This window comes from Desmodus rotundus, chromosome 1 (genome assembly GCF_022682495.2).
Source record: "Desmodus rotundus isolate HL8 chromosome 1, HLdesRot8A.1, whole genome shotgun sequence".
Lineage (NCBI taxonomy): Eukaryota > Metazoa > Chordata > Mammalia > Chiroptera > Phyllostomidae > Desmodus > Desmodus rotundus.
The window spans coordinates 53,271,752-53,415,930 of record NC_071387.1 but is presented as its reverse complement, the minus strand read 5'-3'; the positions used below and the strand labels follow the sequence as shown (position 1 = coordinate 53,415,930).

Here is a 144,179-nt window from a genome sequence, read left to right as displayed (position 1 = left end):
GGACCAACTTTGAACGGGAAAGCCCTAAGGCTCATCCTGGCAAGTTGTGTATCTGTTCTTTTTTTCCCTTTTAAATTACATTTTATTGATTATGCTATTACCGTTGATGGAATTTTGCCCCTTTTCTGCCCCTTATCCAGGATGCCCCCACTCCCTCAGGCAATCCCCATCCCTTTGTTCACGCCATGTCCATGTTCATGTGTATAAGTTCTTTGGCTACTCCACTTCCTCTACGGTACTTTACATCCCCATGGCTATTCTGTGACTACCTATTTATACTTCTTAATCCCCTCACCTCTTCACTTCACTTTACTCAAGGGGGAAAAATTGGGACAACTGAAATAGCATAATCAATAAAATATATTTTTTAAAAACCTGATTGTAAGCTTCCCAGAAGCCAGTGTAAAGAAGGAAGTTTGGTAAGAATTGTACTTAGCCAACAGAAAAGAACTGTGAAAATGTCTGGAAGGAGAGAAAGGACTTCCTAATACTGAATTCTAAAAGTCCTAATAGGAGACCACGTACAGGAACACCGACTGATTTGTTAGAGAATATTTTCAACCACAGTCGTTTTGCAAGTACAGAAGCTGAAATAAAATAGTTTTATTTTGTAGTGACCATGGATAAAACAAGAAAGCATAATGTTAAAATTTAATTCTGTGAAGGAGATTCTGTTTAGAGCTGACCTGAGTTGGTCCAAGTTAATAGTTTTCCAGTAGGTGAACTTGACTCAAAGATAGAACCTAAAATTAATAGAAGAGTGTTCTCTTTCAGGTTGTATTTCCTAAATTCATTTCTCTCAAAGGGGATTTTAATGGGAGCTATAAATGTCCAGACTATTCTGTCTGACCAGTTCTTGGAGTGCTGATGGTATATACAGGGATCAGCAAACGATAGCCTACGGGCCCGATCTGGCCCACCACCTGTTTTAATATGGACTATGAGGAAAGAATGGTTTTCTACATTTTTTAAATGGTTGGAAAAAACAATATGATAATATTTTGTGACATGTGAGGAAATATGAAATGCGAACTGCAGTGTCTATTAATAAATTATATTGAAAAAGCCACACATTCATTTGCATTTTGTCTATGAATGCTTTCCTACTACAACAGCAGAATGAAATAGTTGCAACAGAGACTGTACAGCCTGCAAACTCTAAAATATTTATTATTTGGTCCTTTAAATAAAAAAATTGTCCACAGCTGGAACATGCTACTGATTGATGACAGACCTCTAAGTTCTTAAAATCAGACCAGTGGGATTGTGGGATTATCTAGCTGAAGCCACTGTTGAGCTACTAGGCTCAAAATAATTTTGAGAGAAAGCCAGAATTTTCTTCAGGAAGTCTCATGTAATCTTTTACCATTTAGTGGAAGGCTTTCTTCCTATTTCTATAGTTGAGAAAACAGACCTAAGATATTAAGCAGTGGTGCAAACAGGCTTCCGGGTGACGATGTTACAAGAAAGCAGGATTGTAGAGTGTTCATTCACAGGATACCAAATATGTAACCAAACATGAGAAAGCACTTGTGGGTACTTTCAATCTTATTGATGACTGATCTGCCAAAGACTTCAAAATGTGGTTGGTGCCCTGACTGGTGTGGCTCGGTGTGTTGGGCATCATCCTGCAAACTGAAAGGTCACAGGTTTGGTTCCTGGTCAGGGCACATGCCTGGGATGCAGGCCATGGTTCCGGCTGGGGCATGCAAGAGGCAACCGATCAATGTTTCTCTCCCTCTCTTTCTCCCCACTTTCCCCTCTCTCTAAAAAATAAATAAATAAAATGTTAAAGAAATAAACAAAACTCAGTTGGTAACCAGGAAAACAAGAAGCACAGCACTGAAGAAAAGTAAGTTAACAATATCGTAAGAACTCTCATTAATTATCTTCAAAGGTAAATGAAGTGAGAGATAAGTAAACATCCCTGGGAAAAGTCAAAGGCAGGATTTACAGAGATGGGAAGGGCTGCTGGAGCCTGTCATTTCTTCAGGGCTTTGTGCTGAGTCAGAGGAATGAATAAAAAGTGGACTATAGCACTGGCTGGGGGGAACCTTTCCACAGAACCCAGCTAAAGAGTGCACTTAGCCCAGAGTATCTCTTTGCTCCCTCACACCCATGCCCATAATCTTGGTTTCAAGAAAAGTGGGTAGCAAGCAGTACACTGCTCTCGAAAGGGGTAGAATGAAATAGGTAATTTATTCCCAGTGAAGGAGGAAACAATGACAATTTGAATGGATGTCACGGAGAAAATACAGGAGATAATCAGAATGAGTACAAAAGAAAACACCCAAAGAAATTAAGGAAATTAAGATGAAAAATGATTTTTGAAAAGATGAAAGATGATAAAGAGAAAAATAAAGATAATCTTATATAAGGATATTGGCACCATCAACAAAAGATGATGATATATATAGACATAAGTATTCAGAAATATAATATAAAAGATTTTCCCTGAAATGATGGCAGAATTGATTGAAAGTGTCCACAGTGCTTTTTTAAATAAAATTTAACTTTAACAAAATCAACACTTGATTCATATTTCAATTAGATTAGCAAGATTCAAGTATAAATAAAGAATATTTCAGGCACACAGACAGAAAAGGCAGGACACCAACAAGGGGAAATAATGAAGTTAAGTCTCAAAAACCTCTAGCAACATTTGATGCCACAAAATAAGAGAACAATACTTACAAAGTTCTGAGGAAAAGAGTAACCCAGAAATATGACAGACTGCAAAGTTGTTTAAACAGATATTATTTCTCTAAATTTTAGAAAACTGAGGTTACATAGAACCCATAAAACTCTGTGGAAAAACTACTGAACTATCTAATCTGACCAACCAAAGTGGAATCCAACTAAATTTCGGAATGGAAACGTCACGGTGAAAGTTCTAATGGAGATTACAAAAGTCTTTTAAATGTTAAATTAAGACTAAACAACTAGGAGAATTATAACTGTAATCCAGGATGCAAATGTTATAATTTCTGACAAAATTAAAATACATGATCAACAAAAGTCAATGGTAAATGCAAAGGGAAATGGGAGCAAATGTAAGAGTTCATATTATCTCCTTTTTCCAAACAAGCTTTGTTGCTTAAAGTTAAGCATATTTTCTTTTAAAAGTTACCAACTCTTAATGATTTTCATAATTTCTTTTCTTAACCCTGGAGGGATGTTGTAGAAAATATCGCTTGTGGTGGAAAAAAAAAAAAAAACACCATTATCTGAAGTTTATTAACTCCTTCCATTTCTATTTCTTTTGTTAAATTCAAGGAAAATTAAATTTTAAGTATTATTTATGGTGTGATTTTATATATAAAAACAAATAAAATTGAACATAGTATTATTTACAGCACAATTCTTTGTATAGTTAAACCTTATAGTAAAATATTTATTTATTTCTATCTTTTTTTTTTTTTTCTCCCAATCCACATGCAGAGAGAGATACCTGGAAATATGTTAACCAAATGTCACACTCATTTTGGGATACAGAACTTTGGGTAATTTGTTGCTTTTTTTCTTATTATTTTTCTATATATTTTTGAGTTTTTAGCTATTGTTTTAGTCACTTTTAAATTTACATACACTGACACTTTTCTTTTGGGTACACAGTTCTTTGAGTTCAAACAAATGCATTGTCACAAAACTATCACCAAAATCTAGTCATGGAACAGATTCATCCCCCAACAAACTTCCCTCATGTTACTTACTCCTTTGAATTCAATACCTCTTTCCACTCCCAGCCCCTCAAACTCCTAATCCATTTGCTCTTCCTATAATTTTGCTTTTTCTGGAATTTCATAAAAATGGAATAACGCATTATGTAGTCTTTTGAGTCTGGCTTCTTTCACTTAGCATAATGCATTTGAAATTCATCCATGTTGTTGTGTATAGTAGTTTATTCACTTTTAATGCTTAGTAGTATTTCATTGTGTGGATGTTCCCAGTGTGCTAATCCATTCACCAGTTCAAGGACATTAGGCTATTCCTATTTTGTGATTATGAATTAAGACACTGTTAACATTTGTGTACAGGTTTTTGTGTGAATATGATTTCATTTCTCTTGAGTAAATACCTAAAAGTGGGATGTTAAGTACAGGATTAATTTTAGAAGAAACTACCAAACTGCTTCCCAAAGTGGCTGTACCACTTTGCATTCCCTAGGAACGTATGAGAGTTCCAGTCGCTCTGTTTTCTCCTCATCATTTAATATTGTTAGTTATTAGAGTGTGTTTTAATTTTTTTAAATTAGCCGTACTAATAAGTGTGCAGTGGTAGGTATCTCATTCAATTCCCTAAACTTTCATTAAAAAAAAAAAAAGAAATGTGTCATTTTTTTTAGGAAAATAAATCTTTGAAGGGAGTGGTGAGGTGTAAAAGCAGACAATTGTAATTGAACAAAAATAAAATAATTTCAAAAATCCTTGAAGCTATTACTGAAAGAATAGAACACAAAAAAAAAGATTTTGAGTTTTTAAAAAAGTAATAAGATAGTTTCAGGTTTCACTTTCCAAGTGTGGTGTGTAGTGACTAGTGCCACCTTATCTTCTTTTCTCTGTTTTTCAAGAAATTGTTACTCTCAGCTTTATCACTTTGTAACAATGTGACCTTATCCCCAGGGCCTTATTCCTCATGCGCAAAAGTGAGGGTTTTGGCTACAATTAAATTAAATCAGAATCTCCAGGGATGAGACCCAAGGGTCAATATTTTAAAGCTTCCCAGGTGTTTTCACGGGCAGCCAAAGTTGAGAACTACTCAACGCAGATCTAAATTGCTTCAAACTCCAAAATGCTGTTAGTCTAATTTCAGCGTTCTCAAGCTTATTGTTAGGTTCACTCTACTGGAGCCAGATAATTCTTTGTTGTGGTTGGGGAAGAGGACTCTCTTGTGCATTGTAAGATATTGACTAGCATCCTTTGATTCTCCCCACTCTGCCAGCAACACACCCTTCACCCCAAGCTGTGACATCCAAAAATGTCTCCAGATATTGCCAAATGTTTCCTTGAGGGTAAAGTGACCCCCAGCTGAGAACCGCTGTACTACTTACTGCAAGTCACAGTAAACAAAAAACAATTCAGTAGAATTTTAAAACTTTTATTTTATTTTACATCAATGTTATGATGGCTTTATTTTTCATAGCCCAAAACTAGAAACTAACTAAATGTCACCCAATAAGTGAATGGATAAACAAACTTTGGCTTACCCATAAAATGGAATACTATGCAGCAGTAAAAAATGACTCTACAATATGGAGAAACCTCAAATAATGACATGGGATGGAAAAAAAACAGACCAAAAAAGAAGAGGCATACATACTGTGTCATTCCATCCATTTATATAAGAGTTCTAAAAATGTAAACAATCTTTTTGTAAAAGATTTTATTTATTTTTGAGAGAGAAGGGAAGGGAGGGAGAAAGAGAGGGAGAGAAACATCAATGTGTGAGAGAAACATCAACTGGTTGCCTTTCACATGCTCCTAACTGGGGACCTAGCCTGAAACCCAGGCATGTGCCCTATCGTAAATTGAACTGGTGACCTTTTAGTTCCCAGGCCGATGCTCAATCCACTGAGCCACACCAGCCAGGATAAAAATGCAAACAATTTCATAGTGACAGAAAGCCAATCAGCGTTGAATAAGGTGCAGGAAGAAACTAATTACAAAGGGGCACAAGTAAACTTTTAGGGAAAATGGATATATTGATTACGTTGACTGTGAAAGTTGTCTTATCTTATACTTGATAGCTTCATGTATATACAGGGTGGGGCAAAAGTAGGTTTACAGTTGTGAGTACAAGAGTTTATTCTTGTATCATTAATTATTGTATTATAGTCCATACGAACAGCTGTAAACCTACTTTTGCCCCACCTCGCATGTCAAAATTCATCAAAGTGTGTGCCCTTTAAGATTTGCTTTTTATTGCATGTTATTTATATTTAAATACAGGCTTAAAACAAAAAAGCCTATTCTACACTGAGGTAGCATTTCTTACCTGATAGGTTCATAAAACCCACCAAATTTAACAAACCCACTTCATTAGAAAAATTGTAGGGAAATGGGACTCTCCTTCATTGCTGGCAGAAAAGCAAAACCATCAGCCCAGAGAAATCTGGCATCATCTACCAAAATTACCAAGGGACTTGACCCCCTGGGCCCAGCAATCGCCTTCTGAGAATTCATCCTGCAGATACACCTGCACGAAGTAACGATGCGAGGGCAGGATTACACTCTGTAGCCTGGTTGGTGTTGGGACCCTGCCCCATAAAACTCACTAAGTCACTGTCCATCCCTGGGGCTGCCCAATACACTAGGTGCTTCCCCCACGTGGAAAGGTAGGCATCTGGAAAGCTCTCTATGTACCAATGGGAAAAAACTCCCAGGATACACTATTAAGTGAAAAAGAAGCGGTGATGCCCAGTAGCACTTGTGAGCTACTACTTTGTGTTTAAAAAGGAGGAAATATGAAGATATATCCTGGAATTTTCTGTGTTTGCATAACAGAGCACCAGAAATCATCCTAGCGACTCATGGAAGTGGTTTACTAAGTGGTGGTCAGGAGCGTAGGTTGGGGAACCCGTGTAAGGGAGATTTCTCACCGTACAGCCTGCTGTATTGTTCCTCTCTCTTGACATGTGTGAACGCACTACCTTTCAGCAAAGGTATCAAGTTTCCCCCACTCATCAGAGAGGACCACGAGGGAATCCAAGGTCCCCACCCTGAAGTCAGGAATGGCAAATTTGGTTTTGTAAGAGAGGTTGGACTTGGAGGTTACCATGTTCATCCTTTCCAGAGCTTGTAAATTTTCCTTATCGCCAGGGGCAAAAATTAACCAAAACTACGGCACTCTTCCAGTCTTCTTTTAAACTGTTAGGGAGCCTGGGAGCTACGCGGGCGGGCTGTGGGCAGGTGCGCAGGGCCAGAGCGCACGACTGGTCCGTGGGAGGCAGCAGCTCGGAATTTTAAAACTTCTAGAAGCTTTTGTAATATATGGCATTTTTTTGTGTGTTTTGTCCTATCTAGTAGTGTCTGCACTCCATATATTTATTAAACAGACTTTAATTTTGATGTTGTGTTGTCGACAACCAGCAGAGGGCACATCTAAATATCGACCAATCCTCCTAATTTCTTCTGAGCTCCTGTAGGGTGGTGATAAGAAACACGCTGGCATCTTAGCCCTACAACACCCGCGTGTGGATCAAGGGGAGAGTAGGGAAGAAGACAGGTCTGCAGGCTGAAGAGAGATCTGAGGAGAGAAAAGATAACACGGAAGGGCCAGGGAACTGGCAGGCAGGCCAAATGGTCAGAGTTGTGGGCCACTGAACTGGAAACTAGTTCCAGAAACTGAACTGGACATTAGTTCGCAAAACTAAAAAGGATTCCACTTACAGGGAGAGCCAAGGTCACTTCCAGTTTCCTGCAAGGAACTGCAGAGGTAGGAGGGAATACCTAGACTTCTTTCTCTTTTTGCCTGGCCTAACTCAACTGCCCCCTACAGAGGAGCCGTGACAGGGGCATTAACAGCCTCTCTCCACTCCTGACCTTGTGCGGAAGCCCAAGCTAGCACGTTGCCGCCGCCATAGTGGGTCACAATTTAAAACTGCTGTGGTGTGTTTTGCTCAGGCATTTCATCTAGTTTTCTGGAGGGTCTAAAAGTTCTGTAAATCTCCTCTCCAGGCACCTGTCATGCGGCCTGTGTTTTTATTCTCAGTAAAATATCTCCATTTGCTCAGTCTTCTTAAGAGCCATGAACTCTTCTAAAAATAAGTCTTTTAAAGTCAGCTTTGGTTACACATCACTTCTCACTTTCCAACAGGCTTGATTTCCCTCTGGCTTACAGTACTTTTTTTCTGACCACAACACACTAAAACTTCGTGTTGGAGGGGCTGGCCCTGAAGGTTCCAACAGTTCCAGCTCAGCACCTTGCTTCTCTTTCAGCAAAATGAGAGCAGTGCCCATGTTACAGGGAGAAGAACAGCCACCTGAGGTAGTCTTTTTGTTTTTTCCAAAAAAATTATCATATATTTTCCCATTTAAAATAATACGTACATGGAGGAAACACAAATGTATATCGCTAGGTGAAAAAAGCCAATCTGAAAAGAGTACATACTTGTGTGATTCCAGCAATATGACATTCTGGAAAAGGCAATAAAAAGATGAGTGGTCGTCTGCGCTTAGAGGGGAGGGAGGGATGAATAGGGGGAGCACAGAGGATTTTTCAGGGCAGCGAAATTAGTTGGTGTGATACGAGTGTGGACCAGGAAGGGGCCACACACTAAACCTGACAAGCTCAGAGGAGGCCTGCATGGTGGCCTTACAAACTCAGAGACCTAAAGTAACCACACAAGAGGGTCTGATATTAAAACTTCCAAACTGAAGGTGAGTCATGGAAGGTAGTCATGACCTAGGCCCATAGCTTCCTTAACAAAGGCCAGTCCTTACCTTAAGTGAACCTGTCTATTGTCTTTTTTGCATCTTTGATAACATACCTTTAGAATGTCAGACTAGCTCCCCTTTTCCAGCCCCCTCAGGGCACCCTCTCCCACCAGAACACCAGACCAAGGAAACCCTCATTATTGCTTACTTGTCACACCATCTCTATGTGCTATGAATGGTAATGGTTAACGATCCTGTACACACCAACGTAAAAGAAGTGTCTATCCATTTTACATTTTACCCAGTCCCCTAGATTTCCCCGCTTTGATTTCTCCCACCTCTCCAATCTACCACCAATGGATTTCATGTGACCCCCTTAGGTCTTCCCCTTTGATTCCGACATATAAAAGAAGTGGTGAAACTACCATTTTTCAGAACATTTTCTCAGTCTGTTGAGATTTTGCTTCCCAGCAATTGGCTCAAGTAAATTCAAAAAAATGCTCTCCAGGTTTGGACATTCTTATGACAACGTGCATAAAAGCTAAAAGGCACTGGAGATAAAATATTAGTACTTTCAGACAAAAGCTGGGGATAGACATTGAATTACAGTGCAAATGAATGACGATGTAATTTGGGAGATGAAAGGACAAAGCCGGCCCCGTTTGCTGCTGTGGCACCATTGGCCTAGCAGGCCGATGACCTTGTTCAACACGACTGCCATTTTCCTCTTCTGAGCTTGTCCCCAGGACTGGAAATTACTGGAAGCAAGAACAGAACTAACTTCTCCCTACAGCCACAGGCAGAAGATAACATTGGAACAAACTGTACCCCCCCTTTTTAATCCAATTATAATCCAATAAAAGCTCAAAGCCCCTGCCCCTCAAGGCTGCTGTATCTCTCCACACCATGCCCCTCTCCTTTCTTGGAGAGTGAATAAAAACTCCATTCTCTACACTTTCTTCTCTTTCTGAATTCTTTCACAGCCCACACCCCTGACTCCCTAACAGGAGAGATGTGGATTACAATTTATCTCAAGGTCATATGGCACTCTGAGAACTAAGCCGAGTGAGTTACATGTCTAAGCAGGATTGGAATTCATTCAGGTTGGAATTTACCCAGCACAGGAATGTAAAGAGTTTTTATATTGCACAAATTGAGCAAAGACCAGGCGAGAACAATAGAAAGGCTAACTCACAAACTTTGCCTGTTTTGTAGTTGGTATTTGCATTTTTGCTTCACAGTAACTTATTTCAGACCAAGACTCACGATGGCCCTCTAGCTAGACATAGTAGGAGTGAGAGTCAATACACTGTATCTGTAGGCCTTGCGAGAAGTCTCCATCAAAACCCAACCAACACAGCAAACACGAGCCAAAGCAGAGTCTCATAAAGACTTTAGACTTCAGAAGTTTATGTATATACGGAGCTGGAGAGTCCCTCCCTTCAGGTTAAATTAAACCTTGCCTCTTATCCCAACTTTCCAACCTCAGTTCACTTTTTTGGTGCCAGGAGGGGCCTGAGCAATGCTAGGGGTAAGAGTATACTTAAAGGGACGGTCATGCCTTGCCATTCTGTCTAACATACAGTCCTTCCTCATTACAAGAGGATTCTGAATTTACAACACATCTACTTGGTAAAACTTATTTGTAGCCCTAAAATCAATACTGACAGAGCTTTCGGAGTCATTTGCTAAGGTGTGCAGAGGGGCAAAAAGATGTGAATCATCTGACAGCACACAGTCCTGGGTACAAGGGCAGCACTCCGCCTCCTTGTTTCAGTTCTCGTACTGTAAATGTGTCCTTTTCGTGGTCTACTTAGTGCCATGTTTTCAATTTTTGTGCTTTTTCTTGATGATTTTGCTGTTTAAATGATCCCCAAATGTGGTGGGGAAGTGCTGGCTAGTGTGCCTAAGTGCAAGAAGGCTGCGGTGTGCCTTAGGAAGAAATCACATGTGTTAGATAAGCTTCATTCATGTGTAAGTTACAGTGTTGTTGGCTGTGAATTCACATCAATGGATCAACAGTTTATATTAAACAAGGTGTCTTTAAACAGTAACACACATAAAACTAGGTATGTATTGATCAGTTGATGAAAATATGACCAGTGGCTTGCAGAAACCTAACCTTGTATTTCCCCTAGGAGCAATGGTTCAGTATTTGCTAACTCAGTGTTCACAGCAACATTACAAAGTACAACTACTGTGAATAATGAGAGTCATTGTGTCTCAAGGATGCAGACCACTGAGGAAGAGCTAATAGTTGGGTTAATCATGGTTGTGCCTTGATCTGGGATATCACTGACACACCTCCCTACCTTTGCACATGGCCTGCCACTTAGTAACAGTACAGGTGATTCTACAGGTACAGGTGGCTTGGCATTGTGGCCTTTGATTGAGAAACAGAAGTGGCAACCGGGAAACAATCTTTCCACTCTACATTATAGTCCAATGCTTCGTGGAACCTTGCTAAACCAAAGCAATTATGTCTCCTAAAAGGGTCAAGTCAGCAAATGAGTGCTAAGAAAGTTCAAAACCATGTCAAAAAAATTCAAGTCTATCAAATATATAAGGAAATACAAATACTCTGGGTCGTGTAATTATGAGATTTTTTTCTTTTTGATAATTTCTGCATTTCCTATAATAAAATGTATTACAATAAAAGTCAGAAAAAGGGGGACTTTTAAAAAGGTTTGTTTTAGTTTTCCATACTAATAATCTTTAGATTATTTTAGTCCTTCAGAAATATGAACACTAGAGAAACTGACCTCATTTGACTTTTGGAACTTGGCACTTGCAGTTTTGGTCTGCAGGCATCCTCAGGGCCACACAGGCTTAATTTACCTGGAACTTGGGCGAGATGTGAGCTCAGGTTCTTGCAGTCTGTTGTCAGAAGAAAGGCATTAGGGCCTTCTCAAACCAGACCGCCTAAGCAGGGACACAGCTGTGTCACGAGACTGCAAAGCCGGATTGGATATGGGGTGGGTATAACTGGGGCGTGGGCAAGGTTGAGGAGGAAGGCCTCTCGTTTTAGAGGGGCGCTACCAGAAGCTGCAGTCAAAGGAGCTGGGCCAGAGTTATCCAAGGAAGCACAAAGGGGCAGACAGATCAAATGGGAAGCTTTGTTGGTGTAAACATTACCAAAGTGGGGTGATTTATATAATTATTGGTATGATTTAGTCTAAATTCCAGTATGTTTTTCGATTGGACTTGCAGAGACTTGGGTCAGCCAAAGATGACATTTTATTCTTCCTTTGGGAAAATACCAAATATTTCAACACACCCTTTTCAGCTACTTCATGGTACTTCAATTCAGGCTTTCAGATGGCCTGGTTGATCAGAATGTGATAGGTCAGCATCAGTTTTCACAGCAAAAAGAGAGAAAATATGCTCAATGTCTGTCATTGAGTTCTGGTTAATTTACTTCTGGTACGTCCAGACAATGCTATGCAGCCCTTAAAAAGAACAGCGATCTATGTGTGCTGACATGGACGACATCAGTAATAGATGGTAATGGTGCCCCTGCCACCTCCTTAGTCCGAACCTGAGCTGCAGCTGTGCTGGAGAGTTCCCATGCACGCTGAAAGCCTCCCAACTCAAGTGCCAGCTGCAGGCTCTCAGCTTTTCCACCCCAGAGCTTTCTCAGCCCTCCCAGAGTAGACTGGAAGTACAGGGAAATTAACCTCTTGAGGCAACCCTCAGCAAATGGGGGATGTCTCCCATCCTTCAGAGGGACAATTCTGAGATACATTCTACGTGGTTACTTAGAGTCCTCATGACCTCACCCCCTAGTATTGATCCCTACACTCACTGCACTAGTCAGATCCTGCCTTTATAGGTTTTCCCTCCTTCTCTGTATTACTCTCTTTAATAGTTCACTACAGCTTATTAGGATTACCTGGAAGGAAGGCAGGAAGGAGGAAGGAAGGAAAAGAAAGGAAAGAATAGAAAAAAACTACCTGGCCCCAAGTCCTTTACTCAAACTCGGCTTTGGGGCAAACCCAAACTAAGATAATTAATGTACATTGGAAGGTGAGAATCAAATTGCATAATTGGATTCATGGTAGTTCCCGTTTGTGCAGAAACAAAACAAAACACCACAATAAAACAAAATGATAAGTAATGTGTATATATGTTTAGATACATTAGAAATAAAAGGTATAGAAGTAATCACAGCACACTGTAATAGTGCTTACCTCAGGGGCAGCTAAGGGAAAAGGAGACTTGCCATTTTAACTTTGTATACTTCTCTATTATTTCAGTGTTTAATAGTAAATGTTACTTTTGTAATTGAAAATAAATTACGGGTGAGAGGGCAGTGGTAAGTCCCCTGGTCTTGAGGCATCTAGCTTCCCGTTTAAGCTGTGAGCTGCATTGTACAAAGAAGAGTAACCAAACAGAGATACAATTACCTGTCTAAGACAGATGCTGGTCATCCCAACCCAAAGCATCCTCAAAGAAAAATCACAAACTATGTTAAAATTCTATTGGAGAGCAGGCTTAATGGAAGGTGAATTAGCATCTTCAGATTTATTCTAGAGGCCTCCAGTGTAATGACTCTGGAAAGAAACATTAAGAGAGTGTATGAAGACTACAAGATTTTAATTACAGGTGTACCACTGGTCCTTCTGGCATGTATTCTGTGGTATTGTGGGGAAAATTCGGCTACAGTTCTCTATCCCTCCTGTATCAATGCCTTCCACCATGTATGTTTTAGTGACCTCCACTCTCTCCCTGGGTTTGATCACATGACTTGCTTTGGCCAATAGGATGCTAGCAAAAGTGATACTGCAGGACCTTAAAAAGCATTTGTGCAGCTCTTTTATTTTTTTGCATTTTTACTGAAATACAATCAATGAACAGTATGTGGGGGATGTGGAAGCAGGCAGCCTGTCTTTTTAGTTTATAAGTCTCTGCACAAAAAGAAACCACATCTGGGCCTGGAGTAGATGGTGAGAACCTGGATTTCAAGCTTGCTTCCATGATTGGATGAGACTTTGGGGGTCCTAGGATATACTTGTGCATATTCTATATGTGGAAATATTTGAATAATTTTGGACAAAGGGATAACTGTAATCTTGTAAAAAAAATGACCACAATTCTTAACCCCTCACTCAGCCACACCATTTGTCCTGTAACTTTGTGATGCTCTCCCAGTCTGGCTCCCAAATCAGTCAAGTGACTTGATTTGGCAATGATATTTAGCAAATAGGATCCAAGCAAAGGCTTGAAAAGTATTTGCATGTTCAGGTTTGCTCCTTCTTTGTACTTTAGTTAGCCTGAGTTCCCCTACAAATCTCAGTTAACCTCAGCTGAGACCACCCTAGAACAGTTGACAGCCAGCCAACACCTAGAAATGTGAGCACACCCAGCTAAGATCATCAGAGCCACCTAGCCAACTTAGAGTTGACCACAGATGTATAAGCAAGCCCAGGCAAGGTTAGGTGAACCCAGTTGAGGTCAGCTGAATCTCACAGATTCTGCGCTGAGCAAAGACTTGTTGTATTAACCTACTAAAGTTTCATGACTGTTTTTTATGCAGCATTATCGTGGCAATAGATAGCTGATACAGATTCCTTATAGAAGGATTCTGGAGTAACTGCTAACTTTCTAAAATCAAATATATAGAGAGTCACTTATTTTTTAACTTCCCTTCTTATCACTTCTCAGTTCTCAGGAAAAGACTTATTTAGTTCATGTGATAAAGTTATGTGTGTTGAAGGCTATAAAGGCTTGAACAATTTTATAGCAAGTATTTTCCATCATTTTTTCTGATATTTTGAGCTGGACTTAATCCTATTTCGAGATATGTATTAGAATAGGATGTAGGGTTTGGCTTTTAAGCATACCATTGCTGATGGACAACACCTTATTACTGACGGTATTAACAATTTCTAGGCCGTCTTTTCAGTAAAAGGGATTACCTGGAATTAGTGTGAAGTCCAAAGTATTAAAAGAACTTCTCTTTGTTCAAGCTGTTACCTCTAACTTTATGGATCATCATCATCATCACCTTTACCACAAAAATTTTCTAAGTTTTTAGTATATAACAGGATTCTGCTAAGTACTTTACATAAGTATCTCAATCAGTCCTTGCACAAGTCCTTTGAAGCAGGCATTCTAAGGCATTACTTCTACTAGGAAGCCATCCCTGACCTCCAATTTGAGTTCGGTGGTACCTCTGAATTCCTGTGGTTGCTTTTGTGTCTTGATTATTATGCTTATCACACTATAAAACCTGGGTGATGTCTTTCTATGTCTAACTGTCCTTCCTAGACTCTAAACTCCTAGAGGGCCCGGGTCATGTCTTATTTGTCTTTCTAAGCCAAGCGCTGGGCACACAACCTGGCATAAAGTAGAAGCACCACAGATGTTGAACTGGTTTGTTGAAAAGGAGAGAGATGAGGTGGAGAACTATTAGGTCCAGAGCACAAACACACACACACAACCACAAAATCCATCAAGGACCAACTAGAACTTCTTGGATTGATATTTACACTCTATCAGGGACTCTTTCTAGGTACGCTGGTCATCACTTGTATCCCCAGAAAAAAGAGGGACATGACACAATCTGCAGATACCCCTTTTACCAAACTTCATACGTTTAATAGCTCTTCTTTCTTCATTTATTGATTTGAGAGAGAGAGAGAGAGGAAAGACAGGAGAGAGAGAGAAACATCAATTTGTTGTTCCACTTATTCATGTATTCATTGGCTGACTCTTGTATGTGCCCTGACCAGGGATCAAACCTGCAAACTTGGCCTGCCAGGACGATGCTCTAATCGACTGAGGCACCCAGCCAGGGACATAGCTTTTTATTTATTTATTTTTTAATTGAATTTACTGGGGTGACATTGGTAAATAAAATTATATACATTTCAGGGGTACAATTCTATAATAAATTATCTGTACATTGTATTGTGTGTTCACCATCCCAAGTCAAGTCTCCTTCCATCACCATTTAATAGCTTTTAATAAGATTAAAATTGGTCTAATTGTCCATTGCCACTAAAAGCGAAAGGAATTTGGACACTGGTTCATTTTTAAATTTATTTTTAAATATATTTTATTTATTATGCTATTACAGTTATCCCATTTTTTCTCCCCTTAACCCCCCTCCACCCCACACCTCCCCTCCCACCAGCATCGTACCCCCCACCCCCGCCCCTTAGTTCATGTCCATGGGTCATACTTATAAGTTCTTTGGCTTCTACATTTCCTATACTATTCTTAACCTCCCCCTGTCTATTTTTCTACCTACGATTTATGCTACTTATTCTCTGTACCTTTACCCCTCTCTCCCCCTCCCACTCCCCTTTTGATAACCCTCCATGTGAGCTCCATTTCTGTGGTTCTGTTCCTGTTCTAGTTGTTTGCTTAGTTTGCTTTTGTTTTTGTTTTACGTGTGGTTGTTAACAACTGTGAGTTTGCTGTCATTTTTACTGTTCATATTTTTTATCTTCTTTTTCTTAGATAAAACCTTTTAACATTTCATATAATAAGGGCTTGGTGATGATGATCTCCTTTAACTTGACCTTATCTGAGAAGCACTTTATCTGCCCTTCCATTCTAAATGATAGCTTTGCTGGATAGAGCAATCTTGGATGTAGGTCCTTGCTTTTAATGACTTGGAATACTTCTTTCCAGCCCCTTCTTGCCTGTAAGGTCTCTTTTGAGAAATCAGCTGACAGTCTTATGGGAAATCCCTTGTAGGTAACTGTCTCCTTTTCTCTTGCTGCTTCTAAGATTCTCTCCTTCTGTTGAATCTTGGGTAATGTAATTATGATGTGCCTCGGTGTGTTCCTCCTTGGGTCCAGCTTATTTGGCACTCTCTCAGCTTCTTGGACTTCCTGGAAGTCTATTTCCTTCACCAAATTGGAGATGTTTTCCTTCATTATATTTTTTAAATAAATTTTCAATTCCTTGATCTTCCTCTTCTCTTTCCAGCACCACTATGATTTGGATGTTGGAACATTTAAAGTTGTCTCAGAGGTTACTAAGCCTCTCCTCATTTTTTTGAATTCTTGTTTTTTCATTCTGTTCCAGTTGCATGTTTATTTCTCCATTTGTTCCAAATTGTTGATTTGAGTCCTGGTTTCCTTCCCTTCACTGTTGTTTCCCTGTATATTTTTCTTTACTTCACTTTGCATAGCCTTCACTTCTTCCTCTATTTTGCAGCCATACTCAGTCATTTCTCTGAGCATCCTGATTACCAGTGCTTTGAACTCTGAATCTGATAGGTTGGCTATCTCCCTGTCACTTAGTTCTTTTTCTGGAATTTTGATCAGTTCTTTCATTTGGGCTATATTTCTTTGTCTCGGCGCACCAAGGGGTAGAGCCTTAGATATTCACCAGGTGATAACCCACTTCACTGTATCATGGCACTGTATGTGAGAGAGGGGTCAGGAGGGAACAATGCTGCTTGCAGCTCTCACCCCGCTTTCAGTCACTTCCCCTACTACCCACAAGCAAACTGGGCCCTTCTGGTGCTGATTCCCCAGTGGGTGGGTTTGTGTACATTCTAGGCCCCTGTGGGTCTTTCCAACAAACTCTCCTGTGAGGTTGGGAGTTTCTCCCACCACTGCAACCCCCACAGAACCTTACAGCCAGAGGTTTTGAGGCTTTATTTCCCTGCACTGGAACCCTGGTTTGCACTGTCTGTCTCGCTCACCAGTTGTTCCTCTCAGTTCACCCATACATGAATGTGGGACCACCAGGTCCACCAGCTGCTGCCTCAGCTGCCCCATTCGTCACCCTGCTTCTAGTCCTCTCTGCCCCAGCCACCTGTCTCCGCCCCTCCTACCGGTCTGGATGAATGTTTCTTCTTTAACTCCTTGGTTGTCAGACTTCCATACAGTTTGATTTTCTGGCAGTTCTGGTTGTTTCTTTTGTTTTTGTTTTTAAATTTGTTGTTGTCTTTCTTTTGGTTGTGTGAGGAAGCAAAGTATTATCTACCTGTGCCTCCATTTTGGCCGGTAGTGGGTACTGATTCTGTGCCAGGCACTGTCCTAGGTATTTTTATTTCCCTTAAAAACAAATATGCTACACTTACTCAGAGAATGAGCGGACCACATTAATTGTAGAGAATAGAATTGTTTTCAAATTTCCTGTTAAAGCTGTCCTCTGGCCTAAAATTTTTGAAGCAGCTCTTTGAGACCCATGCACAACAATACTTCATCGGACTGTAATTCTTTCCCTGACTTCATCCCATAACCAGGTCAGTTTGGTTCCATTATAGATATCCAACAGTTTGACATTTTCCTATTTCCTCTCATTATTAAATATCTTTTAACTCTTTTTTTACATATCTTTTAAATTTATATATTCCATGCCAATTTTCTCTGAATCGAAGTTAGATATCTACCTCCTTTGTATTTTTATTTGGGTAAAAAAAATTCTAAATGGCTAGTCTTTTAAAGATGACATATTTGAAGATCTTTCTATTTCTCCTAGTTTAATTTCTCAAATCCAAGTTCATTATGAACTAAATGCTCTTCCCAGATTGAAGTATCTCCCAATACCTCAATAGTCTTTCAAGGTTTGTTTTTCCCTATAAACTTGGATTCTAGATAATTTTCTCTGGGTTACCAAATTAGTATTGTATAAGAAAGGAGCTCAGCAATCTGGGTCATGTATGGTTTAGGATCAAACTAATCTCTCTGGCTAACTGGATCAGAAATTACCTTGACCTTTTCCTTTGCAACAGGGAAGCCACATGGTGTTAGTTACCTAAGGTGAAGGCATAGACACAGTCCGGGATAATTTAGTGGAAAATTAACCAAGAATATCTTTTGGGTTCCTCTTGCTATTTTTTCTTCCTCGAATTTCTATCTTTTTGCTATTTAATGGATATGTAAGTGACTGTGTCTCATGTTGGAAGGGTGGCAATATCCAAAAAAATATTAAAAACTCAATATCCCCTTCCCCAAGATGAAAGAATTTTAAAGTTTTAAAGCCTCTGGCAATTCACAGAAATAAATGCTAAACAGGGACAGAAATCTGATGTCATCAATTTTCTTCCAAATCAACACAAGAAAAGTCATCTTATGAAAAAAATATAAATTAAAGAGGACAAATGAACATTTATCTATGTTTTAATAAACCTTTAATAAAATTCTCTATTAAAAGCTATTTTTTTTAAAAAAAGCACTTAGGATTCTCAAACAAGTTACATCAAGGATAGAGAACTGATATTAAACATGAAATAAGTTAAATGGTTCTTTTACTGTAGAACATGAGGAAGTTTTAATACTGGATGTATCCTTGGGATCGGTCCCAAGACTGATTACTTAACATTTTATATATTAGTTATGTATAACTTCCATCTGATGAAGTGCTAACTGGATGGGGATGAATCATACAGAAAGTGCCCTCAAAGCTATGAACTAAAGAATGTTTAAGATGAGAGCCTGAAAAGTATAAATCATAACCTCATAAAAAAAGAACCTGCCTCATTGATTCTTAAAAATTCACCTGAAACTTTGCAGCCATTGTGCTTCTGCAGCCAAAGAGACCAAATCATTCCCCTACCCTGACCCCAAAGGCTATTATTAGATGTTTTCAAACAGGTATTGAAAATAAAACAGAGAGTATAACCTTACTTTTTCATAAAAACATGATGTATTTGCCAACCTGAGTGGAACGGACTTCATAGCCGGACTGTAAGTCTACCTGGGTTTGAGTCTGCCTATCTGCCACTTATCAGCTATATGACCGCCTGCAACCCCATGAAGATTATCACAAATCTACCTCTTGGTGAGATATGTTTCAAGCAAATATCATACAGCTTTGCACATAGGAATTTTGCAATAAATATTAACAAGTATTACTTCAAAGCTTCCTGGAACAAGGTGAAAGGACAAGTTGCTATATTTGTGGTTCAGAAAAAGACAATGAAGCAGTGTTCCCAAGAGGGGAAAGGGATTAGTTGAAGATTCCAAGGGAAGAGGTTGAAGCAAGTTGAAAATTCTGGGTTGGTTCCAGGTATCCTTGGAAGAAAGATAAGAGGGCAGAAGGGAAGAAGTTATTGCAGAAACATATGAGCTAAAGAGTTGGAGTTTCATGTTGGAAGCTGAAAGCAGAAACCAAAGGTAATAGTAAGATAATAGCAAGTTAGGTGATATGAGTTAAACTCAGAAATCTTAGGGAAGGTGCTTTAACATCTTCCCTGAGAGAAAATTGTACCTCTGAGGCAGTTCAACTTACTGCTATTGAAAGCACCAAACTCCAGTAGCTGTAAGGCCCTAACAACTTTTACATTAAGACATTTCATTTCACTGAGGGGCCATAGTGGGTTAGAAAACATTTAGGAAAAAATAATAATTCATGGAAAAAGGATTAGATATCCTGAGTGTACATAATAGATGAGAAAAGAGAAAAATATAGCCATAGTATATGTGAATAGGGTAAGTCAAGTTATCTACCAAACTGAAGACATTTACATTGTATAGATGAGGCTTCTCAAACTTTCTGTGATGAAGAGCTAGATTTTGTAGCCCTTAATCATCATCTCCCAAATCCTGCCACATGCCCCAGCTGTAAGCAGCCTCCAGTTATTTTGTCTCTGTAAATTCGCCTATTTTAGACATTTCATATAAGTGGAATCATCCAGTATTTAGTCCTTTGGGATCGGCTTCATTCATGCTAGCTCACCAATGCTGTAGCAGTAATTTCTTTTTATTGTTGAATAATATTCAGTTGTATGGATATATTACATTTTATGTCATCGAGTTTTGAAGAAACTCAGTCATTTTCTCATAGATTTGTCCTTTAGATTTGACTGACATTTGGGATTTGGCAGACTGCTTCCTCTTGGTCTCAGTTAACATGTATGTATGTATGTCAGTGGTGGGGGGAGGGCTGGGGAAAAGGGCTTGATTATATTAAATGTTATTATCATAGAAAAGAATACTTCAGGTAATGCATGTATTTCCTGTCATATCATTTCACAGAATAAGACATGTAATATCTGGTCATTTCTTTTATGGATGCCAAAGCGATCAGAAAGTTTATTAGGTGGTGTCAAACTGATTCCTCTATTATAAAATTCCCTACTAACTTTTCACTTTACAGCTTTAACACTCATTGGCAAACATGTTGATTAGGCCCACTAGGGTTGCAAACTAGTGACTTTCTACTTCTATCATTCCTTCTGCATTTATTGGTTGGACTTCTTTAAAAAGTTTCACCAATTGCTTGGTTACCCTGAAAGGCGGGATGAATGCTTCATTTTTTCTTTTCATTCATCAATTTGCAGATAAGTGGGTCCCCTAACCTTCAGCAATGAACAGTGAGTTTATTTGCTATGTTTTGCATTATTCTAAAATTTTACATATCATATGTGATTCAATAAGTTGCTATTATTATTCTTTTACCAAAGTCTGGATTTTCCCCATTACTCTTTGGTAGCTTGCTTGTTTCCTGATACGAGAGATTCCAGGCTTATCTTACTACATTTCTTACCCAAACCTGCAATCAGCCATTTTTCCAAAGTTCCTTTTAGTGGAAACTCCACATTCTGGATACTATGAATGCTATTATTGCTACTGCATTGTCATTGCTTTTAGGTGAGCCAGATCCCCAGTTGGGGGCACATAGAGGCAACCACACACTGGTGTTTCTCTCCCTGTCTTTCTCCCTCCCTTCCTCTCTCTCTAAAAATAAGTAAATATCTTTTTTCTTTTTTTAAAAAAGCTACACCTAACATCATACTTAATGGTGAAGAACTAGATGCTTTTCCCCAAACATGTGGAGCAAGGCAATGATGTCCTCTCTCACCAGTCCTATTTCACACAGTACTGGAAGTCCTAGGTACTAAACTAAGACAATACAAGGAAAAAATTTTAATTTTAATAAATAAAACAAAACAAAACAAAATAAGACAAGAAAAGGAAAAAAGGTATACATACTAGCAAAGAAGAAAAAAAACTGTCTTTGCAGACTACATGATTGTGTAAAAAATCAGAAGTAATCAACAACAACAAAAGGTCTGTAACTTCAACTTTTTGTCAAGATGGTGGCATAGACAGACATGGCTCACCTCTTCTCACAACCACAACAAAATTACAACTAAAATGTAGAACAACCATCACTCAGAACCAACAGAAATCGAGTTGAAGGTAAGTCTGACAACTATGGAATTAAAGAAACCACATCCATTCAGACTCGGAGGGGCACAGACACGGACTGGACTGGTCCCACATCCATGTGTGATGGATAAATATTCAGGAGGGATATCTCAGGAGTGAGGAGTCCCAGCCCTCCACCAGGCCCCCTAGCTCAGGGTTCCAGTGCCAGGAAGAAAGTCCCCACAACTTATGAATGAAAAACCCAGCAGGGATTGAGTCGGTGGGAGAAACTGCTGGAGCCCCAAGCAGTTCTTCTTAAAGAACCCACACATAGACTCATCTACTCAGACTCACTTCCTCTGGGATCCAGCACTGGGGTGGTGGCTTGAGGGGCACCAGTGCAGGGGGAGGCTAAGATGTCTGGCATCAAGGCCAGCAGAGGCTATCGTGCTTTTCTGGACCCTCTCCTCACAGAGCCAGCAGACTGGTGCTGTAACTAAGATTCCATCAACCTGGCTAATGCTGTTTGACCTGCCTTGGAGATCCCCAGAGTCTCTGCCACATCCAACTTACTGGGCCACCCAAGCTGTTAACAGTGGCTTCTTCATATGAATAGCTGTTCAGGCTCCTGCTTCACAACATCCTAAATTCCTTCAAACAAGTAGCAGCTGGCCTCAGTGAGCCCCAGGCGGCCGCCTAGATTCATAGCTTGGATTTACCTGGAAATCTCCAAGCCCAGCACAAGTAGCAGCCATCTCAGATTGCTTTATAGTTCAGGTAGGGTGGCCCGAGGTAAAACACAGGTGCAAGCTGATCTTGGCCTGCACCACCTGGGAAATCCCAGGGCCAGCACATCCAGTGGACAGCTACAGACCATGTTGGAGCGTCTCCACCCTGTCCCTACAGAGCTGATCCTCCACAGAGGGCAGAGGTTGGTGGTAAGTGGTCAGAGCCGATCCTTGCAGCTGACGGGACTGGGCAAATCCCTCCCATTGCCCTGCCAACAGCAATCAAGGCTCAACTACAAGAGGAGGGTGTACTCAGCCAACATGAAGGAGGAACCTTGAGTACCCAGCTTGGGTGATAGATGAGTCTGTGCCACTGCACCCCATGGGGCACCTACTACATCAGGCCACACTATCAAGACATGGCATCAAAGCAGCTCTACCTAATACCTAGAAACAAACACAGGGAGGCTGCCAAAAGGAGGAGACAAAGAAACATGGCACAAATGAAAGAACAGATCAAAACTGCAGAAAAGAGCTAAACAAAATGGAGATAAGCAATCTATCAGATGTAGACTTCAAAACACTGTTTATAAGGATGCTCAAGGAACTTAGAGAGGACCTTAACAGTACAAAAAAGATCCATTCAGAAATTATGGATACACTAATTGAAATAAAGAACAATTTACAAGGAAACAACAGTAGAGTGGATGAAGCCAAGAATCAAATCAATGATTTGAAACATAAGGAAGCAAAAAACAACCAAGCAGAACAACAAGAAATAAAAAGAATCCAAAAAAAAAAGGATAATGTAAGCAGCCTGTGGGACAAGTTTAAGCTATCCAACATTCACTTCATAAGGGTGCCAGAAGGAGAAGAGAAAGTGCAAGAAATTGGAAATCTATCTGAAAAAATAATGAAATCAAATTTCCCTAATTTGGTGAAGGAAATAGACATTCAAGTCCAGGAAGCACAGAGTCCCATAGAAGATGAACACAAAGAGACCCACTCCAAGACACATCATAATTAAAATGCCAAAGGTTAAAGATAAAGAGAAGGGAGGGGGGATGTGGGAGAGTGGGTGAGAGGTGAGGGGATTAAGAAGTACAAATAGGAGGAGAGGCTTAGGAACCTCCAGGACATCTTTAAACGTTCCAACATCCGAATTATAGGGGTGCCAGAAGGAGAAGAGGAAGAACAAAAAATTGAAAACTTATTTGAACAAATAATCAAGGAGAACTTCCCTAATCTGGCAAAGGAAATAGACTTCCAGGAAGTCCAGGCAGCTCAGAGAGTCCCAAAGAAGCTGGACCCAAGGAGGAACACACCGAGGCACATCATAATTACATTACCCAAGATTCAACAGAAGGAGAGAATCTTAGAAGCAGCAAGAGAAAGGGACACAGTTACCTACAAAGGAGTTCCCATAAGACTGTCAGCTGATTTCTCAAAAGAGACCTTACAGGCAAGAAGGGGCTGGAAAGAAGTATTCCAAGTCATTAAAAGCAAGGACCTACATCCAAGATTGCTCTATCCAGCAAAGCTATCATTTAGAATGGAAGGGCAGATAAAGTGCTTCTCAGATAAGGTCAAATTAAAGGAGTTCATCATCACCAAGCCCTTATTATATGAAATGTTAAAAGGTTTTATCTAAGAAAAAGAAGATAAAAAATATGAACAGTAAAAATGACAGCAAACTCACAGTTGTTAACAACCACACGTAAAACAAAAACAAAAGCAAACTAAGCAAACAACTAGAACAGGAACAGAACCACAGAAATGGAGCTCACATGGAGGGTTATCAAAAGGGGAGTGGGAGGGGGAGAGGGGGGGAAAGGTGCAGAGACTAAGTAGCATAAATGGTAGGTGGAAAATAGACAGGGGGAGGGTAAGAGTAGTGTAGGAAATGTAGAAGCCAAAGAACTTGTATGTATGACCCATGGACATGAACTATAGGGGGGAATGTGGGAGGGAGGGGGGTGGGCAGGATGGAGTAGAGTGAAGGGGGGGAAATGGGACAACTGTAATAGCATAATCAATAAATATATTTTTTTAAAAAAGAAGTACAAATAGGTACTTACAGAATAGCCATGTAAAGTACAGTATAAGAAAGGGAGTAGCCAAAGAACTTAGACGCATGACCTGTGGACATGAACAAGGGTGGGGGGTATTGCCTGAAGGAGTGGGGGTGATGGGTGAAGGAGAGGCAAAGGGAGAAAGAGCAGGACAACTGTAATAGCATAATCGATAAAATATAATTTGAAAAGAAAAACATCTGTAAATAATAAGCAATTATAGCAAGGTTGCAGGATAAAGAGTTAGCACATAAAATTCAATTGATTTCTATTTGTTTGTTTCAGCAAACAAATAGAACTTGAAATTAAAAAACACAATACCATTAACAGTAGCACCCAAAAATAAAATACTTAAGTATAAATCTAACAAAATATGTATAAGGTCCATATGAGGAAAACCACAAAACTCTGATTAATGAAATTAAGGAACTAAATAAAAGAGAGATATTGCATGTTCATGGATAGTTATTGGCAAGATGTCAGTTCTTCCTAACTTCATCTATAGATTCAGTGCAGTCCCAATCAAAATCCCTTCAAGTTATTTTGTAGACATCAACAAACTGATTCTAAAGGGTGTGGAGGGGGCAAAAGGCCCAGAATAGCAACACAATGTTGCAGGAAAAGAGCAGTCAGAGGACTGACGCTGTCTGATGTCAAGACTTACTATAAAGCCATGGTAATTGAAACAGTGTGGTGGGCAAAAGAATAAACAAATATATTACTGGAATAGAATAGAGAGCACAGAAATAAGCCCATAAAAATACAGTCAATTAATCTTTGACAATGGGGAGAGGTAACAGAACCGAGAAAAGACAGTCATTTCAATAAATGCTGCTGGAACAACTTGACATCCACATGCCAAAAAGGAATCTGGACTTTATACATTTCATTAAAACCAATTCAACATACATCACAGACCTAAATGTAAAATATAAAATTATGTAACTCTTTAAAGATAACATAGAAGAAAGCCCAGATGAATTTGGTTTAGATACAGAACTAAGTCTACAATCCATAAAAGAAATAATTGTAAGCTTAACTTGATTAGAATAAAAACTTCTGCTGTGTAAAAGGCACTAAGGTATGAGAAGACAAACCACACTGGAAGAAAATATTTGCAAAAGACATCTTTGATAAAGGACAGCTATTCAAAACATACAAGGAGCCCTTAAAACTCAACAGTAAGAAAATAACAACCCAGTTAAAAGTGGGCAAATGATCTGCATGGGCACCTCACCAACGAAGATGCACAGATGGAGAAAACGCATATAAGAAGATACTTAGCATTACTTGTCATTAGGAAATTGCAGATTAGAACAATAATGACATATACCACACACCTACTGGAATGCCTGAAATCCGAAACTCTGATGATACAAAATGCTGATGAGAATGCAAGGCGACAGGATACATTAATTAATGGTGGGAATGCAAAGTGGTACTTTGGAAGACAATTGGGCAGTGTCTTACAAAGGTAAACACAGTCTAGTTATACAACCCAGCAATCGTGTTCCTAGTTACGTACACACCCAATGTGAAAATTTATGTCTACACAAAATGTGAGCAGGAATATTTATAGCAGCTTTATTCATAATAGCCAAAAAATTGGAAACAGTCAAGATGTCCTTGAAGAGATGAATAGATAAACAGATTGTGGTGCACCTATACAATGGAAAATTATTCAGCAATAAAATGAAATGAGCTATCAAACATGAAAAGACATAGGTGAATCTTAAACACATATTGCTAAGTAAAGAAGCCAGTCTGCAAAGGCTACATTCTGTATGGCTCCTTTTTAAAAAAAAAATACTTTGTTTATGTATTTTTAGAAAAAAGGAGGGAGACAGAGAGGGAGAGAAACATCAATGTGTGGTTGCCTCTTGCATACCCCCTACTGGAGACCTGGCCCACAACCCAGGCATGTGCCCTGACTGGAAATAGAACCAGGACCCTTTGGTTCGCAGGCCAGTGCTCAATCCATGGAGCCACACCAGCCAGGGCTTTTTGACTCCTTTTATGACATTCTGGAAAAGGAAAAATTAGACAATAAAAATTATAAGTGGTTCACAGGAGTTCCAGAGGAGTAGACAGATATTTCAATAGATGAAGCACAGGGGACTTTGGGGGGATTCCGTTAGGATACTGTACTGTGGGTATATGGCATTTTGCATTTATCAAAGCCCATGCAATTACACAGCACAAAGAGTGAATCTTAATGTGTGCAAATTACAACAAAAGTCATTTAGGAGGTCAAGGGAGTCCCAGGGTATTACACAGAATGTGACAAAACCATCTGCTGTATTAAAAATCTGTGAAGCAAATTCATGGAAGGAGATGGGGGGAAAGGTAGTGACCTAAGTTATTTTAAAACGAAGTGGAGTTTGTAAAAATAAAAGGGAAAGAAACTATATATAATATAGTTTCTGGAATCTAGTTGTTAAAATTATATTCCATGGGGGTATGGGTTAACAATCCTGATACTGTTAGACCTGTGTGCTGAGACTGAACAATTAAGGGATTGGATGGCAGGTGGTGGGAGTCCAGACAGATAAGCAAGGGGAGCAAGCTAGACTGATCCATGTGGTAAAAGAGTGGAGATACTAATATGAGCTCGTGCGAAGCTTGATATAAATGTTTACATTTACATTTACATTACATGTAAATGGTTACATTTACATTTATAAATAAATGTTTCTATTTATTTATATATGTGTCTACACAGATTTTCTAAACACATATATTACTATATCCTTGTTCTGTCAGCTGAGGGGGCCTAGAAACAATGACAATTTAGTAGGACTCAGATGTCAGTTTCTAACACTATTCTTTAATCGAATGAAGCAGGGCTCCTTAGAGAAATGACTCATTCTAGGACTGGAGCGAGAAACTTACAAGATGAGCCTGGGGTATCTTATAGTGGCAGGAAGTGGGGAAGTGCCACCGGCCCCCCGACACACAGACACACACACACACTGATGACAAATGGGGGTGTGTTGAAGAGACACTGGACCCGAGGAAAATGGACACTAATGGCCAAAACTGGAACAATTTAAGCAACAAAAGAAGTAAAGTAGTTCTGAATTATAATCTAAAGTATAAAGTAAATATCCATGAGCCTATACATAACTACATAATTCAGTAAGTATATTATTGAATTAATAAGAAAAAAACCAAATCTCCCTTGCAGAAGAATTCAAAATAAATTTTGTAGGTTTTCCACCCTCAACGAAGTAAAGTATAACTCCCCTCTCCTTGAGAGCGGCCTGCACATAGTGACTTCCTTCCAAAGAGCACAGGGTGAAAAGGGGGGGAAAATAACTTTACAGTTGAGAAATCTGACATACACTAATTACCTCAGACAGTGGTCAAGGTTGGTATCCGCATTAGTATACCCTGTTGATAATACGTGCCCTTGATATGATGTCAGGAGAATGGCATGTTACCTTCATGGTCCTCCTCCCCCAAACCTATACCCCTAGGTAAATCATGGGGGAAAAAATCAGACAAAGCCCAGCAGAGCAACATTTTACAAAGAACTTGACCAGTACTTCTCAAAACTGTCAAGGTCATCAAAAACGAGGGAAGTCTGAAAAACTGTCACAGCCAAGTGGAGCCTATGGAGACAAAAAGACTAAGTGCAATGTAGTGTTCTGGATGGGATTCTGAAATGATAAACAGACATTAGACAAAAACTTAAAAATCTGAGAAAAAAATATCTCCCACTATGTCCCTCACCTTAGCTTCCCTCCAGTCAGGAAGTTTCTATTCATGTGTCAGAGAAAATGGCCAACTGCAGACACTGAAAATCTCGTCTTTAGTTTAAGAACCAAAGTGGAAAAGAAGAAAATTTCCTCCTCTGATGCCTATATATCAATTCAGGGGAAGATTCTGATTGGGCCTGTTTGAATCTTCTGTCCATCCCTGTGAGGAAGTGATGGGTGGGGCACCCACCACTGGACCGGCAGTTCCTCTGGGACCTTTAAAAATGGAAGAGCAGTTTCCTAAAGGACACAGGGTGTTAAACAAGCAAACACTACTGAGATTTACTACAACAGAAATGTGATTGATCAAAATGGATTCAAGAAGAGCTTAGAAAATCTGACTGGTCCACTAACTACAATCTAAATTGAAAAAGTTATCAGTTATCTCTTACCCCTACAAGGCACCAGTCTCAGACTGTTCTGTCAAACTCACAAAGAATAGATCATTCCTGAATTATTTAAATTGCTCCAGATGATGGAAAAAAAGAAAGAGCATGTTATTCGACAAGATTAGCATTGCCCTATTACAAAAATCACACAGAAATAACATGGGAGGGGGGATAAAATCATAGACAAACTTCACTTATTTGTATAGACATAAATGTTCTTAGTAAGATATTAGCAAATTGATTCAGCAAAGTATTAAAAAAATAATACAGACTAATACCACAAAACCAAGTAACATTTATCATAACATTCAATTATTAGTGTCTTTTAACATAATTTACTACATTAACAGCTTAAGGGAGAAAAACCATTTGAACATTTCAAGCTTCCAAAGCATTTTTATTAATTCAACACCCACACATGATTTTTTAAAATGTTCTTAGCAAGCTAGAAAGAGAATAGTATCTCCTTAATTTGGTGAAGAGAATCCGAAAACTAAAGTAAACATCGTATTTAATGGTGACTCATTAGAAGCACTTCTGTTAGAGAAACAAGAGGACAAGCTCTCATCACTATCTTTGACCATCGTACTAGAGCTCACAGTCAGTGAAGGAAGACTAGAAAAGAAAAGGTAAGTAAGTACCTTGGGGGGGAAAACATTAACTGCAAATATAACTTTAGTAATCTAAAAGAATCAACTGAAAAATAATTTGCCCTGATAAAATAATTAAATGGCATAGCAAGATTCAAGGTTATTAGGTTTTCTACACTAGCAATAATAAGAATATAAAATACAGTTTCCAGAACTTGGGATTGACCACCAGAACAAGTAGTACATAAATCTATGTTTTACAAGAAGTAAAATGCAAATGGAGGCATGAAAGCCTCCACTTACCTCATCACCACCACTAATATCTCTTCCCGCTCTAACTTGTCTCCAGAACCTCATTGTGAACTAAGTTACCAGGTCCTTACCCTCTCTGATAGAGAGGGTCCCTAACAATGCTCAGTAGGTTCTGTCTCTGTTCAGTTGCACCATTATTCTTCGTATCAAAATCGTTCGTGTGTGTTTCTTATTTCCTCTATTAGATGACCAACGACCTTCTTCTTACATTGCACCCCACAATATCTTGGGTACAGTAGGTACACAATGGTTATTGACTTGAATACAGTCAGAGCGTATGCGTGGAAGAGAAGGAAATGGAGAAAACGAGCTGGAGAGGAGGAAAACAACATCAGGTCAGAAAAGATTGGTGGGCATAAATAACTTGAGGCTCTTTTATTCACTCCTTTCCATGGCTAAATTATCATTATCTGAATTCCTTAAATTTCAAAATGGTAAAACTTCTCGAGCAAAATATTCAGTGTTTGGGGAACTGCCAGTGAAAAGACTAGGAAATATTCCATTTAAAATAGCCCAAGTGAGAAGAACATTCCTAATTTTTTGCAGGACTTGAGTTTAAATCTCCCTTTCCCATTCACCACAAATTCTCCCCAAAACCCCCTTTTTTACTTCCTTGGCTCATCTTTATTTTACTTTTGTACTTTTCTGTTTTCCACACTTTCTACCTTTCTTCTCTCCGAAAACTAGGTCTTCCCTTCTCTTCTGTTAAGCCTGGTTTCAGAGGGGGCTGAGGAGGCCCTGGGTTTTGTGTCTAACTCAGCCATATCCTCTGTGGTGTGGGAATGAAGGAATCAGAAGTGATCAAATATTTACACAGTGCATTCTATGTTTGGAAAGAGTGAACATTTGGGAATTAAATAAAACTGAGTGGAAATCAGGCTCCAACCACACTTACAACCTTGTGCCTCAGCATTCTCATCAGGAAAATAAGGACAATAATAGCAGCTCCCATGGAGAGTTGTATGGATTAAATCACATATGGTTTGCCCACTGCCTAGTTCAGAGCAGGCACTCAGCAAATAACAGCTATTAGGGAACTATGGCTGAGAAATAAGGGAGGGAGTAGAAAGACCATACTCCAGTTTTTTCTCCCACCTTCCTCCCCTCTAGCCTAAAATCATAGGAGTGGGGAGAGGAAAGAAGGCAGGAGGTGAAAATGGGGGTAAAGCAATACTAAATCTTAAATCTTAATCCCCAGTTTACAGCTGGATCAAAATCAAAGACATTTTTATTTTATATGACAGTTTTAATTTTATTTATCTGATTTTTATAGTTTTTAAAAAAGATTTTATCTATTTATTAGAGAGAGAGGAAAGGAAAGGGGAAGAGAGGGAAAGAAACATCAATGTGTGAGAGAAACTTCGATCTGTTGCCTCTCACACATCCCCAACTGGGGACCTGGCCCACAACCCAGGCACGTGCCCTGACCAGAACTGAACCAGTGACTTTTCGGTTAGCAGGCTGGCGCTCAACACACTGAGCCACACCAGCCAGGGCTGATTTTATAGTTTATTTCAGAGAAATTATCTAAGCTATAACTGTATTCGGAATAAAATTCTCAAAGAGAAAAATTCTCTTCGATCAAAATTCCAGCAAAAATGACACAGCAAGATAACTTGCCCATTTCAGTATTAATACAGTTTCAAATTCTCAGAAGGTAATGAAAGCTATTGTCTTTAATACAATAAGTAAACAAAGTAACCCCCCAACTCATAAAGTTACCGTAGCTGAGAAAGAGGGGGCAATTTTATCTAATTGGTGAATTTTCTGGATATTTTATATTTGTTTTGCATTAAAAATGTGATGCCTGTTGCAGTCATTTATGGCTGGCGGTAAGTAATTGTAACTCACTTGAGAAGTGTTTTCAAAGCAGGTAGATAGAATACCAGTCCACCCTGCATTAATTGCTACTTTTATAAGAATTACTATGAAGAATAAAAAGGGAAGGAGCAAGTTTCAGGATAGTTCTCTAAGAAAATGCTTTACTTCCCAAGTATCTGGTCAAGATGGGGATGTAGGTAGACATGACTCGACACATGGCACAGCCATAAGAAGGAACACCTAACTTAAAAACGCAAAACACCCAGAACTGCTTGGAAGTCTGACAACCAAGGATTTAAAGAAGCTATATTCATCCAGACGGGTAAGAGGGGCTGAGAGGGGAAGTCAAGGCAGAGAGGACTTGGTGTGGCTGGGGCAAGCTGAGGTGAGGGCCAGCAGAAAGGGCAGCCCCATATTCACTTGTGGTGAATAAAAATCAGGGAGACACGTTGAGAGCGAGTGTGCCCAGCCTCAGGCCAGACTGCACAGCATGGGGTGGGGGAGAAAGCCTCATAACTTCCAGCTGTGAAACCCACTGGGGGAAACTGCTAGTTTCTCGGGAGAGCCCAGAATGCTGGCAAACTTACCCACCCTGGGAACCACAACCAGGACAGCAGCTAGAGGGGTGCCAGTAGCATACAGGAAGTGGGTGAAGTGACCAGAAATGGGGTGAGGGCCAGGCAAGCTCCCAGAAGTCAGCCAGCAACTACATTGTCCTCTCTTCGACCCTTTCCCCACACAGTTGCCCCGCCCTGGCAGACACCCAAGGCTCCGCCCCACACAACTTAACGGGTGCACTAAAATGGAATCAAAGCAGCTCTACCTAGTACACAGACACAAGGAGGTTGCCAGTATCAGGAGACAAAGAAATATGGCCCAAATGAAGGAAGAGAACAGAACTCCAGAAAATGCACTAAACAGTACAGAGATAGCCAACCTTTCAGATGCAGAATTTGATAGGTTAGCTATCTATCAAAACACTGGTGGTCAGAATGTTCAAGGATCTCACTGAATACAGCAAAAGCATAAGGGAAGAAAAGAAGGTTCTACTAAGAAATAAAGAAATATCCACAGGAAACCAACAGTAAAGGGAAGGAAGCTGGGATTCAAATCAATGATTTGGAAAATAAGGATGAAATAAACATTCAACCAAAACAAAATAAAGAAAGAAGAATTCAAAAAAAATGAGGAGAGTTTAAGAAGTCTCTGGGACATCTCCAAAAGAGCCAACATCTGAATCATAACGATGCCAGAAGGAGAAGAGGGAGAGCAAGAAATTGAAAACTTATTTGAAAACATAATGAAAGAAAACTTCTCCAATTTGGCAAAGGAAATAGACATCCAAGTCCAGGAAGTACAGAGAGTTCCAAACAAGTTGGATCCAAAGAGGTCCACACCAAGACACCTCATAATTAAAATGCAGAAGATTAAAGATAAAGAGAATCTTAAAAGCAGCAAGAGAAAGGCAGAGAATTACTTACCAAGAAGTTCCCATAAGACTATCAGCTGATTTCTCAAAAGAAACTTTGCAGGCTAGAAGGAAGTAGCAAGAAAATATTCGAAGTGATGAAAAGCAAAGACCTACAACCAAGGTTACTCTATCCAGCAAAGCTATTGTTACAGAACAGACCTGGGGTAGGAGGAAAGTGAGGGGTGGCAAATGATATACTATTACCGAATGGACCCACCCTTGTGCTCCGGGGGTCCCCGCTCCATATTAGGTTCGCCTTGCCCCCCACCAGAGAAAGAAATCTCTCAATGCCAGGGACTGGTGAAAAGGAAAGGGATTATTTATTTTAAAAGTTATACAGACTTAGAGTAATGACTTAATGTCTTCATTAAAAATACTAAAGTCCTTAAGAATAACACAAACGCACAGTCCTTCCTTCTCCCCTTTGCCCAGTCTGGGGTACCGTATCTCAGGAAAAGAAGTAGAAGTCCGTGGTTCGGGCAGCCCTCTGGTTCCAGCACCATCAGCTATGTCGCTGCCTGGATCTCCAGTTAATCCAAAACCATGCGGCCCCTTCTCATGGCCCACCAGCAAGAGTCCTTTCACCCCTTTTCTTCCAGGCAAAGTCTCTCCTGCTTCCTAAGCCATGTGGCAAAAAGGGAGCACCCTAAGGCTGCACGGTCCCAACTTTTGCCAAAGCCACATGGTCCCCCAAAAAGAAGCCCAGCATGGCTGCCATGCCTGGGTGTAAATCCCAGCACCAACCTTCCTCTGCAGCCCCATTTCCGACTCCTCCCACAATCAGTTACACCTGACAGCATTCCAGTATTCTTCCAGCTTTACTGGGCTGCCATAGCAAGTCCAGGCAGGTGTGGCCCCATGGCATGGAGCCAATCATCTCCAAGCTCTCCTGCAGGCCCTGTGACCAGGGGGAGTTGCCTCCCAATTACATCATGGGTGGAAGTCACTCCCATCCCCCTGGCTCAAAGCAGGGCCACAGCCATTTAACATCTCCATGAAACCAATTAAAGGTTACAGATATGTTAAATGACCATTCTAGAGGTTATCTGCAAAACTGTTGCTATTCAAAACAGCTCTGAATGGCCCTGCTCCATGTGTCCCATCCCCCAGCTCAGACTTGTGGGGGTGAGGACATCCTATATATATATTTTTTTTCTAATATTTCCTGGACACCCTGAGTTCTGGAACCCATTACAAGTCCCCACATGGGGCCCCCCTTGGCTGCACCCTGTTACACTATCACTTAGAATTGAAGGACAGAGAAAGTGCTTCCCAGACAAGATAAAGCTAAAGGAGTTCATCATCACCAAGCCAATATTATATGAAATGTTAAACGGACTTATCTAAGAAAAAGAAGATCAAAACTATGAACATTAAAATGACAATAAACTCACAACTATCAAGAGCTGAATCTAATAAACCAAAACAAACCAAGCAAACAACAGGAATAGAATCATAGATATGGAGACCATTTTGAGGGTTATAAGCTGGGAGGGGGAAGGAGGAGAATGGGGGGAAAGGTACAGGGAATAAGAAGCATAATTCGGTAAGTACAGAATAGACAGGGGTGTGTTAAGAACAGTACAGGAAATGGAGAAACCAAAGAACTTACATGCACAACCCATGGACATGAACTGAGGGGGGGGAATTGCTGGAGGGAAGGGGGAACCGGGAGGAGGGGAACGAAGGGGGAAAAATGGGGATAACTGTAATGGCGTAATCAATAAAATATATATTTTTTTAAAAAAAAGGAACCTGAGGAGGATATTAAAAAGACAGCCATAGTTTTCAAAAAACAAAATAAATACAGATAGAAAAAAAGAAAGAAAGAAGAAAGAAAGAAAGAAAGAAAGAAAGAAAGAAAGAAAGAAAGAAAGAAAGAAAGAAAGAAAGAAAGAAAGAAAAAAAGAAAGAAGAGAGAGAGAGAAAATGCTTCATTTCCCTCTGTCATCATTCGGCCATGGTTGCATCGGATTTCATTGTTAGTGAATCCACCGCACTTTTAAGTAAAAAAGAAAAGAACACATTTCAGTGACTGCTGACTAGATATTTCATCAGTCTTCCTGTTAGTATGAGTCATAGCTGAGAAGAATTTGATGATTTACAAGAAGGAATATAGTCCACTAATAAGCAACAGAATAAAATCAGCAACAAATTTTATTCTAAATTTTCCTTTGAGTGTTTACGGTATACAAGCACTGTTCCAGGATTTCTGAGTACAATAAATAAATAAATAAATAAATAAATAAATAAATAAATAAATAAATAAATAAAATACAGGATATACTGTCTGACATTAAGGAGTGTTTAACCTGAAATTTTCTTTATAAGAAATCAGCACTCAAAAATGAAACTAGACCACCAACTTATACCACACACACAAGAATAAACTCAAAATGCGTAAAAGAGTTATATGTAAGTTGCAAAACCATAAAAATCCTAGAAGAAAACATAGACAGTAAAACCTCAGATATCACTTGATCTTAGCCAAAGGGCCGAGAAGCGATTAAACCTCAGATATCAAATGTAGCAATATTTTTACTGACAAAACTCCTAGGGCAAGGGAAACAAAGAAAAAAATAAACAAATAGGACTACATCAAATTAAAAAGCTTCTGCAAAGCTAATGAATAAAATAAACTAACGAGCCCTGACCAGTGTGGCTCCGTTGGTTGAGCATCATTCTGCAAGGCGAAATGTTGCAGGTTCGATTCCTGGTCAGGGCACATGCCTGGGTTGCAGGTCTGGTCCCTGTTGGGGGCATGTGGGAGAGGCAACTGATTGATATTTCTCTCACACATCTATGTTTCTTTCCCCTCCTTTCTCCCACCCTTCCCTTCTCTCTAAAAATAAAGAAATAAAGGTTTTTTTGAAAAATAAAATAGAAACAGAAGCATAGATACATGGAACAGACTGACAGCTGTGGGAGGGGAGGGGAGGGACTAGATGTAAGAAGGTGAAGGGATTAGCCAGAGAACATATATGCATGACCCATGGACATGGACAACGAAATGGGGATTGCCTGAGGGATGGGAGGGGGTGCTGGAAGAAGGTGGGCAAAGGGGGGGAAATCGAGGACAACTGTAATAGCATAAACAATAAAATACAATTTTTTAAAAACTCAGCACTCCTTTTATGAGTGCTCTGATGTAGAGACTTTAAAAAATCAGTCTAAAGAGCCCAGCCTTCACAAGAATAAGAACATGAATACCAAAATTTCACCAGCTTCAAGCCTCTCATTTGCTTAATCTCCAATCTTTCAGTTAGTTCTTGGAGCGTGCAAAAGGGCTTGCAAACATCCACAAACACTGAGCTGTGAACGCAGGAGGAAATCAGGCTGTAGCCAAGTTGCTTGAGTCTCAAAATGGTAAGTGCTTAGTCCAGCACACTCATTTGCCAAGTCATTAGCAGTTCACACAGGGGTCACACCACCCAGCCGATGCTGGACATCTAGTCACCTAAAAATGGCCTTGAAAAGTGACAGGGGGTTAGGGATGTTCCATAGCAAAGTTAGCCCCCAAATTGCTGTGGACAGCTTACTCACAGCCACTTCCCTTGGGGCACCAGGCTAGTAAGGCCAGGACAGATTTTGGTAGCCGTGTGCATGGTGCACCAGGAGGAACCACACCATAAAACACTGTGGCTTTGCTGCTGGGTTTGGCTTGCTATGGCAGCACCCTCTTTCCCTTATGGGGAGTTAGCTGTCAAGTGTTGCAGTGTTCTCCCTATTGTGTGGCCTCTACGGGAGGACCCCAGCCCATCAGGCATGCTGTCTGAAGCCCATGGTGTCAGGGTGCAAGGTTTCTGTTCCAGGAGGCTTCTTTGCAAGTCAGTACCTAGCTCCTCATCAGAATCTCCTGAGCCCCAGCTCTGGTCCAGCCAGGATGCTCTGTTACCCCAACATTGGGAATATTGCTACCAGGTGAGTGATCACAAATGATGGCCCAAAGTCATGGTAAGCATGCTGAAAATGTAAAAAGCCTTCTTGGTGCAAATTGATATTTTCACCTATCAGTTACTGAGTTCAAGGAGGCATTGGTGGTTGTATGTAATTAGAAGGCTATCTAAAGTGACCGGGAGAAATTCATATTAAATCTGTAAGAATTAATGTTTTACATGCAGCTTTTCTTTTGTAATCATAAAAGATTAAAACATTTTATTTCAGAATAATACTTGCCCAGAACCATAAAGCAAGCAGCAACGCATCTGAAATGATCTGAGAGTTCTTAGGGATCAAGAATAGCACTTTGGACACAATTCAGTTTCCGAAGCCCCAGAAAGATGGAGGATGTTAGGTAAAGTTCATGGAGCAGTTTTTGTGTGCCAAACCCTGTGCTAAGTGATTTACATGTATGATCTCACATGTTTGAGATGCTACTACTATGATCTCCATACTACACATAGGAAAACTGAAATTAAGAAGCTATCCCAAGATCCTGAGCTAGTAAGAGATGGAACTGAGTTTAAAACACAGGGTGTCTGACCCTGACACCTCTGTGCTCACTACCTCCCACTGGGTTTCATCATGGGCTTGGGATTCTATTAAGTTTGGCTTCCACCCCTATCTGTGCTCCTACAGGGTCACTTAACCTCACTGTCTCGTCTGTAAAATGTGGGAGGGAAACCTACTTCCCAGGAAGTGGTGAGGATTTTCTGAGGTAACATTTGCAAAGACCCAAGGGAGTATTATCATTACAAGAAAGGGCAGAGTCCATCCCTCCTGAGAAGGGCGAGGGGAGCAGAGACCCTCCTGCTGCCGGCTCCATCATCAGAAAGTGGGCCCGCTAGACACAGTGCTGACCTGGGCCCTCACTGACTTGCGAAAAGAACGTTCATGCACGGTGGACTGGAATTCCTTCCCAGATTATTTTCACTGGTGTCCAGAGCTGGGCACACAGGGATTACCTGTTCCTCTCACTGGCACGAAGTTTGTCCGCACGGCCAAAGCTGAGTATGTTCTACAGATGCGCTCATGCTTCTTACCACACTGAGTCAGGGCACAAAAGCTCAGAGCCTCCAGGGCCTATAGGGAATCTCCTTTCCAAGGCTTGCCTTCTCCTTTAAATGATAAAAATACAGCTCGTCTATGAAAGACCTATTATTTTTTAAATTGAATTTATTGAGGTGACATTTGTTAATAAAATTACGTAGGTTTCTCATGTATAGTTCTATAACACATCAGCTGTATATTGTATTGTGTGTTCACCACCCCAGATCAAGTCTCCTTCCATCACCGTCTATCCCCCCTTTACCTCTCCTTTCCCTCTGGATGTCACCATACTGTTATCTGTCTATGAGGTTTGTTTTTTTCTTAATCCCTTCACCTTTTTCACACAGCCTCCAAGCCCCTCCCCTCTCACAGCTATCAGTCTGTTTCCTATACCTAGGAGTCTGTTTCTATTTTTTTAGTTTATTTTCTTCATTAGATTCCACTATAAGTGAAATCATATGGTATTTGTCTTTCTCTGACTGGCTTATTTCATGTAGCATAATACTCCCTGGGGCCCATCCATGCTGTCACAAAAGGTAAGATTTCCTCCTTTTTTACAAGAAGCTGAGTAGTATTCCGTTGTGTAAATGTTCCACATCTTTTTTATCCACTCATCTACTGATGAGCACTTGGGCAGCTAATGAGCACTTGGCTATTGTGAGTAAAGCTGCAATTAACATAGGGGTGCATATACTTTTAAAATTGGTGTTTGGGGTTCTTTCAGATATATTCCCAGAAGTGAAATCGCTGGGTTATGAAGTACCTATTCTGTCCTCTGAAATTCTACAGTTACAGAAGGTTTGTTACTAAGTTCTCCATCTATACAGGCAACTGGACACAGACCCACCACAGGTAGCCACTTCTGGAGCTTTGTGCTTATGATGACATGTAATAAAGTGAGAAGAAGAGGGGAAGAAGTTCAGGGTATCAATTGCCCTGAAAAGTGACTGCAACAGAAGTGAGCCATCTGTTACAATTTGCCAATTTAAGAAAGCCAAATCTCTCCCTAGATCTAGCCCTTTCTGGGTTAAGCACTGGTACTGAATTTTTACCACTGAGTCCTTATATCCCAACTCATATTTAAATCTATCATTTGTTAACTGATTGTAATTATCATTTCTATTGTAAATCAACATAAGTTTGTCAGTATCTTATGCATGCCCCATGGACCGGGAAACTGATGGGAACCAAGTAGAGTTGCCTCTTTGTTGATTTGATTGTAGGTAGTTTCCATTGATCTCTCCTGAGTTTTCAGGGTTCTATCCACAGGGCTGCCTCATTTTGGACTAGCCTTACCTAATGGCTGCCATCATAGTGTCAACAGATGCTGAGTACTTACCATGTTTGACACGTTGTGTAACTAACACACAAATACTCCACATGAATGACCTCACCCAATCCTTACAACTCTCTAAGGTTGTTGGTGTTTCTATTATCATTATTATTAACTGCATTGTATCATTATTATTATTATTATTATTAACTCCATTTTACAGTTGAGGAAGCTGAGTAAAAGAGAAGCTTCTTGCTCACAGATCACAAAACTAGAGAGGGCTGGAGCTGGGACTTACGCACATGTCTGTGTGACTCTAAGTCCTGAGCTCGCGACAGTCCCACCACGTGCACTCCTCCCTCACTAAAGCCTGAAAACGAACTTTGTTTCCACCAATTCCACTAAAACTGTGGCCCAAAGAATGGTTCTCTCTGGGGGCCAGTTACAGACTATTTACCAAATTAGAAAAACATGAAATCAGTCCAAAGTGAATGACAGCTACTTGATTGTGTAGAGTCCACACGATTGTCTAAATTAATCAGTTTCAGAAATAACTGAGCTGTCTTGTGAGGGAAAGCAGCGGGTGTGATAGGTCTCTCCTTTTCTTATTCTTCTCTATGTGTCATTGGGTAAGTCTCTTAGCGTCTCTGCCTCAAGTCCTGGAGCTGGACTGGATACAGGTTAGTGGGTTATGAAATCAATTTAGTGAACAACCACCATTTTACTTTAAGAAATTAAATAGAATAGTGGAGCACAAATATATATTAGTGCTATGCTATTTATATTATTAGAATAGTAGAGAATAAAAATAGAGTTACTCACATGTACTGAATAGTAAGATAGGCATTTTTTGTCAATCTTTTGTTTCAGGTGTGGGGGGGTGTGTGTATTAGGTCACAACATAAAATGTATTTCCTACGAAGGCTCACACTAAAAATCATTTGCACAACACTTGGCTATGATTCTCTCTACCTTAAATGGAAGGATTCTATCCAATGGTTGTGATACTTCAGTCATACTCAAATTTGCAGACTGTAAGTCTCCATAATTTGTCAGTAACCATCTTATTGGCAAACTCCAGCATAAAAAAAGAATAAAAAAGAGAGAGTCAAATAGAACCTAATAATGTTCAGTGTTTCCTTAATACCAAGGTTCTTTCCTGATAACTAAGAAGCTAAACATGCTATGATTGCCAAATAGTTTTTCTGCTCTATCATGACTATTATCATATTTTTTCTCTCCTTTAACAAGAGTGACAACTGTTCCTTTCTTCACTCAGCATGATTCCATTAATGATAAGGAACCAAAGGAACACAACTAACCTTACAATATCACCATTGCATGTCATAATTTGCCAGTATTTAGGCAAAATCCCCCTGAAAAACTTGGTACATTCCTCTGATCCTATTTGCTCACGGCTGCATTGTTCCTGTTCACTCCGGTATGATAATTAATGTAAAAACACGACCGTCCGGTCTCCTCATTAAGCTCTGCCACATCCACCTCCGCACCCACCCCTCTCTTCGTGCTGCTCTAAGAAAGAGCCCATTTCTTTTTGAGCAGGGACCAGAGCAGAGAGTGGCAGTCAACATAGTAGGCTGCCAGTGGTTTTCTGTGAGCATCTCGGTAACGAACCCTTAGGGTATTAGTGGTCCACGAAGATCCCTGCACAGTACAAAGAAGAGCTAAAGTCCTGGGAAAGAGAACTAAAAGGCTGTCTTCACATGAGCAGCAGTTCCCCAAAACTCCATCCTAAATGCACCAGAATCCCTGGGGAGCTTTTCAAACATAGTTTCCTGAACCTCTTACGTAGATGGTTGGTTAAATTAGGTGGATATTCTAATTTGGTAGGTCTGAGATAGGGCTTAGAAATCTGTATATTTTAACAGAAATTTGTGCTGATGGGAAGCATAAATACAGAAAAATGTAAAAAATCATAAGTACATGGCTTGAAGAATTTTTACATTGTGACCAACCATGTTCTGTGTCCCAGGTGACCGAACACACGGAGAAATACACCCTGGTGGTGTACCGGAGTCCCTTTCCCGTCCCTTTTCCAGACTCCACCTCTTTCCCCCAAAGTGAGCCCACCGCTTGACTTTGAATAGCACAGATTGGTTTTGCCTTTTATAACTTCACGTAAGTGGAACTATACAATACATATTTTTCTGTGTTTGGCTTTCTTTGCTCAGCATCATATTTCTGAAATTTATGTCATCCATATATTCGTGGTTTGTTCCTTCTCATTGCTGTTCTGTTGATGTACGTTTAAGGTCTTTCCGGTTAGGGCTCTCACAGATAGCCCTGCGGTGAACATTCTTACACACGTCTTTTGATGCACATATGCAGGCATTCCTGTTGGGTACACGCGCAGGACTGAAACCGCTGGGTCAAAGAACAGTCATGTAGTTAGCTTTGGCAGACGCCACCAAACAGGTTTTCAGTATGGTTGTGCCAAACACGAATATTTCAAACTATTTCCCAGTTGATTCGATGCCAGGTTTGTTAACTGCTGAACATGAAAAAAAGCATGAGCATTTGAAGGCAGCCACTATGTACTGCTCCCAACGTACTCGACAGTATCTTATGCATGGTGAGACATCGATAAATATGTGCCGGGTTAAGTTAAATTGTCCACAAATACTAATAAATGAGGAACAATGATCACTTTATTTTCACTTTATTTTTTTATCATTTTTCTGACAACTTTATAGAACAATATTCCTAATGAGATGATAAAAAAAGGAAACATTAACCCAACCAAATTAGTCATCTGTTCTGACTTCACAGAACCCACACCCCCATTTGGTCAATCTCTCTCGGATCCATCCAGAAAAAATCTTTAGGTCTAATCCAGGCTTAACTACAGACATATTCTGTATAAACTGAATGTGTACCCCTGAAGTTCATATGTTGAAGCTGTAACCCCTTGTGTGGTTGTTTTTGGAGAAAGGTACTCTAAGGCAGTGGTCCCCAACCTTTTTGGCACCAGGGACGGGTTTGGGGGAAGACAATTTTTCCATGGATGGGGATGGGGGTGTGGAATGGGGTGGGGGTCGGAGCAGGAGTATGGTTTGGGAATGATTCAAGCGCATTACATTCAAGCTTACCTACTGCTGTGCGGCCGGTTCCTAACAGACCTGCCTGCAGGAGGAGGTTGGGGAACCCAGCTCTAAAGAAATAATTAAGGTTAAATGAAGTCATAACGGCAGGGTTCTAATAGGATTTGTGTCCTTATAAGAAGAGACACCAAGTGCTCCCTCTTTGCTGCCCCACCCCCTCACACACTCACAATCACAAAGAGATCCTGTGAGGTCTCAGCAAGATGGGGCATCTACAGCCTGGTGGCTGGGAGGGTGAGGAGGGCTCTCACCAGGCAGCCACCATACTGGCACCCTGATCTCAGACTTCCATCCACTGCAACTTCAAGAAAATAAATATCCATTATTTAAGCCACCCAGTTCGTGTTATTTGTTTATGGCAGCCTGGGCAGACTAACATACACTCCAGTGCAATTTGACAAGCATTTATTGAGCCTGATGGATGTGAATGCCATTTTGATCTTTTAACCAGCTTCCAAAAGAAAACTGGAAGTCAACTTTCAGAGGGACACCTTAGCAAACTATTTCAAAGCATGTTTTCACTGATTTTAAGGGAAAGAGCATTCTCATTTCTGCCTCCATCTAGGAGACAAACCCTTCAGAGGTATGTTTGAGTTAGTTCAAATCCACAGGTTCCATTACTCAGAACTGGCAATAATGGTGATTGATGTTTGGGGAGCGAAAGCTCCCCCAAGAGACTGATTCTATACAGAAAGACTGAAATTGAAGACTAAACATGCTTATGACTAAAACAGTAAAGGGAGATTTCAAAACAATTTTTACAATCCCAATGTTAGTTTTTAAAATTCTGTCGATATCTACGTATATCCATACACTACTACTCATAAACAGGAGAAGAAAGTAAGAGCTTAAATGGGGAAACAGAGAGTCTCATATATATCAGTAAGACTGGAAATTGGTTAAGCCTTTATGGAAGGCAATTTGACAAATAGCTTTCAAATTTTAAATGCATGTGCTCTTTGCCCAGTAATTCTAATTCTGGGATTATTCTTACAGACATATTAGCACATGAGCCCAACCACGAATGTAAAAATAACATAGAAGAATGGAAACAATCCAAATGCTCATTAGGAATGGAGCAAAAAAATCAATCAGCCACACAATGGGGACCTGGGCAGTCTTAAGAAGAATGTGGTAGGTAGTTCTCTCTATGTATTGCCCGAGAAAGTCTCTGGCATATGGTTAAACGAAAAAAGCAAGTCACAGAGCAATATTTATAGCATGATCCCATCAGTATAAACAAAAAATTAAATCCTTATATATGATTCTGTGTGCAAAAGCTTAGGAAATAAATCTGGAAGAATAGTGTTGGTCAAGGTTACCCCTGGGGATAACAGTGGGAGAAAGGGTAAAGGCTGTGTATTAGCTTGCTAGGTCTGCCATAACAAAACACCACAGACTGGGTGGCTTAAGCAACAGAAACTTATTTTTTCACAGTTTTGGAGGCTAGAATCTGAGATCAAGGTGTCCACAGATTTCTTCTGGGGCTTTGCCCCTTGGCCGGCAGACAGTCGCCTTCTTGCTGTGTCCTCACACCACTTTTTCTCTGTGTGTGTATCCCGGGTGTACCTGTAAGGTCCAAAGGCCCTCTTCTTATAAGGACACCAGTCAGATGAGATCAGGGTCCACCCCAATGGCCTCGTTTTTAATTTAATAACATTTTAAAGGCCTTACCTCCAAAGAGTCACATTCTGAGGTACTAGGGTTACGACTCAGCACATGAATTTGAGGGGGGGACACAATTCAGCTAAAATAGGGTGACTTCCACATTTTGTCTATATTGTCTCAATTTTTTATGATGATCATATATTTGTTTTCTAATTTTGAAAACAATTACAAAGATAAGAAAAAATTGTCTAGAAGACTAATGTTTACAGCTAAATATTAATAGGAAGTATCTCCAAAGGACTATAGATGATCTTTCCGCCACCCCCCACCCAGCCCTCCCTGTGTTTTTTAACATTTCCTTTTAATGCTCTTCAGTAAACATGCATTACTTCAAGGGTGTCAAACTCATTTTCACTGGGGGCCCCATCAGCCTCGCGGTTGCCTTCAAAGTGCCAAATGTAATTTTAGAACTGTATAAATGTAACTACTCCTTAACTAGGGGCAAGGAGCTCGGCGCTGCCGCCAGGTAGAAACAAGGGGCCAGCCAGATAAAACAAGGTGGAGGGTACCCACAGGCCTTGTGCTTGCGGCCTTGTGCTTGCCACCTGTGCATTACTTTTTAGTTAGGAACCAGAAAAATATTATTTTTTAATAAAAGAAAACCCAATAATTTTTCTTATCAAAAGCCTGGAAATTAGACATACCCAGAGAAAGTATCTACCTTTACAACTAGCTAATGATTTTTAATAATCTACAATGGCACTTCACGTACAATAGGCTATTGAAACTACATCATATTCCAGAGATTCTGAGGTCATGGAAACTGGCACACGTACTCCCAATTTTCCAGGTTACAGTCATAAAGTAAATCTAGTCTTAAATTAGTAGTCTTCTCAAGCCAAGTATTCAAATTAAAGATTTTTCAAATGACAATTACATTATGCCTATGGTGTGAATTGCACACTTTTTCTAAATTTACTAAATTTCATTAAGTAATGAGTCTTAATCCCAAAACACATTGTAATAATGTCCTATATATTAATAGACTGCTTTTCCCGAGAGAGGTACAGCATAGTCATTAACTAAATAATTTCATCACGCTATAAAATCACCTGCAGAGAAATGTAAAGAATAAGAAAATAAAAAGCTTGTGACTCCAATACATACCTGCTTTGCCTCAGGGTTTAAAGCTCAGTCAGAAATACCCATGCAATTGGCTGACTTCTGAGTTCAGCATCTTTTCCCCAGAGCCCACGAGAGTGAACTACCGTCAGGTTTGCCAGTCTGGCCCTCTGGAGACTTCCAGTCTGCATGTACAGAAGCCCAGGATGCTTTGAACAGAATTTCCTAACAAGAAAATTGCTTCATATCCCCCATGTGGCTATTTGAAAGATGAAGCAATGATGTCTTCCAAAGTGGTATCTTCTTTTTTTTTTTTTTCCCTCCTTTTTTCTTTAGAAACTGCCCTTAGTTTTGGTAAGAGTGGATTTCCCAGAAATAGAAAGCAACTTAAAGTAACATAACTGGAAATTTTGAAAATTTTCTTCTCGTGGTCAGTAAACCCAACAGTTTTATTCCCACTGGGGAACCAGTCAGAACTTCTGTTTGTTCAGCCACTGGAATGTAGCAGGTTTGGAAATTCCCAACCTCCATTCTTGTCAGGGATCCATTTCTTCACCGCAGTAGTTCACATTTATCAGTGCTTCAGAAGTGGGCGGGGTTTCTTTTTCCTTCACATTTTTAGGAGCAATCAGTCCAAACACACACTCAGGAATGACTATGGGTAGAAGATGACAGAGGAGTGACAGCTTCCAGTGTTACACCACCAAATGTGATGTTCCACAAATTCTGTGGCAATAGCAATGTTGTATTTACAAATATTTCCTTCCTGTATATTTTAAACTAAAAGTTGTCTTACATTAGCAATTATCCGAACATCTGTCTCTACACCTAACTCTATTCAAGCTACAAAGGTTAACCATGTTTGTCTACCTGCAGACAAAAGAATGGGAGAGAAAGATGAAATGGCCAATTGCTAAGTAATTGAGAGCTAATGTGTGTTTGGGTTCAATTCTCTTTCATCTTTCAGGGTAGAATCTATGCCATTTTGTCTCCAGGAAATAAGAAGCAGGCTCTTTAGGTAGCATTGGGGAGGCACCTTGTACTGTTAGGTTACCTTAGGAGGGGGTTCCACATGGGCACATGTTAAATGAGAGGAGCTGGAAGAAGACGGAGGAAGAAAGGAGGAGGCAGCTGGGCAGTCATAGACTGGATGTTGGCTGCTCTTCCTTGTTGACCTTGGCAAGCAGGGCAGAAACAACTCGAGGTAGTCCTTTACAGTTCACCCAGCCTTTGTACATGCAGACCTCATCTGGCTTTCTCAACATTTTATATTGAAGAAATGGCCGATATTTATAGTAAATACTATTTTGTATCATTTCCCATTAAGTTTTCAAGTTTTTGAGTCTGGGCTTCAAGTCTTTTTTTTTTTTTACAAGTACTTTTTTTTTTTATTATTGATGTTCTATTACAGTTGTGCCAATTTTCTCCTGTTGCACCCCACTACCCTACCCAGGCCCCTGCTCCCACAGTCAGTCCCCACCCTGTTGTCATGTCCATGAGTCATTTATACTTCATTCTTTAACTAGGCCTTTCCCCTTCTTTCCTCCCTTATCCCCTTCCCCGATCCACTCTGGTCCCTGTCATTTTGTTCCTTGTTTCCATGCCTCTGGTTCTATTTTGCTCCTTTGTTTCTTTTGTTCAGTAGGTTCCTGTTATAGGTGAGATCATATGGTACTTTTCTTTCACCGCCTGGCTTATTTCACTTAGCATAATGGTCTTCAGTTACATCCATGCTATCACGAAGGGTAGGCGTTCCTTCTTTCTTTCTGCTGCATAGTATTCCCTTGTGTAAATGTACCACAGTTTTTTGATCCACCCATTTACTGATGGGCACCTAGGCTGTTTTCAACCCTCGGGTATTGTAAAAATGCTGCTATGAATGTAGGGGTGCATTAAGTTCTTTTGAATTGGTGATTCGGGATTCTTAGGGTATAATCCCAGCAGTGCAATCGCTGGGTCAAAAGAGAGTTCCATTTTTAGCTTTTTTGAGGAAATTCCATACTGTTTTCCACAGTGGCTGCACCAGTCTGCATTCCCACCAACAATGCACTAGGGTGCCCTTTCTCCACATTCTTTCCAGCACTTGTTTGTTAATTTGTTAATAGTGGCCATTCTGATTAGTGTGAGGTGGTACCTCATTGTGGTTCTAATTTGCATCTCTGATGACTAGTGATGTTGAGCATCTTTTCATATGTCTCTGGGCCCTCTGTATGTCCTCCTTGGAGAAGTGTCTGTTCAGGTCCTTTGACCATTTTTTAATTGGACTGTTTGTCTTCCTAGCATTGAGACATATGAGTTCTTTATATATTTTGGAAATCAAACCCTTTTCTGAGGTATCGTTGGCAAATATATTTTCCTATACAATTGGTTGCCTTTTCATTTTGACGATGTTTTCTTTAGCTGTACAGAAGCTTTTTAATTTCATGTAGTTCCATTTATTTCCCTTGTCCTAGAGGGTGTATTGGTAAAAATACTGCTGCATAGGATAACTGAAATTTTACTGCCATGTTTTCCTCTAGGACTTTTATGGTGTCATGGCTTATGCTTGAGTCTTTTATCCATTTTGAGTGTATTCTGGTGTATGGTGTAAGTTGGTAGTCTAGTTTCATTTTTTCGCATGAACCAGTCTAGATCTCTCAGTACCATTTGTTAAAAATGCTATTTTTACTCCATTAAAATAGCATTTTCAACTAAAATGGATGAATTCCACTTGATAATGGTGTATGATCTTTTTAATGTATTGCTAGATCTGGTTTGCCAATATTTTGCTGAGGATTTTAACATCTATGGTCATCAGTGATTTTGGCCTGTAGTTTTCTTTCTTTGTTGTGTCTTTACCTGGTTTTGGAATTAGGATGATGGTGGCCTCATAAAAAGAGTTTGTGAGTCTTCCCTCTTCTTGGATTTTTTGGAATAGTTTGAAAAGTATAGGAGTTAACTCTTCCCTGAATGTTTGGTAAAATTCGCCTGTGAAGCCGTCCAGTCCAGGGCTTTTGTGTGCCAGGAATTTTTTGATTACTGGTTCAGTTTCACCTACTATTACCAGTTTATTCAGGCTTTGTGCTTCTTCTTCATTCACTTTTGGAAGATTATATGTTTATAGAAATTTGTCCATTTTGTCCAGGTTGTCAAATTTCTTGACATAGTTATTCATAGTAATTTCTTGTAATCCTTTGTATTTCTGTGGTATCAATTATAATTTCTCCTCTTTAATTTCTGATTTTGTTTATTGTGTCCTCTCTCTTTTTTTCTTGATGAGTCTTGTCAATTTTGTTTATCTTTTCAAAGAACAAGCTCCTGGATTTATTGATCATTTGAATTGTTCCTTTAGTCTCTATGTCATTTATTCTGTTGTGATCTTGATTATTTCCCTTCTTCTACTCACTCTGGGCTTTGTTTGTTGTTGTTCTTCCAGTTGTTGTAGATGTAGGATTAGGTTGCTTGTTTGAAATTTTTCTATCTTTTTTAGATAGGCCTGTATTCCTATGAACTTCCCTCTCAGGACTGTCTTCACTGCGTCCCGTAGATTTTGGGCTGTGGTGTGTTCATTTTCATTCGTTTACACAAACTTTTTTATTTCCTCCTTGATCTCATTGTCAATCCATTCATTATTTAACAGCATGTTATTCAGTCTCCATGAATTTGGATGTTTTTGAGTTTTTTTCTTTGAAGCTGATTTCTAGTTTCAAGCCATTGTGATCTGAAAAGATTGATATGATTTGAATTTTCTTGAGTCTGTTGAGGGTTTTTTTGTGACCTACCATGTTGTCTATTTTTTTTAAATGTTCCATGTACATTTGAAAAAAATGTATGTTTTGCTTCTTGGGGATAAAAGGTTCTGTATATATCATTAAGGTGATTTGATCTAGAGTGTGTTCGTTGCCAGAACATCTTTGTTGATTCTTTGTTTGGAAGCTCTATCCATTGTTGACAATGGGGTGTTAAAATCCCCTACTATGAGTGTGTTGCTATCAATACCTTTCTTGAAGTCCTCTAAGATTTTCCTTATATATTTGGGTGTTCCTATTTTGGGTGCATATATGTTTACAAGGGTTGTATCTTCTTGATGAATTGTTCCCTTGAGTATTATGATGTGACCTTCTGAGTCTCTTTTTATGGCCTCTGTTTTAAAATCTATTTTGTCTGATATAAGTATTGCTACCCCAGCTTTTTTATCAGGTTTGCTTGGAATATTTTTTTCCATTTCTTCATTTCCAGTCTGCGTAGATCTTTTGTTCTGAGGTGGTCTCTTGTAGGCAGCTTATATACAGGTCATGTTTTCTTATCCATTCAGCTACTCTGTGTCTTTTGATTGGAGCATTTAATAAATTTACATTTAAGGTTATTATTCATAGGTACTTATTCATTGCCAGTTTTCCCTTTGTTCTTGTGTTCCTCTCCTCTCCCTTTCACTTCATCTTCTTAAAACAGTCTCTTTAGCATTTCTTGGAATCCTGGTTTGGTGAAGATGTGTTCTTTTAGCCTTTTTTTTTTTGGTCTGGGAAGCTGCTTATTCCACTTTCCATTTTAATTGACAGCCTTGCCTGGATAGAGTAGTCTTGGTTGCAGGCCTTTGCTTTTCATCGCTTGGAATATTTCTTACCATTCCATTCTGGCTTATAGTGTTTCTGTTGAGTAATCAGCTGATAGCCTTATCAGGGCTCCCTTGTATGTTACTAGCTGTTTCTCCTTTGCTGCCTTTAATACTCTCTCTTCGTCTTTAAATTTTGCCATTTTTATTATGAAGTGTCTTGGTGTGGGCCTCTTTGGATTCATCTTGATTGGGACCTTCTGTGCCTCCTGGACTTGTGTGGCTTTTTTTCTGATCAAGGTAGGGAAGTTTTCTGTCATTACTTTTTCAAACAGGTTTTCTATGCCTATTCCTCTTTTCCTCTGGTATTCCTATGATACAGATATTATTATGTTTCATGTTGCCTGCTGCTTCCTTAAACCCTCTTCATTCTTTCTGAGTGTTTTTTGTTTTGTTGCTGCTCTTTCTGGGAATTTTTTTCTACCTTATCCTCCGGCTCACTGATTTGATCCTCTGCCTCATCTAGCCTGCTTTTAATTCCTTCTACTGTGTTCTTCGGTTCATAAATTGTATTCTTCATTTCCTCCTGGCTCTTATTGATAGTCTCTATGTCCTTTTTCATGCTGATGTAGTTTGCAGTAAGTTCCTAGTAGCTTCCCTGTAGTTCTTACTGAGCTTATTGAGCTTCCTTATAACCATTACTTTGAACTCAATGTGTGATAGTTTACTTGCCTCTATTTCAGTTAGCACTCTTTCTGGGGATTCCTCCTTTCCTTTTGATTTGGGGTCATTTCTTTGTCTTCCCATTTTAGGGGAGACTCTTCTTGTTTGTTTCTGCTTCTTAGATTGATCTGCTTTAATTCCCTGTCTTCGTGGTGTGATCTTCTATGGTAGAAGACCTGTGGGATTCAGTGGTGCATTCTCTTTGATCTCCTGAACTTGATGATCTTGGGATGCCCTATCTGCCATTTATGTTAGCTCTCTAGTTGCAGTTGGATTTTGCTTTTTGTTTAGTCATTCTTTGGTGGGTCTTTCCCTCCAGCTGGCTGACTGAGTCACTCCACCTACTACCTTGTTTGCTGTTGTACAGGTCCTGCCAGAACAAAAGAAAACAACCCACGAAACAAAACCCACACCCGCAATATTAACCCTTACCCACAATCACACTACCAACAGCAAATGAGCCAATATTAATAAGGGGGTAAAGAGATTAAGGCTATTATAAGAAAGGAGAAATGAATATGAGATGACTAACTAAAAGAAAAATGATTTTGAGAAGGTAAAGGGATGAGCAATAATAATAGTAGGGAATTGGGGCAAGGTGAAGAGAGAAAGTAAAATTTACATCATAAATAAAAAAGGGAATGAAGAAGCTGGAGTGGAGCAAGAGAAGGTAAACATATAGTATTAGGTTTAAACAAAAGTTAAGAAAAATATAGTGAGGGAGAGAAAGAAAAAGGAAAAATATAAGTAAATAAATAAATAATAGGAACCAAACTGGAGAAAAAGATCCACCACAGAACTATCAACAACAAATGAGCTGAGATTAGTATAGGTGGAATGGGAGTAAGAGTGGGGAAAAGAAAGAAAAGCTTAAGAGATGTCTAGAGGAAAGGGAAGTGATTTTGAGCTGACAGAGGGAGAAGGAATACTAAGAGTGAGGAACAAAAACCAGGCTGAGATCAGGAAAAATTAAAATTTGAGATGAAAAAAAGAAAGGGCAGGTGGAAGGTAGAATGGAGTAGGAGAGGGGAATGGTAAAACCTGAGATTTTAAATATGCAAAGAGTGAATGAAGATGTAGAGATAAAATTGAAGAACTGCAGCAACAACCACCCTATCCACAACCAACAAGCAAAAATTGATAAAGGTGGAGAGAGAACAAGGGTATTTTAAGGGCAGGAAAAAGAATGTGAGATGACCAATGACAAGAAAAATGGTTTTGAGAGGCTGAAGAGGGGAGAAATAGAAAGTGTGGAATGGAAACAAGTCATAGCAAGAGAGAAAAAAAAATTTAAATGAAAATAAGAGGAAAGAACCAAGTAAAATAGGATAAGAGAAGGGAGGAGCAAAATGTGAGATTTGAAATAAACCATAACGTAAAATCTAGTGACTTAATATGCACAAACTTGAAGGGTAAGAAATGAATGTTAAAAAGCTTTGCAGGAGAGATAATATCACAAATCATGAAGAAGACCATGGTAGAATTCGTCTTTGTAGCATCTGGTATTTACCACTTTTTTTCTTTCTGGATCTGCCTCTGGTGATGTCATTTGGTGTCCCAGTCTGGCCTTACACAGCCTGCTGGAGACTACCAGGGATCTACAGTCTATGGCTAACTCCTTTGGTTGTTAATCTAGTCACTCTGTAATCAGCAGTCAGGGTTAAGCACCACAGGGTGGGGCAGAGTAATTCCTGTGGGCGGGGCTATTGCTTCCTCTCAGGCTGCCACCACTTGGAGGGGAGTTGTCTGCCTGAGCAAGATGGTTCCTGCAGTGTGTGGATGACTCAGTGCCAGGATCCTGGCAGCTGCTCTCTTAGTTCTCTCTCCAAAGCCACCATCCCCAGTCTCTCTTGAAGAGCCTCTAGTCCACTCTGCACCCCCTTTGCCAGAGCCCACAGTCAGTGGCTGCATATGTGTTGGCCCTTGAAAAAGGTCTCTGTGTCTCCAGCTGTCTGTCCCTGGCAGAGAGAAACCCTGCCGCTTTTCACAGCTGAATGTTTTCTAGGTTCTTTTCAGGCTCTAGTGCTATAAGCTAGGGAGCTCAGCTGGGAGTTTAGACTCCACACTTCTCAGGGGGAACCTCCCAGCCACTGAAATATACCTCTGGCACTTCAGCTGCTGCCCACAGGAGCCCAGCCAGCCCTCTCGCATCTCCTCTGCACTCCTTACCAGTCACGTTGTGGTGAAATTGTTTCTTCTGTCTGTACATGGTTATAAGGCTTCTTTCCTGCTATTGTTCAGTTGTTATTTCGGGATGATTTCTCTGCACTTTAGTTGTAATTCCAGACTGGTCCTAGGAGGAGGTTACTGCAGCTTTTACTTACTCCTCTGCCATCATGGATCTCCTCTCAAATCCTAAGTCAGTCACTTTCTCACAGTGTGACCTTAAGTTAATTGATTGTCTTCCCTGTGCCTCATTTTTCTTATTCATAATGGGTGATAATCATACCTACATCATAGGATTGATGTGAGGATTAAATGAGATAACACAAATCCTGAGTACATGGCCCAGCACTCGGTAAGCCCTTAATAGATGTTAGCTACTATTTGTAATAAGCATTTGCTTGGTATAATGCCTAGAGGGTTCTTTCCCTCCCTAAGATTTTTTTTTAAAGATTTTATTTATTTATTTTTAAACAGAGGGGAAGGGAGAGAGAAAGAGAGAGAAACATCAATGTGTGGTTGCCTCTTGAGTGCCCCCTAATAGAGACCTGGCGTACAACCCACGTCTGTGCCCTGACTTGGAATTGAACCTGGGACCCTTTGGTTTGCATGCCGGTGTTCAATCCACTGAGCCACACCAGCCGGGTCCCTCCCTAAGATTGTATATTCACTCATATTTCCTTTTACAGTCTTATGGTTTAAAATTAAATCTTTAAAAATGTTTTTAAATTGTGGTAAGAACATTTAGCATGCCCACTTCCTAGCAACTCCCCATTTCCCTCTCCCCATATCCCCGATAACCACCACACCACACTTTGCTTCTGTGAATTTGACTGTGTCATGTACCTCACAGAAGTGGAAAGATGTAGCATTTGCCCTTCTGTGACTGGAGCACTTCACTTAGCATAATGACCTCAAGGATCCATGTTATGGTCTCAAGTTTTACATTTAAATCTTTTATCTACTTGGAATTTATTTGTATATGTAGAATAAGGAAGGGGTCTACTTTTTGCCAAATGGTTACAAGGTAATATTTTAAAAAACAAAACTACATAATACACAATTTCCAGCAAGAATAAGGACAGGCAATTCTTTCATACTGAAATTAGTTCAACTTTTTCTTTTAAAAAATCATTTCTACTTAGGGATTTTTTTTAAGGCTATAAAAGTATTAGATTTTCTTAGTGCATCCTGGTTTCTGTCATTAAAGATAATAAAGCATTTATTTGCCTTCAAGTAATATTAGCTTAAGAAGAATATTCCAAAAGGGCGTGGAAATAAAGTGAGAACACTACTGACATGCTGGTGGCACCAACTAACTCTTATCTATGGTTGGCAGGAACGAGCTATTAAAAAATCCATTCTTCTGGATATGTACAGACAAAGCAACATAATGGAGAGGGAAGGAGGCACCTCACAAGCAAAATATTTGTTTTCTATTTGCTTAAGCCTACTTTATTTTAATTAATGTGGTTTAATGAAACATATAAAACAGAGAATAAATTAGAAATGGACAAGAAATATGAGGCAAAGGAAAAATGAAAGTAGGCGCAGGAACGAAGCTCTGTGCGTTTCCTTCGAATAGGCCACAGATTTATCCCTGAGCTTTCACCTGTCAATGTGGAATCAAACATAATCTCAGCCAAAAAAATGCCAAGTACTTCTAAGGAAAAAGTAAGGCAATTTCTCAGAGCATAATACACAGAGGTGGATATTGTTGGTTGTCTTGCCAGAATTCATTCTCCCCTTCATCCTTCCTAACAGAACCTCAATTTTGTTCGCCAGCACAACATTGTGCTTCCTTATGCAGCACGTGGAATTGAAGGATTCTGACCCCAGAGGTGGACTGATTAGCATAAGCCAGCCAGTGATTGATTCAAGAATGGGCATGTGATTGAATTTCAGCCAATTAGACAACAAGGAGATGGCTGCTGAAAACTTCTAGCAAAGTTCTTTCTTGGCCTTAAGAGCCCAAGGAGAAGCTCATGTCTCTTACCTGTTGGACAGCAAAAGAAGCTGCAGTACTGCTGGAACCATCTTGAAACCATGAGGGAAAGCAGACTGAAGGCAGGCAAAGCATGAGAATGGAAGAACCAAGACAGTTGAAGAGGAATGGATTGAATGCCCTGACCACACCGCACCTGAAGTCTACACTACTATTAGACATCTACCCATAGGAGGCTCATTGTTTACCAACTTGACAATGGTGTCTGATATTGCGATCCAAAACCCGCTGATATGTGTGCTCTCCAGTGTATGAAAACATGCCCTTTTTTCTGCCGATATTTTTCTATTTGCTCTTCTATGATGAGCATATTTTCCTTTATCACCGTAAGTTGTTAAAATAGCTGGTTTTAAAATCTTTATCTGCCAAATCCAACATCAGAGTAATTTTGATGTTGGTCTCCACTGATTCTCTTTTTTCTTGAGTATGGAATCACATTCTCCTACTTCTTTTAAGTCTAGAAAATCTGGAATTTATATAGGCATTGTAAATAATACATTGTCATTATAGAGGTTATTGATTCTGATATACATTCCTCTGAAGAGTGTTAATTTTTTTTTTAACTTGGATAAACTCAGTGTCTAAACTCTGCCTCTCCTGCAGCGAACAGCTAGTCCCTGTTCAATACTGCTCACCTCAGTTGGGCTGGTTGGAGTCAACCTCAAATGAGGATTCCAAGTGGGTAACTAGCTGGATACATGGATTTGGAGCTCAGGAATGAGGTTTCAACTACAGATAAAAGATTGAGAAGAACCAGCATATAGTTAGCAAATGAAGTCAATGGGGTAAATGACATCACTTAAGCATAAAGGTAGAAGAAAGGAGAGTATATTAATTTGTCAGGGCTGCCATAACAAAGTACCACAGACTGGTTGGCTTAAACAACAGAAATTTGTTTTTCTCACAATTCTGGAGATTGGAAGTTCAAGATCAAAATGTTGGTAGAATAGGTTTCTTCTGTGGCTTCTCCGCTTGGCTTATAGATGGCTGTCTTCTCCCTGTGTCTTCCTTCTGTATCCATCCGTGTCCAAATGCCCTCTTCTTACGAGGATACCAGTCATATTAGATTAGGGCTCACCCCAATAACCTCATTGTAACCTTTTAATTGCCTCCTTAAAGATCTTATCTCCAATACATCACATGATAATGTACTGGGGGCTAGGACTTCAACATATGAATTTGGGAGGACCCACAATGCAGCCCATAACAGAAAACATTTACAAAGGCCAAAGCAACCCCAACATTTGAAGGTCAGGAAGTAGAAGAGAAGACAGCAAACGAGACTAGAAAAAATTTGCCATAAAGGTAGGAAGTGATCAGGAGAGAGCCCCAAAGGCCAGAGGAAGAAAATTCCCAGGAGGGCATGGTCAACAATGCCACATGCTGCTATGAGGTAAAACTTGTAGGACTAAGTGATACCCAGCGGAGGTAGCGAAGGACAAATCACTGGTGACTTTGGTGAGAACGCCGTGCATTGGCACAGTGGAGTGAAAGCCTGACTGAAACACAGCGGGCGGGAGTAAGAGACGAAGGCAGAGAGGCACCTAATTTCTCTGGACTTGGAAACTGGGAGGAAAGAACGGGGAAGAGGTGATCTCCAGCCCCTCTCTCCTTCCAGGGGTTCAGGGGTGGGGGAAGGCTGAGAGTTCCAATCCTCTAATCATGCCCTGGTCTTTCTGGGAACCAACCCCTCTGAAGCTCTCTAGGGGCCCCAAGCAACCAGTCATCTCATTAGCATACAAAAAAGGTACTCCTGGCACTCTGGAGAAGTTCTTGTGGCAAGAACCAGGAATGAAGACCAAATATGCACTTCTTACTACATCACAACCGTGTTCACGGATGGAAAAACTCAGTATTGTTAAGGCATTTGCCCTCCCCAAATCGGTTAACAGATTCAAAGCAATCACAATCAAAATCTTAATCTAATTTTAAAATGTATACGCAAATAAAAAATTCTAGAATAGCCAAGATAATCCTGAAAGAGAAAATGCAAAACAAACTTGGGAGAATTTCAAAACTTACCATCAAGCAACAGAAACGTACCCGTTCCCACAGATGCACGGGTCTCCCTCATGTTCAGCTGAGCCCGTACACCTGTCTCCCACACACCAAGGCATCCTTTCTGCAGTGAGAGGACGCCACAGAAGTAACCCAAGTTAAGTCAAAGCCTTCCCAAAGACACACATGGACTGACTACACCTTCATGGTATCGTGTGGGAATTCTGTGGGCAGTATAGAACACAACCGAAGTGTTGAGTTCTTGATCTCAGAGGAAAATTATTGTCCTACTGTAGAGTAATTTTCAGTTCTCTTTACTTTAATCCAATACTTACTGAAGTGTTTTACTCGGTATTGGTGTTTTATGAAAAGGAAGGAAGGAAAGAAGCAAGGAAGGAGGAAGGGAGGGAGCGAGGGAAAAAGAGAGGGAGACATTTCCTAACCAAGTAAGATTAGGGATTGCTGAGTTCAACAAACTTTGATTTTATTGTTGCAGGGCTTCCCAGAACTTGTAATATGATAATGTGCACCATAGGTCTCCAAGATGGCAGACAGCGGACTTTTGTGTTTGAAATCCTTCTAAAAATAACTAATGTTCAATGGAATAACATACTTTGAGAAATGCTATCTCTGGCCAATGAGGAAATGCTGCAAATATAAATTTATTATTTTTCTCTGACTCAAGAGGGAACAGCTAGTCTTTAAGCTTATTAAGGTAAGTTTTATAGTTTATATGATATAAACATCCACTTTTTATCAAAAAAAAAAAAGAATAGGATTAGGAGCTAGCAGATGTGCTCTCTTCTAAATAACTGCATGACCTTGGGAAAGGATCACTTTAATCCTTCCTAATCCTATTTCTTTGCTACCAGTGCAAAAGCAGAAACCCCCTGGTCTCAGAGTCCTTTGTGGTGGCAGAATTTAAATGAATTTGAATAACACTGAATTAAAGAGAATACAAATATTAGGGTGGAAATCCCCAGACTATCCAGTTAGAAATTCCCTCCAATTGTTCTGATTCTTGCTGTTTGCACGCTGACCACAGTTTGATGCCGGGCTTCCTCCTGGTGTCCCCACAGGCAGAGCAAGGTCAAAGGTGCACATTGCTGGGGCAAAGCCACCAAGAATGGGGCAACTCAGCAAAGGCAAAGAGAAAAGGCCCACTTTGTAGACCTTCCCACCCACAGCAGTGCTCATTCAAATGCCCCTTGTCGGCCAGTCCTGCGGGGAGAACGGGGCAGGGAGGATCTTTAAGAACCTAAAGTTATATGCAGTGTTACTCACAAGAGCCAAGCTTGGAAGCAGCCCAAGTGCCCATCAGTAGATAAGTGGATAAAACAGCTGTGGAACATTTGCACAATGGAATACTACTCAGCTGTAAAAAAGAAGGAAATCTCACCTTTTGCTACAGCATGGATGGACCCAGGAAGTATTGTGCTAAGTGAAATAAGTCAGTCAGAGAAAGACAAATACCGTATGTTTTCACTTATATGTGGAATCTAACAAACAAAACAAAGAAGCAAAATAGAAACAGGTTCATAGATAAAGAGAACAGACTGACAGCTGTGAGAGGGGAGGGGGTTTGGGGGCTGGGTCAAAAGGGTGAAGGGATTAAACAAAAGGAAAAGGAAAAAACCTTGTGGTGATTACTAGAGGGAAAGGGAGGTGGGGGGTAGGAGAGGGTGAAGGGGCATAAACGATAGTAAAAGGAGACTTGACTTGGAGCGGTGAACACACGATACAATATACAGATGATGTGTTGTAGAATTGTACACCTGAAATCTATGCAATTTTATTAACCAATGTTCCCCAATAAATTCAATAAAAATTAAGTAAATAAATGAGAACATAAAATCATAAAAATTCAGAATAACCCAGATGATTAGTTGTAGGGGGAGCATCTGGGGAAAGGGTGAAGAGTTGATGAGAGTACCAGCCCCAAAAGGTCTTTCATTATGTGTGTTTTCTTCATTTCATCTTGCTACAGCAAATTCTACTAATTAAAGCCTCATTTAATGTATGTTGATTTTTAAAAATTAGAAATCTCTCCAGGAAGATTGAAGAGCTATTAAACATACATCTGGGGTGTGATTTTGCCCAGTGAGCCCACTTTCCTCTTAATGTCTGAAATCATTTGCACTCAGGGGACAGGCTGTGACTGGCTGTGTGAGGAAGGTAAGGGGGAGGCACAGTGGGGGACAGGCACAGATGAGGCACCCATACAGTGACAGAGAAGGACAAGACAAAGTGTGAAAAATGTCTTCGTTAATAAGAAATGACCCAATTTCAAATGGCTCCTAAGGCCTATCCTTCCGTTTCTTCCTCCTCCCTCCTTCATCTTATGCTCTCTTGCTCAAGGGAACCAGGAAAGTTAGGACTACAGTTGGGCTACATCATGGATAAACTTGGTTTTTACAAGCTAGTCCGACAAGCTAAAAATCACTTACCAGTGTGATGGCCAAATGTATCCCAAATTCCAAAGACCTCCTTTCGAGGGAAATCTTTGGGGATATAAGTGTTCACAAGGTTTCTGATACTGTCCAGTCAATAAGTATTTAGTGGGTGCCTACTGTGTACAGGCAATGCTAGATGCTGAAGAAATGATTGTACAATGGAGACTCAGACTTCATCGCTGCCTCCACAAAGCTCAAGGATCATATCTGCATTTCGAAGGTCACTCCCAAGTGCAGTCACCCGGTTGAAGGGAAACAAGATTGGAGTCACCAAACCAAGCAGGAGGCAGCTGCAGAAATGCAAGGAAGGTCTTGGTCCTTAATCTTCACTGAACGTTTCTGAGCAGAAGGATATTTATAGACTATAGTCTTTTGTATTTTTGTCCAAACTTTTGATTATTGGGATGATGGGCATTCTTTGCCTCTAGGTTGATAGTAAATAACTGGTTTGGTTTTAATGCTCTATACCAACGCCTGTCAGTCTTTGGTTACACTGCTCCCTCTACAATGGGCGTGGCCACAGAGAGCCCCCAGGCAGAGCAGAGGGTGCTGGCAGATGGACAATCTGTCTTGCACTAAAATGACAAGGACAAGAGAGTATGGTTACAGCGTACATATTTGCTATCCTCCATTGGGCAGGCGGTGACTTCTAAATCACCCTATAGGTTGTGGGAAGAACACGGAGCCAGGAAAACTTGTGGGCTCGCCCATTTCCACACCTCTCTCAGCCATCTCTAACCACTCAGCTCGGGATTCCACATGCTCTGGTGACCCACCGTTTGAGAAAACAGCGCCGGTCAAGCAAATAATAAACATTGGTTGAAAGAGTAGATACACAATTTGTTTATGGAACAAGCATGTGTTATGCTCTCCGTGAGGTTTGTCTTGGTTTCACAGTTTTGTTTCTCCGCTTAGTACTTCTCCTTCCACGCTTAGAAGTCTGGCTTCTGTGTTATCATTTAGCCATCCTTCTTCCAGGTCGTAACCCCAACATTAATTATCACTGATGCTTTGATTCCATTTAAAAAATATTCTCGTCAGTAAAACTCTGCCTTAAGTGCTATGAGGGCCACAAAGAAGATCAGGAGGAATGTGGGGCCATCCTTCAAAGGGCATTTCTTTTGACTTTTTCTGGCTCCATTGAAGTTTTCTTTAATCCTCTATTATTAACTGCCGGCTCTCTCTAGCTCTGCTCTCTCCAGCTCCTGGTTGCCTCTGTAACATGAACTTCCAGGCTCGGATAGATTGTTACATTAATGGTCACAAACAAATCACAGATCTAATGACTCACACCATTTCCTGAAGAGAGGTCCCGCCCCCTTGAATCTGAACCTGGCCATGTGATGTGTGTTTGGCCCCCGGACATCGGTAAACACAACATAAGCAGAGGCCTAATAAGAGTATGCACATTGCAGCTTTCTCTGTTGGAGCCCTGCCACTGCTGGGTGAGAAGCCTGGCCCCAGCTCCCTGAGGAGGAAAGATCAAGGAGAAAGAAGCCCAGCTGTCCCAGCCACCCCAGTGGAGTCCAGCGTCCAGTGGATCTGCCCGCTGAATGCAGCCACATGAGAGGCCAGGCGAGACCCACAGAAGAACCACCCAGCCCTGCCACAGCTCATAAGAAATAACTGTTTAAGCCAAAGTTTTGCTATGAGGTAACTGGTAACTGAAATATATGCCTTATTTTCAGGGCCCTCCTCTGATGGTTATGCAAGAGCTCTGTTTTAGTCCTGAAGGTCTTCTGCCAACTCTTCAAGCTGCTATGCTTAGCCTACTCTGCAAGGAGGAAGAGTGTGGGCTCATGAATCCCCTTCTGCCATCAGCCTTCTTGGCTGTGTGGCCTTGGACAACTTGCTTAACCTTTCTTAATTCAGTTTTCTGCATCAGAACAGTATTGTTCAAAATGTGGTCTACTTGCATCAGAATTCACAGAAGTGTTTGTTAAAAAATATAGAGTTAAGCACCTGTTTTTGTAAGAGCCAAAAACTGGAAACATTGTCAACATCCATTCACAGGTGAAGGGATATGAGGCGTCCGTGCAATGGAGCACTTTTAAAAGGACAGAGCTACTGATACACTTAATGTGGTTGATTCTCTCAGATACTATTTTGAGCCAAAGAAGCCAGACACAGAAGAATAAATATTGTGTTCTTCTATTTATTTGAAGTCCTAGAATAGGCAATGCTGATTAGTGATTATGGGGCCAAACAAACAATGGAATCAGAGCAGTGAAGCGTCTGAGTGGAGGAGGGAAGGGCGGGCTAGAGAGAGGCAGGGGGGGGCTCACTGGCAGTGCGGAAGTGCTCTGTGTCTTGGTGCAGGTGTAGGTTACGTGAGTACATGCATTTGTCAGAACATCAAACCATACTTAAAATGTGAGCATTTTTATATGAAAACTGTACTTCATCAACAAATAAAGACATGGCAGGAAACGCGCAGCTGTGGGTGGGCTGGATACTTCGGTTGGCTCACTCAAACTCCACTTCATCTCCTACGTGGAGAAATTGGGAAGCTCCTGGATGTGAAGTGGTTCTGCCAGATAGGTGGGTTCCTGAGAGTTTTGAAGGTGGAAAGAAGGCAATTCCATTTTACCACCTTTCCACGGGCTCCGGCCAATGGGACTGCTGGCAGGGGCCAGACTCCGTGCTCCACCATCGGGTGGGTGGCGGCAAGGACAACAGTGACAGAATGACGGTCAGCAAACCTCCCGATCTCAGCTACGGTGGAATGACCTTGACACCAAAGGCCCAGTGGCTTCCTCTCCTCCAGCACTTCCAGTGATTTTGTAAGCACCTCATTCCTGTTCTAAATTCCTTCCTGCTTTATAACGCCCAAAACTAAATGCTTGGCTAGTATGTTTCCTGCACTAAACCCAAAGAGAGAGACCCACCCCAGATCGAATGGGGCAATAATAACACCTAGTTCAGGGAGTGATTGTGAGGCTCACACGGGATCCTACAGTTTAAAACATAAAGCACTTGGTATACAGTAGATGCTCAATAAATTAATTATCCATTAAGTATTGGGATTTTTTTTTAATTTACTGATTTTAGAGAGAGGAAGGGAAAGAGAGAGAGGAACATCAATTTGTTGTTCCACTTATTTATGCGCTCATTAGTTGATTCTTGTATGTGTCCTGACCGGGGATCGAACCCCTTGGTGTATCAGGACGATGCTCTACCTAACCAACTGAGCTACCCAGCCAGGGCCAAGTATTAAGATTATTGGGTTAAATCATTGAGATTATTACTGGACGACATGTAGGAATCCAGGAAAGCCTAGGCGTCTGGTGCAGACATGGTCTTGTAGAAAAAACCAGAATGAAACTTCTAGTATCTGGGCTCCAGTTCTAGTGGTGTCGTTAACGGGCCTCTGTGTGTATATATGACATCTTGAGTCAGTCTCTAACCTTTCTGAGTTTCTCTTTCTTCATCTGCAAAATGAAGGTCTTAGAATCAGTGATCTTTCGGATGATCCTAGGGGCTTCTGATATTTCAGGAGATTAGCTCACAGTTGGGTATTTACTTCTCTGAGTATGCCATGTTTCTGGCATGTGGCCCCACCCCCCTGAGCATAACTGAGACTTTGTGGGTGGGAACTGGCACAAGCTGGGTTAGTCAGATCCCACCCTGGGAATTTTAAATTAGGCTACTCCCTAAATGAGGCAGGTGAAAAGTGGGAGAGGTTGTAGGCAAACCACTTTCTTCCCAGTAGGTAGACTAAGAAGCAAAGAAAGGAGAATTTCAGAGAGAAGCATGAAGCATATCAGCAGAGGAAGCTGCCTCAGCCCTGATAGCTTTCAAATTCTTTCCTAAGGCTTAGCTGTATGCCTGCCCTTGCATACAGCCCTGAGACAGCCCTGTATCTTTATAATAAAGTCCTCCTTTTGGCAGATAAAGTGCTTCCCAAATAAGGTCAAGTTAAAGGAGTTCATCATCACCAAGCCCTTATTATATGAGATGTTCAAGGGACTTATCTAAGAAATAGAAGAACAAAACTATGAACAGTAAAATGACAACAGACTCACAACTATCAACAACTGAACCTAAAAACAAAACAACTAGAACAGGAATGGAATCACAGAAATGGAGATCACATGGAGGGTTATCAGCAGGGAGGGGGAGAGGGAGAATGGGGGAAAAGGTACAGGGAATAAGAAGCATAAATGGCAGGTACAAAATAGACAGGGAGAGGCTAAGAATAGTATAGGAAATGCAGAAGCCAAAGAACTTATATGTACAACCCATGGACATGAACTAAGGGGGGGATGCTGGTGGGAGGGGGGTGCAGGGTGGAAGGGAATAAAGGGGAGAAAAAAAATGGGACAACTGTAATAGCATAAATAAAATATACTTAAAAAAAAATAAAGTCCTCCTTTTTTTTTTAAACAAGCTTGAAGCCTATAGTGAATCATAGCAACTATAGTGTTTGTCTAACAATGTAGCTCCCCAACCCTTCTTTCGATTTTCCCCTTTTTCTTAAATTGAGGGAATTCCTCCCCCAATCTGCATGAGGTTGTAGGAGGACAAACCATCAGGGGTGCTTCACCTCAAGGGCGGGCACGATTCAGGCAGGCCAATCACGGCCCCCAGCCCTCTGGCCACAATGATTGGTTGGTGTTTGGGTATATCATCCAATCAAGGCCAATCAATGCTTTCCTTAGCTTTGATCTAGGGAGTTAGAAGGAAAAGTTTCTTTTCTGCTGGGGCAGCTACACTGAAATGATGTAAGTTTGGGACACTCAGCACCATTTTACCCTCTTTGTGAAGAGACGCTGTCTGAAACCAAGCAGAGACAAGCCAATCCAAGAGAAGGACCTCCGAAGATGTCATTTGAGCCTTAGATTCTATCCTGCCTAAAGTCAGATCCATCCTAGACTTTCTGGTTATGTAAGCCACCAATTTCTTTGTTTAAGCTAGCAGGAATTGAGTTTCCATCACTTGCAACCCAAACAGCCCTGACTCGTTAAGTTTATGCCTATTCCTTGCCACCAAAACTCTAATAGAGCTTTATATACAAATACAGGGTTTTATGAAGTCTTGGAGTTTAGACAACTGTCCCTGTAGAATTAACAATACCACTATGTCAACAGGGGATTCCAAATTACCCTCGTAATTCCTTCCAGGTCCACGTGCTGCAGCTCTGTCAGCCTTGGGTCTCTGTTATGGTTTGAACTGTGTACTTTCACTCTGCCCTTCCACCCACCCCATAAAAAAAAGGAAAAGAAAAAACGTTTGAGTCCTACTCCAGTACCTCAGAATGTGACCTTATTTGGAAAGACAATCATTGAAGATGTAATTAGGTAAGATGTGGTCATACTGTAGTAGGGTGGGTCCCTAATCCGGTAGGACCCGTGTCCTTGTAAGAAGACAGCCATGTGAACACAGAGACCAGGGAGAACGCCACTCGAAGAGGGAGAGTACAATGATCCAACTACAAGCCAAGGAACACCGAGGCCACCAGGCCTGGGAGAGAGCCATGGGAGGGACTCTCCCTCAGAAGGTACAAGTCTGCTGACCTTGATTTTGGAGTTTTACCCTCCATCTAGGGTGTGGCCACTTGTTACAGCCTCCCCAGGAAATTAAAACACTTTCCCAACCAGGAAGCACTGTTTGGGTAATGGTGGCAGGTACAGGAATATAATTTTATTTAGGTCAGGACAACTGTGCTTATACCACCTTCCTACTCCTCCACTTCCCGTTCACAATTTGTTTTTCTTTTGCTCTAGGGAAACTGGAGGCCTAGCTGGAAATTTGATAAGGTGGCCCACAGTCCACCCCAGTGTAACTGAGTTCAGAGCCCAGTTTCCAAGAGACTCAAACATCTGAAGAAACTGGCGTTCATGACTGGCTAGGAGGTGGGAGAATAGAGGCAGGGAGAGCCACATGCCTTGGCAGAGCCAGCAGCACGACAGGCACCCACCAGTGGGCATCCAAGGCCCCTCTCAGCATCCACATCTGGGCAGTGTGTGTGGTTCCCATCCCGGAAAACACAGAAATGTTCCTTCTCTTTACCCAGCAGCCAGCCCCATGCCCAGCCCGACTATGGGACAGCAAACCCAGGACACAGGGAAGGCGAGGAAGGGGGCGCAGAACAAGAAATGAAGCAAGCACAATCCCGACATCTCTGAGGAAAGACCTCAGCTTGCTGCCTGCTCTCCCCAGCGAGCTGACAGGAGGTGGGGATGGCCTGACACATCACCAGCACAGGATAAAGGCTCCTCTGCTGAGAGCTGCGTGGCTCTGCTGGAAATGCAGCCTCAGAGAGCTGCAAGAGAGATTCAGAAGGTGAGGGGCTAATTGTTATTCCAGTATTTTCCCTCTAGAGTTTTTCTTCTGAAAAGACCACAATCTCCTTCTTCATTAGCAAACCCCTCACTCTACCTGTTGGGAGGACCTCCCGCCCTGGACACCCCTGACCCTCCAGCTAATTGTCGGAGAGCCGCTGAGTACAATTTCAAGTCTCATCAAAGAGACGCAGTGTGGAGGGGGGTGGAGACACCTTCCTACTGAAAAAGAATACCAGTTGTAGCTCTAGAAAAGTCTCCTAGGAGATGTCAGGTACTTGATTCCCAGCAACGGCTCCATTCAACTAGATTTATTAATTTAACGTTGAAGTGAGGTCAGTGCCAAAGAGTAGGTCAAACTGTTCTTGTCCTTTAGTCCAGACAGGATTTGGTGACCAAGATCTCACAGCAGCAAAAGAATCCAAGTCAGGCTTCCATGTAAGATGAGAGCCTCCCCCAGGCGCTGTCAGTGAGGGCAGCCTCTACTCTCCTAACCTCGCCCAGAACTGCTGTGCCTCAGGGCCCCGCCCCGCCCTCACCCTCCCCCGTCACTCACCTCAGAGCCAACCTGAGCCCTCAGCCTCTGGAAAAGGAGACAGCTATGGGATAGGCACACACCACAAATTCGTCACCGGCTTGAAAAAGGTTGCGATCTCCAACCACCAAGATTGTCATGGAGGAGAGAAATGAAATCATCCTGGGTCTGGGATTTTTTTCTTTTTTCTTTCTTTCTTTTTTTTTTTTGGCATTGCTTTTGGTTTTTGATATACCGCTTAAGAATGCCAAATCTGTAAGCTGGAATTATCCTTAAGGACAACCTACCATACCATGTGCCAGCAGTGCTGCAGGTGCTGTGGAGACTCAGCCAAAAGACCCCAGGGGGACGCACAGCAGAGTTCTTAGCCAGCTGCTCCGGCCCCGGCTTGCGCCCGCACCCCTGAGCCTCACCCATACCCCTCCCGGCATCTCCTTCCAGTGGCCATCTCTTGAAAGGATTAGTTTCATCTCATTCTAGGCACCGCTCTTTTGCAGTTCTAAAAGGTTTTGCTTTGTTGATAAGAGGAAACAGAAAAAAATTACTCCATTTTATCTCCCTTCATATAGACTCTATAAGAAAAAACCCAGTGGCCCAAAACAATTAAGTCCTTAGTGACCCAGAACGACAGTATCCATGTACCAGTGACGCAAAAGGACACACCCACGGCAACCGCCAGTCTGGCCACTGCAGAGTTCACTTAGTGCAAGAGAAGGGATGAAGTACCGGTGGGGATAGAGCCAGACCCCTCTGGGAAGCAATCGTCAAAGCGAGAAGAGCAAGAAGCGGAGTCCCAAGCATAGCCGGGGCCGCCAGGCATTCTCAGGTCAGTGATGTGAAGGGCATCCCCATTCACGCAAATAAATGCCACCTTCCTCAGGGTAGTCACCTGGGAAGATGAGATTCTTATGCCAAAAGTGGAGCCCTTTGTCATAAATACCAAAGAGACCCTCTGCAGCCTTTAGATGTCCCACTTTATTGTTCTTGATGTCCTCAGTAATGGCAAGTGTGCAGGACACATTTGATGACAAGCAAGTCTAAAGGCACATGGAGTGAGGCCTAGCCACCAAGCTGAACAATTCCCTTTCAGGTCAACCTCCAGCTGTGGCCGCTTAGTGATTCTCTCTGAGGCCTTGTAAAGTGGCCCAGAGGGGAGGAGGCCAGGCCTGTGGGACACTGATCACCATGCCCACCGGTCAGCAGGGCCTTGACACTGTTAGGTCCAGTGTACCGAGAGCGCGTCCAGCGGGTTCAGTGCCACTGAGAGGAAAAGTCCTTATCCTTTGAAGACAACTTTTCGGGTCTGTGGCAGCCTCATGTTTGAGTCCGAGTCTTGTCTCCAGCCCCAGCTCCCCGTCAGAGGTCCTTTGCCAGTCCTCCTCAAACCTAGCGTTCAGGGCCCTGAGTGATTCCTCCAGATGCCCCACTGCAGCTCAGTGCCTCCCTCTTAAGTCACTCCGACAACAGGGAATACCTAAAGCAAAAAGTGAGCGTCCCCTCCCCAGCCTCACATGCCTGGCTCCTCCTATTAACAACCTAGACTGTATTCTCCCACTTATTTTCTCTCTGGGGATTCTTAAGCCTGCTCTTATACCTAGACCAATGTCCATGTTTTGCATGCTTATACAGAGTCCCCTGCAGTGGCCACAACGACTCACCCTCTGCAGAGCCTTCAGTAGGCTGTGATTGCATTGGGCCAGGCAGGCTTAATTTCGAAGTCTGGAGATCTCTTGGTGCAGCCACAACCAGGTGGGTTGTAGGACCCACCGCTTACTGGTTCTAGGGCCAGGATCTGCTCTGAAATAGGCCCTGTCCTGGCTGTGCCACCTGGGGCAAGTCCCTCTGTTCTTCACCTTCATTACCCAGTGAAGACGGAGTTGGGATGAGAGGGAAAATGCCTTGGGAACCAATCTGTAATGGAATGGAATAGAGAAAATTGTATTGATTAGTATTCTGCTCAGGGAGCATTCTGAATGTGGTTTAAAGGAATATTTTGATAAGCTGCTGCATGTTCAAGGAACAGAAGAACATTTCTGTATTACATACTTGCTGCCTTGGCCTGTCCAGCATCCGTTTCCCTGTCGTTTGGCACCAGAAGCGGTCTTTTTCTTGGGAGACTGCTTCCCCTACTTTCAGTGCATGTGGTTTGGGAACCAGACTCCCATATAGTTTGACTCCATCAGGCTCTAGGAGTTGGCATGTGACCTAAACACAGCCAATCAGGGCAGCCCATCCCTCTGGTTTTAGTAATTGATTTCTGGTTGGGTAAGTGCCCCAAATCAATTGTTTTTCAACTCTTTGGGGATATTGTTGGAAATTGTTAGAGACACTTTCTGTTGGGGCTGCTGAGAAAATAGGATGTAAGCCAAGAACTTCACATGGTCTCTCAACACCATCAATAGGGGACCCTGCTGGAGAACGGAGCCTGAGAAAGACCAGAGATGCAGAGCAGAAATGATGAGACTTAATGACATCAGTTAAGCCCCTGGATCCAGCTAGGCCCAAAATTAGATGCATCCTTGGACATATCCTTTAAACGAGTTAAGGAAATTAAGGAAGCACACACCAAGGCACATCATAATTACATTAGCCAAGATGAAAGATAAGGAGAGAATCTTAAAATAAGCAAGAGAAAAGGAGACAGTTCCCAACAAAGGAGTTCCTATAAGACTATCAGCTGATTTCTCAAAAGAGACCTTATAGGCAAGAAGGGGCTGGAAAGAAGTATTCAAAGTCATGAAAGGCAAGGACCTACATCCAAGATTACTCTACCCAGCAAAGCTATCATTTAGAATGGAAGGGCAGATAAAGTGCTTCCCAGATAAGGTCGAGTTAAAGGAGTTCATCATCACCAAGCCCCTATTATATGAAATGTTCAAGGGACTTATCTAAGAAATAGAAGAACAAAACTATGAACAGTAAAATGACAACAGACTCACAACTATCAACAACTGAACCTAAAAACAAAACAAACTAAGCAAACAACTAGAACAGGAACAGAATCACAGAAATGGAAATCGCATGGAGGATTATCAGTGGGGAGTGGGTGGGGTAAAATGGGGGAAAAGGTACAGGGAATAAGAAGCATAAATGGTAGGTACAAAATAGACAGGGGGAGGGTAAGAATAGCATAGGAAATGTAGAAGCCAAAGAACTTATATGTACAACCCATAGACATGACCTGTGGGAGCGGGGAATGTGGGTGGGAGGGGGTATGCAGGCCGCAGGGTAACAAAGGGGAGAAAAAATGGGACAACTATAATAGCATAATCAATAAAATATATTTTTAAAAAAGTAAATAAATAAATACTGAACAAATATTTAAAGAACATCATTGAAAGGCCACCAAGGTATGACCTGTTAGGCATATTCACATGTCACAGTTCAGAGCTCAAAAGTGTGAAGTTCAACTGGAGAGCATTATGCTAAGTGAAATAAGCCAGGCAGTGAGGGACAAATACCATATGATCTCACCTTTAACTGGAACATAATCAACAAAAGAAAAAAGCAAACAAAATATAACCAGAGACATTGAAATTAAGAACAATGTAACAATAGCCAGAGGGGAGTGAGGAGGGGATAGTGGGGAGAGGGGTCTACAGGAGCTACTATAAAGGACACAAGGACAAAATCAAGGGGGAGGGTAGAAGTGGGGGAGGGAGGTGGGACTGGCTGGGGTGGGGTGGAGGGATGTGGAGAAAATGCAGACAATTGTAACTGAATAAAAATAAAGCATACTTCTCAATTAAAAAAAAAAGTGTGAAGTTCATGTTCTAGTTTCTCCACAGATCAATGTGACTTTGAGAGCGTTTCATAGCTTTCTAAACCTAAAATACAGTGTATCTGCCTGTGAGGGTGAAATGAGAAACGTTCGTGGAAGTGTGTTGAAATCCATAAAGCAGCCAGGGAAAACCGGAACACTTGCCACCTTGGAAGGCTGCTGCCTTGAAGAGGGAGACATCCTGAAAGAGGAAAGCAGCCCTTTCTCTCAAAGGGAGAAGGCTCAGTTTAAACATTTTAGTAACAACAGGCCAGTGATGCCAAATGGAACTTCATCTCTTCGAGTGATGATTGAGAAGGACTCAGGAACTGAACCTACCTCATCCTCCCCCGTCCTCTCTCTCCTGACTCACCCCCGACCCACCCACACACATAGAAGCAGACAGTCACGGTTGGTGCCAAGAAGTTCAAACCTCTCAGACCACTCCAGACTAATCGCACGGCCAGAGTAGGTAACTGAGAGGAGACTACTACTGGGGAGAAAATACTTACACGAAGCACGGGACCTCCATCAAACATCTAAAATTTTCATACACTTGTTTTCTACAGGATAGAACCCGTTGATTGAGAAAGTGCTTAATAGAACAAGTATGAATTAAGTAATGCTTTGAATGAATTCACAGATTATTTATAATAGCAGTGGATCTTAACATTGGCAGAGAGAGGGACAGAAGCACGGACACGTCCTGTTCTGTGTGCTGTGCTCACAGTCCTGTAGGGGCGCATGGTTTCCCCAGCAAGCCAACGAGACACGTGGGGCAGCCCCCTTGTTTTGCCAAAGCCGTTTTCTTGGCATTGTTAACAAGGCACTCCACTTGCCACACGCTCTTTTGCGCCAAGCTCTGAGGTTGTTTTCACTTCCTGTGGCACCTCCTTCCTCTCAGGTACTTTAGTTGGTCAGGGAGTTCAGGTTCTCATTACCTCCTAATCGGGGTCGCAAATTCAGGTCTCTGGTCGCAAATTCACGTCGGATGGCTATTATGTTGGCTGTTGTCATTTTTAATTTGACGGTCTAAGAGAAAAGAGCTTGGTGCCCCTGACTGAACAGTCAGATGTTGCATGTTTAAAAATTCTTGTGGCGCCGGTTGAAAATCACTGACATACAGCTTTAAAAAGCATCCATGTTAAGTTCTACATTTTAAAGAAGACACTCAGAGTATTTGGGCAGGCTCTTTACTGGAAAGCCCCTCAGCTGAGAGGCAGGGGTGGCAAGAGTCTCTTTTTATACGCCTATTTAAAAAGACCAAGCCCTCTTCCCATTCCCAGGTCCGCTGCCTCAAGAACCCCGTCTTCACCTCTTGGTGGTAACTACTGGCAGCTGGTGCCCCCGTCCGAGCTCTCTGAAAATCCAGGTGTTTGGGGTCTCGGGCTTGGCCTAAGTACGGCCAACCATTTCTGCGTGACACCCCCCCTCCAGGGGGTTCTCCCTGACCCATTACCAACACTAGGACTAAGCTTCCACATGCTCTGGCACTCTCCCTGGGCCCCCCTCCCCTCCCTGCCCCCAAACAACAGAACTTCTACACGTTTTCTGACCTCGTCTTGCTGAGAGCTCAAGTGGGCTCCACTGCCATCTTAAGGCGCTGAGCCAAAAAGAAAACAATGTGACTCTCCAAAAACTGAAGACTCTGTAATTATCACATGATGGAAACCATAAAGTCCCAGCCTGTCCACATCCCTGACCCCTCTAACACCTAGACGCCCAGACTAGAGGGGTGGATGGCAAAGGGCTGGGTGGGCTGGTGGCCATGGGTGTGAAGCTCGTGCTGGGGGAGGCGACGCTCCAGGTGGGGCCAGGGTTTGCTAGATATGGGCTTGGGTTTCCCACCAGGTTCCATATAACTGCCCGGCTTCACACAAACTGTAATGAAGAATGGAACGGTCCATCTCCCCCTAAAGACTCCTGCTAGACCAGGAGTCCCTAGAGCGTGATCTGCCGAGGAAGAGCACTACGTGCAATTCTTTTGTGGGTGGGCAGTGGGGAGCAGGGTGTGGAGGCTCCGCGGTCAAGTCCGCTTACAAAGGGGCAGGTTGGAAGAGACAGTTTCCACTGCAGCACTTCAAGAACCATGCTGACGCGCACTGTGACTCTCCGAAGCTGGACTCGCACTGCAGTGTGGTTGACACCGCTGTGGAGCCCCTTCCAGGGCCAGCGCCACGATGCTTGGGAAGTGCTGCAGGGGGCCTAATGGGCTCTCAATGGGCAGCGAGCACAGTGCTCTGGCCCCTGACCTTGCTGCCAGCCTTGAAAGAGGGCCGAGGAGCAGGAGCCTAAGGCAATCGTCCAGCATTTTAGACAGGCGTCCCCGCGAGGTTACCTCCATGGGTGGTACCTCCTTCCCCTGGCCGCAGCTACATCACAAGTCACTTGTATGTGTTGTCTCTCTTTGAGGGAAGATGCATTAGAGTGGGACAAGGGGGATGCCTGATCTTTATTTACCTTGGAGCTAATGGAAAATCACAAGAGTTGTACCTGAAATTCTCAACATAACTAAATATGCATGCATTAACCCATAAGTGTAAAGGTATACGAGGGGGGACCCCAAAAAACGGAATTATCTGTTGGAGGGTGGGCCTCTTGTAGTACAGGCTTCCCCCACTAAGTGGGTGTTCTAGGAAACCATCTGTATCAGTGTACCAACTGGTGTTGCTGTGAGAGGCTGCGTTCGGCTTCAGTGAATTTTTTGAAGACTCAATGCATTTGCCCATTTCATGATGGGTGATTTATGAGAGCACCTGCCCACACTACGCTGAGTGTTCAGCAGTTTTTGACCAAAACTGGCATGACCTCTGTGCCCACCCTCCCTACTCACCAGATGAAAAAAGTTCTCAAAGGGAAATGTTTTGCCGATGTGGAAGAGGTGAAACAAAAAACAGCAGAAGCATCAAAATTGATGTGTTCAAAACCTGTTTTGAGCAGTGGAAAAAACATCTCGATAGGTGTATTGCATCAAATGGAGAGTGCTTCGAAGGTGACTGAAGTTTAAACACACAGGAATAAATACACAATTTTTTATAAATAAATTCCAGTTTTTTTTTATCCCACGTGTGTGTGTGTATATATGTGTGTGTGTGCATGTATATACACACACACACATATATACATATATATATAAAATAAAACTATGAAAACAGAACAGCACAAGTCATTTGAAAATAAGAGCTACCTCTATCACACTCCCATTCTGACACTCCGTCACCACTTACATTCTTGTCTTCATTGCTTTTCCACAGGTAGGTCTTTCTATTGTTATCACTTTAATTTTTGTGTTCCTGGAATTGGAAAAAAAGGTTCTGATCTTCACCTCCCACTCCTGAATCTGCCTTTCCAGGGGCTGGGAGAGGAAGAGCCAATGGAGAGCGCCAGCTGACCCTGCATGGAGACTCCCTCCTCCCTTTAGGGCGGCCCCTACCCTCCCTCCTGGCCCACAACCCACAAGCTGCTCCCACACTCGAACTGGCCACGGCCACTCCTCCTCCCTGTGTTATCATCCTGGGTATGCTCCCACTTTTAGTTCAAGAATACCACTGGCTAACATGATGAACTTTTGCCCAGTGTCCATATTAACCTTGACCTTCTGGATACAAAGATCTGGCCTTTTTTAGGCCTCATTTGTTGAATTGAATTCATCCTTGTCCACCTAATTCTATACCTTAATGCTGAAAGATGGTGGTGGGCAGGCAGTTATGTGGGAACATCCTTTCAAGAATATTCAGGGAATTATCAAATGTAACCTACAGTGGACAACTATTGTTTCTGCCTTCCCAGCGTCTGCTCTGTTCTTTGTAAAAGCATTCATCTTTTCTTTTGGGAACCACCTTTTAATCCACACAGCTGGCGATGCTGACGTCAGTACCGCTCCAGGGAGAGAACAGAATCCATGACCATCAAAGCGCTGGACTTAGCAGAGGGAGACATAATTCTGGAATTTTTTAAAAGATTATATTTATTATTTTTAGAGGGGAGGGGAGGGAGAAAGAGAGGGAGAGAAACATCAATGTGTGGTTGCCTCTTGAATACCCCCCCAGTGGGGGGTATCGAACCGGTGACCCTTTGGTCCACACACCCGCACTCAAACCAATGAGCCACAATAGCCAGGGCTTTTTAAAAACAATTCTTTTTAAGTATTGGGTAACGAGAATCTGTCCACTGTGGGGAGCAAATAGAATGTTAAAGGGAATGCCTGTTGGAGAAGGAAGACAACACTGAAGAAAGCAGAGCTGAGAGAAGAAGAGGCTTTCTGATGACAATGTAGTTTTCTACACTGTACTTGTGGACGGCATTGTAGTCTGATGCCACTGCAGACCCTCAGTTTGGTTCCTGCACACAGTAGCTCTAGGATCTAACAGCCCCGAGGTGGCCCTGCCCTTGCACTTCACCCTCCTGGACGGACCCTGCTGGAACCTGGCGAGCTGCACGGAGATGCCTGTGGGCCCTCTTTTTACTCTGCAACATCTGGCATGGGGCCAACACGTGTTCAGGTGCCGCATCCTGTCTCTGGTCTTCTAGCTGAATACATACAAGTACCAGAGGTAGACATAAACCCTGTAACCCAAGCTGACATTCACTTGTTAGGCAGGAGACTGCTTTGAATCCCCATCAGGGATTGAACAGTTAAAAAGAATCCTAAGCATTTAATATATAATCATTATGTTTCATAAATCCTCTCAGTGCCAGGGAAGATGGTAGATATTTTCCACTTTGCAGATGAAGAAAGTAATCCCAGGTGGAGGATCTGCCCTGTGCCACCTACCCACTGACACAGCCAGGATTCACACATAGGTCTCATCCCCAGCCCCGTGTTACTCCCACAACGCTCCGCTGACACTCAGGAAACCAAAAGCAGCCCTGGCTAGGGAGCTCAGCTGCTTGGATCGTCATTCCAATGTGCCAAGGTTGCGGGTTTGATCCCGAGTCAGGGCACGTACAAAGAATGAGTCAATGAATGCATATTAAGGGAACAACAAATTGATGTTTCTCTCTCTCCCTAAAATGAATCAATAAATTTTTTTAAAAAATAAAAAGGCTTTCAAAAACAACTTTAAAATCACAGTTATACTAAACCTAAAAAGATGAACCCAGTTCATACCAGCATAGGTTAACAGGAAGGAGAATTACAGAACAGCTGAGTGTGATGAGAGCTAACGTATGGGAGGCACCAAGGGGCCAATGAAAATGTGTAGCGTCAGGGTGGGGTGGGGTGGAGGGGGGCACCTGGACAGCTGCTGAGGCTTTAAACTTGGCAAGGCGGCTCAGGGAGGGGAGCACTCACACCGCTTCGCTCTCTAGGTCTCTTATGACAGCATTGCCAAACCACACGTTAAAATGTATCCACATCCCATAGTTTTGAAGTGCTTTTGTAACTTTCCCTTTTAAATTGTGTGGCCAGCAACTCATTTAATAGATGATTAACTATGATTCCTTGGCAACTGTGTGTGCCTGGCAATGCTTACGAAGAGAAAATTTCACACCTATGTTGTTTTCAATATTCTAACAATTAAGGTGGGAAGAATTTATTTTGTGACTATTTAATTATTTTTGCTCTTCTCTTTGCATAATGTAGCATAATTTTAAGCCAGTACTGTTTTTCTTTTTGCAAACATTTCTATTGGTTTTTCAAAGTTTACAGATCTTAGGCACAGTGCCTTTAATTGACTAACAGGTAAACTAGTAGAAAAATCAAAACAGAGGAGTATGTGGGAAGGGCCAGGAACTAAGCACACTCAGCACTTAAAATAGCCCGAGGTGGGTTGTCATGACCTGCTATTGGATTCCTACATGCGGCAAGCCAGGCACCTTTTCAAAATACATAGTCCCCACCAATATCTTCCCTCAAAGGCTAGAAAGAGCCTCCAAATGTCCTACCATTCCCAGATGCAGCAGGAAGAGGCAGGCGCACCCACATTTCCCTTTCTTTGGAACACCTTCCTCTCCGAAGACAGAGACGGGCCACCTGAGAGCCCAGCAGCAGTCCCTCTGCTCCCCTCGCTGTGGTGACAGTGAGTTGCCACGTTTATTATTGCTGGGCTGGTTCATTTTCTTTGTCTTTAAGTGGGCCTCTGGTTTCTAGAAATTCCACTACTTTCATCAGTTTGAATAAACACTTCCCAAATCATAGCAGCAAGTATTAATCAATGTGAATGTTTAGGAATGGGGAGAAAACCCAGAAACATAGTGCTTGGAGACCTCGGAGAACACATCTGTGTTGAAAAACTACTCATGCCAACTAGCCTTCCTGCCACCACAAATAAACACATCCAAGAGCAGGGGAGAGGCAGAAGAGGCAATGAGGGGCATCTTTCTTATTTGTCCGGCACCAACTCACACATCTACCCCAATTTCACAGAGGAAACCCAAGTGTGGAGAGGTGAATTACGTAATGTCCTAACTGCTAGTCCGCGGCTGAGCTGGGCCTGAAAGCAAGCTGTGCCTCACCTGCTGAGACCACCATCACCTCCTCTGCAGACCCAACAGGAGGGGAGGGTCTCGGCAGAGCGGGATGCACATCCAGAACCACAAGCATGGGAAGGACCAGAAAAACCCTGACCTGGCCCATCAACAGGTGCTGCCCGCAAGGCCCACGAATCAGGCTTCGGGTCAGACTATCGGGTCAGCCTCCGTAAGATGCCAAACATTGACACACTGTTCCACTCAAATGTCTTCTTGGAGCTAGCCACTGGAGTACAGAAAGACGTGGCTTCCCTATCGGCATTCCCATTAACTATTAGTCACTGCTGTAGAACAGGCCAGAGTGGTCTGCACACGGACACTCTAACCAAGCTCAAGTTACTACTTCTCACCCACTGGGGCCAGGTAAGGAGCACGGGAGCTCCAGGTTGGGCGTACCGCTGTGGTGCTGCTGCTTTTCCACTCATCACAGCCTGGCTCAAGTGCGCACGGGCGCCTCCACAGGTCTCCCACAAAGTCCCAACAGAACAGTCCACGGAAGCCCACATTCTAATCCACGCACCACGACCAGGGCCCCCAGTAAATGCATTTCTTCACCCCACCTTGGACTGTCCCCTCACCTCACTCAGGTGAATCTCTTGGGCACAGCCGAAACTGAGGTAATTTCTTATTTCCCTGGTGCTTCCTTTTCTCAGCGTATTTTTTTATTTTATCCACTTCTTAAGCCTCTCCTCTCTAGCCCGCCTACTTCTTTCCCGGCCTCTAGCACTGTCAGCTCGTCCCCTTGGTCACCTTATAGCCAGCCACCAGCCAGGGCCCTCCTAGGAGTCTCCCAACACAACAGACATGACGGAAAACGGCCTCCTGGTGGGCTTCTGTGTGGAAGTGTCAGTGAAAGGACAGGCACCACGGCGCAACTAAGTGTTGGTCTCTTTTCCTCGGGTCTATAATCAGTGGTATCCTTCACCACTTTTTATTAAAAAAGATAAAATAACAAAACAGAGGATGGACAAAACCCAAGAGGGCTAGCTGTCCTGAGGGCAAGTTGGATTTCAGCAGAGCCTCCCTGTTGCTCTTTCTCCATCAGCAGGTCAGGTTGCAACACCCTAGCTCCCCCCACCCTGTAGCCACTCCTGAGGAATACCGTACAGTAATCGTGATGGAGGCTGGCTGGCTGGTGCTTACACAGCACTCAGTTGAAGGGTGTTGAAAGGCAGAAACATGGCCTGGTGAATGATGGGAAGGCAAAGGCAATGATTCTGCCTTGACCCCAGTAAGGTGATGCTTAAAAAAAAAAAATCACTAGTTTCATTGAGAGGTCTATCTATCTCAGTGGTCTGTCTGTCGAGGGGAGCAGACAAGCCACCGGCAGAAAACCAAGCCCAAATGCTGGTCTCCCACCAGACTACCCCGGCGTAGCTGGACCCATCAGGAGCTAAGCTAAGGATAAGGCAGAGACCAGGGGAGCTGAGTGTCACTAAGATGTACCAGCAACCTGCACAGGATGGCTTCTTCCCAAGAAGTGGTATTGTTTCTCTTAGGCATTTAAGAAAAGGGCTGGGGGCAGACTGTTTAAATAAATATTAAACTTGTTCTCCTTTTGGCAGTATCATCCCCACCACTGCCAGATGTTCCTACTCCAAACGCAGCTGTGCCAGATGGAAGGCTGGAAACCAAGACACTTCCGTGTTTACAGCAGACAGGAGCATGCGTACCTTCTACTGCTTGCAATTACCTGCCTAGAGTCTGCATGCCACCCTAAACTGATCGACAGTACCACTGTCACAGCTTCTTTTAAGAGACAGAAGGCTCCTGCAGAATAGTATTTGACATGTGGCCCCTTAGTGTCCAGGTGTTGGAAGATCTGGGTCCAGCCACCAGCAGCACTACATCCAACTGCAGTCTGTGTGGTATGCAGAGTTCTCAGATGACTGACCAAAATTCCCAGCCCCTGGCTATTCAAACTCTAATCTACGTTCTGCTGTGATCGGGTGACTTTAATGCAGGGAGGTTATCCAGGTGGGACTGTGATGAGTCATCTAAAAGCAATGTTTTGTTCAGCTGATACCACAAGAGGAAGTCAGTTTCAAAGCACATGAAAAATGTGATGCAACAGGATTTGATACACCATTTGTGGCTCGAAGACGGAGAGAACCAAGTTATGAGAAATATGTGTAGCCCTTGTAAGCTGACAGCTGTCCCAGCCAGCCAGAAACGAACTCATCCTTACAACACGAATTCCGCCAGCTGAACTACCTGGACGCACATTCCTTCCCAGAGCCCACCCTGGCTGACACCTTGGTATCATCAACCTTGAGACCTTAAGCAGGGAACCCAAGCAAGCCCACCAGGGCCTCTGACCTACAGAACAGTGAGATGATCAAAGGGTTATTGTTTAAGCTGCTAAATTCGTGGTAATTTGTTATGCAGCAACAGAAACTAACGCAGCGTGTAAAGCTCTCCGCGGGTAGAGCGCACAGTTCAAAATGCCTGGCCTCCTTCAACGTTAGCCCTCCACCCCCACCTCCTCCTGCACCCCCAGCCACAGAGCGGACTTCCTCAGGCCCCGTCCTCTGAAAAAGAACAGGGTACCAAGAGGACCGAGGAGGCAAAGACTTTTCTTACTTCAAAAGCCCACCCCAGGGGGAGAATACATTTGGAATTCTGGTAGAAAGAACGAGATCTTCCCTCTTCTACCAGCTCCAACCCCCCCACACAACCCCCAGCTCCTGCACATTCTCGCTGGGGAGGCCTTGACCTGGACCCTCCTGGTTAACTGTGTTCACAGCAAGCAATCTGGGGGATGAAGGAATGTCCGCGTCGGGAGCGAGAGCAGGCGTACTGTTCGGGGATGAGTCCCCAAGCACGCATGCTCCACTGCTGTGACGCAAACCCTCAGTGTGCGTGGCATCTGCCTGGGGCCCTCCAGGTCACCACTGTGGGACTTGGGAAACAGGAGAAAGCAATACAAACATGAAGCTCTTGCTGCTTTGCTGTGCTCAAGTAATGAAGTTCACTGCCTCTGACCGAGGCTCTCATGTCTCCTGCACGAAACAGTAATAATCTGACTTATTAGCTGATAAGGAAGGTAACATTTCAGACTCCGACACTATTATAATTCCATCTTTAAATCAGAAGAGCTAATGTCTTTATACATTTCAAAGAAACAAAATATCCTTTAAAATTTTTTTGGAGATAAAATCTACATCACATGGTTATTGTGAGAATAAAATAAAAAAATGCATGGCACACCTGAGATATAGAAAATATCCGAAGACTTTAATTGGACCCCTGCCCTTCCCAGGCACTTATCCCCCCCCCCAACACATACAGTGGAGAAAGAGGGAGCAGTCTGTCTCTAAGACAGCAGAGTCTGTTCCGAAGACAAGGAATGAAACAGTCTAACAGCCCATTTTCTAAAACTTGCCTAACACTGACCTACTCATAAAGACTTCCCACTGACACTACCTCATTTAGCCCTTGCACGGAAACCAAGGTTCAAAGAGGTCAGTCCGTGCAGAAGGGCAGTAACAGGTGCCACAGGTCTGGAAGACGGCCGCACGACGGAGCCCGGGGCGTGCGCTGAGGAAGCACTGCCCAGACGCAGCTGTGGTGGAGGGCTGGCAGCGTGGATGTGTCTGCGAGGCACGCCCTTTGTCCAGGAGAGCTGTGGGGGCTCTCGTCGTGACAGGCTCTCCTGAGGAATGTCAATGCCACTGGAGAAACAGCTGAAAACCACATGATATAAAAAGATGTCTTTTATTTGGATATTCTGATTGAACTTGGTTCCCTTCGGGTCCTCGGCAGCTTCTGCTTTGCCTTCAGGCATCAGGGCCTTTTACGCGGCGACAGTTATCACTTGAGGGTCTTGCTAAGGTTGGAGAAGCCAATGCCGACACAGGTCATCAGCACTTTATCCCCACCCTTGCGTTCTTCACCACATGGCTTGGTTTCAATTTTAAACATTATCTGGAAAAAGCTCTTTAAATGCCGCAAAAATTCTATCCTAAAAAAAAAAATAAAAGAGGAAGGAATGAAAGAGGAATTGGATTTTTAAAAAAACTCTCCTCTCACCTAGAACCCAAGCTTTTAACTTCCCAGATCAAGAGGAGTGACCAAAATTAAGAAATTCTCAAAGCTGATTAAATCATATTTATTTATAGCCGACCAGTTTCGAAAGAGGATTTGTATTTCTGTAGAGACGCACACAATACAACAAGATGAATTAAATGAAGTTAGGTTAGTACACGACACGTAAGTTTTGTCCTACACACTTGCTGCAGTGGACACAAACATGGTGTTAATCTTTTGAGCGGCTCCTGCAAAGAGAGAGACATACAGTTATGATTCACGGCTTCGTGCGGTAGAGCCAAGCAGTGACTACTGCTGATGCCAAAGCAGAGCTGTCTCTCTTCATTCCTCAGCCTCCACAACATCCTTCCATTCACTTAACGAGTATTTACTGAATGCCGGCAGTGTGCCAGGCCCTGTTCTTGGTGCTGGTGATACTGCAGTGAACTAAAAGTGCAGTGAAAACTTCCCACATGAAGCTTTCAATTATTGGGGCAGACAAGGTAAGTCAAATATTCTTGAAAAGGTAAATTTAAATAATGTAAGTAAGGCAGATGGGGAGGAAATGTGGGTAAACAATATCTGTGTATATACGGCAGAAGGCGATATTAAATAAGGTGGCCAGGAAAGGGCTCACAGGAAGTACGGTGAGAAATTTCACGGGGGCTGCTTGTTGTCATCTTCCTTAAGACAGAGCGGTGGCTTCACCCCCAGAGTACCCTGGGCACAGCAGTTCTACAGAAGGACCATGGTCTGGGTATGCAGGCTTCTACTGGTCCGGCCTAGCAGATCTAGCACCATCCCAGCTACCCCGACCGTAACGCCCACCTGGAGAATCCATTAAACGTGACGGGGAAGGCATGTCCATGTGGAAGATCCCAGAATCACAGGCTATATGCAAAGACGTCCCCTCTCCACCCTGTTCCAGACCCTGTCTTCCTGCTGCACAGGGGCCAGAAATCTGCTATTCGTAAGCACCCCATGTGGTTTTTATCAGGCAAGTCTGAAAACACTGGCTTAATTACGAACAGATGTTCTGCATGTCTGTGGTAAAGTGCCAGCAATCCTGTGTGTGCTCCCTACCCCAGCCAGACGGGTCTCGGCCCCAAAAGCACATGGAATCATCTGAGGAGCTCTCAAAACACTGATCCTGACACGCAGATCAATGAACAGAACTGAGCTCAAGAAGTAAGCCCACTCACTCACGTTCAACTGATTATCAAAAAGGGCGCCAAGACTACCCCACGGGGAAAAGTAACCTTCTGAATTAATGGTGCTGGAACAGCTTCCCACAGGCCCTTTCTTCACATCACACACACAGAATACCTCAGTGTGGACCAAAAGACCTGCGTGCAAGCGCCGTAACGACGAAACTCACAGGAGTAAATCTTCATGGTCTGGGCCAGGCAATGGTTTCTCAGAACACAAAAATAGTGATGAAAGAAAAATAAATTGGACTTTATCAAAATGAAAATATGTTGTGGACATATCAAGAAAAATGAAATACAATCCCCAGGATAGGAGAAAATATTTGCAAATCACTTATCTGATAAGGGTTTAATATCTAGAATATATAAAGAACTCTTACAACACAATAATGAAACAACAACCCAATTTAAAACCAGATAAAGGATCTGAACAGACAGCTCCCCAAAGACGATGTGCACGAAGCCAGGCGGCCCGTGAACACACGCTCCACACCGCCAGTCACAGGGCAGCAGCAGCGGAACCCCTGTGAGACCCGCTCCACACCAACAGGACAGTTACAATCAGCGAGACAGACAGTAACTAACGTGCCGTTCAGACAGAAAACAAAACCGTCACCACTGTGGAAAACGGCCTGGCAGTTCCTCAAAATGTTAAACAAGGAGTTATCATATGATCTATCAATTCCATTTTTAAACATATACACAAGATAAACGAAAGCATACACCCACACAAAAACTTGTGTTTTCAGAACACGAACGTTCAAAACAGCATTACTCATAAGTTGAAAAGTGGAAACACCATGCCCACCAACTAATGAGTGGACAAAATGTGGTCCATCCAGACCACGGAATATTGTTCGGCTATAAAAAGGAACAAACCACTGACACACGCTACAACGTGGGGGAACTCAGAAAACATTATGCTCGGTGAAAGGCAGCCAGTCCCAAGACACTCGTACTGTCTGAGTCTATTTACATGGCATGGACAGAACAGCAAATCTGTTACAGGGGCAGGAGGCAGGTCAGGGGTTGCCTGGGGCTGACAGAAAACCACCATGAATGGGCAAAGGGTTTCTTTCCGGGGTGGTGAAAATGTCCCAAAATTAGACTGTGGTTATGTTTACACAACTTTGTGAATATACTAAAAACCACTGAACTGTACATTTTATTTTATTAATATTATTAATTTTTTAAGAGTTTGAGTCAATCTGACGACATATGCCGCAGAACAAGATCTCGAATGCTCCTGAACTGTACATTTTAATGGGTAAACTGTGTGGCATATGAATTATACCTCAATAAAGATATATATATATATATATAAAATTTGTGACGTTAAACAAAAGTATTGATCCTGGCTCCCGCCCTTGTAGTATATACCAAACTAAGTACAAAGCCTACTACAATACATCTCCCCCTCTCCCTGTTCCTCTGTTCTAGTCGATCTAGTTGAGGGAGGGAGACAAAGGAGAAAAGGGGGCCGGAACAACTCCTCACCCTGTCCGGCTGGCTGAGGTGACCAGCAGGCATGTCAGGGGTTAAGAGATGAAGCAGGAACCGCCCTGGAGAGCAGTTCTGGTAAGCGCTGCACACTCACAGATAAACTCCTCACTTCGTCACTCTCTCTTCCCCCTAGGATCATGCTACTTCATCTCTTTCTTTAAAGGAACTTACCGTTTCTCACCTCTTCTACAAAGCACTCCCTGGCCAATAACCCTCCTGAATTCTTGGCTCTGCTTGTGATGTCTAATTAAATGCTTATGTGTACTTGTCTCACAATTGCCCGCCCCCCCCAGCCCCTTGGTAAATTATATGAGCATCTCAAAGGCAATGACCTTACGGTATCATTGAAACCCACTCTAACTGCTAGGCATTACGTAAGGCATTCAATAATGAGGCACGAAAGAGAATTTAGGAGTAAGGACTGATTTTGAGAAATGACTTCAACATTCTTAGCAATTAAGGGAAGTCAGTTCTTCCCCTGCTGGCTTTCCTGTCTTACTAACCAATTTTCAATTTTTTGCTCTTCGCCCCACCCTGTCCTAGGAAAAAAGAAAACAAACACATCAAACCCACAGATAAACAGTCCACATCTGTGGGCAAAACGTCCAGCAGGCAGCAGTGCGGACGAAGCCAGCCACCTCACCCACTCCTCCGCACTCCATGGAGAAACAGCTTGTCCCCTCCCCCTCTCCCGGCTCTGATACAGGCCTGCTCCCAGAGCAGCCCCAGCCCACGTCACTGTGCTAGAAAAGCCAGACACCCTCCCCAGCTGGCAGGACTCCTAAGAGGCCTCAGCTTGCTCCTGATCTCTTGGAGAAGGACAGGAGAAACACAGGGCTGAGTGTGCGGGCCTACGTATCTGCAGCTGTGGGGTACTTGTAGGCCTTGGAATAGTTAGGAAAAGTAAAGCCTGTTCCGTTTTTTACATAATGTTCTGCCAACCCCTCAACATATCTGAGAGAGACTGTACACGGAAAAGGATTAAGGCATGTTTCAGAATGTCCTCTCACCTCCAGCCCCACATTCTCTGTCTCCTACAGCTGGGTTGTCAAAAAGCAAATACGCTCAGAAGCTGAGAAATAACCACGGGCAACATTAAATCCTAACAAAGTCTCTTTAAGAAAATAAAAAACAAACAGAATAAACCTTCCCCATATGGGCACACAGCTGAACAGTCACATCCGGTGCTGGTCTACATCCTTCTCCACAGCCCCATGGCTCTGCGTGGCTCCAGCCACACACAGGCCCCACCCCTTCTCGTTCCTTTTCTCCCAAGCCGTTCTGTAGATCCTCACCTGCCAGACACAAGCACAGGGCCACACAGCCAGGCAGAGTGCCACGGCCTGCTGAGGGCAGCGCTGCTCCCCGAACAGAGGACCCCCGCACAGTGTGACCGGCAGCTTTTCACACAACTGTGCCAGGCAGCTGGGACTATGCAACTCCCATGTGAAGGGCTTAGAGAACCGTATCTGTAGTAAACTTTCCCCCCCCCCAATACAAAGTGATTTATTTTAAAACAAACAGCAACTGACTTCTCGTGAAAGCCTCCAGGCCACCCACAAAAGCAGGTTTCAGGGAACCCTGGAACTCAGAGATAATTCCTCCTGTGCATCTTCCCAGAGCGGGCTGTTCCCGCCAGCACTGTCGGTCAGCAGGTGACAGCCTCTGGGCTCAAAGTTGTCTGCCCAGTGAATCCCGACTGCCCAGGACTGGCCAGGTTGCTGGGCCCTGCCCCTTAACATACAGCCCCTTGCACCAAGTCCCTCTTCTGACACCTGTTAGGGGGGTGGGAGAGAAAGCAATCACAGGGAGCTCTCTCCTCTGGCAGCTCCCAAATGACAACAGAGGGTCCCGATTCCTGCTCCACCGAGCCACTTGGATATTGGAGATACTACTTCTTGGGTCTTGGGGGGCGGGGGAGGCGGGGATAGGAGATCTGGGTGGGGCCCCTACAGTCATCGCACCTCAGCTTTTAAATGTAGTGTCAGTGCTTTTTCTGCCAGATCGTGGCTTTCCCAAAGCCCAGCTGGCCTCTGCCCTAAAACCTAAGTCATTAAACTCAGTTCTAAAGGCAGAAGGAAGACACACAAGCTGGTGGCACTGTTGGGAGATGTGGGTCCCAGGACAAGTTTGGTTCAAAACTCACTGACCTCTCTCTCATCTGAAAAGTAAAGACATCACTTGCTTTTACCATATGCCAAATACGTTGTGGGGTTCAAACAGCTCAATGAAGCTGACGGGGCTCTGCAGCAACTTAACACAATTAAGCCACAAACGTAAGGTGGCGTGGCATCCTGCCGGCTCAGGAGAGCAGTCAAACAACGGAACCCAAACGGCTGTAGGCCTGGCCAGCACATCAGTTTCCCCGCATGATTTCCTGGGCCTGCATGCTGCTGGGGCGAGCCAAGAACCCCCAGCCAGTCCGTGTTTAACAAGGACCCTGGGCTCTCACTCCCCGACACTTCACAAGCAGCAGAAAGGGGTCATTCATTAAAGGGACAAAAATCCCAAAGCGGCACGATTCATTTTAGACCTCCACTTAAAGACAGAAGGAGATCATTTTATGGCAGAATTTGAAATGAGGACTCTCCAAAAAAAATGTAGCACGGCTCCCTGCCTCAGGCAGGGAGGTGTCTGGAGTCCAAGAGCGTGGGTGGAATCCCAGCAAGTACATGAGAGCAGTGGGTCAGGGAAGCCTGGACTCTGGACGAGACTGTCTGGGTCTGAACTCCGCATGCTATGTGACCCTGGGCATGTGACTCGACTTCCCAGTGCCTCAGTCCCCTCACCTGCAAAGTGCAGTGTGCAATAGCACCTGCCTCTGTCACCCTCACTGAGTCATTATGAAAACTAAGTGAGTTCATATTTGGATACTCTTAAAACCACAGCTGGCCAACAGTAAATTCTATTAAGTTTGCTAAATAAACACCTACCTTACAGAATTCTTGGGAACAGTAAGTAAGATGTGTGTAGTTTGTTTAGCAATATGACTGCAGGAAGCTAGTCATACATTTAAAAATGAACAGATATGAATTTACAGATATCTGAGCAAACAATTTACAGCTGACTCTAGGCTGGGAATTACCCAAAGCGTTTACTGGGCCTCCTAGTGTTCAAAGTGACATAACAGGAGCCTAGATGTCCCAGATGGCGGCCGGGCAAAGGGGTGTCTGGGTGGAAATCGCAGTGGCCAGCACGGTCAGCACTGACTGAGCTCTGCCAGGCGTACCACACTGCTGGGAACACTTAGTGCCCGACCTTATTTAAGCTTCGCCCCATCTCCACAAGCCCATGCCTGCAGGGCCGTTCACCTTCTCCACAGACGAGACCAAGGCTCAGAGATGCTCATGACCACGGTCTCCCGGGGCTCCAGGCCTGAAATCAGACAGGCTGCACTTCAGCATCCATGTACCAACAAAAAGTAGAAAGCTCTGGTAACCGCAGTCTGCAACCATAAATAATTTGTGAAAGTGCTATTTTCTTGCTGTTGATTCCACTTTTAAGTATATTAAAACATAAACCCTCCCTAAACTGAAATATTAAACTTTTCCGTGGAAGATGGAACCATCGTCACTGATCGTAAACCACCTAAAACCCAACAAATTGAACAGAAATAGATTCTTCAGGTGATACCTCAAAAAATTAAAAATGGATCCACCTTTTGACCCAGCAATGCCACTTCTGGAAATATATGCAAAGGAACCCAAAACACTAATTTAGAAGAACATAAGCACCCCTATGTTCATTGCAGTGTTATTTATAGTTGCCAAGATATGCAGGCAGCCCAAGTGTCCATCTGTGGATGAGTAGATAAAACAACTATAGAATATTTACACAATGGAACACTACTCAGTCATAAAAAAGAAAATTTTACCCTTTGTGACAGCATGGATGGACCTGGAGAGTATTATGCTAAGTGAAGTTAGCCAGTCAGAGAAAGACAAATACCGTATGATTTCACTTGTATGAGAAATCTAATGAACAAACTGTACAAGGAAAATGGGGACACACTCATAGATGAAGAGCAGGATGCCAGCTGGTAGGGGGGGGCACTGAGCAAAAAGGAAAAAGGACTCATGGATATGGACAACGGTATGGCGATTGCTGGGAGGAGGGGGGGAAAGGGGACTAATGGTAATGGGAAAAAAAACAATAAAGATTCAATTAGCCCTGGTTGGTGTGGCTCAGTGGATTGACCAACGGCCTGCAAACAAAGGGTCACCAGTTCAATTCCCAGTCAGGGCACATGCCTGGGTTGCAGGCCAGGTTCCCAGTGGCGGGCACACAAGTGGCAACCACACACTGATGTTTCTCTCCCTCTCTTTCTCACTCCCTTCCCCTCTAAAAATAAGTAACTAAATCTTAAAAAAAAAAAAAGATTAAATTAATTTTATAAAAAGAGATTCTCCACATACCAGCACATTATTTTATTCTACTGAAAAAATCTCTCTGGCCTTTGTGAGGAATTTCATACATATAGACTTGCCTTCTCAAGTAACATAGCTGGATGAAAAAAAAGAGTAACACAGAAAGCCACCAACATAAGCAAGACAGAGGGAAGAGTAAAAGGAAGAACCAAGACCCTTACTTTTCAGAAAGGGTCTGAAAGCAATATTGCAAGAAAAAAACATCCTCCTTAATCTCCATGCTCTGTTAAAAAAGAAACATTTAAAAAGCTATTTAGACAAATCCGAATGTGAAAACTGCCAGAAGAAATATATTTCTTTAACCCAAGGAGCGTCTTGCTGCTAGTTTTCTTGAGAAATCTGAGATTTCAAAAAACAGATGTTTATGACTTTAACCACACGTAAAAATAAGTGGTAGTTCACTCTTCAAACACTTGAATCCAACCAGGATAAACTGACCCTCTCACCATGATTATACTGATGCGATTCCGGGCCTTTTTTTTACCCTGAACTGCACGCACAAATAATGATGTTAAGTTCATCTACTGGAGTCCTGAAGGACGTTTATTCTTCCTAACTTTTGTCCTTCATCACTTTGGGCTGCTGCAGCCTCCCGCAATGAAAAAGGGCAAAAACAGTCCCAAACAGGTACAGCTTTCAAATACAAAGTCCTTACAACCCCCACACCCCCACCTTGTGCTAGCTGTCCAAAGAGAAAGCAGGCTACCCATTCCCACCCTATGGCGGCCCCTGTTACATGAAACCCTGAGGCGGGAAATCCAGAGAAAGGTAGCCCCAGAGTCTCACATAATTTTGCGATTTGTCCCAGTCCTGTAAAGCTCCATTCAGAGTAGACCACTTTGTTTTCCTGGGGGATGCGGTAATTTTAGGCAAGGTTTCTGAAGACAAGATGCTACAATTAATGTTTGGCAAGAGGGTGTGTCGAGGAGAGCACAGGAAGTTAAAAAAAAAAAAAAATCCAGTCACATCTTGACTATCTCCACAGGGGCTGCAGTCCTGAAAAGTTATAAAGGCCCTACAGCCAAACTGAAAAAAAATCTCTAAGGGCAAAAAAAAAAAAGTGTCAAGGAAAAATAAAAACATGCATTCCATTTCTCACATAACGTTCTGCCAAACCCCATGCCCCACAACTACACATGTCTGGACACAGCCTCAACGCTGCGTGAGCCGCCAGCCCTGCTGCTGCCCCGAAGCAGAGGCTAGGAAGGCAGCAGCAAAGAGAGAGCTGAGAAGCTGACGGCAGCGTGGTGGTCACAGACTGTCGGCTGCTTCCAGCAAACTCTCTACAGGAAGCAAATCTCTGCACTAAGGGTGCTGTACTCCCAGCCCTCACCTCCTCTCCAAATGCCTTAACTGCGAAGTGTATTTTAGCAATGCTGATTCCTGATGCTGGCCTGCCTCTGAGGATTACTCAGTTTCAGGTTTCCTGTCCGATGAAACAAGTTGTCCTTTCCACAAGTTGTCAGCAGATAATGTGGTCCTCACCAGTTTCCTGCTTATCAGTCTTCTCCCATTGCTAACAGAATGTATTCTCTTCCATTTCCTTTTTCCAAGATCTTCACCACCAACACAAAATTTTAAAAAAACCCTCCAAAAGAATCTTTGTCGAGCTCCTGGTCTCCATGCCCCCAAGGGATGACCAATGGTGTGACGCCCCTCAGCAGCGCTTGCCCCTTTCTCAATGTGATGGCACCACCATTCTTCAGTTATCACAGTACTGTACCTTTCAGATATACAGCATCGGTACCATGATAACCGAAAAAGGGCAGTTCAGTCTCTTATCTACCTGAGCATCTCCTCCCACGCAAAGCCCACCCCCGCTGGACGGCCATATAATGATCTCTGGCTCATGTACATACAGCCAGATGTCAGTGCTCAAACAGGCTGCTACAGCAAACTCATTTGCTAATTCAAGTCTTCTGATAAGCTGCTCTTTTTGGAGAGTGCCTGCTTTAATACCTCAGTCATCAACTTCTGATAACATCCAACGGCCACAAACTCACCTTTGCAATTTCCCTACCAGTCCGATGGCATTACTATACATGTTGCCTCTTTCTTCATCTTTCCAGTCAGTTTACACCCTACCATCTTGGACAAAAAAGACAGCCCTATTTGCCACAGCTAGGGAAAAGGGGGATTAAAAAAAACTAATAAAACCCAAGCTAAAATGGAATCTGGAGTTTACCTCCAAAATGGGAAAAAATCTAAAGCATAGACAAAAGAACTGTCCAGCATACAACACGACTTCAACAACATGGGACTGCGAGATGGGAGTGATGAAACTGCAGGAGGAAGGAAGGCAAGAACCTTGTTAACCAGGTTAAGAGCGACAACCTCTAGCTTATTCAAGGATGAGAACGTGCAGGTGTTCACAGTGAGAAGCTGTGCACAGCACAAGACCTCTGTCTTTTCATGCAACTGGAAGATTACATTGGACAGCATAATGAGGCTGAAAGAAAACAACTCACGTGTAGGGAGAGAGCGGTCCTAGCAGGACTTTGGAAACGTCCTGCTGTCCAAGGGTCATAAACAACAGAGCCAGGCTTTGGTTGGTCGAGTCCACACATCCACCCTATAAATACAAACACTTTAAAGATTAATTGTTATACCAACCAGAAAATGGAAAACCAAGAAAACAGTCACAAATACGAAAGATATTGGAACCACAGAAGAGCAAATTGCAAACTTCAAGCAATTATAAAACAGAATAATGGTCTTTTAAGAGTCATCCTTATATCATTTAACTGTGGGGGTTAAACTAACAGTTAATTGAAACAATTGTATTAGCTGAGACTATCAGAATAAATACACAGACACTGAAGTTTACTGAGGTGCATCTAGAGAAAAGTAAAACTTTCCCTTCTAATTAAAGCAGCCGTGGGACATGCAAACAAAACAGCAAAATCAGCTTCCAGGCAATGAGCAGGTGACTAACAAGGGTGAAGTGAATGCGCTTCTATTTACTTACTGCTGTAGAACACCGCAGTCAACGTGACAGGAAAGGGCCTTTACCTGTAAGACTTAGTCACATTCGAAAACTGCCTGCCATGTTCCTTACATTAGTCTCCCCTCTCCACCCTTCCCGTGTGCCTTACAGCTGAAGAACTATTAAGATCAGATCCATCCATCCTTATTACTTATGCACTATTTTCCCCACTCTTCATTCCTTTCCTTTCAAACCAATAAGCAGAACAGAGTTCTCACGAACTTTCTCCAGAGAAACAACGTTTTGGTTGCCTTTCTTTCACTTTTTAATTTCTCGACCATTTTAGCGATTCTGCTTCTACTAGATGCGTGCATTGCTACTGTTTATATACATGCCTTAAAAATGTCTTCCTGTCTGATCATTCTTTCTGGGATAAATTTATTTAAAACAATTCAAACTTACATTGTACACAGTGAAAGCAGGATGACCTTGAATTTCTACATATTTTGTACATGTCACAAAAAGAACCCAGTTTCTGATGATGGCACATCACTGCCCAAGCCTAGAGTCCCAGACTTGAAACAGAACAGATGGCCACTCACTGCTGGACACACCTCTCTCCTTTTTAAATGCATGTAGTGTAGGGAATAAATCGTTTCTCAGGCACAGACACTCACTCTTTGCTGTCAGACTTCATTTATAACAATGGAGTAGGAAAATGAAGGTGCTTTATCCTACTGCTAGAAAATCTATTGTTCTTCCTACACTACCTTAAAGGGTATTTACCCCACTAAGCAAATCTTAGGACAAAAGCAGGTAGAGCATATGTATTTCCATCCAAAAAAGAAACCCTGACCGATAGAGAATATGAGGACCAACAAAACTGTTTTATAAAACTTACTGCTTTTCACACTGGGTTGGCCAAAAAGTTCATTTGGTTTTTGTACGATGGCTCTAGTAGTGCTTAGTTGTCTTTAACTTCATTTGGAACAATTTTGTTAGATTGTATTGTGACAGCTGTCATAGTGTGCGTTTTAAAAAAACGTATGAAAATTGGTGAATTTTTGTGTAGCCATTTTAATATTGAACATGGAAGAAAATATGCAACATTTTTGGCATTTTGTGCTCTATTATTTCAATAAAGGTAAAAACACAACTGAAACACAAGAAAAGATTTGTGCAGTGTATGGAGAAGGTACTGTGACTAGTCGAATGTGTCAGAAGTAGTTTGAAAAGTTTTGTGCTGGAGATTTCTCGCTGGATGACACTCCATGGTTGGGTAGACCAGCTGAAGTTGATAGCAATCAAATCAAGACATTAATTGAGAACAATCAACATCATACCACATGGAGATAGCCGACATACTCAAAATATCCAAAGCAATAAAGTTATTGGTGAAAATGAAAAATGAATCTTATTTTACAGAAAAAACTAAATGTACTCTTGGGCCAACCCAGTAAGACTGTCTAAAATTAACCTGTCCTCTTTGGTTTCTGCTTCCTATCACTATGCTGCTATTCCACCATTCTCAACCAACTTTTATTGATTTTTATTATGTATTAGACCAATATTTTAGCGCAATAAATATGTTGGAGGTCTGTGTACAGGATACCATGAAGGGCGTGGTGGGGTCACCCCTCAGCAGAGGATACAACCCTTGTGGGCTGTATCTCACTGGCTTCAATCTCACTGAAAGATGATATGAGCAGGAACCAGAAACAATTCAAGGTAAAGCTAAAGCTCTGCAGCCACCGAGGGCCGTGGACACCTGGACAGCCAAGGTGAGCGGGGAGGGGCTGTCACTCACCGCACCAGGGGAAGGTGTTGGGAGGTGGGGACTTGAGCCAACCCTGGAGGGAAGAGGTTTAGAGAGGAAGGAAAAGCAGGGGGGTGAGAGAAACAGGATCTAGGGCCAGGAAGGAACCACCAGGAGGCCAGCCTGAAAGGGCTGCATGCTACCTGCAAAGGAGAAGTATGCAAGTGGGGAGAAGGTGCAGTAGGCAGACTGAGGGCTTTCCTGAGTCTAGCAAGGGTTCTGATTTGTTTCCGGAAAGTGAGAAGCTACTGAAGGTCTTTTGAGCACAGGAGTGAAAAGGTCAAGTAAGTGTTTTAGGAGATTCAGACTGAAGGGGATGTTGGAGCAGATCTAGAATGGACTTCCCCCCACAAGTGGGGAGAGCCGACCCACATAATGGTGGGAGATGGAAGCAGCAATGATAGATAGGAAGGGCAGCTCCAGAGAGCCTGGACCAGAATCAAGAGGACTTGGTAACTGATGAGACACAAAGAGAACAAACAGGAGGATTAGATCAGAGGATTAAAACTATCAAAATAAACAGCACCTTCGTATTATTACTTATTGAAACCATGTCACAACACAAACCTATAAATTACTCATAAAAACATGAAGCACTTTCATCCTTTTAACCACCAAAGATCGTAGACACACAAAAAGGAAGTTTTCTTAATGATTTAAAAAAGGAAACTTAGTGCAGGCATAATGAAATGGTTTTTAGGTAGAAGTTAACTAAAGAGAAAAAATAAAATAAAATAACCTAATCCAGAGTGCATGCTTTTTCTCTTTGTGAACGTGTAGACTGTTCCCACCCTGAGGCCTACAATGTGCTATTTACGGGATAAAATCCCAAGCTCCAGCAGGGCTACCCTGTAATGTGGTGCTTCCGGTTCCCCCAGCTCTCCTGGAAAGAGAAGCAAGGGTCCTCAGGGATAGAAAGGAGCCTCCAGCTGCCACAGAAGGGAAACCTGAACACGTCACCAGGGGCTTAGAGACACAGGCATCATGCGCTCTGTCTTCACAGACGTCTAATGACAAACTTCCTAGGTGACACGATAACCTCTTGACCATTTATTTACTCCCAATTTCTAGTTACTACCCATCTTTCAAAAAAAAAAAATCACTAAATTAAGCATCAAACGTTGAGATGATTTAGCATCAAGAAAGCTAACCCCAGACCTTGGCTACACAAAAATTGTAAGAAGATTGTTCCCCTTCGGGAGGATTTCATTTGATAGGATATTTCTTTCTGCCACTATTTGCTAGCTGAAGGGTGAGTAATGGAGTCATACTACTGAAGACACAACCACAGGTCCTTTGTCTTCCATTTTAATTAGAGGAGCATTAAAAAAACATCTTTAAGATCTGGACATTTTAATGAACTCTGAAACAGTTCACTCTTACTTCCTCCACCGTGCAACCGAGGAGAGATACTACTGAGAGTGGTGATGGATCAGGGACAACACAGTGGCTACATACAAGCTGTTTTTCTTCTCGAGGCCTGCGCAGGGATCAGTACCCGAGAGCCAAACCAGGCCTCACTCCACTGCAGTGATGAATGAACCACAGTGACAAGAAGAACTAAAAAATAAAACAAAATCACCACTGTACCCCTGCCTTACTGGTTTTATTTCAGAGATCAAATATGATTTTTGCTACTTTAAATGGGGCAAAACTTCCTTGGAGACCTCAGGAAAAAACCACAGAGATGTTTCATAACTAAGAATAAATACACAGAAATAGAGATGAAAGGCTCTTCCGCTGAATAAAAAAACAATTTACAAACATTGTACACCACACAGAAGCAAATCACACAGAATACAGTTCTTGCTAGTGCTCAGCTCCAGAATGCGGGCCTCACATACACAGCGGAGAAATGACCACCCCTGGGAGCCCACCCTGGACTCCGCGTGTCAAGGAAAAGGCTTCACCTTCCCGACGTGGATCCAGGGTAAAAGACAGCACAACCAGAACCTTGAAAACAGACTTGTGTCTTTCTTCCAACCAAGCCTATAGGATCTTAGAGAATGTGTTTTCAGGCAGCTTTATCTTATTTCTCCTGCCATCATCTTTCCTTCCCTCCCAATTTTTCCCTTACTTTATGTCACCTCGACTAATTTTGGGAAACAGAGTAGAAGTATATGTACGAGGGGGAACCTCAAAAAATGAAAAAATTTACTTATTAAAAAATTGTGTATTCTTACATGTTTAAACTTCAATCACCTTCAAAGTGCTCTCCATTTGCTGCAATACACCTGAGACATTTTTCCACTGCTCAAAACAGTTTTTGAATTTGTCGATTTTGATGCCTTTTAAGTACTTCAGCCACTTTTTGTTTCACCTCTTTCACAGCAGCAAAACGTTTCCCTTTGAGGACTTTTTTCATCCAGAGAAACAAAATAAAGTCCCGTGGGGCAAGATCGGGTGAACAGGGAACGGTGGGGCCCGAGGTCATGCTGTTTTGGGTCAGAAACTGCTCAACATTCAGTGCAGTGTAGACAGGTGTGCTCAGAGATCACCCATCATGAAATGGGCAAAAGCGTCAAAAGACTCTTCAAAATAAAATTCACTGAAGCCAAACACAACCTCTCACAACAACGCCAGCTGGCACACTGATATAGATGGGTTCCTAGAACACTCACCTAGTGGGGAAAGCCTGTACTACAATGGGGCAGCTCCCAGAAGGGGGGGTCCCCTCTCATATGCCTATGTGCATGTTGCTCGTATCAATCAACAGAGAAAAAACTGTGGCAACTTAGAGGACAGGTTGGTCCAGGTTGGTCTGAGCTATGTCCCATCCACAGAAGCAAATGGCAATCAATGAAGTCTTACCTTCAGCTTCATGTCCCTTCTCTGTCCTGTGTTCTCATCTTTCCAAAGCCCCTGCCATGCTCTGACACAGGTTTGCCTTCCCTAAACATTCTTCTATGTTCTAAAACAGCAGTCCCCAATCATTTTTGGCACTAGGGACCAGTTTCATGGAAGACAGTTTTTCCACAGACTGGGAAGAGGTGGAGGACAGGTGGTGAAGCTCAGGTGGTAATATAAGTGAAGCTTCACTCGCTTACCTGCCCGCCACTCACCACCTGCTGTGCGGCCCAGTTCCTAACAGGCAGGGACTGGTACTGGTCCGCGGCCGGGGGGTTGGGGACCCCTGCTCTAGAACACACTGCAAATTCTACCCTGTTGACACTACTTTCTATCTGAATCAACTATCACATACAAATCCAGATTTCCCACTTCTCTTGAAATACCTGAAAACAAGGAGCCCCCACCCTTACATGGCAAAGACTCAGGGAGCTGAGATGATGCCTGCTTTGCTCCTGCCCATGCATTCTCTTCAAGTGGCCAGTCCCCGCCTAACCGCCTTCATTTTTTTTTTTTTTTTTTACCTTCTCCTTCCTGTACATCACTGTTCCAGATCTTTCCTCTCCCGCTGTTAAAACTTACCTGTCCTGTAAACCAGGAGAGGCTGGATCTCTGCTCACTGACTAGTTTAGCTCACCTATTAAGCTAGTCATGTTAAACTGTTTAATGAGTAAGAAGAGGTTAACTCCTCAGCTTAAGCCCTTGGAAGGGAACAAAGTTGCTTAGGATTAAAAATGACAGGCAGTGAGCTGCTTCCTGAGGGCTCCTCTCCCCAACTGGCAGAGGCTGAAGACATACCCTATAGATTTCTTCAAGCAGCAGCTTGGCACAGTTCCTGCCCAGGTCCTCGGGAAGCACCGCTGCTCCCTGGCCCTGGGGGTTGGAGGCCAGTTCAGCACTGAGGAAGGTGCCATTGGTGGTCTCAGCAACCAGCGACAGCCCAAAGCCTGGAGACCTGGGGATTCAAAGGCACAGAAACTGAGTAGCGTTAATGACATGGGGTTCACATTCACCAGCAAAAGGAAAGAAAAAAGCAAACATCTTTCTGATGGCATTCTGGTTGGTTACATCAAGCCTTACCTGAGTTCCTACCAGCTTACACTGGAAATATACATGACATCGTGAAAGCACACACAACAGAACCGAGGAGAACGCAAGGTTGCACTGCTTTTCCTGTCAGCCCTCCTGTCCCCCCGCCCCCCACACTGTAAAAGATCCTACTGTGAGAGTTTATAACGACATTCTCAAGGGCTACCAGAACACGAGCACTAGTCTGCGCCACTTTCTGAGCCAGGGGCTTTGACACTACCCTTCCCCACAGTAGATATTAGTGCCCATTTTACAAACGAGGAAATGGAGAAATTAAGCAACCTGTACCAAGTCCACAGCTAGAAAGTGACTGAGATGTGTTTCAAATGCAGGTTTTCCACCCCAAAGCCTACGCAAGTTCATCACCACAGCCCGCCCTCACACCAACCCCGAAGGTGTAAGGGGCTGCAGACCACCTGATTACAGCTCCTCTTGGAACACACCCAGCTTTCCTCCCCAAAGTGAAAAATACCACGCCAAGTCAGAAAGAACCTAAATAAGTCACACCTTTGTTTTTGTGCAGTGTTTTTGTCCAAGGGACATCTCTAACTCAGAATTCAATTAATATAATCAACAAGCTAGTACCTTGGTTCTTCTCTCCTATAGTGTTTCTACCACCCAACAGCCGGAGCCTGTAACACCCTCTGATCCAGGACCACAGCTGACTCATTCACTCACGAATCCAACAAACATCCGGGGGGAAGCTTCCATGGGCCAGGAACTGGGGGCACTGTGGTGAACACAAGAGTCCCTGCCCTCACAGACTTCAATGACAACCAGTTTGACAAAGAACAAAATCAGTCCATAACAATAAAAAACAAGCACCTCTCCACAATACTGCCAGGTCTGACACCTCAAATCTACTTTGTTCAGTGCCTTTTTTTTTTAAGAGAGAGGAGAAGGGAGGGAGGAAGAAAGGAAGCACCCCAACTGGGGACCGTACCTGCAACCTAGGAATGTGCCCTGAGCAGGAATCAAACCCATGACCTTTTGGTTTGCAGAATGATGCTCCAACCACCTGAGCCACTCCAGCCAGAGCGCCCAGTGCCCTTTAAGTAAACATGTCATCGAGAAAAAAGTAGCAGCTACAGTCCACACACAACACAATACAGACCAGCCTCTTCTGATACAGTTCCACATACATATCCATGAAGAGTTTTCTATGTGCTCACCACAAAACTAGCCAAGTTTTACTATGTGTAAAATTAATGATGTTTCAAATGCACTATATGAGCTCACTACAGAGAGGAACTATAACAGCCAGTCATTAATTTCTTCTTAAAAAATATTCGATGATCTATGCAACCCAGGGTTAATAACACCTGTCAAGGAAAGGGAGTGTAGTGAGTGACCGATGTAATCCAAGGTTCCAGGGCACTCTGTGTAATGCTTAACAATCTGACATCGTGCCCCCATCCATCATCACGTGACACTTTAGCACAACCTCAAGTTGTCTCTGAATTGCTTGACCAGGAGGAGGGAGGTCAAGATGCCCTGCTCTGCAGCAGAGGCAGCAGCATGCAAAATTAAGGCATAGAAACTGGAGGGGAGGGAGGACCAGAAGAGAAGCTACCATCACTGCTTTAACCCACATTCCCAAATTCCCAAGAACTCCTACATTTTCCCATCCATGTAAATTTTTTGAGGTATGTGTACTTATTATTACGATAAACTTTATAGTTGATCAAGATTGTCCCATTTAACATTATATTTGTTTTACATAAAACAAGATAACATATTAAGCTTTATATATACAATTCCAATCTGCGCCCCCATGTCTCCCCGCCCCTAATTTGGGGTGAGTGTTATCAGTCCTATTCCAAGTTACGCCGACAAAGCAGCTGGTCACCAGGTGACCTCGGTGAAGATGCACACGAGTACAGTTTGTAAGTGACAGCCTCCCAAACTTCCCGACTGGTAAAGGACTAGTTCTGTCTTTTTTACGTCACGGCTATGAGAGTCAAAACGGCACCACACTGGACTGACGCAGGCCACCGGCAACCGCTGGCCCTGAGGTTCTGGGCCGTGCCCGTAACACACCCTCTCACGCCTGGGTTCATAAGCCTTACTGACACCGGTACTTCACCGACTCAGAAGAGATTAATAACCACCCATGACTTTATAATAACTTCATAACAGAGAAGAAAGATCATCGTGTCATCTGTAACTTAAGATTTAGAAAATTAAACCACCTTATCATGCACTGGTTTTAATTTTTTAAGGGGAGCTTGGAGTTGATGACCCACAAGTCTACATACAGCTACAGCTTGATCCACCTGAGCTTCCTACAGCGCAACCACAAACAGGGGTCAGCTAAGCAGTCACTAGGAAAAGCTACGCTATAGCTGGTGGCAGTACGGCCCTCAGGCCTGCTCTGCTTCATCCCTGGCCACCCTTCCGTGGAGAGGCCAGACAGAAAAGGCTCTATGGAGATCAGGCCATTCATACAGCTGCTGCAGCTTTTGATCCTCCCCCACCCTCTGTAATCCCCACTCCCCTGAGAACTGTTGACACACAACTCCAGACCTGTGGCCGAGAAGAGAAAAGAAGGGAAGAACAGCCTTAGCAGCTACCATTTCTGTAGCACCTATTATGTGCCAGGCACTGCCGTAGTGGCTGGCATATGCGACCCTTCACCTTCATACTCACCTAGAAGTGCAAGCATTATCACTCCCATGGCATGAACAAGGACAGCACTGGTGACATTTGAGCAATACCCAAAGGTCTGGGGCCATCACCGACCTTTCTGACCCCCCCAAAGAAAGGGCCAGCTTTGCACACAAACCCTTTCCCAATTCTAACCTCTGGCACCAGCAACTCTGTCACTCTGGACTGCAAGTCACTTCAGTGTTTCTGAAATCACCTTGATCTTTCCCTGAGAGGCAGGAAGGCCAGAGATCCCATTACACCCTCACTCCTCCTTTCGGCTCTCTTTCCTTCTTTTCCTGAAGTTAAAAGAAATCTCAAACACCTATGAAAAAGATTAGCTGTAGCACAACTTAGGAAAAAATTGATTTCTCAACACACCACTGTCGATCTTAGACTCTGATATTCTTATTTTTAGGAGACGTTTAGATTCAAAGTACAATACTGTTACTCACACTAAAATGTTTCAGCAAAAACAAACACACACACAGGTAAAGAGAATTTGGCAAAATATTCACTGTTAACTATAGGTAGCAGGGATATACAGGTGTTCACTATACTATCCTTTCAATTTTTCTTTATTTTACTTTTCAACTAGTTATATTCGATATTACTTTGTATTAGTTTCAGGTCAATTTTTCTTTAGTAAAAAGAAATTTTTTTAAGAGAGGAAGGGAGAGAAACATCGATTGATTGCCTCCTGTACGTGCCCGGGATGGGGATCAAACCTGCAACTTTTCGGTTATGAGACAACGGTTCACCCAACTGAGCCACACCAGCCAGGGCAAAAAACTGGTTTTAACTGCTTCCCTAACCTACTGGTTTCTAAATATACAACGAAAGCCTAAAACAGACATTTTCATTACACAGATCATCATTACCTTTTTATTTTCCAAACTGAGGTCTTCCACAAAGGCTTTAACTAAATCAAACTCGACTGGCAATAACAACTTTCTTTGGCTCTAGGCGTGGGGCGTTCCCTTGGTGGGAAGAGAATCTGAATGGCACTTAGGCCAACAAAGGATCCCCACCTCCTCCCAAACTGGGTTATTTACACAGGGTGTTATTTACACAGGGTAGAAGAACTTATTTTAACTTTTTGTGGGGACAGAGAGCAGATGGGATTTAGAGCTCAAAGCACTGTTTATAAATAGCTGGGTTTTCATCCCCAGGCTAGGGACTGGACCCTTCATCTCCCAGCACTGGCCACTGGGATGCCTTCCACGCGACAGGAGTTACTGGTGACAATGGCAGTAAGTCAGGAGGAAATTAAACCTGAAATTATTCTTCCTCTGGCTGCCCAACCTCAGAGCTGACAGCTTTAACCTCAATCGGAACGGGAGTCTGAAAAAGGCTGGGTAGCTGCAGCCGACAATGCACACTTACTTCCCGGAGTTGACTCCCTTCACGTGGTCTGTGTAAATGTAGATATCGGGTATAAACTTGTTGAGGATGCTCCTCGCAGAATCCACAATCCGGTTCGCCATCTGAGGTGATACACGTACGGAGTACCTACAACCTGGAGTTAAGGTCATCATTCTACTTGGACTTCAGAACACGGAAAAATCAATTATAAAGCTAGCAAATATTTGTGAACCTGTAATAATGTCAGACTGCATTTGATTTTCTAACTGTAGTTCATTACTTAACTGTATAGTACCACCACCACTTTTTATATTATTATTTTCATTTATTACATAATTTTTATATTATAGTTATAAAAGGCTTAAATACTCATGGTGAGAAAGCCAAACATCAGGAGGAGTTGAAAGTAAAACCTCCCAACCCTGATCTAGACTTCCTACCCATACCCCCACCCTTAGAGACGATCCAACTCAATTCTGGGACAAATGAAGGCAATTGCCTCTTGGCACAGCGTTGAGGCAAGCTCCCTTTGAAGTAGTCTCCGATCATCCCCACAGCTGTAACCACCGAGTCTTTCTCTTAGAGCCTCAGACCAGAACAGATATGCACTGGGGATGCCGGATCCACCTCCTCCAGAAAAAAATAGAGACAGAGCACGGTAGCTGCTGTATATAAAGGTGTGAACAGGTTTTTTATTTTTTAACTCACAGAGCCTATTTCCAATTTTTAAGTATCAATCACTCCATTTGTGGATGGTTCAGACTCCTCACAACAGCTACTTTATGGTCAAAATACTGGTAACTAGACTTTTACAACATGGCACCACCAGAAAGGAAAGGAGGAAGATGTTAGCAACTCAAATAAAAAGGCTGGTGCTTGAGGAAGTGGAAACAGAGACTGGCTCTCCCCAGCCCCATGAATCAAATGAAAACTAAGTACGTACTGAGTACTTTCAACGTGTGATGCCCGGTCACAGCTAGCTGCATATGCAGGACAGGGGCTGAAAGAATGGAGAAGCAGTAACACGTGACCTTCCCACTCCCCTTACAGAAACCTCATGTGGCAAGTCCAACAGGGAAAACCAGGTGTGTGGTGGTCTGCCCATTTCAGCTCAGCTCTTCAAAAACTACTATCAATAACACATTAAATTTTCACTTGAGCTGCAAAACAAAATGCTGAGTCTGTGTAAAAAATTGACTAGCATGAAGTTCCCTTTCTGACCCACCCTGCCCATTCCACTCAAAGATGATCTTCCTCAAGCTAGTCAGAGTCTCCCAATAACTATGGACCCAGACCCTCCCATTTCTTGCTGTCAGACCCTCCGCCTTGCTCAGAGTTTCTCCCTAACCCAGTAACATCACACTGTCCACCCATCCCAATTCTCCAGATTCTTCATCCTGAACTGCCTTCCTTCATTCTTCAAGCCCAGAGTTCCCTCTCTTCTGAAACCCTCCAGCCAGCACCCACCTGTGGTCTGCACTTAGACTTACCACACATCTCCCTTCACATACACACATGTTCTTGCTCATCAACAAGACTGCACACTCCATAAGGAAAGGGGTTCTGCTGCTGCATCCCTCACAGCTCTCTAATACACTACTTTCGCACTCAGAAATGTTTGATAAATATTTGACTTGACTCAAAGGGCAAAACTGAAATGAGGAAAGAGCAAAGAGGGATTTTTCAATACACACACAGAACCCAGTTACATCACCACCTCTGTTGTCCAGAATGTACTTTCGACCACAGGCAGCTAAGACAAACAGTCCCGGGTCTGACAGCCTTCGGACCAGGTGGGTGCTGTCCGTCCGAGGCCTGAGGCTACTCACTCTCCCTAGGAGAGCACACATGTCACTACCCTGACACATAATCCCACAGCGTTCATGGTTCCCCAAGTTCTTTTAAATACATCATCGACTTATTTTATGTTCACGGTAACCCTCTGGCTATGGATCCCCAGTTCCAGGGCTTACACTGAGGACAAGTGGGTCACAGAACCAAGGTTCAAAATCAAACAGATCCATCTCCCAAAGCCAACCTCTTTTCCTACCCCTCCAGAGCTATGGAAAAAAGGAAGGAGATGGTGTCCATTCAGGGTCAGTGCAGAAGAGAAAGGAGCTTTAAACTGGCCATACCCCAGAGTCACTATGGAGCCACCTGGCTTGGCATGGAGGCCCTACCAAGGAACAACCAAGAGTTCTAGAATCAGACTGTGTTAAGTCCCAGCTCCAGCAAACTGCATCACACCAGGTCTAATGTACTACTCTCTGTGCCTCCAGTTCCTCCTCAGTAAGAAAAGGATAATCACAATATTCTCCCTGCAGGGATTGGAGACTCAAATGAAATAATGCATGCAAAGCAGTGGTGCCTGGTACATGGTAGGAGCCCAGTAAATGTCAGCTATTGCTTTTCTTACTGTTAGTCCAAGATTCAAATCCCAAAGCAGAGGTTCTTATCCTTTCAGGAATCAGAGACCCCTCTGAGAACATGATGAAAGCTATGATATTCTCTAAAGAAACACAGGAGCACACACCATTACAGGTAATTTGAGGGTTATCAATGTCCTGAAGCTCATTCACAAATACCCTATTAAGAACTCATATCCAAGAGGTAAGTCCATACCAATAGTCCATATGGCTTGCAGGTCAGAGAAACCCAAGGAGCGTGCGTGCTTGTGCACATGTGTGCTTGTGCGCGTGGTGGGGGGGGATTGGGGGTGGAAGGAAGTGGGGGTTCTCTAAGTACCTTCCCTATAGTCAAAGAAAGGAAACCAGACAGTCCCACAAATTCCACCCCATGCCCTTCTTCTGTCTCTACCCTCAAATACTCATTTAACTCTTATGTACCAGATCATGAGCTAGCAGGACAACACTATAAAACTGGAGTGGTCTCTCCGTCTCACCCCACATCGGGCAAGGGGGAGAATGAGAGTGGGTGGCATTAAATAAATGGTAACCGCACGGTCCAGTGACAGCTGCTGGCAGGAACAAACACCAGCTCCCTCCCAGGCCCTGGCAAGTGGATCAGAAGGGGGAAAGACGCACTTCGGGCGGTAGCTCATTAAAACCACAAATGCACAGAGAGTGTGACTAGTTCTCCCTGTTCCAGCCCTCCTATGGGGAGTACAACCTCCAGGCTCAGATCCATAGTTAACCAGACTTGAAAGTAAAAACCAGCTTTTTAAGTAAAGCCACAAACCCAGCTACAACTTTTTCCAAGATACTTTTCTTCCTTGGCTCCCCTACTGGCCAAGAAGGTGATCTCAATTCAAACCCACATTCCTTGGAGGTATCTGTGAAATGGGCTACTTTGCAGACCAGTGGCTGGAATGTTTGATTTGCAAATAGAGACCTAAGCAAGGGGGCTGCTTCTGACTTTTCCAGGGAATGTAGAAGAAGATCACAGAGGATTCGGATGTCATACCCCCTCCCTCAAGCAAGGGGGAAGGGCTTGGGCCCTCACCAGTCTCCCTGGCTCAGATTCTATAAAGGGCAGGCTCTAAGAACACCAGGGAGAGAAGTGAGGGAGGAAAAAAGTCAAACTCCAGAAGCCTGGGGCAGGCACCATAGTTTTCAGCTTTCCTGTTCTCCTCTATGCAAACCAGGATACTTACCCATTTCCCAGCAACATCATACCCAGCAGGACTCCAGTGTGAAACTCCTGCTGTTCCCCCAAGATTGGGTCAAAACAAATGGCACACTCTGGAAATCACATTTCTAGACTAGAGAATGGATTCTAAACAGAGGTCACTGCCATTGTAGAAAACATATTGCAAATGAGAAAAAACAAACTGAAATAGTCTAAGAATTCACAGGTACAAGGCCATTCACTGCAGCATTTTTGGCAACAGTGAAGTCAATGTAATTATCCGTCAAGCTGGGGGTTCCCAGGACAGGAACTGTTTCCCGCCCACCTGCCTACTTTCTCCTCATATAACAAGGGTGTGAGTGGTAGGTGGCCCCCAGACCGCCATGCAGACAACAAACTATAATCCAGGGAAGCTTTGTTATAAATTCCTCTGTTCTTGATGATCCTTACAAAGAACTTCTGGCAGCACCCCAAGTTTGATCTTTTATCTCAACAAAGGCTCCCTCAGCCCCATGGATCCCCAGCCCGCCCTAGTCCACGTTCCTCACCACTTACTGTTCAAGCTAATCGAGACCTCTGAATAGTTAGTCCTCTACACACTTCTTTCCTCCACGTAAGCCCACCCTTGAACCTCCTGAGAAGTACAAAACATGACTCTATGCACCTACCCCACCCGAGAAGGAGACATCCTGGTTGACCTCACTCAGTCAAACTCCTTAGCCAGAAAACCGCCTCCCAATCCCATCCAGCCCCTCGGCCACCAACACCTGCCTTTACCCAGATCCTGTCAGCGCCTAGAAATTCACCACTTTCAACACGTGAAACCCCAAAACAATTCCCTAAACACAATTTCTTGGTCTTCTACACAAGCATGTACCTACTTCCACTAGCAACGTGTTGAAGGTGTCCAACTCCTTGAGTATGCACTTCCCTCAGGCTGGTGAGCTCTGCTGTGGTACTCAGGAAGGAGCACGCTGGCCACTGCTTCGAAGACAGGCTCACAAACTCCCCCTCTGACCATCCTTCGGGACAACTCACTCATCCTGTCAATCCACACCCACCCCTGGATGACACAGGCTCTCTTCTCTACTTCCTCCTCTAGGCTGCCAACTGCTGCTGGGCACAGCCACACAGCCACACGGCTGGCATGTAATTCAGCTTCAGCTGAGCCTGTATTGCTGTCCTACAGCCTTCTTTAGTTACTAGATCCCACTATGACAGTCCACCTTTACCACCCTTGTCACACTCCATTATCAGCCCCCTCCAACCTCCTTACTCTTGATCACACCCTAACTCCGTGAAAATTGAAAACTCCTCCCAACTCCCTTCCCCTCACCTCCAGACAAATCAATCTAGAGCCATCCTCACCATACGCCTGCCATTCTCAATTCATCCCTTCTCAAACAATAATAAAAATAACAGCAGCTACACCATTTACTGAATGCTTACTTATCAACAAGCCCAGTGCCTTATACTATACCTCTATGACCTCACTTAACCTTCCTTATAGGTACAGTAGGTATAATGAGCCTACCCACAAATGTGTCAACCAAGGCTTAGAACCAAAATCCTATGGTAAGTGGCAAAGCCAGGGTTAGAACCCACATCTGTCTGATTCCAGCCCTTGTACCTTTATCACCTTGTTACACTCCTGCGTCACTCTCCCTCGCTCACACTTAATCTACGTCACCCAACCTACAGAAATACTCAAATCATTACCAACATATTGTTTAAAGGAGGGCATCTCATCGCTTCTCAGCCTTATGGCTAAGATCAAGTGTAGGAGGGAATCTTATCAACTCTCTCTTCATCAAGTTACCACCTTATCTTTCTTTCTACTTCTCTTTCCAGTCAAGACCTCCACATTTCACTCTTTCCCTCCCAGTGACTCCACAACCCAGAGCTGATGATATCATCTGTCACCACCACTTTCAGGAAAGAGGTCCTCCCGGGGGTAACAGTGACAGCCTGCTATGAGTTTCTCCCCATCCTAATGCTCTTTAAGGTGTTCACCCGGGCTTCCAAAAGCTGCATTTGCTTTGTTGTCCTCTCGACTCTGACTTTCCACAGTATCCCTTCCTGGGAGCATTTACTCTGCTTTTGCTGTCAAGTCTTAGTGGCCTCCCAGGGTTCCATCCTCCCTTCTTCATCCTCCACTCTTCGCATTCCACAGGGTAGCTGACTCTAAAGTATTCATTTCTAGCCCTCACCTTGCCCCTAACTTACAGATCTACTTTTCTAATTTCCTTTCTAGGCTTGTCTCCTTGTAACCATCTTGAAGGACCCCCAACCAAACAGGAATTAAAACTGAAGTTACCTTCACTTCCCCACACTCCGCCACATATCACCCCAAACATCTGTGGCTACTGTAAGAACAAACCTCTCTACCCAAGTGCATAAGTGAGAAACATCAAAATCGCCCTCACAACTCCCTGTTCCTCTATTACAGACGCAGATAATCACTGTGTCCTATTCATTCCACTTGTAGGATCCTATAAACTAGCAGCCCTCACCTGTCCTCCAGCCACTACCCTTACTGTCCCTTCTTTAGAGCACCATAATTCCCTGTCATCTTTGCCTGTAAGTGCTCACCACCAGGTGGTATTTTAGAAAACTTGGACCTCCCAAAATGTCTACAATGAGCCAAAAGTTCTTTCAGTACCACCAGGGTTGTCCTCATAATATACCAACTCATTCTACAGAAGAACACTGCTAACTTTGGAATGAAGAATAACGCTTTGACCTTCACTGGCTCCTGGCCATCTTCATGTCCATTTTCTGCCAAACACCACCGGCTGACCTGCACTTGGGCCACACCACACCACTTGCCACTCCCCAGAGCCACTGTGCATCTGTTACCTCTAGACATAGACAGTCCCACTTTTCTGCCTGAAGTGCTTTTCCTTCCTTGCTCCACTTCATAAGCCTCTATTCTTCAAGGCTCAGTCCAAATGTCCTATCTTTTCTATAGGAAAAAGCAGAGGTGAAAAGCCAGGACTGCTGAGTCAGACAGATGGGGTTCAAACCCCAGCTCTGCCATTATGAACAGTGTGACTTGGGAGCAAATTCCTTAAGCTTTTTAAGCCCCAGTTTCTTATCTACAAAATAGGATATAAGTAAACTCAGTAACTTTGAGGCTTGAAATTAAAGCATATAAAATGTAAATATATTAAAGTTCCCAATCAAAAGGCAAAGAGTAGCTGAATGGATAAAACAGTAAGATCCAACTACAAGCTGTTTAAGAGACTCACTTTAGATTTAAAAGTATGTATAGACTAAAAGTGAAGGGAAAGAAAAAGATATTCTATGCAAATGGTAACTAAAAAGAAGAGACAAAATATATCAAACAAAATAGGCTTTAATTCAAAAATGACCTTAAAGTCACAAGAGACAAAGAGGTCATTATATGGTGATAAAAGGATCAATTCGGCAGGAAGATGTAAGGATGATAAATGTGTGTGTGCTCAGCATCTGAGCACCTGAAACACACAAAGCAAGCACTGCCAGATCTGAAGGGAGGGATAGACAGCAACACGGTAGTAGTTGGAGACCTCAATACCCCACTTTCAATAATGGATAAGAACACCCAGAATGAAAATCAGTAAGCAGACAACAGACCAACACACACATACAGAATGGGCCTAAAAGACATACAGAAAATCCCACCTAGTAGCAGCAGAACATACATTCTTCCCAAGTACACACAGAATATTTTCTAGGGTCACATGCGAGGTCATAAAACAATCTTAAAAAATTTAAGACTGAAATCACTCCAAGTATCTTTTCCAACCACAATGGAATAAAACTAGATATCAATAGCAGCAAAACAGGAAAATCCACAAATATATGGAAATGAGAGAGTTCTGGCCAAGATGGAGGCATAGGTAGAAACCCTTCACTTCCTCACACAACCAAAAGGAGGATAACAACCAATCTAAAAACAATAAACAACCAGAAGTGCCAGAAAATCAAATTGCATGGAACTCTGACAACCAAGAAATTAAAGAAACAGTCAACTAGACCAGTAGGAGGGAGACGGGTGGACGGAGAGAACCCAGGGCAAGGTGGAGGACGGCATGGGCAGGGCTGGCTAAAAGGGAAACTGAGACTCAGAGCTGACTGCGGACTACGGCAGGGGTTGCCATGGTGGGAGATACTCCCAGTCTCACACGAGAGTTTGCTGGAAAGTAGGGCTAGAGACCAGCAAGCCAGCTGGATTGTTCCCTTTCTGACCCCTCCCCCCCAGACAGCGCCACAAGGCAGCAAAGAGGGTTGCCCCACCCCCTTACAACTTAACAGGTGTGCCGAGACAAAGAAATAAGGCCCAAATGAAAGAACAGAGCAAAATTCCAGAGAAAGAGCTAAGTGATGAGGAGACAGCCAACCTATCTGATGTGGGATTCAAAACACTGGAAATCCAGATGCTCACAGGACTGACTGAGCTGGGTTGAAAAATGGAAGAACAAATGAAGACACCCGAAGTGAAATAAAGCAAAATATCCAGGGAACCAACAGTGACGGGAAGGAAACCAGGACTCAAATCAACAATTTAGAACAAAAGGAAGAAATAAACATCCAACTGGAACAGAATGAAGAAAACAAGAATTCAAAAAAATGAAGACACACTTAAGAACCTCTGGGACAACTTTACATGTTCCAATATCCGAATTGTAGGGGTGCGAGAAGGAGAATAACAGCAGCAAGAAATTGAAAACTTATCTGAACAAATAATGAAGGAAAACTTCCCCAATCTGGTGAAGGAAACAGACTTCCATGAAGTCCGGGAAGCTCAGAGAGTCCCAAAGAAGTTGCACCCAAAGAGGAACACACCAAGGCACATTAAGTTACCCAAGATTAAAGATAAAGAGTCTTAAAAGCAGCAAGAAGAAAGGAAAGAATTACCTCCAAAGGAGTTCCCATTAGACTATCAGCTGATTTCTCAAAAGAAACCTCGCAGGCAAGAAGGGGTTGAAAAGAAGTATTCAAAGTCATGAAAGGCAAGGGCCTACATCCAGGATTACTCTATCCATTTAGAATGGAAGGGCAGATAAAGTGCTTCCCAGGTAAGGCCAAGTTAAAGTTCATCATCATCAAGCCCTCATTATATGAAATGTTAAAGGGACTTATCTAACAAATTGAGTAAGTACAAAAACTACGAACAGTAAAATAACAACAAACTCACAACTATCAACAACTGATCCTAAAAACAAACAATGAAAACAAATACTAAGCAAACAACTAGAACAGGGCCAGAATCACAGAAATTGACATCACAAGGAGGGTTATCAGTGGGGAGGGGAAGGGGGAGAATAGGTGGGGAAAGGTACAGGGAATAAGAAGCATAATTGGTAGGCATAAAATAAATGGGGAGAAGTTAAGAATGGTACAGGAAAAAGAGAAGTCAAAGAACTTATATGTAGGACCCATGAACATGAACTAAAGGGGAGGAATGCTGGAGGGTTGGAGGGTGCAGGGCAGAGGGGGTTAAAGGAGGAAAATTGGGAAAACTGTAATAGCATAATCAATAAAATGTACTTAAAAAGTATATGGAAATGAAACAACACACTACTGAACAAACATTGTGTCAAAGAAGAAATCAACAGGGAAATTAGAAAATATCTAGAGGCAAATGAAAATAAAAACACAGCATACCAGAACTTATGGGATGCAGCAAAATCAGTACTAAGAGGGAAGTTGAGAGTGATAAACATCTACAGTGTTTCTACAAAAAGATCTCAAAAGACCTAACTTTACACCCCCAAGGAAATAGAAAATGAACAAACTAAACAAAGTTAGCAGAGGGAAGAAATAATAAAGATTAAACCAGAAATAAATGAAATAGAAAACAGAAGACTATAAAAACTGACAAAGATAAAAATCAACCAATCCTTAGCTAGACTAAGAGAGAAGACACAAATAAGTAAAACCAGGAAAGAGGAGACATTACAAATGATGCCACAGAGATCAAAACAGATCATAAGAGATTATTACAAATAACTTTACACCAACAAATTAAACCACCTAGAGAAATGAGTAAGTTCCTAGAAACATATAAACTACTACCAAGACCATTAAGAATAGAGAGCTTGCACAGACAAAATAACATGTGCCAGATTGAAACAGTAATCAAAAACCTCCCAACAACCAAAAAATTGCATAGGACAAGATGGCTTCACTGGCAAATTCCACCAAATAGCTAACCTTAAACCTCCAAAAGCTGAAGAGGAAACACTTCCTAACTCATTTTATGAGACCAATATCAGCCTAACACAAAAGTCAGACAAAATCAGTTCAAGAAAAAAAAACTATAGGCCAATACCCCTGATGAATATGGATGCGACAATCCTCAACAAAATACCAGCAAACCAAATTCAACAGCAGAATAAAAGGATCATATACCATGACCAGGTGGGATTTATCTCTGGGACACAAGGTTGGGTCAACATGTGCAAATCAATCAGTGTGATACACTACCTAACAGAATGAAGGATAAAAATCACCATGATCATCTCAATAGATGATCAGAAAAAGCATTTGACAAAATTCAACATTCTTTCACGATAAAAAATTCTCAGCAAAATAGGTATAGAAGGAACTTACATCAATACAATAAAGATCATATATGAAAAGCACACAGCTAACATCGCATCTAGTGGTGAAAAACCTAAAGCTTTTCCTCTAAGAACTGAACTAAGGCAAGGATGCCCGCCCTCACCACTTCTATTCAACAAAGCAATTAGGAAAGAAAAAGAAATTATGAGGCATCAAAACCAAAAAGGAAGTAGTAAAACTGTCTGTGTTTGCAAATGATGTAATTTTATAGACAGAAAACCCTAAAGGCTCCACACACAAAAAAACCCACTAGAATAAATTCAATAAAGTTGCAGGATACAAAGTCAACACACAAAAACCAGTTGTATTTCTATACACTAAGAACAGAATGCCTATGGTTAGTGATACTGTATTGGATGCTGCAGTACTTAAAAACTTGCTAAGACGATAGATCTTAAGCATTATCAAAAATAAATTAATTTTAAAAATTTTAAACAAAGATGAGGGGAAACTTTTGGAAGCAATGGATATATTTATGGCACTATGTTTCACAAACATACTCTTATTTCCAAAGTTTCATCAAGTTGTACACACTAAACATGAAGTTTTTTGGATGGCACTCATGTTGTATTTCAATAAAGTAGTTTTTTAACACTAAATTAAATATAAAATAGTTATCCCTTAAGTATAGCGTAAGCACTTAATAAACAGTAGATATTATTATTCCAGCCCTCCTACATCCCCGACAAAATTAATCACTCTCTATTCTTAGCTCCCCAGCCCACTGTACATGTGTCTGTATCATCTTACACATTATATCACAAATACATGTTTACATATTTGTTTCCTTCATCAGATGATGAGCTCCTCTGAGGGCGGGGCTACGACTGCATTGCTGGCCCCAAACCAAAGCCCTCAGGAGAGGCTCACACACATGGGAGCCATTTAAGCGTTAACCAGAAAAGAAAATGATGAAGATTAAGATAGACAGATAGATAATGGGGGGGGGAAAGGGGGGAGAATATAAATCAATCAATCAATCTGGTTAAGGTGAGGCAGGTAATAAAGCATCCTACCCTTGCCAACCATTACAATTTCACTGTTAAGACTTTTCCATGATTGTTGTTTAAAATGCAAATAACCCTGGGAAGAAGAAAAGCTATTATGAGTCACTCTTATCTTCATGAGGTAAGAAAAAAATAAGAAATCTGAACCAAATGCAAAGGATACGCCATTCCTCTGATACGTTTGATTTTTCCTGGATCTGTGAGCTGAATGGGCATCAGGACCTTCCTTACAGGACACGAGAAAAACACTTCACCTCCTCCTCCAGGAGGCATTCCCCGTCGCACAATCTGCACACAGGGTGAGAAAGAAGAGGCAAGGATGCAACCGAGAGTAGAGGACCCCGACACCCAACCCAATGGGGTTTACACCAAGGGGCTCTTCCTTAGAAGGGAGACAGCTCTTTCACATTTAACTTGGCAATCCTTTCAAGGTCAGTAGCACCTGATGTTAGCTCTAAGAGGACACATGATGAGCAACGACGCCCTATAGTTTGTCAGAAATAGCAGCACAGAACCAGCATGTCCCAAAGTCAAGAGGGTCTTCATCCTTAAAATGAGGCCTAGTTCATGTGTTAATTCCACTTCTTAACTATTTTCTCCTATGCTATTAATTGATCTATCAGAACTCTAAATTATAGTCACGCACCTTACATCTTAATTATTACATCTTAAAAGGTATATAATTCTCCAAACAGTACTGCCCCATTTCACTGACAAAAGTAATTCAGGAGGGTATCTTGGAAGCAGAGCTGGGTCATGCAGGACTTCTTCACGTTGGCAGGGTGCATTTACTAACAGGCTTAAGGGCCTGTGGGTCCTCACTGTGTGCCAGCTACTAAGTATTTCAGTTTGTAACCTGCTACATTGCCCCCAAGCAAGACTGCTGTCCTATCCTTAAAAGCCTGACACTGACTTGGCCTCCTTATGGATGCAGTGCTTTCAGGCATCTGTTTCCAGAATAGGGAAGTTCAACCCACACTGAATATTTGTGCTGGCAAGTAGTTTTCCTCCATAATCAGCTTATCCAGAGAGTCCTAAAATTCTTCAGCTCCCTTCACATCAGCACTCACAGACCCACCACTCACTTTCACACTATAATGAATAACCATTCTTGAATCATTTAAACCACCCAGAGCGAGCAATAAATTAACACTGTAATTGAGTCCAGCCCCTTCTTTCCACATCACGAACAAACGTTTTGCTTTGGCCACAACTGTCATAGTGCTGAGAGGGATAAACAACTGTGTCTGGTCTGTAATCTAGGTCATTAGAAGGGCCTATATCTCCATGCCTGATATAGGCCCTTCTGTAATGTTTGTTGGTTTTATCGCCTTTAAGGAAGCAGGCCCTTTAATAGCTTCTGTCGCTTTGTTTTTGTTCTTCAAGACCATAGTTATCTATGGTTGAATGGAACGTGCCTGATGGTAAACAATAACCATCACTGGTTTTCTACCTGTGTAGTCCTTAACCACTTTTTAATTTGTTTCTAAGTCAATCCCTCAACATGGCCTCTTACTGGCAATATTAACAGTAGATTTTTGTTTGCTTAGGAGCCATAATGAGAAAAAAAACATGAGACTGAATCAAGCACAAAAGAAAATGAGATGTGGAAAACATACTATATGAGGCTGCTGCCAATGTAACACAGCACGTTTTATAGCCAAGTTTTTCCCCAAGGAGAAAGAAGACACTCTAGAATATGATAAATAGCATACTCTAAGTACATAAACCAGTAACTCAGTCATTTATTACCAGCATCCAGTAGTATGTATTGTACACAATTGTGTGTGTCACACTTTCCTATGACGGGCAGTGCAGTAGGTCTCTTCACACCAACCTCCCCGTAAACACGTGAGTAATGTGTTGCACTACGAGGTTACGACAGCTATGTCACCACAGGTATTTTTTAGTGCCATTACCTTATGGGGCCACCATTGTATATGTGGTCTGTCTTTGGCCGCAATGTCATGTGACACATGACTGAATTAAAAATAAAGTCATTTGCCCTGTAAAAAGTAGAGATGCTAAACAGCTTATGACATCCAGTATTATCACACCTACTTGAGATAATTCCTTTCAAGTGCAAACAAATGGATGCTTATATTCCTTCTACTAGGTTTTGAAAATACTGAAAATTCTCAAGGGCATCCAAGTTGGAAGGCTCTGGACATAAATTATATCTAGATGATCCAGATTAGAAAGGCATTATGGCTAGAATCCTGGTTCCACTGCTCATCAGCCGAGTGACACAAATGGTGTTGTTACAAAGAGTAAAGAATAAATCTATGCAGGATGTTTGCAACAGTGCCTTCCACAAAGGTAGTGCAATACAGCTGTTGGCTACTATTGTCATTACTAAAACCCCTTTCAGCTCCAAGTCTGTAATATTTGGTTCATGTCCTGTGGGTCTACTTATAAATGGTTACTTCAAATGTCTGTTTCTCTCTCTCTCTCTCTCTCTCTCTCTCTCTCTCTCTCTCACACACACACACACACACACACACACAGAGACACACACAGTCATATAGCTCTTCCAATGACTTGGTAAGGAAATGGTTTACACAGATATACGTATATACAGGTAACAATTCATACATTCTCACCTTTAGCTCAAGTGATTCACCATCAATTCCAAACTGTTTCAGAAGAGGGAGGGCCGTTGCCCTAAGAACATCAACCTGTAGAATTGATTCAGAATTAAAAAAAAAAAAGTTTCATTACATTTTGAGCAAATGGGAAAGAGCTCACGAAGCAGGCTGAGGCGAAGGAACCAGGCAGCTAATGTGTACTCTGGCAAAGAGAAAGGATGCTGGCTCATAGCTGAGGGCATGGAATGGCTCTGCTCCTGAGTAAAACGGAGGTTCTATAAGCCGCTGGCTCCTCTGAGCCCCTTTCCCGGCGTACGGCATGGAGACTTACACCTACCTGACAAGGCGTCACCATGAGCATCAAGCAAAAGCATTAAGAAACTGTCAGGCTCAAACAAAACAAACTGGGACCTCTGCTCATTCTTTTAGGTAAAAGCACTTTGGGAAAAATATCAGATTTTTGTATTAATCTTTTCCCAACATGGTTGTTTAATCTTTAAAGCTTATGGCAGTCCAAAGGCAAAGGAAAAAAAATATGCAACAGCTACTTAAGAGCCCTGCTGATGCTCACCACACAGGCAGTTGAAGGGTAGCTGGTGGCTCTACAAGAAAGTGACGGCAGCGGGGGAATGATCGCTTCAAACTACTTGAAGCAGGGCAACCCGCAACTGCACAGTTAGTGGCAAGACGGTGCCAAGTATTACTGCTATCTCCTCCCTATTCCAAACTCACAGGAGGCCTGGGGTCCTTTCTTGTTCATCTGTGGAATCCTCAGAGTATAAGGATGATATTCAAATCATGTTGACCTAACAAGTCAGTGAATGCTGCCTCAACTGCAACATGGGAAAGTCACTCTCTTACTTGCTCCCAAAGGGCAAAGGGCCGTTGTTCTGCATGGCAGCCGCTGACCCCAGCAGGAGGCAGTGGGGGCAGGCAGCGCGAGCACAGGGCGTAAGGAAAAGCACTGGCCCTGGCTCCACCTCTGCCTCTACTGAGCAGCATGGCCTCAGACAACAAAATCCCGACCGTCTGAATTTCCTTGTCTCTAAGGTGAGGGTCTCACACTGTCTGTCTCCAAGCTGCTGCCACCCAACATGCCAGGATTGAACAGAATGACACTCTAATAAGGCTTTACAGCAGAGAACAGGCCCCAACTACATATTCTGCCATCAGAAAATGAACCTGAGGTAGAAATGACCCATGAAACCTAGGAACATACTGAGAATGGATCTGGTGAGGCAGCTGCAGTTACTAGGAAAACCCATTGAAGTTTAGCTCATTTCAACCTATACATTAAAGTTAAACACACCCAAATACTAAAAATATGCACTTGGGGTTGCCAGAACCAAGAAGAAGTCAATCTAGGCTAGTATTAAGAGCAGCGGGGGAGATGGCCAAGCTAGATTCTGGAAAAACCAGGGGATACAGGATGTGGGTTACTCTATCTACCTGACTCCCTGGAACTAGGTAGCCACCAGCTCCCCTGGGGACAAGAAAGGCAAGAGAACAGAACAGTCCTTCTGGCTCATCCTACCTATACCTGGAGTCATACAGGATAAAGTCAAGATTTACTCTGAGGGTCAGCCAGAAGCCCGCACATCACTTCGGGCGTGGTCCCGTCTCCTAAATCACCCTCCATCTGAGCTGAGGGGCAGGCAACTCGGTGTGGTGGGGCGAGGGCTGGAAGAGCACGTGTGAGTCCCACTCTGACTCTTACCAGCTGTGAGACTGGACACTTCCCCGTCTCCCCAGGGCCCTGGCTTCCTGCTGTGTAAAACAAGGGGCTGGAGTGCATGTGTTCCAGTCTCCGCCAACTCTGGGGGGGTGGGCTGCAAGTTCTACCTAAGGGAAACTGAGCGGTCACTCTGGTTAGAGAGAAAAAGCAGAAGTCTGACCCCAGGACAAAGGAGTCAGTCATCCTGACCAGTTCAGTCAATCAACCAACAGGCAGAAATGTCATCAGATCCATGCCAAACAGGAGGAAAGAAACTGCTCTCAGTTATCTTGTTTCAAACAGTGATGAGAACACCTACCTCATGGTTTGTACAAGAATTGAAAAACTATGGATACATTTTATTTACTAGAACAGGGCCCAGCACACAGCAGGCTTTATTGTACTTTATTCTCCTTCCAGGGCAGGAATGAAAATGAATGGAATCTTCATGCACCACCTGACTGGGATGTTGGCACCAATAAATATTTACAGGGGGCTCTGGTGCCCAATCACTGAGATTCAAAGGAAACATCCTGGAACTTTGCTTTTCCTCAAAGTTTCTCCTCACTGTTTATCCTTTTGCCTCTGAGGAGGGGGAAAAAAATGTCCCTACCGTTAAAGCGTGCGGCACTCCAAAGCCAAAGAAAACCAAACACACTATTCAACAGCTACGTCATAACCTTGCTGACGCCCACCACACAGGCAGTTAAAGGGGAGGTGGCTCAGTACACCACTTCTGCTTTCAATGACCATCCCCTCTGGACTTCTGCCAGTCACCCTCGTTAAATTCCCCAACCTCCTAAATTCTTCCTTCTCCATTATAGCATCTCCTCAGCCCACAACAAGTGTAAGTCTCTCCGCATTTAAAAAAATATTTCCAACCTCAGCCCTTCAGGAATCACTATCTAACCTTCCGGATCGCTTAACTTGCCACGATTCTCGTTCCTACTCATTCCCCAGCCTGTGACTGTCCTTACACTCCCATGACACCGCTCTCAAAGCTCGGTAAAACTCCTCATGGCTGCATCTCCCTGCCCAACCCCTAAGGCAGCTCCCGCAGACACTGACTCCCTGGGTCCTCCCTGGCTTCTCAGAGCCCAACTCCTGCGTGGCTTCTCCATACACTTCCCTCTCCACAGTCACTGTCTGAGGCTCCTCTTCCCCTCCTCATACCTTAAACATTCATTTCTCTTCTTCTGTTCTCAGTCCCTGGGATCGTCATGGGGCAAAAACTGTACTGCTCAACACGGGCCAGAAAGAGATTTGAAATGAATGATGAGATCGGCCAAAACCTCCAGCTAACTGGAGTTCATGCCTCTTCCAAAGAGGGCACTGCTACCCAGCTCCAGCTGGTGTCTGTTGGGGGAAGAACTGCCGTCCAGTGCTGCCCCATCAACCCACTGTAATGTAAAATCTGGGTTGCAAACATGAGCATTCAATTCAGATACCCACACCACCACACTGTGCAGGCCAGAGGAAAAACACCGGCAGGTTTAACTCAGCCAAAAAGCCATCAGTGTTCAACCTCAGTCAATCTCATTCTCCTTAGGATTTTACTTCCTGGGTAAGATGCTGACGACCTACATCTGAGGCTCTAGACTATAAGTTCCAGCTGCCAACTGCACAACCGCCTGCGGATATCCTCCCAATCTACTAGGAACGGGACCAAAATCAAACACATCACCCATCATCCAACCACAGTTTTCCTCTTCCCTGGGTCAAACTTTCTGATCTCTAGCTAGCTTCAAGTGAACCAGGACAGTCCCTCCTAGTCCATCTCCAATTAGCTGCCAAATTACGAAGTTTCCCCTCCACACTGTCCTTCATATCTGTCCCTTCCTTTCTACTTCCATCTCCATTATGTTCAAACTAACTGGCAGCCCCCTTTAATTCATCCTTCTCTCAGCCTCCAGAGTTCTCTTCCCCGCAAACCCAGACAGATTTTGTGGTGTCCCTTCCTCTAGAAAACCCACCTCAGCCCTCTGCTGGTACCTCTGTTAGAGCCCAGAGGTACTCAGCCTTGTAATCTCCCCGGATGTGTTCACACTGCCCACCCCATGAGACCGAGTTCCCTAAGGAGGAACTCATCGTATTAATCCTGGTGCAGAGAGTAAATGTGGACAGTAACTGATGGGGAAACCACATATTGAAAAGAAAGCTCAAAATGAAGGAACCACAGGCTGAAGAAATCACCCTTTATCCAAGATTAGGTATATGTATTTTACTGTGGGTTGGAGCCAAGTACTACCCAAGGTCATTTTAGTCTTGCAGCTAACTTAGGCAGATAGCCCTGTAACATGTGAAAACAGATTTCTTTTATAATACTCTGCATAAAAGAGTTAAGTACTGATACTGTTTCTGGGGAATTCATCAACTAATCTTTGTTAACATATAAACCTTTTTTTAATATTGCCGTGTTAACAGCCTTTAAGACCATCAGCAGTTACAGAAAGAGCACAAAACTGGGACACACAGTGCCAAAGTCTGCCGTGCGCTTCAGGCCTCTCCCACTGCTCAGGCGCCTGCCCTCCTTCTACACGTGCAAAGGCCTCCTTCCAAGTACACTTTTAACTCAAGGGCCCATTTCCTAGAGTCTCCCAGAAAAATGCAGGAAAAAAGCAATCCTTTGAAATTAGTTTAAAATTCTAAAGTTTATTCAACGTTTCTTTACAGTTAAGAATTTCAGATCATACACTGTACTCAGATTCTAGGAAAGAGTTTATGTACCTGAATTCCCAAGAATTAGGAAATAAGTCTTTTACTGCCTAATAACATATTAACTAGGTTTATACTATAATAAGTGCATTGGTGAATACCAGCACTCTCCACGTCGCTGCTCACTGAACCACCTAACTGGTCCTCCCTGGTTAGAAAAGTTACACACTTCCCATTCTGCTTTAGAAGCCACACCTGCATTGTTTGTTTGTCTGTTTTCAGATATTTTTTTGTAAATTTAAGAAAATGTTTCAATTATACTTTATATTCACCAGTATTTTATATTAGTTTCAGGTGTACAGCATAGTGGTTAGACAATTACATACCTTACAAAGTGTCCCCCCTGATATTTCCAGTACCCACCTGACATCACACAAGTTACTATGATATTACTGACCCTTCATCAGTCTCAGTTCCCTGTCGGTAGAGGTGAAGTTAAGTGTTCTCGGTCAGGACTTCACATCATGGTCCTAGGCATTAAGATCCCTTCTCCGGGCAGCAGAGCATCCAAAGGTGAGGATCCTTTGTTCCACAAGAGGTCTAAGGCAGGTCTGGACAGGACTATTCTCATCAATCAATCTCTCTCTCTCTCTCTCTCACTCACACACTCTCTCTCTCTCTCTCTCTCTCTCTCTCTCTCTCACACACACACACACACACACACACACACACACACACACACCATCCTACACTGGCACTAAGACAGTTGTGGTGGCCACAATGAAAATTCCATCTGAATATTACACTATCCTCCCCATTCATGCAGGAAAATTATCCTGCTTAATAAGAAGACTGCTGGTGCCCACAAACTATCAAAGTTCACGTACACTGTCCCTGTCCCTATGCCTTTATTCTAAATCTGCAAGTTCTTCTCAGACGAAGAACACCCTGAAGTTTATGACTGACACCCAAGTAAGTCAAGATTATGCTGCAGCAATACCAAGAAGATACTATTTTCTGTCTAAAACTTTGGTCTGCTTTCCAGCCTCTGCTATCACATGACCTTGCAAAAGTTTCACTCTCACACACTTCAGCCAGCAGAGCCATGTGTCTTGTCAACCACGATGAGTCTGCAAGCATCTGTTCGGAAGGTTCTTAGGCACGACAATGAAAGGCACCTTGATGAAGGGTAACAATCGTCACTGAATTTGACTGATTATGAATCTTGGTCCATCTGCATCCTGAAGTGATTAATCTCTAAATCTCAAGGTAAGTAAACAAAAAAAACAGACTCAACAATAAACCTGTGCTTTATCAGGAACTTGTTTCTCTAAAGTTGGGTTGTATCAAGAGACAAAACAAAAGTCATACCATGGTTTGGCCTCTCTACTCACCGAAGGGTCAACCTGGTCATTGGTCACTCCTCGCAGAACTATTCTTAACGGGTTCTTCATAAATGGAGCCAGGCAAAGAAGACTCTCCAGGTAATAGCCAATGCTGCGAAGGATGCTACAGTCATGTTCCACGGATCCACCATACAGGAGGCCAGGCTGATAATATAAGGTTGTTCCTTACACAAGAGGAGAGAGCTACATTCAGCACAAAAAAAGTCAGTTTCATGAAAGAAACAAAGAGGTCCTCACCGGGCAGCTCAGCTGAGTTGGCTGGAGCATTGCCCCAGGGCACCAAGGCTTCGGGCTCAATCCTGTCAGGGCCCATTCAGGAGTCAGCCAATGAGCGCATAAATGAGTGGGACAACAAACTGATGATCTCTCCCCCACACACATTCCTCTCTTTCTCTAAAAATCAATAAATAAAAAAATTAAAACAAAAAGCAACAAAGGCAGTGAGTCCCAAGGGGCAAGTATGACACGGGTATCCAGGAAGACTTCAAAATGCCATTCCTACAAGCCCACACTTTAATCCAAAAGCTGACTCATTACTGTCAAGCCCCTGTAATAACAATAAACTGAGTTTAAGTTAATAAACAGTAATAAACTAAGCCCTTCCCTAAACCATATGAACTGCCAAAGTCATGGTAGGGCACAGAGAAAAAGCCCTAACATGCATCTTAGCCTTCCAACAGCACACGCCTGGACTGCGCTGGAGAAGGACGTTCACAACGATGCTCTGCAGTCATCACACCAGTAATCAGCTTCTTCTAGGCCCCTGATGTAAGATTTCCCACATACCACACTCACCAAACAAGATGCATGGAGAAAGCAGGAACTTTATGGCAATTCCATTAATAGTAGCTATGTTAATAGTAACAAATGAAAATATCTAAATTTACTTAATAGTTTTATTAGAAACTCTTTATTATCTTAATTCACTTCTCCAAATATTCCTATCGTCCAAAAAGTTTCTTACTAGATTATGATATTAGAGAAAAACCAAAGTAAAACACTCTAAGAGTATCTTAGGTGAAGGGTGAACAAGCTCTTTTTGCTGCTCAAATGTTTTACAATGTCTTCTGGCACAATTTATCAATAGACAAATTTAGCAAGAGACGAGTAAAATATGTTCAGTCACTCAAAAGGAAAGCAGCTCTTGGGAGTTTCACAGAATAAATTTTGGTTTTATTATACTATATTAAAAACCAAAATCCCAACAAGCACAATCAGAATCAATCAAAATCAGGATCATATCCCTCCTACACTTCTCAAAGGGAAAGATTTTATAGATTCTACATCAGTTATTCTAAACACTATGAATGAGTCACAAAATCAATCTTTTAGGTCAAAAGTCAAAAAGGAAAAAAAAAAGCTATATAACCACTAAGCACCACAAATATGTTTATGCCTGCAAATCAACCAAATGAAAAATTGACCATCATCAGAACGAAGTACTCTACTCTGGGGTGGTGTTGGGACAGGGGAGATTGGAGGTACAGCAGGATCGTGTAAATGTCTACTTCCCAACCTAAGCTGCAGATGTGACTAGACAAGAACAGAATTACCTCCCCTCTGAATCACCAATATAACGTGCTAAAGAACATCTCCAGCAATTTCAAAGTAAATAAGCCAAGGAAGTCTAATGGAATCAGCTTGCAAAGGGCATCTGAAGCCTCATACCTAAAACCTGCTCTCTGTAAGGTATGGCTGAATGCAGCTATAGATGAAAACTTCAGTGTGGTGTCAGACCACTTATGAAGCCAAGCTTGTCTTCTTTCTAAAAAGTCAACACGTGGGAAAGTTCAGAGTGTCTTTTGTTGCACATATGCAAATAAGTACACAGTTCATGGAGCTTGTCAAAAGATGTTTGTGTGGTCTCCTTCCTCTACAATGTAGATAAAAGTGTTTCTAATAGCAAACAAACAAAAAACTAGAAACAACCTGAATGTTTATCAGTAGGGAGCAATTAAATAAATTACTATGCCCCCATACAATAGAACACTTTATTAGGCATATGGAAATAATTGAGATTAACCTGCGACACTTGTGCTAGTGAAAAAACAACAGCTGGCTGCAGAGCATACAGTGAGCACAGACCTGCCGATGGTCTAAGAAGTGGTCACATTTGCTTCACCCATGCAGGCAAATGTGACCACGGCTGCACCCGGGGAGGGAATGCAACAGGAAACAGGTGAAGGGACTTTCGTAATTTTGCATACACTTATTGAGCCTTATTTTTAAAGACAAAATAAAATTCAGCACATACAACTAACTCACAGCTTGTTGTGACAATATAAGTAAATGTACTCTGAAAAGCTGTACATAAATGTTAGATATAAAATATCTTTACTGTTAAAAAAAGAGGGCATGCTTGTTTGTTGATCTGAAATTTCCATTCTTCTTAATTCCTTAAATCAAGTGTGTGCCCCTTAAAATGGCAGAGTTCGTGGGTATCTCCAAACAACTGTATCACAAACAGGAAACTGGACTTTTTCCACCTGAATACAATATTCATACTATCAAAAGGAGCGAGACGCACAAGAATGTTTAAGTAGTGCATGTGCAGATGCTTTCTGCAATGGGAAGGAAAGGAGCTTACCTGTTTGGTTTATTTCAATTCGAGAACCATTTGTTATTTTGTCCAACAGCCTTATGAAGCTGGCTTCAAAATCTGTGAGAGCAAGAGAAAATAGATGGCTTCATTTTAGGTCACCATGGCCACACAGCATGGCCCATTCAGGTACTGCCATGGAGGGTAGGTAACTTCCTGTATCACAGCTGGGTTTTTCTCAGGATTTGGGTGGGTTCACTGGTTGAGGAACCTGAAGCAGTTGAAAAACACTGACTAGCATATATGTTTACTAGAACTATTATAAACAGTTCAGCTTTCGTATTCCACAAAAAATAGAAACTCTACCAGCAATCTAATGGAATATTAATTTTAGCAACATTATCAACCATAAGACCTGTTCTTCCGACCTCAGGGAGCACATGCCAAATAAGGGAGAAAGAGTAAACAGCCGGGAAGAGTTTTAAAGTCAAATTCTTACTTGTTACAGAATACCCGAGAGGGCAGGTTAATTTGAGGGCTACCCTTCAGTCTGAGACAGTATGAGGTCACTGTCTCTCCTGTTCAACAGTGTCCCTTCTCCCTTCCTCTACCATCTTATTGATTGATCGAGAGCTATCTAACCAGTTCAGTTTTTAATTTCATTATAAAAGTGCCTGATATACAGTATTACTGCCAACCTTTTTTAAATTCAAGAACTATTTTTTTTTAATGCATGAGAAAAAACTGGAAGGAAAAACATCAAATGTTAATAAGTGGGTTTCTCCTCACGACAGGACTTTAAACAAATTTAATTTTCTTGTTTAAATTTTAACATTCAAATTTGCTTCAACTCATTTTAAGAACAGACTGTTATCTAAAATAGAAAAGCTGGTCATGCTGACCAGTGTGGCTCAGTTGGTTGGGCATAGTCCTGAGAACCAAAAGGTCACTCACTGGTCAATTCTCAGTCAGGGCACATGCCTCCATGCTGGCCTTGCAAGGGGCAACTGATTGATGTTTCTTCTCTCCTTTTTTCCCTCCCTCCCCCTCTCTAAAAATAAATAAAATTTTTAAAATCTTTAAAATATAAAAGCTGGTCATTCTTTTAAAAAGGGTGGTAGAAGAGCAGGAACTGATTTTCAAAGCGAAAAATGAGAGGAGGCAGAGTGAAGACTCAAAAGAATACAAGGTCCATCCAGAAGGTATCCAGGCATGTAATATGGTAAATAGATACATTTACTGAAGAAGATACAAGATACAAGAAACATTGTACATAAACAATGGCACCTCAGTCCCCTTCAAAGTAGGCACCTTGGGACCTCACACAGTTCTCCCAATCACCATCAGTTACCCTGTCGTATCTTCCTGAATCTCACCAAAGGTCTGAAAGCTCTTCTCTTTCAAAGGTGATTTTAGTTTTGGGAAAAGCCACAAGTCTTCATTGATCACAGCCCGTACACATTCAACATTCTCAGGTATTCTGCTTGTTGCAGGCCTTCCAGAATGTGGACCACTTTGAACAGATTCTCGATCACCTTTGAAGCATGTGTGCCAATTTTATTTGCACTGCACTCATTGCATTGTCCCCAAAAGCCTTCTGCATCATCCCAATAGTTTCCATGGAAGAATGTTCAAGCTTCATGCAAAATGCGATGCAGACTCGTTGTCCTACTTGCTCAGTCACTGTGAATGTGACAGCCACACAATACGCATGCTCACTGAATGGTGTCTACCACCCCCCACTGACGAGTATAGTGGAGTCATCACTGTTCACCCATGCTCATTCTAGTCCACTCTCCTTGGCTGCCAGGTTACATCCACGTCGCACAAACCGTTCTCATTATATTAACAATGCATGGACTTTTTCCTGACAGACCTCAAATATGTCCTCTGGCCTTTCTGAGTTGGTCTTACACACACACATACTTTAGTTTCAACTTCCTGCCCATGAACAAGAACGGAAGTCCAACTCTTCTGCACTGAAGGCATTGTGACTGGTTAGCATCTTCTGCAGTTCCCATTCCCATAATAAACAAGCAGATTTGCAAGCACAGACTCCAGCAGCCACCTGAACTGATTCCAATGGTCAGCAGATTAACTAAGCAATTCCCATCCACCTGTTCTGTTACTTAACACTGTCCCGTAACTCCTGTCATAGTATATTCTGTATCTGTACAAAAACCACTGAGCTAAAAAGTCAGAGAAACTCCAGTTTGTCCTGAAACAAGTAATAATGGCTAATAACAATGGGTGTTTATTAATGCTTACCTTAGAGCCACACATTCTCTCATTTAACCCTCAAAAATCCAAGTTGGAAGTGCCCTTCCCATTTTATAAAAGGCTTAAGAATACCTACTTGCTTGTGACTGGCAAGTGGCAGGGCCAGGACCTGAGCCCGAACCCGTCCTTCTCCAAAGTTCACACTCTTAAGCACATACACCATGACTCTAGTTTGCCTAACTCCATTTCATTCCTCGAAGCCAACCGTTTCCTCTAGAAAATCACAGAACCTTTTCAACTGCAAGCAGTGACCTATTAAAGGATCCTGCAGACAATTTAGCGGATCCCCAATAACCATTTATTTTTAATGAAATTAGAACAGAATAAACGATATCAGAGTAATTAATTGTATATATAAAGGTACTGTTTGTGAAACTTTAGCACACACAATATATTTGTATGTGTATTAGGTTGTGGTGTAAGTAGCATCACAAATTTTGTACGTGACTCAACTACAAAACTTAATTAGAAAACTTAACTAGAAATTACTTCTATGATCTTTGTATATAGAATAATTCTATCTTTTTTTAAAAAATCACACATGATCTATATACATAGAAAAACCTTTGATTTGCTCAAGTTCCAAGGTCCCTAAATGAGACAACAGGATTTATGAATAAAGCCCTAAATTAAACTCCAAAGCTTTTACAGATTAGGAAAGAAAAAAGCATGGCTTTAGAAAAAATTTTTTCTTTTCTTTTCTTTTTTTTTGCAATCCACAGGGAATGGGCATATAAAGAGAGCTCCAGGCAGAACTATGCCCTGGTCACGGCAAATAAGTGCTTAGGAAGCAATGCTTCAAAGAACCAAACACAAAGCCAGTTCCAGAATCCTAGCAACAGTGAAGATATAGCTCCATCACCTGGTACAAAAAAGATCTCAAGTTCACCTAATAATACTAAGACTGAGTCGCCCACGCTTCACTAAGACAACATATGTAGAATTCCTTGCCCCTTCACTTCCCACACACCCTCTGTGACTCTTCAAGACTATTTTGGGGGGTACAAATTTTCTGATATCTAAAAACATTAGGGAAGAGTTCCAAAAATAAGTACAATTTTACTACATTGCTTAAGAATGCATAATGAGGTTATAAAGTTATGAGACAATTAACATGAATGCAATAATGGTCAAGAAAGTGGCCACCACTGGGGGGTGCGCAAGGAGATGTACATGAAAAGGCCCCAAAGGCGTAGGCAATGTTCTGTTTGTTGATCTGACTGGAATCATACAGGTGTTCATTTCATAACACTTTAAGTACTACTTTCCTGTCTTATGCATGTTATTATATTTCACATTTTGAACAAATGTGAAATATTTGTACTGTTGGGGTTTTCAATCTCAGGATTCCGATTCCTTAAATACCAACTCCAATGCCTAATGCCCTTGTTTCCCTAACCTCCCAAGGAAGTAAGCTCAGCATTTCTTCATGGGCGACAATAACTCCTGTAAGAGGGTGGCAGTCATCAGCCTGACCCATTCTTCATTAGCAAAACCACGTGTCAAAGGGGAATGAGGGAAGAATACACTCTAAAGATCTACACTTTAAAAACAAGGAGGGGACTTCCAGCCAAGATGGAGGCGTAGGTAGACTCACTGTGCCTCCTCGCACAACCAAAAAAAGGACAACAATAATTTAAAAACAAAAAAACAACCAGAACTGACAAAAAATCAAACTGTATGGAAGTCCGACAACCAAGGAGTTAAAGACAACACATTCATCCAGACCTGTAGGAGGGGTGGAGACAGGCAGCCGGGCAGAAAAGACTCCCAGAAAGGTAGAGGATGGTGGAGCAGGCGGTCCCACATTTGTGTGTGGGTAAACTGGGAAGAACAACTGGGGAGCAAAACAGACCTCGAAACCCAGGGTTCAAGCATGGGGAAATAAAGCCTCAAACCACTGATTGAAAACACCTGTGGTGGTTGAGGCGGCAGCAGGAGAAACTCCCAGCCTCACAGGAGAGGTCGTTGGAGAGACCCACAGGGGCCTAGAGCGTGCACAAACCCACCCACTCAGGAATCAGCACCAGAAGGGCCCAATTTGCTAGTGGGTAGGGGAGGGAGTGACTGAAATCCAGCAGAGAGTGGAGCAGGTGCGTTGCTCCCTCTCGACCCCTCCCACACGTACAGCGTCACAGTGCAGCGACCAGCGAGTTACCCTGCACTGGGGAACCCCTAAGGCTCCGCCCCTTCATGTAACAGCTGTGCCAAGACAAAAAAAGGCCCAAATGAAACAACAGATCAAAGCTCCAGAAAAAATACAACTAAGCAACAAAGAGATAGCCAACCTATCAGATCCACAGTTCAAAACACTGGTAATCAGGAAGCTCACAGAATTGGTTGAATTTGGTCGCAAATTAGATGAAAAAATGAAGGCTATGCCAAGTGAAATAAAGGAAAAGGAAAATAAAGGGAACCAACAGTGATGGGAAGGAAACTGGGACTCAAATCAACGGTGTGGACCATGAGGAAGATATAAACATCCAGCCAGAAAAGAATGAAGAAACAAGAATTCAAAAAAATGAGGACAGGCTTAGGAACCTCCAGGACATCCTTAAACATTCCAACATCTGAATTATAGAGGTGGCAGAAGGAGAAGAGGAAGAGCAAAAAACTGAAAACTTATTTGAACAAATGATGAAGGAGGACTTCCCCAGTCTGGCAAAGGAAATAGACTCCCAGGAAGTCCAGGAAGCTCAGAGTCCCAAAGAAGTTGCACCCAAGGAAGCACACACCAAGGCACATCATAATTACATTACCCAAGATTAAAAATAAGGAAAGAATCTTAGAAGCAGCAAGAGAAAGGGACACAGTTACCTACAAAGGAGTTCCCATAAGACTGTCAGCTGATTTCTCAAAAGAGACCTTAAAGGCTAGAAGGGGCTGGAAGGAAGTATTTGAGGTCATGAAAGGCAAGGGCCTACATCCAAGATTACTGTATCCACCAAAGCTTTCATTTAGAATGGAAGGGCAGATAAAGTGCTTCCCAGATAAGGTCAAGTTCAAGGAGTTCATCATCACCAAGCCCTTACTATATGAAATGTTAAAGGGACTTATCTAAGAAAAAGAAGATAAAAAATATGAACAGTAAAAATGACAGCAAACTCACAGTTATTAACAACCACACCTAAAACAAGAACAAAAGCAAACTATAAGCAAACAACTAGAACAGGTACAGAACCACAGAAATGGAGATCACACGGAGGGTTATCAACAGGGGAGTGGGAAGGGGAGAGAGGGGGGAAAAGGTACAGAGAATAAGTAGCATAAACAGTAGGTAGAAAACAGACAGGGGGAGGTTAAGAATAGTAACAGGAAATGTAGAAGCCCAAGAACTTATATGTACAACCCACAGATATGAACTAAAGGGGGGGAATGTGGGTGGGAGGAGGTGTGCAGGGCAGAGGGGAGTGAAGGGGGAAAAAATGGGACAACTGTAATAGTATAATCAATAAAATATATTTAAAAAACAAGGAGGAAATCTCAATAAGTACAGCTATAATTTAGAAGTATTTAACCTTAATATCTCGAAATACTAGTCTGCTTAAATAAATTATGGCACGCGTATATATCAGAACACTCTGCAGCCTGAAAAATAATGTGGTGCTTTTACACACTGATGTGAGTCCTCTCAATGGTATAGTACACTGAGTGGGAACAAACAGTCACCTCTGTGAAAAAAAAATTCCTATGTATTTATTTACTAATTAAAAAAAGCAGCAGCAGCAGCAGCCCTGAAAAGAAACACAACTGGTAACACTAGTTAGCTCACAGGGAAGAAAGATTGGGAGACAGACAGAAACAGACTATGTAAATCCTTTTGTTCCCTTCGAATTTCATGCCATGTGTATGTTTTTAAAAATACATAAAATTTAAATTAAAGATACAAATAAAGTTACTGGAACACTATTTAAATAGCCAACAAAATTGTTCTCATTAAATAGTCTATAAAAGATGTTTATAATACTATTGCAGGCATTAAAATATTTTTAAGTAATTATTTAATTACATGAGGAAATGCTTATAATATACTAAAGAAAAAACTAAAAACATATAAAATGTGATTTAAATTTCTTTAGAGAACTAAAAGATGAGACAGCAAACTATGTATTAACATGCAAAATTAGGAGTCATTATTCTCCTCACTGAATTCAAAAAGATGGAAATTACAAACACATACCCAATACAATAAATTAAAAGATGTCCACCCACTTGGAAATATGTGTGTATAAAATATGTTCATATTATACTATGAGATATAATTATACATATAGTTACATATTATGTATGTTAATATGAATACTGTAATATATTTTCACTTAAAGAAATAACATCTTTCTTAGATTATGACCAGATCAAGAAAAAGTGATTGATATTAATCAAAAGTATCAATTTTATCAAACTATATGGAAATCCACTAAAGAAAAATTTACCACTCTATGATAAATAACTAGGAAAAAGTTGAAATCCTTCCAAATCAAAAAGTATACAGATTTTTTAAAAAGGTATCACTCTAACTTAGTAATGAAAAGAAAGGCAAGAGCAAAGTAAACTGAGATTTAAGAAATGTAACAAAATTATAAGACAAAAGTAAAAATAATAATCTCAAAAGGAGGAATAAACAAAATGGAAAATACAGTAGAAAAATTAAGCTAATTCACTGAGAAAATACAACACAATTCAACAGCCTCATTCATTTTTAACAGGAAAAATGTGAATAAAATCAGAAATAAAAATAATATAATCAACAAAAAAGATTACAAGATTTTGTGGTAAATTATTCTCTATTATTTACAAATACATTTGGAATTAAGATAGCTATGTAAAGCAATGACAAATCAAAACAGATAAACAAAAAAGTCACAACAAGATAGCCCAACACAAAGGGAATGAGAAAATTTATCAAGTAAACAGAAAAGAGCACTAGTGAAATTATTGGAAATTTTTTTCTAACATTAAAAAAATTCTTGTTACACATTCCAAAGAACAAGGAAGAATGTGCAGAGATGATTTCAACTGAAAAACAGTTAAAAGCACCACACACAAAAAATTAAAGTACAAGCTAACCACATTTAATGAGAATAAAAACTCCTAAATAAAGTCTTAGGAAAACACCGTAACTCATTTTTTGACTACCCACTATGGTTAAGAGGGGTGCATCCCCAAAATGGACTGCAGATAAAGCACAACAAAAACTACAACATAATTAAATACAAAGTTAAATATATAAACAGGGGGAAAAAATCAAGTAACTTGCTCAGTTGCTACCGAAAGGACATCTGTTAAAATTCAACATAAATTCTTCAGTAAAATTCTGTTTGAAAAGTATAAAGAATAAACTTATTTAATGTAACTGTTTACATATAAAAACAGAAGCCTTAAAAAGTTCAAGGAGAATGTCTTTGTGGCAAAGGTTTCTTTAAAAGGACACAAAGATTTATAAACAGGACTACATTAAAAGTAGTAACTACTATTCATCAAAAGACACCATTAAGAGTGTGAAAAGAAAAGTCACACTCTTCATAGTGCGACTTGCAATACTTTAACACAGAATACATGCATTGTGGCATATTAAAAACGTAGTATCACAATATAGCAAGCAAAGTCAACGAACTACTCTACTACAACAGAAGAATCTCACAAACACAATACAGAAATAAGGAAGCCAGACACACACACAAAATACACACTCAAGTTATGGTTAATACTTTTGAAAACCTAGTCTACCATGTAAAAAGTCAACTTACTGTTTATGTTAGCAACAGGAAGAAACAGGCTGAGTGGGAGCAAGCATGAGCGGGGTTTTGGGGTGCACTGGTCATGTTTTATTTCTTGACATGGGTATATCCATGCAGTAATAATTCATCAAACTACACATTTATAATTCGTGTACTTAATGTGTAGTATACTTTAATAAAAGATTATTAGAAAAAATGAAAAATCAAGTTCAAAGAAGTAATACCTTTAAAATACAAAAAAAGCAAAGAAACCCAATCATCTCTCCAATTTACCATAACAGAAATGTCATTAAATATATATTTTTTTAAATGACAGAAGGTGTCAATACAAGAAATTAATTAAGGGAAAAGTCATCTTACCAATTAAGCACAAGACTTTCACACACTTTGATTTGACCCCACACTCCCAGTGTTCTTCCAAAAGCATAGTCTTTGATCCAGCAATTCTACATCTAGAACTTCACCTTGCAGAAATAAGAGGTATCCTAGGCTCTATGTACAAAAACTTTACTGCTGCTTTATTTATAATAACAAACACTGAAGATCACTCTTATTGTCCCACACCTTCAAATTTTCCTATATATTGTTTTGCTTATGTAAAAACCTGTAAAAGAAATAAACTCAACAAAGGTCAACTTAACTCTCTGATTTATGCCGTTTTTACCACCTTTCAAAGTTTTCTATTTATATCCAAATTCTTCAGTTCTACTCCTTTTCTTTACAAACACAGTGGGAGGAGGTAAGCTTTCTGTAGCTGGAATTCCCTAGAGCACCAATGCCCAGCCTTTTTGGCACCAGGGACCAGTTTCATGGAAGACAATTTTTCCACAGACTTTGGGCGGGGGGGGGGGGGGGGGGGGGGGGGCAGGATTTATAGATGCAGCTTAATTGTCACTTGCCATTCACTGATAGGGTTTTGATATGAGCCTGCAAGCAATTGATTTATAATGGTCTCTGTGCAGTCAAACCTCTCTGCTAATGATAACCTGTATTTGCAGCCACTCCCTAGCACTAGCATCACTGCCTCAGCTCCACCTCAGAGCATCAGGCATTAGATTCTTGTAAGGAGCACACAGCCTAGATCCCTGGCACGCTAGATCCCTCGCACATGCAGTTCACAGTAGGGTTCACACTCCTGTGAGAATCTAATGTTGCAGCTGATCTGATGGGAGGTGGAAGTAATGCAAGCAATGAGGTGTGGCTGTAAATACAGATGAAGCTTAGCTCCCTCGCCTGCCACTTACCTCCTGCTGTGCAGCCCTGTTCCTAACAGGCCACAGACCAGTATCTTCTGTGGCCTGAGGGTTGGGGACCCCTGCACTAAAGCAGTTCCTCCACCTCAGAAAACTATTAGAGACAGAGAAAGACAACATTATATAATAATAGAAGAGCCAATCCATCAATCATAGATGCACCAAACAACAAAGCTACAAGATATATGAAGCTAAAGCTATTCAAACTGAAAAGAGAAAGACAAATCTACAATTATAGTTGGAGACTTCAATACTCTTCTCAATAATCAATAGAATAACTAGACCAGTGATTTCAACCTTTTTCATTTCATGGCACGCATAAATTAATTCACATCAAAAAAATATATTTTTTGCAAATCTGACAAAAAAATAGAGATGATTTTGATTCATTTACACTAGACAGCTATTATCATGTTGGCTGTTGTCACTTTTTTATTTGAGTCAGGTATTGCATGTTTTAAAAAATCTCAGGGCAGCCCAGAGCGCCTCTTGCAGAACAGCAGATGAAAATCCCTGAACAGACAGAAAATCAGGAAGGGCAAAGAAGGGCTCAACAACACCACAAACCAATAGGACCTAATCAATACTTGTAAAACACTCCACCCATAACAGGAGAATACACATTCTTCCCAAGTGTACATGGAACATATGAGGTCTGTCTAGAAAAAGTCCAGCCACTGTTAACATGAGAACAGTTTGCACAACACAGATTAACCTAGCAACCAAGGAGAGTGGACTAGAGTGTGCATGTGTGAACAATGATGACTTCCTGTACTAGTCAGTGGTGGCTGTAGACACTGCTGGAGTGAGCAAGTGTTCTGTGTGGCCACCGCATTCAAAATGAGCAAGTACAGCAATGAATCTGCATCCAATTTTGGGTTAAGCTTGAACGTTCCTCCATGGAAACTATTTGGATGATTCAGAAGGCCGCACCTATGGGCAACTGGTGACTGGCAGCTTCATCGTGACAACGTACCCATTCATGCATCATGTCTCATGCAGAGTTTTTTGGCAAAACATCAAATCACCCTGGTGACTCAGCCCTCCTACAGCCCAGATTTGGCACCCTGTGACTTCTGACTTTTCCCAAAATTAAAATCACCTTTGAAAGGGAAGAGCTTTCAGGTGGTCAATGAGATTCAGGAAAATATGATGGGGCAGCTGATAGTAATTCCAACAAAGGATTTTGCTGAGTGTTTTGAACAGTAGAAGAGATCTGGGAGGACTCTGTGAGGTCCCAAGGTGCCTACTTTGAAGGGGACTGAGGTGTCATTGTCCTATGTACAGTGTTTCTTATATCTTATATCTTCTCCAATAAATGTATATTTTTCATATTACATGGCTGGATACCTTCTGGACAGACCTCATATACCCAGATAAATCGTATCTTGGACAAAAAAGAAAGGAAAAAAAACACCTCAACAAATCTAAAATAATTGAAATCATACACAGCATGTTCTTCAACCATACTGGAATCAAATTAAAATCAGTAACGGAAAGATAACAGAAAAATATACCCACACCTGGAAACTAAACACACTTATAAATAATTCCTGGTTCAAAGAGGAAATCACAAAAAAAAGAACGAAAACACATTGAACTTAATAAATATTAAAATATGACACAGTGTCCTGGCCAGGTAGCTCAGTTGGTTAGAGCATTCAGCCAAAGTGCCAAGGTAGCAAGCAAGTTTGATCCCCCAGTCAGGCACACACAAGAATCAACCAGTGAATGAATAAATAAGTGGAAAAATAAATCAATGTCTGTCTCTCTCTCCCCACTTCCCTCCTCCTCTATCTATAAAAATCAATAATAAGCCCCGCCTGGTGTAGCTCTGCGGATTGAGCGCAGGCTGCGAACCAAAGGGTTGCTGGTTCAATTCCCATCAGGGCACATGCCTGGGTTGTGGGCCAGGTCCCCAGTTGGAGGCATGTGAGAGGCAACCACACATTAAGGTTTCTCTCCCTCTCTTCCACTCTCTTCCCCTCTCTGTGAAAATAAATAAATAAAATCTTTAAAAAGAAATAAATAATAGAAGAGCAGAAATAAATGCGATTGAAAAAAAAAAAAAAAAAAAAAACAGAGGCCCTGGCCAGTAGTTTAGTTGGTTGGAGCATCACCTTGTACACTGGTCTGGCTGGGCACATCTAGGTTGTGGGTTCAATCCAACTGATAGATGTTTCTCTTTCTCTCTAAAACCAATAAATATATCCTTGGATGAGGAGAAAAGAGAGAGGGAGAAGGAGGGAGGGAGGAAGAAAAGGAAGGAAGGAAAGAAGGAAGGTTGGTCAATGAAACAAAGAGGTGACTCTTTTAACTTAAACTTCTATAAAGACTAGCAAATTTTAAAAACAGAAAATATAAATCATCAATATCAGGAAGGAAAAGGGGATATCACCAATATTAACAGGCTAAAGAAGAAAAATTACATGATCACATCAATTAATGCAGAAGAAGCACTTGACAAAATACTCAATCGCAATTTAAAATAAATCTCTTCAAAAAAATGTAAGAACACTTCTTCAACTTGATAATAAAGCATCTTAAAAAATATATATTGTTAACATTATACTTAGAGGCAAATACTGGACACTTTCCCTCTAAGATAGGGAACAAGACATGAGGTTTGCTTTCATCACTCTTATTTAACTTCTACAAGTTCTAGCGAGTGCAGCAAGAAGGAAATAAAAGGAATAAAGTTCAGAAAAGAAAAAATAAATAACACTGTTCTTATTTGCAGATGACATGATTGCCTACGTAGAAATCCCGAGTCTACAAAAAAACAGAATAAGTAAATTCAGCAAAATTGCAGGTTACAAGAAAAACATCCAAAAAATTGAATTACATTTCTATATACTAGCAATGAACACATGGAGAACAGAATCACCTCGCTGGTATGGTTCAGTGGTTGAGTGCCAGCCTGCAAATCAAAGGATCACCAGTTCGATTCCCATTCAGGGCACATGCCTCAGTTGCAGACCAGGTCCCCAGGAGGGATCATGTGAGAGGCAACCACACACTGATGTTTCTCTTCCTCTCTTTTTCCCTCCCTTTCCCCTCTCTAAAAAAAAATAAATAAAATCTTAAAAAATAAAAATAAAAAATACTATGCCATATATAATTGCTCAAAAAAGTGAAATATTTATGTTCAAATCTCACAAAATATGAATAGGACTCATATGCTGAAAACTACCAATGTTGATGCAAGAAATCAAAAATCTAAATAAATGGACAGATATACTACATTACGATGAGAAGACTGAATACAGCCAAGATAACAATTCTTCCCAACCTGACATATAGGTTTAACACAATTACTATCGAAATCCTAGCAAGATTTTTTACATATACACAAGATTATTCTAAAATTTATATAGAAAAGCAAAGAAACTAGAATAACTAAAACAATCACACGCACAGAAAAGAAGAAAGTTGGAGGGATCAGCCTGCCCAATTTCAATACTTCCTACACAGGTACAGTAATCGAGACTGTGTGGCGCTGGCAAAGGATACACACAGAGATACTAGGACAGAATAGAGAACCCACACAAATATGCCCCACAGGTTTTTTTAAAGTACAAAAGTGATTAAATGAAAAAGACAGCCGTCAACAAATAGTTCTAGAGCAAGTTGGATATACACACCAAAAAAATGAACCATGACCTAAGTTTTAAAATGTATACAAAAGCTTACTTATGCATAAAACATAAAACTATAATACATTTTGGGGGGGGAAACAGAAAATTTTCAGGATCTAGGAAAAGGCAAAGAATTCTTAGACTTGACTCCAAAAGCGCAAGCAATAAAAGTATTTCGATAAATTCTATTTCATTAAAATTAAAATATATTCTTTTTTCTTTTGTTGATTATGTTCCAGTTAAAGGTGAGATCATAACAATAAAAATTAAAAAAAAAATAAAATATTTTCCTCTGCAAAAGACCATGTTAAGAGAATGAAAGGACAAGCTATGGAGTTGGATACAATATTAGCAAACCATGTATCTGACAAAGGACTAGAGGATGTAAAGAAATTTCAAAACTTAACAGTAAAAACATACAATCCTACTAAAAAATGGGCAAAAGACAAAACATTTCACCAAAGAAACTATGTCAATGACAAATAAGCTCATGGAAATATGTTCAACATCATTAGCCATTAGGAATATTCAAATTAAGTTACAAAATAGTACCACACACTATCAGAATGACTAAAATTAACAATAGTGACAACACAGGAGCATTTTCTCAATCCATTGAGATTTTCCTTCCCAGCAATTATCATCAGTCTATCTCAAATAAACTCATAAAAATTCGAAAAAATAAAAATAGTGGCAACATTAAGTGTTGGCAAGCATGTAGAGAAACTGAATCACTCATATATTGCTAATGGAAATATAAAATGGTAAGGCAACACTGAAAAAGTCTGGCAGCTTCCTAAACATGCAAACTACCTACCATACAACAGCAATTGGACTCCTGCACATTTATCCCAAAGAAAGACTTATGTCCACATAAAAACCTATATACACATTTTTATGGCAGCCTTACTCAGAATAGCCAAAAAACTAGAAACAATCCAAATGTCCTTCAACAGGTGAAAGGTTTAAAAAAAAAAAAACTAGACACTTTCACACAATGAAATGCTATTCAGCAATAAAAAGGAACAAACTTGGTAAAAACAACTTAGATAAATCTCCAGAGTACTATGCTTAAAGAAAAAAGCCAACCACAAAAGATTGCTTAATACAGGACTTTCTGCCAAGATGGAGGTGTAGGTAGGCACACTGTGCGTCCCCGCACAACCAAAAGACGGATGACAACAATTTAAAAACAAAAAACAACCAGAACTGACAGAAAATCGAACTGTGTGGAAGTCCCACAACCAAGGAGATAAAGAAGAAACATTCATCCAGACCAGTAGGAGGGGCAGAGACGGGCAGCCAGGTGAAGAGGCCTTGCGGCAAGGCAGCGGCTGGTGGACCCAGTGAGGTGACAGATTGTGGAGCAGGGTGGATACAGCTGCAGCTGGCAGGCCAAGTGACAGGCCATGCAACCCAGAGTTCCAGCACAGGGAAATAAAGCCTCAAACCACTGATTGAAAACACCTGTGGTGGTTGAGGCGGCAGCAGGAGAAACTCCCAGCCTCACAGGAGAGGTCGTTGGAGAGACCCACAGGGGCCTAGAGCGTGCACAAACCCACCCACTCAGGAATCAGCACCAGAAGGGCCCAATTTGCTAGTGGGTAGGGGAGGGAGTGACTGAAATCCAGCAGAGAGTGGAGCAGGTGCGTTGCTCCCTCTCGACCCCTCCCACACGTACAGCGTCACAGTGCAGCGACCAGCGAGTTACCCTGCACTGGGGAACCCCTAAGGCTCCGCCCCTTCATGTAACAGCTGTGCCAAGACAAAAAAAGGCCCAAATGAAACAACAGATCAAAGCTCCAGAAAAAATACAACTAAGCAACAAAGAGATAGCCAACCTATCAGATCCACAGTTCAAAACACTGGTAATCAGGAAGCTCACAGAATTGGTTGAATTTGGTCGCAAATTAGATGAAAAAATGAAGGCTATGCCAAGTGAAATAAAGGAAAAGGAAAATAAAGGGAACCAACAGTGATGGGAAGGAAACTGGGACTCAAATCAACGGTGTGGACCATGAGGAAGATATAAACATCCAGCCAGAAAAGAATGAAGAAACAAGAATTCAAAAAAATGAGGACAGGCTTAGGAACCTCCAGGACATCCTTAAACATTCCAACATCTGAATTATAGAGGTGGCAGAAGGAGAAGAGGAAGAGCAAAAAACTGAAAACTTATTTGAACAAATGATGAAGGAGGACTTCCCCAGTCTGGCAAAGGAAATAGACTCCCAGGAAGTCCAGGAAGCTCAGAGTCCCAAAGAAGTTGCACCCAAGGAAGCACACACCAAGGCACATCATAATTACATTACCCAAGATTAAAAATAAGGAAAGAATCTTAGAAGCAGCAAGAGAAAGGGACACAGTTACCTACAAAGGAGTTCCCATAAGACTGTCAGCTGATTTCTCAAAAGAGACCTTAAAGGCTAGAAGGGGCTGGAAGGAAGTATTTGAGGTCATGAAAGGCAAGGGCCTACATCCAAGATTACTGTATCCACCAAAGCTTTCATTTAGAATGGAAGGGCAGATAAAGTGCTTCCCAGATAAGGTCAAGTTCAAGGAGTTCATCATCACCAAGCCCTTACTATATGAAATGTTAAAGGGACTTATCTAAGAAAAAGATGATCAAAAATAGGAACAGTAAAATGACAGCAAACTCACAGTTATTAACAACCACACCTAAAACAAGAACAAAAGCAAACTAAGCAAACAACTAGAACAGGAACAGAACCACAGAGATGGAGCTCACATGGAGGGTTATCAAAAGGGGAGTGGGAGGGGGAGAGAGGGGTAAAGGTACAGAGAATAAGTAGCATAAATCGTAGGTAGAAAAATAGACAAGGGGAGGTTAAGAATAGTATAGGAAATGTAGAAGCCAAAGAATTTATATGTATGACCCATGGACATGAACTATAGGGGGGGAATGTGGGAGGGAGGGGGTGGGCAGGATGGAGTGGAGTGGGGGGGAAATGGGACAACTGTAATAGCATAATCAATAAATATATTAAAAAAACAAACAAACAAAAAGAAGCAGGTGGGAAAGGAGGAAAGTGACTGGCTATAGAAGGGCAACCTGAAGAACCCTTGCAATGGAAATGCTAAGTCTCTTCACTCTTATCAATGTCAATATCCTGGTTATATTGCTGTTACTATAGTTTTTCCAGATGTTACCACTGGGGGAAACAGGGTAAAATGCAGGCAGATCTCTGTGTTACTTATTATAACTGCATATGAATCTACAATTATTTGAAAATAAAAAGTTTAGATTAAAAAATTGTGCAGTTTCATCTGGAATAGGATTTTACAGCTTCCAAGCAATAGCAAATCTGAAAATAGACCATTAGGATTCTTGGCATTTGCCTTTAAAAGATGAGCTAATAATCAAAACGTGGGAGCAAACTTTAACAGTCAACAGAGGCACAAGAGGGCAGGTTCGTAAGTGACAAGACAACATTCAATCTACACTTACCATTAGTAAAGTCACTGACCTCCCCCAAATCCGCTTATCTATCAATAACTACGCTTCCCGGCGCACAACGGCACATTCTGGAGGTATGGCAAGAAATACAGTCAGTCTGTGTCCCGGTTTCCTGGCACAGAGCTCCTAAAATCCTTGGAAGTGTCCAGAGTGATAGAGTATCTTTTAAACATTGTTCATAAGGAGACCCTTTCGAACACACCTACATTTATGCTGATGAAGTGAGGTAGCGTGGGGCCCCTAAAAAGCCTCAGAATGGAGCCTGGGGGCTGGTTACTAGAAAGACCAAAAGTCTAGAGGTTTGGAACTTTCAGCCCCACCTACTGACCTGGTAGGTTGGGTGGGGAGTATCCACCAGGGAGATTAAGCCCTACAAAAACTTTTGAATAAGGTCAGAACTTGCAGGTTGAGGAAGGAATCCAAGTTCTGAGAAAGTGGCACACCCTGCTTGAGGACCCTTCCAGACCTGGTCCTATGTAACTCTTCACCTGGCTGTTTATCCCTATCCCTTTCAATATCCTTTATAATAAACTGCCAAATGAAAGTACATGTTTCCCTAAGCTTTGTGAGCCATTCAAGCAAATTATCAGAAGCAGGGAGGGGGCTGTAGAATCCTCCAACTCACGGCAGGTTGGTCAGAAGTATGAGTGGCTCAGATTTGCGAGTAGGACTCGTGATTGGCATTTGAAGTAGGGGGCAGTTTTGAGGGATCTGATGCCATCACTATGTGGAGAGCGTAAGAGTTGAATTAAATTTCTGGCTGTCCAGTTGGTGTCTTTGGAGAACTGGAGAATTGCCTGATTTGGGGAGGGAGGAGGGCAGCATATGTCTGGTGTCAAAAGTATTGAGAGCAGAGCAGAAAAACAGTTTTCCCTTACAACTCTCCTTTTAGAAGACCCAATTTATGAACAGCCAGATTGATCCATAAAACAGTACATCAGTTTCACCAAAAGATAATTTTACCTTTCAAAGAACTGCTATGTAGCATGTTTCCTCAGCATATTTTAAAGGATCTTTGGTTTAAAACTCCACTTATCCCTCCTTTTTCAGAATCTCAACTGGTTAAGCCAAGGGCAGCACTCCAAAGGGACTAAAAAAAAAAACTCCTCTAATTTCCCAGGGGAAGACAGTGAGGCTTGGTCATGTGACCTGCCCAGGAACTTGGGTGTAGCAGTCCTGTGTCCTAACTACTAAAAACAGTGTTCTTGCCCAAATCCATCATTTCTGTATTCTCACTTTAAACAATTATTCTGGTGAAATTTTTTCCATCTAGGCCTCACCTTACCAAGAAAACATTAACTCAACTGAACCCTACAAGACAGCCAGCCTTGAGAAATCCGGAGACAAAGGTATTCTGGACAGCTGCTTCGCACACAAGTCCATCACCAGTTAGATGGGGGAACAGGCCCTCCAGGCATTCCAGCTCTGTGACTCTGGGGATGTTCAACTTCACTAGCTATCTTACTTAACTATCTTGGCTTTTTTACCTTTAGGACAATTACCAAAAAAATATTTAGTTCCTCCTCACTAATAGAGTCTAAAGAGACAGCATAATTAAGAGAGAAGCAAAAACTACACATAGCTATGTAATAAAAACCATTCCAGGATCATACTTCTTTGCAGTTAAAATTCTCCTCATTATTTATAATCCCTCTGCATTGGCAGGAGGCAGTTTTATTTAAGAGATTAATCGATCTGCCTGAAGCCAGAGTTTGAGCTGTGTCGCATCCCTTTTGAATCCTTGTACAGTTTTCTTGGTACCACATACTGTTATTCCCAACTTTTACGACTAGAGAAAAGAAAAGGCTGATAATTAAGTCCAGAAGGTCAGGGTTTTTCAACATCAGCACAACGGATACTTTGGACAGAATAATTTTTTGTCTGGGGAGCTGTCCGGTGCATTTTAGGATTTTTAGCAGCATCCCTGGGCTCTACCCACTAGATTCCAACAGCAGCCTCCCAGCTGGGACAACAAAAAATGTCTCCATACAGTGCCAAATGTCTCCTGGCAAGCAAAATTGCCCCTCGTAAACAACCACTACATTACACATATAACACTCAAATATGTGGAAGCCATCACCTAAGAGTAAACCTTTAGACCAAAAAGAGAAAACAAAAAGAAGTCATAATTCTCTTTAAGTATCTGAAGTTTCCATATAGGTTGGAGAACAGATTTCGGATGCCAAAGAGCAGAACCATTCCCAGTGGGCACAAGCATACATAACAAAACCAGCTAACATTTATAGTTCCCATATGCCAGATACTGTTCAGTGCACTTTGAAGTGTTATTTCATGTAATTCTTATTATGAAGCTGGTAGTACTGGCCCTACTTTGCAGATGAAAAAACTGAGGCTCAACAATGTTACAGAATTTGCTGAAGGTCCAAGAGCTAATAGCAATAGAACCAGGATTCAAACTGAGGCCTAATTCTGAACCCAAGCTCTTAACCACCAAGCTACTACACCCCTATGACAAATTAAGGATTTTTCTTCAACATAGAAATTTTTTTAAAAAGAAAAAAAAAAAGAACTTTTTGACTTAAAAGCTGTTTCTTTCACCCCTTTGATTCTTGCAGCCACCACCTCAATCCTGTGTCCAGGCCAGAAGCAGACCCAGAAAGCCTTCCTTCCTAACAACCTCCAGGGAAGTCGCACTCTAGCTCTGCTGAGCCCCTTTACAACATTCAGCCCTTCCAACTTCAAGTTACTCAAGCTACTCTGTCAAACTCTTCCTTAGAAGATTCCTTGAGAATGGGGCAACCATCTTCTCACATTTACACCCCCACAAAGCCTTGCACATACCGGGGCTCAATAAACCTTTTCTGAATGACTGCACCACCCCCACCCTCCAAAGCTCACACAGCAGGAATGTGTTAAGCAAGCATTTTTGAGAGATGTACAGTAATACTTGCACGTGAGCTGAAGATTCTATTGGAAATGCTCTGCGTTGTTCCCAATTCTCACAGTCTGAGTACACGAGGAGTCAGAAAGGAAAAGATGACTGGTAGGTAACACAGTCCGTTGGCTGTATCGTCAATCAGGCTCACAAGGACTTGCTGGACTACGTCCAGATAACATGTCAGGGGCTACGTGTATTTGTATATGCGTATATGCACACACACTTACGTATGTATATGTACATATATAAATATCCATGTATATCTACGTATGCATGTACAGTGATCCCTAGCATCATGAGAGATTGGTTCCTGGACCCTGTGGATACAAAGCTCTGTGGAAGCTCAAGTTCCTTTTATAAAATGGTACAGTACTGGCATGTAGGCTACAGCAGGGTAGACCTACACACATCATTTCATTCGTGTAGATTCAGCATAATGCTTGGTGAGTAGCAAATTCAAGTTTTGCTTTTTGAAACTTTTGGAATTTTTGTTCCCAAATATTTTCGACCCACAGTTGGTTGAATCTGTAGATGCAAAAACCATGGATATAGAAGGCCAACTGTGTTTACCTAAACCTCAGTTCCCTCCATAAGAAATTAAAGAAAGTCTGTAAGATTTTTGAGACTTTGAAGCCAGCATAAAGAGAGCTAAATTAGAGGACTCTTTCTTCCCCTACTATATCAATAAAGTAAGACAAATAATGCTATACTGTTCCTCAAAAAATAACCAGCACATCTGCCAACCAGTTCTACCTCCTCCAGATACCCTCTCAGGAAAATGCCAAGTAGCCAAGCCGTGTTCATGTGTGTGGCAGTAAGGAGATGCTCATACAGGGTGGAAGGGGCAGGCAGGAAAGCATCCTTTCAAACATTAAGCATTAGTTTGCAGGCCACCTGCCAAGAGGCAAACACTAAATTATAGTTTATGGGCACTATATTTCCATTTAAAAATCCCAATCTCCAGGTTAAAGTACTTCTATTTAAAAAAAGAAAAAAAGCTATGCCCAGTATTCATAGAAATAGAAGCCTGTCTTCTTACCATATCCAGCTAGTGGTGAGTTCTCTAGGCTAACTTGGGGGACTAGAAAGGAAGAACTGGCTGAGAATACCAGAGTAGACCAATCAAGCAATTGCTTTGCCCCAGTGCCAGTCTCAAAATAAGGGAAAGAGATGTTCAGGGGGAAGAGCACCTGACATAAACCAGGCTAGCAATCCCTCCTTAACTTCAGTTACAACAAGGGCGATAATCATGTACCAACACAAGACTTTCCTACTGTCAAGGTTCCTTTGCATGGTATGGAGGTCTTTGGTTCTTTCTTTCCCAACCTTGTACCTCCATCAATGACATGGCATTTTCTCCTAATGTGTAACCAATCACCATTCAAGAGAGGCAGAAATGTAACTGTCCAGAAAATGCAGACAGATGATAAAACGGGCTGGCCACCTAGTACAGGAGCCAGGGCAAAATGAAACACAACACGACCCAGAAACCTTCCAGGACCAACCACAAACTGTATCCTTCAACGTGCTGATAGGTTTTTGTTTTTGTTTTTTTCGTAACTGAGCCTCCCAATTTAGGATAATCATACTGAAGCTTTTAAATGCATGGGTCTTATTCCAGGGGACCAGCTGAAAATCGGAGCCATTTAATCTGTGTGTGTTCGAATGGGGCCTACTTTTAATCCAGCTACCTTTGTAAGGCAAAAAGGGAGCTTGGAAGCCTACTTTAGCGCTTGTCACCAACCATTTACTCAAGTCAAGGCAATTAGGCCCATGACTGTTAAAAATTTATCTAAAAGCTCCGGTCCTGTGCACATCAATCACAGTCACGGATGAAAACAAACAGAATTTTTAAAGATTCTTTAATCCACACTCAAGGGGGAGGTGTGAGGACAACCGAGAAATCATGGCGACAGGGACAGGCAGTATCCAAGGGGACAGCTGCGTCTGAGACCTGTTTTGGGACAGGGCACGGAACCAACCGGTGGCACTTTTCTCTCCAAATCTCCCTCCATCTTTTCATCTGCCCATTCACCACATTTCGGTCCAAGAAACTGTTTTTCTCCTTTTAGAGGTTTACAGAGAGAGCAAGAGGGACTGAAGACAAGCGAGGGGGCGAACCTTGGGGCTTACGACAACACGTAATACTGGAAAACGTGTAGCTGTTTACTACCGGCGCCCTAGAGACGACGAGCACAGCACGCAGCAGAGCTCACGCTCCGGGCCCGACCTCGCCTCCCCCACCGCCTCGGGCGCATTCGTGTTAGGGAGCGACGCGCCATCGGTGCTCCCCAAAATGCCGAAGGACCCCGAGACTCGGCGCGCCGGACCCATAACCTCAACGCGGTCTCCCCGTGGCCCCCGCGCCCACCCCTTGCGCTGCCATTACCTCGGAGGCCGGGGTTGTCGTCTCTGGCCCGAATCTTTCGGATTTTGACTGGGCGCCCGCTCAGAGTAGACAGAACCAGACGCTGGCGTAAGAAGTTGCAGCCCGCGTAGCACAGAGAGTGCGTCTGAGTCGCCATGTGCGCGCTTTGCGCAAGGCGTGGGCAGGCTGGGGGCGGATACTTCAGACAGGCGCGGGGTCACAACCTCGGTGGCGGCGGCGACAGAACCGGTGGCGACTGGGGTTCCCTCCCGCAGCCGGGCAGCCCCGCAGCCCCCCGCGCGTCCACGTGGTTTGGAACAGGAAGAGGCAGAAACGAGACACCGGGTCAGAGGGGAGCAGGGCGGAGCCCGTGACCGCCTCCCCGCCTATCCGCCGGGGTGAGGGCGGCCCGTACCGGGCCACGCCGCTATTGGCCCTCGCTTGATCTGGGCGGTCCCCGCATCGTGTCGCCATTGGTCCGATGGAGCTGGGCGGAGCCCAGGCCGCGTTGCCATTGGCCCGCGCTGCAGTTGGGCGGTGCCCGGGCCCCGGCAACAGCGCGCGGCGAGAAGAGTGCGGGGGTGGGGGTGACCTGGGAGCGGAGGCGTGGGAGCTCACTGGACCCCGCAGTCTGCGCAAGGTCTCTCCCAGAGTAGGAGCGAAAGCAGGCCAAGGGCTGGGGTTGACTGCCTGCTGCGTGTCAGCTACTTCGGCTCCCTACTCAAGGCAACCACTGTGATGTGGATGGTATTATCTCCCGCGCCTTTTTCTTAATAGAGGAGAAAAGGGGTTTGGCGCGCTTACCCTGTTGCAGACACCGTTCTGAGCACATTGCTGGCACTGTCCCCTCGTTCCCCCGTCACACTGCCATTCCCACCTTACACCTGGGGAAAGACGTGAAGAACACTGCAAAGCTGGCAGTGCCAGCATTCACCGGGACTCC

General features: G+C 42.4%; 1 protein-coding gene across 4 annotated transcripts; it reads right to left on the bottom strand.

The window, feature by feature from the left end:
* Positions 1-78,822: 78,822 nt before the first annotated feature.
* On the bottom strand, positions 78,823-143,580 carry RCL1 (RNA terminal phosphate cyclase like 1). 4 transcript variants are annotated; one of them, XM_024554969.4, is made up of 9 exons: positions 143,258-143,577; positions 121,631-121,702; positions 119,032-119,207; positions 113,284-113,358; positions 110,844-110,968; positions 99,495-99,620; positions 95,172-95,328; positions 89,253-89,356; positions 78,823-79,581 (listed from the first exon to the last, which is right to left on the bottom strand). In XM_024554969.4, exons 1-9 carry the CDS (start codon positions 143,391-143,393, stop codon positions 79,431-79,433), a joined length of 1,122 nt encoding a protein of 373 aa, XP_024410737.2. In that variant the 5' UTR covers positions 143,394-143,577; the 3' UTR covers positions 78,823-79,430. The 4 variants fall into 4 exon arrangements, with proteins under 4 accessions (XP_024410737.2, XP_045046900.1, XP_045046892.1 ...); XM_053924324.2 differs by lacking the exon at positions 78,823-79,581 and adding an exon at positions 79,639-79,894 and having other exon boundaries at positions 143,258-143,580; XM_045190957.3 differs by lacking the exons at positions 110,844-110,968; positions 113,284-113,358; positions 119,032-119,207; positions 121,631-121,702; positions 143,258-143,577 and adding exons at positions 100,417-100,473; positions 100,964-101,094 and having other exon boundaries at positions 78,826-79,581; positions 99,495-99,656.
* Between the last annotated feature and the right edge of the window lie 599 nt (positions 143,581-144,179).

Excerpts from the sequence above, each read along its gene's own strand:
- RCL1 (XM_024554969.4), bottom strand. The coding sequence starts at position 143,393 with ATGGCGACTCAGACGCACTCTCTGTGCTACGCGGGCTGCAACTTCTTA. Across the intron at positions 119,208-121,630 it reads AATTGAAATAAACCAAACAG|GAACAACCTTATATTATCAG; the intron begins GTAAGCTCCTTT and ends CTCTTGTGTAAG. Across the intron at positions 89,357-95,171 it reads TGCTTGAAGAAATCTATAGG|GGTGGATGTGTGGACTCGAC; the intron begins GTATGTCTTCAG and ends TTGTATTTATAG.